We start from the raw sequence: 144,179 nt of genomic DNA on the forward strand, positions 1-144,179 counted from the left end.
TGTTAGACTTGCTGGGGCCGAGGCCAAAGCCCTCGAGCTTCAGCCCTGGAAAGGGGGGCTAAGGTTACATGCCTCTTGCCCAGAGGCCCTTGGGCTTCAGCTTTGCCCCCACCCCGGCCCCTAGCCTGGGGCGGTGAGGCTAGGGTGGGCTCGGGCTTCGGTCCACTCTTGGAGTCATGTAGTAATTTTTGTTGTCAGAATGGGGGGGGGGGGGAGAGAGGGGTGTGTCACGGTGCAGTGACGTTTGAGAACCACTGACCTAAATATTCCTTAGTTTTTTTAACTTTCTGGTGGTCAGAACTGAACTATTGCAGTTGAAAACCCATAATCAGAACCAGTGGATGAAATATAAGAACGAGAACTGCAATTTCAAATTCTTGATATGATCAACTTTAAATTCTCTCTCTGAGTTTCATTCAACCATGTCACTTTTTTTCTCCAAATCGCTAATAAAGTCCATTGTTAAAACTGTGATCAATTGGAGTGCTGAAGAGAAGATAAAGGCAGTTCCAAATTGCATCACTCCAGGTACACGTCAAACACCCATAAAACCTGGCAATGTAAAACCAAATCCCCAAAATACAGTACTCCATTATTTGTTTGGTTCTGAAATTAAAGCCAACTGTTTCCATCTGGCTGGGAATGCAAAGTTAGAGAAAGCTTTGTACTGAATTCTTTATACCAGGGGTTCTCAACCTTTTTCTTTCTTAGCGCCCCCCTCCCCCCACATGCTATAAAAACTCCACCTGTGTCACAACAACTGTTTTCTGCATATAAAAGCCTGGGCTGGCAGTAGGGGATAGAAAACAGGGCAACTGCCCGAGGCCCATGCTACAGAGCTTAGACTTCAGCTTCAGCCCCAAGTGGTGGGGCTCAGAGCCCCAGGCTTCAGCCTCATGCAGTGGGGCTTTGGCTTTCTGCCCTGGGCCCCAGTGTGTCTAATGCTGGTCCTGCTTGGCAGACCCCCTGAAATCTGCTCGTGGGGCCCCGGACCCTTGGTTGAGAACCACTGCTTTATACTTCCCAATTTATCACTCACCTGCTTTTTGTCAGAATACAGCTGCTAAAATTATTCAATAGACACAGACTAATATGCCAATGCATTAATTGCACCTTAGTTTGGCATCGGAACAAGTCTCTTACATAACCCAAGTAAATATACTTCAGCTCCAAAAAGAGATTTTTGGTAATTAGCCGCAGAGACAATTTGAACGGTTGAAGCGTTTGAAACCACTTTCAATGTATACAGTAGCTTTCAAAAATATACAGCATTAACCACTAATATAACCTACTGAGATTCACTAAAAACACAGTGATAGATGGAAAGGATGGATAAGGTTAGATGTAAATGGGGTGCTTTGCCCCATTGTAATGAAGTTTCTGCTCATATCTGAGCGCTTGCCTAAATGAATGAAACTATTGCTTCTTGTTGTTTTATGGCCAGATTTTTCACGAGTACTCAGCACAGAGCAGTTCCCATTCATCTGCCTCTGAGCACATTTCATGCCACTGTTTTTATATAGAGTTGTCTTTAAGTTATCCCTTCCCAGAATCCTTTGCAATGGCTATTGTGGAAGGTGCCGGGGGTACAGGCCCGTGTGAACGACCTGGCTTCCACAGCTTACAGCAACAAACAGAAAGCCTTTGTTTGCTCAGCAGAATGAGATTATTCTTGTCTCTTTTCCCTTTCCAAACAATGTTGCTTTTAGTTCATTTATCTGCTTATCAGAGAGTGATATGTAAACAGAGCACTGAGTCGTGATGGGAGGTATACAGTGATTCTTTAGAGTGGTTGGCTTTGAAAAGCAGTCTAGGCAAGTGATCAATCCAGTGTTAAGATCCCCTATCTGTTTGCTCTGACTTTTGCCACCATCAGACAAACTGGAGAAGCATCCGATAACAGGACCATTGGGCTTTTCACAAATTTTTTATTCCAAGATCTGACAACTATTTGGTGTAAAGCAAATAGAAGGACAGATTTTGACTCATTCATAGAGTTTAAGGCCAAAAAGGACTGTCAGATCATCTAGTCTGACCTCCTGTACAACACAGGCCATAGAATTTCACCCAGTCACCCCTCTATTGAGCTTAGTCACTTGGGTTTGACTAAAGCAGTGGTCACCAACGGATTGATCGTGATCGACTGGTCGATCCTGGAGACTCTCCCAGTTGATCGCAATCTCCAGTCGCTAAAAGTCACTGGTGCAGCGGGCCTGCCGCTGAGGCAGGCTTGCTCCCTGCTTGCCCCGGCCCCATGCTGGGGCTGGAAGCGGCCAACACGCACCCATGACCCCAGGGGAGGGAGGGAGGGAGGGAGCAGGGATGTTCGTACGCTGCTCCTGCCTGCAAGCACCGCCCCCGCAGCTCCCATTGGCCAGGAACGGGGAACTGTGGCCAACGGGAGCTGCGGGGGTGGTGCCTGCAGAGAGGGGCAGCGCGCAGAGCCACTTGCCCCACCCCCCGGGGGTCCTGCTGTGCCACCGACCAGGAGCCACCTGAGGTAAGTGCTGCCTGGCGGGAGCCTGCACCCCAACACCCAGCCCTAAGCCCCCTCCCAGAGCCAGCACCCCATACCCCCTCCTGCACCCCAACACTCTGCCCCAGCCCAGAGCCCCCTCCTGCACCCAAACTCCCTCCCAGAGCTTGTCCCCCCACCCTCTCCTGAACCACAGCCCCCTGCTCCAGGCTCAGCCCCGAGCCCCCTCCCACACTCTGATCCCCTTGGCCCCATTCCAGAGCCTGCACCTCCTCCCAAATCCCAACCCCCTACCCCAGCCCAGTGAAAGTGAGTGAGGGTGGGGGACAGCGAGTGATAGAGCGGGGGAATGGAGTGAGCGGGGCGAGGCTCGGGGAAGGGTAGATCCTGGGTTGCACTTAAATTCAAAAAGTGATCTTGTGCATAAAAGGGGTGGAGACCACTGGACTAAAGCATCTTCCAGACAGGCATCCAGGCTGGATTTATAGACACAAAGAGATGGAGAGTCAACCACTTCCCTTGGAAGTTTATTCCAATAGTTCATCACATGCACTGTTAAAAACTAGGGTCTTATTTCTCACTGGAGTGTGTATGGCTCCAGCTTCCAGCTGTTGGCTCTTATTCTGCCTTTTTTCCTTAGATTAAAGATCCCGTTAGTACCCAGTATCTTCTCCTTGTGAAGGTACTTAGACACCAAGACCACGTCACCTCTTCAGCTTCTCTTTGATAAGATGAAGCTTTAAGTCTCTCTCATTAAGGCATTTTTTCCAGCCCTCAAATCACATTTGGGTTTCTTCTCTGTACAGTATAATCTGGAGTAATTCCAGTCAAATCAATGGAATTACTTTGATCCTGCTGTAATGTAACAAAGATCAAAATCTGTCCCCTAGTATTTAAAGTGGATTTCTAGTTTGAAAAGTGGCAATATAAAAATGGCACCTTCTTATTCAACAGAAGAGTTGGTTGGGAATTTTTTGACAACGAGGAGTCTGGTGGCACCATAAAGACTAACATTTATTTGGGCATAAGCTTTCGTGGGTAAAAAACCCCACTTCTTCAATGCATGGAGAACTATATAATTCTATTTCTGTAAAACAACGGCAGCGAAGAGAGTGAACACAATTCTATTCCTTCATGTGCAACAATGGAGTTGTTCCCTACGGTATGTCTACACTGCAATTAAACACCCGCAGCTAGCCCGGATCAGCTGACTCTGGATTGCAGGGCTTCGGCTGTGGGGCTGTAAAATTACAGCATAGATGGTCGAGCTCAGGCTGGAACCCAGGCTCTGGGGCTCTCAGGATGCGAATGTTTACACCGCAATATTACAGCCCCGCAGCCCGAGCCAAGCCTGAGTCAGCTGACCTGGGCTAGCCACAGGTGTTTAATTGCAGTGTAGACATACCTTAAGTTCCAATTAGTTATGCCTGTGCAACCTCTTTGAAGGCAAATTTGGTACTTAGCTGGCAGAACTTCCCAACCACTAACCAGAGTGAAATCCTTCCTGTTACTTTATTCCAATCCACAGGTTCTCCAGCCATCTCATTCTCTGGCCCATTCTGTATGAGAAGCCTTTAGTCCAGATCCTCAAGGTATTTAGGCACCTAACTCGGCACCTACATTCCTGCTACTTGTTCCATTGAGGACAAGATCCTCAGGAGGTGCCCCGTGGAATCGAGCATATCTTGATGTGAGGTTGCAAAGGCAGCTATAAGAATTCGGAACAAAAATAAGTTTCATCATACATTTATGCACAACATCAGGTTTGATCTGTTGTGATCAGCAACCTTTCCATGGGCACAATCTAGAAAAGAGAATGGTGAAGGTCAGGTCTTATTACAAATCTTTCCACAAAGTTCTTGTTTAGTTAAGTGATTTTCTACAGCTGCTTATATGTCCTGCCTGGTAATCTAAGCAGTCACTTCCTGTTATTAATCATCTCTCTCTTTACAATAAGGTGAATAAAAAGACTAATTTATTCCTGAGCTTGGCCTCTCAACAGCCATTTTTTCCACCAGAATCAATGGGAGAGCAATCAATGGGACACAATCATTCCGGGGTACAAAATATATCGGAAGGACAGAACAGGCCGTGCAGGGGGAGGAGTGGCACTATATGTTAAAGAAAGTGTAGATTCAAATGAAGTAAAAATCTTAAGCGAATCCACAGGTTCCATAGAGTCTCTATGGATAGAAATTTCATGCTCTAGTAAAAATATAACATTAGGGATCTATTATCGACCACCTGACCAGGACACTAATAGTGATGATGAAATGCTAAGGGAAATTAGAGAGGCTATCAAAATTAAGAACCCAATAATAGTGGGGGATTTCAATTATCCCCATATTGACTGGGAACATTTCACTTCAGGACGAAATGCAGAGATAAAATTTCTCGATACTTTAAATGACTGCTTCATGGAGCAGCTAGTACGGGAACCCACAAGGGGAGAGGCGACTCTAGATTTAATCCTGAGTGGAGTGCAGGAGCTGGTCCAAGAGGTAACTATAGCGGGACCGCTTGGAAATAGTGACCATAATACAATAGCATTCAACATCCCTGTGGTGGGAAGAACACCTCAACTGCCCAACACTGTGGCCTTTAATTTCAAAAGGGGGAACTATACAAAAATGAGGGGGTTAGTTAGACAAAAGTTAAAAGGTTCAGTGACTAAAGTGAAATCCCTGCAAGTTGCGTGGGCCCTTTTTAAAGACACCATAATAGAGGCTCAACTTCAATGTATACCCCAAATTAAGAAAAACAGTAAAAGAACTAAAAAAGAGCCACCGTGGCTTAACAACCATGTAAAAGAAGCAGTGAGAGATAAAAAGACTTCCTTTAAAAAGTGGAAGTCAAATCCTAGTGAGGCAAATAGAAAGGAGCACAAACACTGCCAACTTAAGTGCAAGAGTGTAATAAGAAAAGCCAAAGAGGAGTTTGAAGAACGGCTAGCCAAAAACTCCAAAGGTAATAACAAAATGTTTTTTAAGTACATCAGAAGCAGGAAGCCTGCTAAACAACCAGTGGGGCCCCTTGACGATGAAAATACAAAAGGAGCGCTTAAAGATGATAAAGTCATTGCGGAGAAACTAAATGGATTCTTTGCTTCAGTCTTCACGGCTGAGGATGTTAGGGAGATTCCCAAACCTGAGCTGGCTTTTGTAGGTGACAAATCTGAACAACTGTCACAGATTGAAGTATCACTAGAGGAGGTTTTGGAATTAATTGATAAACTCAACATTAACAAGTCACCGGGACCAGATGGCATTCACCCAAGAGTTCTGAAAGAACTCAAATGTGAAGTTGCGGAACTATTAACTAAGGTTTGTAACCTGTCCTTTAAATCGGCTTCGGTACCCAATGACTGGAAGTTAGCTAATGTAACGCCAATATTTAAAAAGGGCTCTAGGGGTGATCCCGGCAATTACAGACCGGTAAGTCTAACGTCGGTACCGGGCAAATTAGTTGAAACAATAGTAAAGAACAAAATTGTCAGACACATAGAAAAACATAAACTCTTGAGCAATAGTCAACATGGTTTCTGTAAAGGGAAATCGTGTCTTACTAATCTATTAGAGTTCTTTGAAGGGGTCAACAAACATGTGGACAAGGGGGATCCGGTGGACATAGTGTACTTAGATTTCCAGAAAGCCTTTGACAAGGTCCCTCACCAAAGGCTCTTACGTAAATTAAGCTGTCATGGGATAAAAGGGAAGGTCCTTTCATGGATTGAGAACTGGTTAAAGGACAGGGAACAAAGGGTAGGAATTAATGGTAAATTCTCAGAATGGAGAGGGGTAACTAGTGGTGTTCCCCAAGGGTCAGTCCTAGGACCTATCCTATTCAATTTATTCATAAATGATCTGGAGAAAGGGGTAAACAGTGAGGTGGCAAAGTTTGCAGATGATACTAAACTACTCAAGATAGTTAAGACCAAAGCAGATTGTGAAGAACTTCAAAAAGATCTCACAAAACTAAGTGATTGGGCAACAAAATGGCAAATGAAATTTAATGTGGATAAATGTAAAGTAATGCACATTGGAAAAAATAACCCCAACTATACATACAACATGATGGGGGCTAATTTAGCTACAACGAGTCAGGAAAAAGATCTTGGCGTCATCGTGGATAGTTCTCTAAAGATGTCCACGCAGTGTGCAGAGGCGGTCAAAAAAGCAAACAGGATGTTAGGAATCATTAAAAAGGGGATAGAGAATAAGACTGAGAATATATTATTGCCCTTATATAAATCCATGGTTCGCCCACATCTCGAATACTGTGTACAGATGTGGTCTCCTCACCTCAAAAAAGATATTCTAGCACTAGAAAAGGTTCAGAAAAGAGCAACTAAAATGATTAAGGGTTTAGAGAGGGTCCCATATGAGGAAAGATTAAAGAGGCTAGGACTCTTCAGTTTGGAAAAGAGAAGACTAAGGGGGGACATGATAGAGGTATATAAAATCATGAGTGATGTTGAGAAAGTGGATAAGGAAAAGTTATTTACTTATTCCCATTATACAAGAACTAGGGGTCACCAAAAGAAATTAATAGGCAGCAGGTTTAAAACAAATAAAAGGAAGTTCTTCTTCACGCAGCGCACAGTCAACTTGTGGAACTCCTTACCTGAGGAGGTTGTGAAGGCTAGGACTATAACAATGTTTAAAAGGGGACTGGATAAATTCATGGTGGCTAAGTCCATAAATGGCTATTAGCCAGGATGGGTAAGAATGGTGTCCCTAGCCTCTGTTCGTCAGAGGATGGAGATGGATGGCAGGAGAGAGATCACTTGATCATTGCCTGTTAGGTTCACTCCCTCTGGGGCACCTGGCATTGGCCACTGTCGGTAGACAGATACTGGGCTAGATGGACCTTTGGTCTGACCCAGTACGGCCTTTCTTATGTTCTTATGTTCTTATTAATAAGGCCAAGTAAAAGGGGGAAATGGAATGCTGTTAAATACAAAGGTGGATGAAATGTTGAAGAGTTGAGGACCACATATAAAAAGGGTTGGCAGAAGTGCAAATATAAACCAGAAATATAGAGGAATGAGTGCAGATAGAGGGCACCTACAGGACAGTATGCAAGTGAAAACAGACCCGGATACATACTGACAAGAGAGGAATCCAATACAGAAATGCTTTATAGATTGAAGAAAATATCAACATCTGTTCCAAATCAGAACAGTATTAACTGGCTGAAAACTACAAGTGGCTCATGCCAGCTAATGCCTATGTCAATGAGTGTTTTCCAAGATATATCATTTTTGTGGTTAGTTTCAAAGAGCTTTTTAAAATCCTTTATTCTGGGCAATGTAAGCCATTTGAGACCCACAGAGGGAGTAAATTCTAATAGCCTGCAGTACACTGAAGAGCCAGTGTGAGGCAAAAGGTGTTGTGAATATGCTATTTATAATGAAAGTTAGTTTTAACATTTGGCTCCTTATTAAATAGAGTAAATTATAAGCAACTGAATTACGAGGCTATAATGTCATGGGACACCAGTCTATGAGAACAGAATTATGGAAGTACACTTGTGAATTAGGCTGTGTCTTTCAGTGTGCTCACCACACTACATATGCTGTACAAAATTAGCCAATACTGGAGCAGTTTTTGCTTACAATTTATTTTGTTCGCCTGCCCTTTGGTACAAAATTCTCTCTCATCGTTTGCTACAGAAAATCTTGTCTGATCACAGCCAATATCATCTTGTTTCCTTCCTGTACTCAAAACATACTTTTAATCTATTTACACTGGAAAATATACAAATTGAAAAATCTGAGGCAAAATGGGGCTTGGATTGTAAATAGCTTCACATTATTTGTACTGCAATAGCACTTAGGGGCCCCTGTCAAATATCAGAGTCCACCTCTTCTAGTAATTGTGAACGCATAGAATAAGATGACCATCCCTGTCCCAAGTAGCTGACAATCTAAACATTGGGGGTGAGATTCTGTTCCACATCTCCAGAAGGGGGAGCAGATAAGGTGCAGCCCAGCGGAAGAGGACAAAAGCAGCTTTAATCCATCTTTGTTGTCATTCCAATTCTGGGCTGCTCCAGGGCTCAAAAAGCCCCTGGTGTAACTTAGGGCAGCTCTCTCTCTCATGTGCGTGGCCATGGCCCCACTCTCTAGCACATCCACGCCCCCCCCCCCCCCCCCCCCCCCGCCGAGACAAGGTCCCAGTAAAGTCTGTGTGTCAGTTCAGTCTCTGATTTGCATTGCTTCTAGCCCAGGCGTAGGTGGCATGTTCAGAGGGAAGTGAGCATGGCCAGAGCTCAACTGTGCTCTGGTTATTCCTGGTTGGTGGAACATCTTCTTAAGGACTGTTGGCAGCCAACACAAATTAGAGAAGTTCTGAAGCTGCTCTACATTATGCCAGGAACCAAATCAGCCCCAATATCAGGGTGAATCATGAAAACCACTTTTCATGACTCCCACTCCTGTGCTGAACACAGCCTGGCCTGAACCAAGGACGGATGCCTGTACAAAGCTTTTCTAATCAATGGTATTAAGTAGCTCTTGTGATGAGAGAAATTCTCATAATTAATTGAGATTAACCGGTGTTTAGCATTCAGTATTAAAGAAAAACCGGACAGAATCTCCGATTTTTGAATTGCTTAATGTAGATACAATTATGTAACTGACTGCCACATTTCAGTTCATCTAAATGTAATTGCTTCTAATTGAAAAATGTGTAATGTAGACAAGATCTTTTTTCAACAAAAAGACTTATATGGGATATTATTTCCCTGAGAAGGAGAACTATGAGACTATTTGCTCATCAAAAACACAGAGCTCACTACTATAGGAAAGTGTCTGATAATTTTTTCAAAGATCAGTAAAGAAAAATTTTTCCCAAGAAAATACACCAGAGACTTTCCCTTTCTTGATTTTTTTGATACATGATGCATTTTTTTTTGTTTCTTCTAGATATATGCAATGAATCCGGAAATTAAATCTTATTCTGATGTTTAAATTAAATACTGGTGTGAAAGCCCACAGGCACCTTCTTAAACTACATGAACACTGTGCAGGATTCAGGAAAACAGCCTGGCAGGCAAAACTTATATTACTATTGCCACCTCCTAGTATTTGGTTCCCTTGCAGAGGAGAGACCAGCCTATATGTGCAGACTTAGGACCTGATCCTGCAAATATGCACATGGCTTAATTTTAAACACCTGAGAAGTTTCATTGACTTCAGTGGAACCAAATGCATGCTTAAAAACATACATAAATGTTTGTATGACCCAGGGTATGTGTAGCAGTGTGGGACTCACCCCTGCGGCGCCTCCTGCTGGTCTCTGTTGGGAATTAGCTTTGCCAACCTTGGAGCGCCCTCTGCAGGCCGGTGATCCGCCTTGCCTCTGGCCCCATGTCCCTCCCAGGACCCCGGTGCCCCTTTTCTGTGGGTGCTGCCTCCTGGCAGGAACCCCTTTCTCCCAGGGCCTCCCCTCTCTGGGGAACCCCAACCCTCTAATCCCCACCTTGCCTCAGTCATGGGCTACTGCCAGTCATCATCTAGCCCCCGCTCACTGGGGCAGACTGCAGTGTAAAAGCCACTCATCATAGGCAAGGTTGGGTTTGGACCTGCTGCCTTTGCCTACCCCTGGGCTGCCCTCTGCAACCCCCAGTACCCGTTGGCCTTCTGCTAGGCCACAGCCTGGGGCTTTCCAGGCTGGAGCTCCCCCAGCTCCTCTGCCTTTCCCCAGCCCTGCTCCACTCGGGTACTCTGCTCAGGTCCCTGCAGCCAGATCCATCTCCCCCTACAGCTAGAGATTGCTGAGCTCCTGGCTCCCAGCCTCTTATATAGGGCCAGCTGAGGCTACTTCCCCAATCAGCCTAGTAGCTTTTCCTTTGCCCCAGCCCTCTGACAGGGCTGTTTTAAGCCCTTCCGGGCAGGAGTGGGTGACCACCCCGCTACAGTATGGCACCAATCCTGCATGCCCAGGGCACATGTGTAACACACAGTGTCTTCAATGGGCATTCTGAATGAAGAAGGCTCGTGTCATAACTATAAAGGGAAGGGTAACAGCTCTCCTGTGTATAGTACTATAAAATCCCTCCTGGCCAGAGACTCCAAAATCCTTTTACCTGTAAAGGGTTAAGCAGCTCGGGTAACCTGGCTGACACCTGACCCAAAGGACCAATAAGGGGACAAGATACTTTCAAATCTTGGGGGGGGAAAGGCTTTTGTTTGTGCTTTTTGTTTAAGGTTGTTGTTCGCTCTTGGGACTGAGAGGGACCAGACATCAATCCAGGTTCTCCCCATCTTTCTAAACAAGTCTCTCATATTTCAAACTTGTAAGTAAAAAGCCAGGCAAGGCGTCTTAGTTTTACTTTGTTTTCTCAACTTGTAAATGTACCTTTTACTAGAGTGTTTATCTTTGTTTGCTGTATTTTGAACCTAAGACAGAGGGGGGTCCTCTGAGCTCTTTACGTTTGATTACCCTGTAAAGTTATTTTCCATACTGATTTTACAGAGATGATTTTTACCTTTTTCTTTAATTAAAAGCCTTCTTTTTAAGAACCTGATTGATTCTCCTTGTTTTAAGATCCAAGGGGGTTTGGATCTGTATTCACCAGGAGTTGGTGAGAAGTTTCTAAAAGCTTCCCAGGGAAGGGAATGGTGGCAGCGGACCAGAACTAAGCTGGTAATTAATCTTAGAAGTCCTCATGCAGGCCCCCACACTTGTACCCTAAAGTTCAAAGTGGGGATACAGCCTTGACAGCTCGTTAGGCTGGCCTTGCAACATGTACTCACATTCCCTTCCTCTTAATTGTGAAGGCCTTTATCTGAAGAAAAAACAACAGGCTTAATTTAGTCTTTATTTAAAATAGCTTTATAAAAATTTACATATACTGAACGTTAAAAATACACAAGGATGGGAGTATCTTTATAAACATTCATTATTCTACAAAGTGCCTAATTGCACAATACTGTAGCAGCCCAAACTGGTCCTCTGATACGGTGTAAAGTTTGCAGATATGTGAAAACATTAGTGTTACAACCCCTTAGCTCTCCCTCCCAATGCAACAACCTGCTCTCAGAATTTACACTGTGCCACATAAACTGATGTCATCCCCTCAGTCATTTCTCAGAAACGCTTGATTTGGTACTGAAATGACAGAAAACTCCACCTCCTTTTAAATGAATTAATACCACCTTAATTCAAATGTCCTCTTGTACCTTTAGTAAAATGGGGTGGTCTGTTCCCCATTTTAAAGGCCAGTGTCATACATCTGGACATTAGACGGATATCAGAAAGAGTGTATAATTCTGACACACTGGTAATAATCATGGTTCAGTTTCTTTCCTTGAGCTCTGCAACATCCTAAAGTCATATCATGCAAGTAAAAGATGGCAAAGAGGAGTGAAACTTAGGCTGTTATCCAGCACTTCAGCATGTGCCGAACTTTAAGCATCTGAGCAGTCCCAGTGAAGTCAATGGGACTATTCAGGTGCTTAAACTTATGAAAGTCCTTAAGTGTTTTACTGGATAGTTTGGTGGAAAGCAAATTCAGGTTATTTTGGAAAATTATTCAGTGTAAGACACATTTGCAGTTTTTTTGAAAGTGTAAGCTAGGAGAAAATAGGCTAATGGTTACATAGGAAAGTTAGGCTCACTTGGGGGAGAATATGACCATACTCTCTCTTGCAGGAGAATGGCAGCTTGTTTCTTCTCAAAGAGGCTTCATAGAAAAAGGAAGGCTAGATAAAAGTCCTGGGTAGTTCAATCCCTCCCCCAGCACACGTCCTTTGGAACGTACATTCTTCCCTCTGCTGAGTAGGCTCCATTTTCCAGTCTCTAAAATGCTTCTCCATCATGTTTCTGGCTCTCCAGTCACCAACATTTACAGTGGGGATGATTTTCTGTGGCTTGAGCCACTGGACAAATCGTTTCATTTCTAGGTAACTGCTGTGTTCACTGTAAGGAATCCCTGTAGCAAAACAATGCAAAGGTACCTCAGGCAGTCTGCTTAGCTGACTAAAACTATTTTTGCAAGAAACAAAGAAATACTTAAAAAGAATATTTTAATTAAATGGAGATTTAAACTTTACTCCAAGGATCAAGTAAAAATCCAGACTTCATTATTGGAAGGATTAACTAGGATCGATCTACAGTGTCAATCATTAGTGCAAATTCGGTGACTCCAGCTACTTTGTGGAGTGACAAGAGGAGAGATTTTCTAGGAGATTTAACTCCATCCATAAATTGTTTGCCAGAGACTGCACCAATAAGAACAGAGGAAACAGGCTGGTACCTACAGAAGCGCTGCAGCAGGCACAGGGTCTTTCACATGAAACCATATATGGAGTGAAATCCTGGCTCTGTTGAAATCCCTGGCAAAACTCCTATTGAGTTAAATGGGAATAGCGTTTTACCCATGGAGTCTGTGTCTGTCTTAAAGCCATTAGATCAAACTCTTTTTTTGAGAGAGGGGCATTAGAGGAAACAGTATTTAAAATCTGCATTTACAGTGTTCCAGACTGGTCAATTCTTAAGACTTATGCTGGAGACATTTATCTGCTCAGCTTCTTAGCAGAAGTGAAACCAATAAGTGGATAATATGATGAACAGTAAGAGGTGCTAGAATAAAATGTATGCAAACAATCCACACAGAACTAAATGTACTGAGCCATTTATAGTGCATGTACCATATATGGTGATCTTTCCCCTGGTCTGAGGTTTGATATCTGCCAGAGCGTGACATGAATCGGAGTACGTCCATCCAGTGGGCCTGAAAGCCAGAACTTGGTCAAACTTCTCTGAGAACTTGTTTAAGTGGTTCTGCAAGCCCTGTTAATAAAAAACAGCACATTCATGAAGACTATTAAACACCACCACAATGATCCAATCGTCTAAAAGGTTTTGGGGTTTGGAGAGGGGGACATTGGAGATTAAACTATATTTTTGTACAACATTTTAATGGGCACTTTCCCTTTTTTTGTTTTAAATGCCAGCTGGCTAGAAAGCAGTTATGATCAATACTTAATACTTAAATAGCACCTTTCAGCTAAGGACCTCAAAATGCTCTACAAATGCAAACAAATACTATTAGCTCTGTGTTACCGATGGGAACTCTGATGCTCAGAGAGAGTAAGTGACCCACATAAAACAACACAGCAAGTCACTTCCTGTGATATGTATCGAGCCTCCCTTGCTTAGATCACTAGACCATGCTTCCAAAAACCAAACTGAACATGACCTGAGGAAACAGTTTCTCGTCTTTTAACTCAACTGACTCCAAAGATCTGACCTGAAAGTCTCATAATTTGCGTGAGGCAGCCTTCAATTTTGTTTATGGGATAGCAAAAGAATAAGGGTCAGAGAGGGAGAGGAAGAAGTGTAAGGAATCTTCAATCCTACATTGGCATAAAGAGAAGTCAGAAATAGGAATCAGTTTCACATGTGTACTATAGATATCCACCTTGTCCATTTGAAAGCCCTACAAGATTTTAGATTTCAGAACAGTTAACAACAAGCCAGGAGCAGGAAGAAGAACACAAGATAAAGAATGACTGCTTAAAAGAAAAGAGAATAACTGAACCTGCAGATGCTGCAGAGTTTGGGGAAAGGGAAGTGAAATGCTCTCACCAGCAGCACCATGGTGCCAGTAGAAACTCGATAGCAATATTCAGAACTACCAAGACAGGCACATTTGAAAGTAAAGGACCATAAATAAATAAGTACACTCTTTATTCAGTAATGGGAGCTATGGCCATTCTTCAAAGACTCCATTTACCTAGTACAGTGGAAAAGGTTAGGTTTCATTAAGATGGCAATCAGAAGCCTAAAAGGACTATATCTGCCCATCATGATTCATTTGTAAAGAGACTGACATTTCTTACTGCAACTCTTCATAAGATTAATACACATGCATTATACTTGCCCCTCCTGTCTTAATAAAAACCAAGGACAGTACATGCAGTTCCAGTAGAGATGAACTAAAATTCAGTAGAACAATTATGAGATTAGCCTGCTCTCAGATTTTGTTATGCGTTTATTAATCGGGTACATACTGTTAATTTTTAAGGGTGGGATTTTCAGTCTGATTGAAAGTCAAATGTGCTTCTAAATCACGTAGGTTACGTCTACACTGCAATAAGACCCACGGCCGGCCTGTGCTAGCTAACTCAGGCTCATGGGGCTTGGGCTACGGGGCTGTTTAATTGTGTTGTAGATGTTTGGGCTTGGATCTTCCTACCTCGCCGGGTCCTAGAGCCTGGGCTCCAGCCCAAACGTCTACCCTGTAATTAAACAGCCCCTTAGCCCGAGTCCATGAGCCTGAGGCAGCTGGTAGAGAGCAGCTGTGGGTTTTTAACTGTCGTGTAGTATCCTTAGACTCTTCTGAAAATCCCACCCTAATGCCTGTATATTACAGTTGCACTCCATTGTGGTAAGTCATGGATAGAATACATACAAAGACACAGTCCTTGCCCTGAAAAGCTTGTGCTCTTTGAAATTCTTCCACTATGAATTTAAATGGAAAAGGTCTCATGATTTCACTGTTACAAACAGATGTTTGTGATGCAAGGGGAATTCTTTTAATGTTAATATTTTTAGGGGGGGGGGAAAGGCTTCCTTCCTACAAGAACATGGCGAACTTCAGAGCTTCTTCATAAAGAGTTAAACAAGAAACATATTCATACGCTTTTAAAAAATTCCTCAGACCTTCAGTCAATATTGCTCCAAAACCTTCATCCTTTTAAAATGGAAAATATAATTCATTCCTCAATCAACCTCCTTCAATCACCATGACAGCCAGTTATCTACTATTTTGCTGAAGTCAGCAGCACTATGTGCAAATGGATCCCATAGGGTATGAGAAGGCTCAAACATGATTAAATGGTTAGTTTACAATCAGCCCCGACAACACTTCCATGCAGCTTGCTTATTCAAGAGCAGATATTCATCAGTATTTAAATGATCCCAGCATTTTTTTGTAGTCAAACAAGCATTCCATTGAAGTAACCAGTCTCTCTGAATTATCCGTTTGCCCTTTCTTTTCACACAGCAAATCCATTTGCATTACTGGCGCAATTAATCTATTTTATTCTTCCTTTGCTTTCAAAAACAAAGCTTTGCACAGTAAAGGATTTGGAAAAAGGACATCCAGAATGTGAACCTGTAGCCCTGCATCTTGCCTCCACTTGATATAATGTCTGTAAATAGTTTTATTTTAATATCTAACTTTGATTCCTTTACTGGTCTCAAGAAAATGCTGCAAAATTACTAGTTAATATTTGACCACACTCACCCAGTACCATGCTGAAAGCCGTCGTAACTGTAACAACTACAAATAGAGAATATTGATTTGAATTCTGCTCTTTGACTTGGATAACAAGCAGGGATGCTATTTATAGGGCAAAAAGGGTGTGCTTGCTTCCCAGGTTTGGGTTTGTTTCTTTGGTACACTCTTTGATGCAATGTGACTTGCCCTTCCTGGTCTAGCTTGGGTTTTTTTGTGAGAACTATTATTCAATGTATGTAAAGCTTTGTAGATAAAAAGTTATATATACACTCTACTGGGGCAATTACAGCCCCCACCTTCAATGCTGTAATGGTCATTAGTGCAGATCTGCTGTACAAAGAAGAATGAACCCAGGTAGGGAGAGGGATACACACCCTCTGCACGGCACAGAACTTAGCTGACAAGCGTGGAGCCCAAGGAAGGGCGTATGGCAGGAACCTGTTTGGGTTGCACTGGAGCCACAGAAGTCTACTTTGATCCTTAGCCCTGCCACTGAAATTTCTAGTGCCCAGCCTGCTACTTGACCTGTTATTATTAGGTCATAATCATAACTAGTACAGAACCTTAGAGTAGTGATATTTGTCTGCTTCAGGTCTAGGCTGAAGATACTGATATTAAAACAATCTTTAAACTCTGGTCACTGTTTAGGAAAAAGGGAGAGGGATTTCTGTGGTTTTTTATGATTAGCCAAGTGTCTTTAGATGAGTAAGGTTCTCTGCTGAATCAACGTAGCACCTATAAACCATACATGGAGAGCTAAACTACATACTGGCAAATAATTAAGTAGCTTTTTCCAAAATGAAAAAAAAAGAACCTGTTTTGATTATGCTCTTGGAAATCAATATGGGAAGAAGGCGCAGAGGCCAAATAAATTGAAATCTGGAATTAAGCAGATGTACAAAAGTGTTTAAAAAAAAAAAAAGGCACAACTTACACACACTTCCGATTCTTTAGTTTGGGAATCAGGGAGAGTGAATAAAAAGTAAGATATACAAGAGAAAGCAAAAACGCTAGGGAGCAATTTGAGGTTAGAAAAAGGGGCTGTGAGGAATGAAGTGAAGAGCGCATGAGTGTGTATGACTTGCACAGTGCAGCTACAAAGTATCAGAATATTTATCAAAAAGAAATATCAGTTATCCCTACAATTATATTTAAAAGAAAGTATGTTTCCTAATAAATCTGTGGAATTTTACTGGGAGGCTGGCATTTTGGAAGGAAGTGAATGTGCCTACTCTGATCACTACAGAAGACCTGTGAGTGAAGAAGGAAGTCAGTGAATGCAAGACTCTTTCATAACACTGAGCTCATTTTTGTTACCCCACTCTGAGTACCATCTCATGGATAACTTTGTACCAGGCAAGTTTTAAAATATTCAGTTTGAGAAGAGGCAAAATCTGACTTGACTGAGTGGAAATAAAAGCCAAAGCCATCCGGATTTGATCCAGGGAACCTCCAGCTGTGGAAACACGAAAGTGTTCTTCAAAATTGCACAGTTTTATCATGATCTATCACCTTACACTAACCTTCAATCATGGAAAACCTGTTTAATTCTTAGAGCTTCTTTTTCAGTTCTTTACCTGGAAGCAGGTTATTGGGGAGGCATTAACCGTCCAAGTGAGAAGAACTGCAGCACAATCCTTAAAACTGACAAGACTGTAACCTCTTTGCAGCCAGGACAGTCTTTTTGTTCTGCGTTTGTACAGTGCCTAGCACAATGGGGCCCTGGTACATAACTGGGGCTTCTAGGCACTGCTGCAATACAGAAGAAATAATAATAGTGATATGCATCTCTTAAAAGCCAGCTGATGTTTGAGATCACAGATGGATTCAAAACATAAATTAAATGCTGAACCTGAGCTCCTGACTAAGACAATTTCCCTAGTGACTTCAGAGGCTTTGTAGGTTTCTTAGCTAGCACAAAGCTTTAGTTATCAGAAATCAATGGGGCTGAGTAACAATATCAGGACTGGTCCCTAAATAGGGCTCGGGACTGAAAAAAATGCATATCAAAACAAGATGTGGGGCACACCCAGAAATCCTGATATAGGGCTAGGATGGACTAGTGGATAGGGCATTGGACTGGACTGGGAATTCCTGTGTGACCTTAGGCAAATCAACTGTTTCTCAGTTCCCCATATGTAAAATTGGGATAATATTTCTATAACTCACAGTGCGGGTTCAAGGATAAAACCGATTAAAATGCCGGTGTGGTATACATATGTTTCTATTTATTTTACATGACTGTAAAATGACAGTAATGAGGGTATACAAGTAGCCAGATTTCCCAGGTAACGAGTCTGCAATTCAGGACAAAGGTTGCTCAGCTGAGCATGAAAAAATAAAAGAGGAAGAACCACCTGGGTAAACAAATGTATACTGTATATAAAAATGACATTATTTATTATTCCTTAATCCAAACAACAGACTATGAGATACCAGCTGATTTATTGTTTATAATATTATTCTTTTGAGTTTCACACATTTACTAAACAGACACCAGGTTAATGCTACATGGGCTCATCCTTAAGCATTTAACGCCTGTTCAACTGAGTTTGTGATCTCCATACATCTTAACGACATCACTGGCACCCAGACACTCCGACTCCAGCTACTGGCTTCACTGAAAGCTTATCACATTGGCAGATCTAGATGGTTCTTTTGTTTGGGGGGAAAAGTAATCCTCATAATGGTAACTGGAGGCCACACTGAGGTGACAGAAATGGTAAAATGACATGTCTGTAACTTACGTACTAAAGGGACAGAAGGATGGGATTTTAGCAGGAAGAGCATCTAAAAAGGATGATGAAAGATAAAAAGATTCTCCCTCCAAATGTTTTTTCTTACGTTTTCTGGTTGGTTGTCTTTCCTGTACAGCCCTGGCCTTTCCCCTCCACCCCACAGTGTAACTTATGGCAGGGGCTCTCAACCTTTCGCTTTCTGAAGAGCCCCCAACGTGCAATAAAAACTCCATGGCCCACCTGTGCCACAACAACTGTTTTTCTGAGCCAGGGCCGCCATTGGGGGGCAATAAACAGGACAATTGCCCAGCACCCCACGCCACAGGGGGTTCGGGCTTCAGCTTCAGCCCTGGGTGGTGGGGCTCAGACTTCGGCTTTCTGCCCTGGGCCCCAGTGACCCTAATGCCGTCCCTGCTCTCTAGTTTACTTTGGCTGAACCCCTGAAACCTGCTCACATCCCCCCAAAGGGCCACGGATCCCCGGTTGAGAACCTCTGACTTATGGCACTACATATGTTTCTATCTATCTATCTATCTATCTATCTATCTACCTAAGTCACTTATATGGCCCCCATCACTGGAGTATGAACACCTCACAGTCTTAATGTATTTATTCGTACAACACCCCTATGAGGTAAGACAACAGTATCATCATTTTACAGATAGAGAATGAGGCACAGAGAGATTAAGTGACTTGCCCAAGGTCACATTGGCAGTCTGTGGCACCGAACCCAGGACCCCAGAGTCCCAGATTAGCATCCTCATCACTTCCTCTCTGTTTTAGATCACCTTTAAACATGGTCCAATTGTTCTGTTTTTATTTCTTTTTCAGTATTGCCCTATTTAAAGGCTAGACATATTTGCCTATACACTATGCATCTTTCATGACATAGAAATTCCCTGAGATTCAGTCAACATAACTTACTATCTGTACATTAACATTAAGGCGTAATGTAGAATTTACCAACTTCTCCTACAATTAAAGGGTGCAATGTATCTCAATGAGCAAACAACAAATAGAGAGCTCCCCCCGTCTGTGCTGACTGCCTGTTGTTGATCTGCACTTTCAAATCTACTTCCAAAATGCACGGTTTTCCCATTCTCCCATTCTCCCTCAACGTATATGCTCTGATAAAAATCAATGCAGACCTATAAACTCACCTTTAATCTGCTTTTTATGGGAGTCAATATTCTAGCTTTTAAATAAGAAGGGGAACGAAGCTTCTTTTAAAAACTAAAATAAAACTAAAATAAAAACATGTTTATCTCTTCCATCCTCTATGAATACTTCTGAAACGAAGCCTCTGAGATCATATCATAACCCCCGCCCCCCCACCGCTCCCAGACAGGTACCATTCTTGGCAGGCTAGCACAGAGGCTAAGTACTAATGGGCAAAGAAAATTAGATTCCCTCTAAGTATATAGGCTGGGCAGTGCAGAGGACATTAAACCACTGTACCTGTATTATGGACAGAAAATATCCTCTAGATTACCAATCTGGCACCTTTAGCAGAATGAATTTTTATCTTTCACACACACTCATGAATTACCCCCAATAGAACTTGAATATCTCTTTGGAAAACAGATGGTACTTGATTCCCTTGTATAAAACTTGTACGCAAAAGTCAATTTAACAAAAAATAAAACACATCTGTCTAAAATCCTTTTACTTACTATTGTTACAAGTATCACCCAATATTCTTACAACTGAAAGTTGGGAATTTATTTCTTCTTCAGTTTGATCATGATGTTCATTTAACTACATTTTGTGTCAGTTTCACTGTTTCTCATATAGTCCATTTCCTTCTGCGGTTTGTGCAGGTCTTCCACACAGCAATAGAGGAAAGAAAAACTGTCTAAAATGAGGAAATGTGAATGTAAAGCCATAAAAACTGGCAGTGGACCCAGGGGCATGTGTCATAGCTGAAATGACTTTTAAAAAACAAACAAACAACAACCCACAAGATTAAAATATTTTGATTAGTTGTCAAGTTGACAATATCTCTTTATTAACTGCCTCAAAAGAGAGGAAGTTTGAGGAAGAAAACCCCTTCAGTCCTTTTTTACAACACACAAATTAATGGAAAAAAAGAAGCCAGGGACTAAGTGTCACAGTATATTAATTGTTAATAGGAGAGATGCTGCAATCATTAAATAAAACCTACTTCAAAAAAGGCCACAAACAGCAAGCCTTTGAACAAGTCTCATCTAATCTTGTTCCATGAACACTACATTAGAGTGAAATTATACTTTCTGTGCATTATGTTTGGAGCCTGTTATTAATGTTTAATTGCATCTCATTTTCAATGTGTTGCTATATGTCAAAACATCACTAAATAAATATGATCTGACAGGTGGCAAAAAGCACCAAAGACACCCTATTGCTGTTATATCATCCAAGCTAAAGTTAGTCAACAGGTGCAGATGATATTTTCTACACTTACCTTAAAATTAATTTGCATCATGGGAAGAAGGTGAAGCAAAGTATTGTTCCAGTCCATGGTGATGAGGGAATTAACAGCTGCTGACTCTAAGCACTGCAGTGTTTTGTATTTATCTTGGGACATGCTCACTTTAGAGCCCAGAACTTGAGCAATTGCTGTAGGGTGAAAGAGAAAAGTTCAGACATGATGAAGAGACAGTTTGCAAATAACAAAGATTTCCATTGTTGTTTCTGAGATGTTCCTGATCATCTCACTGATTCAGTGATCACCATTACAAAAATCCATGCTTGCCAACAAAGCTATTTCATATTCTAAAATATATAGAGGAGAACTGTGATAACTGTTGGCAAACACTGATTGCTGTACTGTAGCTTCAGAATTATTTGCAGGGAGAGGAGTAGTAAAAGTATATTAATAGGTTACAAATCATACCTCTTCAATAATATATTGATGTTCAAGGGAGCAAACTGACATTTCTTTTAAGACACTAGAACCTGGTACAGTTCTGAAGAAGGGACAAACAACCCATGTTAATGATGGCCTGAATTTCAGTGAGAGAAATTCTAGTACCAATGACTTTGAAAATCTTTTTAAAAGTACGAATGTTGCATGGCTGTCTGCTCTACAAAGTACAGTCAGGTAATCACTGCGCTGATTTAAGCCTGGGGCACAACAGGTTTCCTTAAAGACAGAAAATAGCAGAAAGATGCAGTTAATGGCTAGGAAATTTTTTAATAAATTGTTCATTTGTATGACTTGCTTTCATTTTACAGGGAAATACATATCACCCTTGGAAACAAGTGTTAATAGAATTGAAGTTTAAAAATAATTACATTTCCTTCACTGTGTTACTAATAGCACTTGAAATTATTAAAATTGAAAACAAGTTTTATAATCTCACCAGTGATGCTGGGTTGTTGTTTTTTTTTTAAAGTAAACTATTGGCACTTCACTTGGTATGGTTAAATAAATTAGATTGCTTAGTTTCACTTTCTGTGTGGAGCCACTTTGTGCATTCTATGCAATGGCACAACATGGTTTGGTTAAGTTTGCAAACATGGCAGATGAATGTTTCAATCAAACTTGTTTTTAGTTGAAATTTTAAAAACGTATTGACATTTTAAAAAATTAATATTAGATTTTAAAATGTACTTTCTTTTAGGGCTGTCAAGCAATTAAAAAAATTGATCGCGATTAATTGCACTGTTAAACAATAATAGAATCACTTTCTGGTGATGTTGTAAATGAGAAGCTGGCAGCATTATCTCCCACAAATGTAAACACACTTGTTTGTCTTAGCGATTGGTTGACAAGAAGTAGGACTGAGTGGACTTGTAGGCTGTAAAGTTTTACATTGTTTTGTTTTTGAGTGCAGTTGGGGGGGGGGGGCGAATCTATATTTGTAAGTTGCACTTACACTATAAAGAGATTGCATTATGGTACTTATATGAGGTGAACTGAAAAATACTATTTCTTTTGTTTACCATTTTTACAATGCAAATATTTGTAATAAAAATAATATAAAGTGAGCTCTGTACACTTTGAATTCTGTGTTGTAATTTAAGTCAATATATTTGAAAATGTAGAAAAACATCCAAAAATAGTTGCTAAATTCCAGTTGGTATTCTATTGTTTAACAGTGCAATTAATCGTAATTAATTTTTTTTAGTTAATCGTGAGACTTAACTGCGATTAATCGACAGCCATACTTTCTTTTGCTATCCACAAAATCTAAATGTTGAGCCTAAGCTACCTTCATGCATACTTTAAGGAAATGCTCATTTTACATTCATTCAGAGATGAATATATTCATTTTGATTTGATATGTCCATTCACACACCTAGAAAGACCTTTTCTTTTCCAATGGAATAGGTTCCACAGACGACCAATGTACGTGGGTTTAGAGTTACTGTCTCAAAGGCAGTGTTGATAGCAAACTGGATAACCTCTTGTTGAGAAGGAAAAGTATATTCAGGACTGCAGTATCTAATAAATGGAAATTGGATATGAATATGTAATAGAGCATAATACAGGAGGCATCCTACTTTATAAGTAGACTTTGTCAGAAACTGCACACAACAATGACATAAGGAAGAGAAAGCCAAATTATTCATCAATATCAATTCAACTTATTATTTACTTATTAAAAATCATGGTGGCATATGGTAATTTTTTAAAGATTAAACTTTAATCTTTTTCAATAAATACATTTTAAGTTATACTATGCACACTCTTTTCTATATGCACATTTAAGAACACTGCCAATATTCACTCATCTGACACTATGACTACTGAAATCTTTCCCTCTTTTGAGTACTATTTTTATAAAGCTGGATGTTTGTGTCACATACTAATTACATCCATAGGTCTTATTTTTTGGCATGCACATAGTTGTCATATAAGGCATTATTCATTCACAGTAATAGAATATGGGTCAGAAAATAAAAGAATTGCAACTGGGCATTAGTCATTATCTATTGAAAAACAGTTTCATATGGATGAATCAACGAAAGGTCTAACGAAAAATTGGACAACTGACCCCAATATTTAGCAGCCTTTCGTTGTTTGAATGTTTGTTTCTTGCATTAAGGGCCTGACCTGTATAAAGCTAGTTTCAATTTTATAAACCTCTGCTTTTACAGGGACAAATGGCACCCACAATTGAATACCACTTATGATTAATTTGGCCACCTCAAATGAATACTGCAAAAACCTTTATGCCACACATAATGATTATATCCCTATTTATATAAAGTCAACAGACATTATGTAAATGGCCTTTTAACAAATACCTTATTTCTTTACATACCACTCATCTGAGTTAAGTGAGTACCAAAACACAATGTCACTCATATTATTAATTTTTTTAGATATAAAGTACTATTATTGGACACACGGTTGTTGTTGGGACAGGGAAAGAAGGATATACTAGCTTACGTAGTATCCAAGTACAGGGTGTGAATCTTTCGACTGATCAGAAGAGGACAATGCTCCATAGAAGGATCTGCCCTGAAGTCCCCAGTGTGTAGCATGACAGTTCCATTGGGAAGGCAAAAAAGGATCATTGTGGCACCTGGACAACTAGGGGAATAAAAACAACACAACATATTCTTACTTCCAAAGTGGCATCCATTGCCACACAAACTACACTGCTTTCAAGCAGTAGTGGAGATAAAGCCTGGTAAATCACAGATAATCAGCCACACGCATTGGCAGATCGAGACCGAGAAACTCCTGCTTTCTAATGCTAGCTATGCCACCTACTTGTCTCGCGACCATAAACAAGCCACCACCTCTCACGTGTCTCAGTTTCCCCATCTGAAAAATGTGGATGATATTAACTGCCCACAGTGCTGTTGGGAGATTAATATCTACACAGGATTTTGAAGTTGTGAAGTGCTATTTAAGTGCAAAGTTTCATACGTCTTCCAATTCCAGTGAAGCTAAAAAAATAAACCCCTGTTTAAGTCCTATTAATAGGCTACAATTTTTAGGTTAGATGGACAATGGGAAAACAAAACAACTAATAAAGCATGGGCTGCCTCTTGTGTTGATCAGTCTTTCAGCACGTGTGGCGCAAATGATGTCCCAGGCCCATCTTTTTATGTTTATCAGTCTCTCTGGTCCAATATGAATTGGAAATGGCAGACTGGGGAAAGAAGAGGCATTGTTATGATTTAGGAAAAATAGAAATTGAATAATTGTAGGTGCCATCTTCAGTGCTGTGGGCGTTGGTGCAATATTTGCTTTGTAAGTTCTCTTTACAGATTTTAAACATTATCCTGCATCCAGAATTTATTGTTGGGTAGGTACCATTCCCTGTTTGCTAGGATTGCAGTGAGTCCATTGCTCCTCGTGCAGCTCCTCACTAAAGTTAGTTTGTTTTGCAGGGCAGACACTCAGACTGGGCAGCCAAAATAGGAGTATTTTGGACATGAGTCATATACAGAAGTTTAAAAAAAAAAAGGAAGCACTGGCCATAGATCATAGCTTAGAAGACAGAGATGGTAAGTGCTCCAAAAACTTGAACTTTATACCTATAGTTTATATTCCTTTTAAAATGAAGGGGGAAGGAAAAATGGAAAAATGTCCAAATTACATAAGCTGCAAGGCTTCTTTCATTCCCAGCAAGCGTTTTCAAAGGACTTGCAAGGAATCTTATCTCTCAAACCATAAACAAGTCCTAAGATAAGTATTATTCAAACCAGCTGTAACAGAGTTCTGCATTTAAATGTATATACTAAAAAGAGAGGACTTTTATTCCAATACACAAATAAGGTGCCAAGAGGCAAAATGATCAGCCAGGAGCTACTGAATTCCAATCCTAACATTACCAAAGACTGTCTACATGGCCTCGGGCAGTTAAGGTCTGGCCCTGCACCACTGAATTCAATAAAAGCTTTGCCAAAGGTTTCAATGGGAACAAGATCAGGTCTTTTTAGAGCCGAATTTTCAAACTGTCAAATGATTTTTGTATCCAGCTTGAGACCCTGTGGGCCTGATTTTCACTATCTGAAGCTCCCATTGTCATCAGCAAACTGTAAAGTTCTGAACATCTCTGAAAATAAGGCCCAGCGCGCCTCACATTGAGCATTAAAAACTGAAGCACTCAGAATCTGGACCACTTTGGAAACCCTAGTCCTAAATCTTGCTGTGCTTCTATTTTCTTACCTACTTCAGAGAGGTGTTCTAAGTATCAATCAGGATTAATGTCTGTAAAGAAATGTGAAAATTAAAGCACTCTGTATCACTAGCATCTAGATATCTTGGTGATGAGCTCATTACAAATACACAAAGTATTTTTAGGGTAAAATTTTCAAAGGAGCCGAATTCCCATTCTTAAAAGTAACGTTGGCACTTAGAAGACTAAGTCTCATTGGCATTCAATGAGATTATAAAATAAATATATGGAGCTGTACCTATCTCATAGAACTGGAAGGGACCCTGAAAGGTCATCGAGTCCAGCCCCCTGCCTTCACTAGCAGGACCAAGATTTACCCTCCTATGTCCCTAACTCACTTTTGAAAACAACATTTATGCTCCTAAATCACTTAAGCACTTTTAAAAAAATTATCCTTAGTCTTCCGGATCCACTGAAGCCAAAAAATCATGAAGGTATAAACCATTTCTAAACAGTAATTTATCTTTGACATTCACTATTTGCAAATGATATATATAATTCAGCTGCAAAGATACATACTGATTGGCATCAAGCAGGACCACTTTGATTCCATTCACTATACACTCTGTATCCATTGGCAATGTATGGACATACTGTTCTTGCACTCGAAGTTTACTCTTCACCAAGTTGCCAGTTATCTGCAAAAGAGAAAGAGTTTAGTACTGAGGGCTGGTCTACACTACATAGTTAGGTTGGCATAAGGCAGTGTATGTTGACCTAATTATGTCAGTGTCTACGCTACAGCCTTCCTTCTGCCGATGTAAGTACCCTACTATATTGACATCATAACTCCACCTCCTCCAGAGGCATAAGGCTTATGTCGGTGTAGTCAAGGCGACACAGTATCTGTGTAGACTCTGTGTCCCTTACACTGGTGTCTTGTCAATTTCAGGGTAGGAGAATGGACCCTGCTCCCAGCTGGGAGCCAGGGCAAGAAACCCTGGCAGCTTCCAACCCTGCTCCCAGGTGGGAGCCAAGATGTGAAATTGACAAGGCTGCCCACCTCCCAGTTGGGAGCGGACCGAAAAGCTGGGGCAGATGGACCCTGCTCCCCAGGGGCGAGAAGCCCTGGGCAGCTTCCCATAGCTCCTGGCAGGGAGGGAAGAAGCCCCAGGAGGCTTCCCCTGCTTCCAGTGGGGAACAGGGAACAGAAGCGGTGGGCAGTCTAACAGGAGCCCACAAGCCTGTGGGGCAGCCGGGTTTCCTGTAGGGAGCAGCCACACTGCCCTTCTTAGGTCGGTGGAAGCACTCCTGGTGAGGACACGCACCACCAACCCAAGGAGAATAGTGTGGACATGCACCACAGCAGTAATTACTGTGGTGGCTGTAAGTCGACCTAATATAGGTTGACTTACATTTCTAGTGTAGACATACCCTGAGACAACAAACAAAAGGACCACATCAACCCCATGTGCTTTACCTGATAATTAATGTAGAAAGACAAAGAAAAACATCTAAATATTTCAGGGGAAAACAATTAATGGGAACAAAGTTCACTTTTTCTGTGCTCAGGTTTTATTTTTTAAAAGTCATTTTTCCAATGGTGCCATCAAGTAAAAACCCAAGTATAAATACCACACAGTATGGCTAGAGTTATGGCAAGGACCATTACAAACAGAGGTAGCATCTCTGGTGTTTAGAGCCTGAGACTTGGAGCCAGAAACCCCTAAGTTCTACTCTTGACTCTACAACAGACTTTCTGCCTGCTTGCAGGAAAAGTAATCTGTATGCCTCCACATCCCAATATCTATACTGGTTTATATCACAGGGATGGTGCATAAGATTCTTTAAAGATATAAGCATTGTGGAATTTCTAAATATTATTTAATTTTATTAGATTATATTGTAAATATTTAGAAGGATCTCAAAGCCACAGAGCACAATGTGTGCATGATGAAAGATTATGGCTCCAACACTGGCCTGTGCTTCAGCCTCTTATAACATCTGCTATATCTGGGTTACAGAAACTCCTGGGTAGGGGGAGAACCTCTAGTCCCCTCACGTACTTCCTTGCAGCTGGCTCAAGAAAGAGGATCTAATAAGGCCTTCCTTACATCTGTCTGATCCATCACTACTATAACAGCTCTTTGGGGTTGTTAGCAACTGGTGCTAGTTACAGCAGCCTCTGGGATACTGGCTTGATGCTTCTTTTACCCAAATTAGCCATGCCAAATGCTCCTCAGCCACAGCAGAGGTTCTGGTTCTATATCCATAGAATCTGAACACTGTATTCTTTTGGTTTTCATTCATAGTTGCATACTGATGTGGTAATTATCAAGTAACCCTAGGAAATCTTACCTTATTACAATAGATTGGAAATGTAAATTTTTTTGTTAGGCCAGTATAATGATCAGAATGGAAATGAGTGAGGAAATAGGCTACGCAGCCTTCGATTTCTCCATACTGAAATGCATCAACTGTAAAACCAGTTCCTACAACATAAATACAACAGGAGCAAGTCAATTAATATGCATGGAGTAGCTACAGCCAGTTACAGGTCAGATTTTCTTCTCTTTTAAGTAGAAAATGCATTAAAATAGTGAATTCAACAAAAAAGGAGTATGTGAGAACAAATGCAGCTTGCAGACATGAGCATTATGCAAACAGCAAGGAGAGAAATAGCTTCACTGATTAAAGTCATAACTAAGCAAACTAAACAATCTTCAAATACAAACATCGACATATTCCTCCCAAATAAATACCTGTTGTTCATCTGCCATCCTACATTTCAATTATACCTGATAAACTGAGTAAACATATATCTGTATTCAAAATGGCATTTCTGAAGTGCTTACACTGTGCAAGCTTCCCAAAGCACTGACTATGTATTTCACTTCCAATCTGCACCATGCCAGTTCCATACATATAACACTCTTGCTAAATGTTACTACTATTAGCAGGCAACTGACCTGGTTCTTAAAAAAATCTCTATCTGCTAATGGTTATATATCATAGATTTGGTATTATATATTTAAATGAGTTATCATTTCTCATGATAAAAACAGATGTAAGGAGTCTTTTCTATTCTCTGCAAATGAGAAATCAATAATGTAAAAAAACTATCAAATTTATTGGCAGACATTTTCTTTAAATTTGATTATATATTCCAAAAATTTCATATAATTGCTCCCATGCCATTCAACCCATTAAGATGTATCCATTTGAAAAGTACATTTCCAAGTTATTTGAAAAATTATAGAAAATAAATTCAGAAATATTTCGCATACAACCGATGTGGTTCAAAACAAAAGCTAGACAGGCAGCCAAGGAAACTGACAATTATATTGTAGATATGGGTCCCGATCCTCCAGACTGGTACATGCAGAGGATCCGCAGGACTTAACTGACATCATGGGGCTCCATACAAGTTTAAGGGTCTACCTGCATGCATCAGGTTGCTGGATCAAGGTCACAGACAGTAGGCTATATGCTTACTACATTTACTACCCCAACTCCCATCTTCCTTGTATCTTTATCCAGGATTCCAGAATTAAAAAGCACAACTAAGATGATCCTCTGTTGGTGATCTGAAATCTGTGAAGTTTAAAAACTTTTCAAACTATTGATCAGTCTTCCTTATACTTCGGATAGTTATTTGAGGAGATTTTGGTAAATTCTGAGCTGTTTCTTTAGCTTTAGAAAGTATTTTTTAAGAACGCTACTAATTAACATTGGAGAATATCATTCTAGTGTAATACTATACCTTAAACACAAAATGAAGCTCAATTAGTGTACTTAGTCTATGGTAAAGTAATTGCAAGAGTGACAAACATTTTGTTCTATAAATGGCTATTAGCCAACCTTTCTTATGGCTTCAAAATAAGTTATGTAAAAGTTACAAGTGATGAATTAGACAAGGCAAACATTAGTTGAGAGATTTTAAAAGATACCTACAGGATTTAGGAGCATAAGTCTCACTTTCAAAGGTGCTCCTAAATCCCTTAGATGCTTTTGAAAATCTCCCCCTTAGGCGACCTGCCCTGTAAAACATAATTTAAGTCAAAAAGTTTATTTTTCTAGCAGTATCTTTAAAAGATTATATTTTTACAAAATTATTTCCTTCTTTCATTGTTGCTCGCTCATAGAATGAGCCGCTGTAATCTTGTAAATGTCTATGGCCCTGATCCCTACTAACTTTAAAGATTTCCACTTGGGTGGACCCCCTTTGAAGGACTGGGGCCTAAAAGGTTTTTTACATTGAAACAATAAAAAAGCCTCGTATTAAAATGAGAAAAAAGCTATATCCACTAGACAGTTCTAAATTCAACCATTAGAATTAAAAGTCACAATTACTTCTCACCTGATATCTTCTTATAAAAGGGACACTTTTTGTTTTTTGTTCCTTCTTCTGTAGAAGATGATTCTCTAAATCTTTTTCTCCAACTTCGCTTCACACCAGATGTTGTATCTACACAGATTCCATTTTTATTTGAACTTTCTGTGACCGCATCTGTGTCCCCCACAGATCCCTCAGCTTTTCTCTTTTGTTGTCTGGGCCTCTTTCCATTGGGAGTTATAGGACTTGAGGCTTGTGTTCCCTCACCAAAATGTTTCTTTCCTTTGTTCTCTTCTTTTGCTTTGGGTTTTAACCCAAAGAAAACACCAATGTCCATTTGTTTCAGTTCTTTGGCTGAAATAGATTTGGCTTTCATATTTGCAACAGAAACAGATGGCAGCGTTTGAGAGATCATACTGGGAAGGGGTACAGCTACTGTATTAGGAAGACTTCCTTCTTCCTCTATTACTGGCTGTGAACTCTTCTGGTATAATGTAGTTCCACTTGTGTTAGTAGTCATTTTATTTCTATTGATTAGGAAGTTACTAGGTTCCTTTGAAACTTCACTTTGCCTTGACAGAAAAGATCTACCACCTTCTTCTTCGACTTTCAAGGACAATGATGGATCACCCACAGCCAAGTTTGCATAATCCAAATGGCAAGCATTAAAATCTTTTAGCTCCAAATTACCTGTATTAGAAACAGACGCACTGAATGTTGGCCAATCAAATTCCTTCTTAGTTATCTCATAATTAAGGGAAAGAGAGGATTGTGCAGTCAGTACCTCTTGTGGGTGTTTTAACTGATTAGCATCACTTCCTGAATTAGAGAACATGTTGTTCATGTGCTCCTGAGAAACAGGCTTAACAAAACCATCTAAACTACTCAGTCCATTCAATTCTTCACAAGGTTCATTTTGTATTATGAAACCACCTAGCTTAAGGCAGCCATACCTGTGTACTTGCTGAAGTGGAGAACAATCCAATTTAGTAAACAACATACAGCTAGATTCCTTCTTTTTGGTGCTCTCATCTTCAGAGTTCTGGGTGTGAAATAATCTCTTTTGTGAATTTTTTACTTTCTTCTCCTCCTCCTCCTCTGTTTCCTCTTCATTTTCCTCATCAGTATTAAGTGGAGAGTAGGAAATTTCACAGTCACTGAAGTCAGCTTCTGGAAGTAGCAGCTTTAACTGATTAGAATCATTCTGACTATCCAGATCTCCACTAGCTTCGCTTCCTTGAGAAAATGGAAAATCCAAAGACTCAAGCTGGCCATTATCATCTGCAGACTGTGTAAGTAGAAGAGTCTGTTGGGGCTTTAGAATGTTTGTGGAAGACACAGTATTTACATTGGTTACATTTGGAGATTTTGCTTGTGTTGAACTCTGTATCACCAATGTATGATCCTCATTTGAGGCATTTCTTACATTCCTGGTCAGTTTCTCATGCTGTGAGGTTCCATCCACAAGGCCTGAGAAACAGCTTGAGTTAGTAGCATCAGAGCATGTGAACTTTCTCTCTGGGCTATATGTTGAAGAGCTGACAAAATAATCCCCTGCTCTGCTTGTAGCAAGTATGAAATGGGTATAGCGCTTGTAGTGCGATGGAATGGTGGAAGTGCACAGTAGACCATCAGGACACTCTAAGGAAATAAACAGAATAACACACTCTTGATATCTTGTCAAAAGGCATTTTTAGCACAAACAAATACAGTGATTTTATATTAATGTTATGGCATAACTGTTAAAAGCTTTACCTTATAAATAGAGTTGTCTGAGGCCAGCGCCAGGCCTAAGCTATTCTGAATCACATCAACCTGACATTCTACCTCATAGTTGTCAGCTGGGATACAATGAACTTTTTAAAATGCTATTGAAACTATTCACAGGAATTAGTGTTTTTATGTTCAACGTTATGAAATAGTCAGTAGCTGTCTCTCTTTTTTTGTTTAACATTGTCACAGAATGTTGAGGTCCATGTCTTACTAACCTAATCCTTTTGAGAATGTTAGGATCAGTGGCTAAATCAGTGCCAAACAGCAAGATTCTACAGCTGTTACTTTAAAGCTGGAAGTAAGGTGACAGGTATATCTGCCTACAGTTAAAACTATAGAAAAACTAAGGGCTCCATTTTCATAAAACAACAGTGACTTTAAACATCCCTTCAATAAAAGAAAAAGATATAAGAAAAGGGGCAGTCTTTACTTTAAGTTAAAGTTTCCTGGCTATGTACTTCCTGTTTTTCCAAACAAAAAGAGATATTAAAATCACAGATTAGGTTCCCGGAAGATTTACAAGGTCTCCATGGACCCATGAAAGCACTGGATCTCATCACATAGAACTATGTCAGAGGGTCCCAGTTCCCTTGCTCCCACTCCTCTCCCATACTAAAATAAGTCTGATCTCTTGTGTTCTCACAGCAGACCTAGTCAATATAGGGTTGCTAAAGTACACAGGCCCTGAGACTAAGGTTTGAAATATATCAGCGCCAGTCTTTGGTAGACCGAGCATTCAAATCTTGATTTCAGCTTCCAAATTTTGTAAGTATCCTGGAAAATCTGACAAACGGCATGGGCCAATGTTCCTCCCCATCCCAAGAAGAGGGGCTCTGTGGCAGAAGGAAGCAAAAAATTCATTATGGATTGAGACCTAAGTGTCAGTGGTTTAGATCTCAAACCTGTGAGATGCTGAACAAGCAGTACCCTCAAGACCTTCAACTCCTATTTCAACCCAATGAGAGTTGAGTGTAACACCTCTAAGATTGGACCTTCAATCTTTATCAATGCTTCAGAAAAAGAGGTCAGACAGCCCCAGATCTGATAAACAATGCTGATAAACAATTAATAACAACATTGTAATAGTCATTCCAACCATACTATACATTCTCTCAGATTCCAAACTGATGTGAGGTTCTATACTACTAAATCTGACCTAAATTTCAAGCAACTTTCTTTGAATAACCTTTACAATCTATTTGAATGGGCTATTTCTCCTCACCAGAGCCTTACCTTTTTCAGTGGATCCTTGAGTGTCCAAACATTCAGTAACATGCCACCGAGGTGTCTGGGCTAACAGTAAAGAGAAAGGCATCTGGCAACTTGGGCAGTATCCATCATAAACTGGCCTTGCATTTGGTGTGGTTTGTTTTTTGTTACAAGTCCTGCTTCGCTTTGTTGGTGTAGTTACACTTTCCTGGGACTGCACAATATGGTCATCTTTAGATAGATTTAAGTTCTGGTCAGGGTTTATAAGTGGTTGAATACATTTCTGTCTTGGTTCCTGTTCACTTTTCTTGGACTTGTCCTTGTTTTCAAATGTTTTTCTATTATTCCTACCTCCACTTCCTTTTGATTTGCACTTCCCATCATTTGCTTTCTGCACAGATGTAGAGATGTTCACTGAATTATTATTTTGATATACTGACTTTGGTTTCCGAATGGATTTGTACTCCCAAATATCTTCTTCCAACCCATCATTTTCAGACATGGCAAAATAGCAACACATCAAATATTTTCCTCAGCTTTACGCAATAGTATTTCAATGTTCCTAAGTCTGGGGATTGTTCTTTTAATGCTTTTCCTTTTTAATTTCCCTAGACCTGAAGCTGAAAGGCACTTGAACTCCATTTGAAATGTTACATTGGGCCACAAACTGGATAGCCATCACAGATGGGTCTGAAAGGCCACGAGCTCTAGTTTTAAAAGAACTCAGAGGAGGATTGTATACTTTAATGCTATTGTTAAATCAAATCAAAGTGGATCATAGGTGTACTTATTTGTAGAAGGAGCCATTTGCTGCAGTTACTGTTCTTCCACTGGAGCGCTGTAGATAATCACAGACTCTGGAAAGCCATGTTAGAGGTTGCAAATCCACATCTGACAGAGATTCCTTCCAGGGCCTTGCGGGCCTGAAAGGTGGGAGCTTGAAAACAAATGAGATTTTAATATGTGGTTGACCACAGAACAAAAGCAGTATGAGGTGACAGACTGAGTGGCTTTATGGAGCAGATCCAACTCTTGCTGCAGTCAGCGGCAAATCTTCCATTGACTTTAAGGGGACTTGGATCAGGCCCTGCCTTTGGTCCATTCACACGTCACACTTGTAGTCTTCTGCCTCAAAGGCACCTCTGGGCTCAGACGGCCAGCACATCAGTGGAGGGGCTGAAAACTGACCCAGTGGGAGGAGACATCCCCCATCTGGGCCAAGGCTGGGGGTCTGGAACACCTAGGATGATGAGATAGCAAGTGTGAAAAATCAGGACACTACTTTTTCTGAGGGGGGATGGGGTGTATCATTGCATATATAAGGTAAATCCCTAATCAGGGGTGAATTAACGCCCAGGCTCACGGGCTCAAGGGCCTCAGCCATTTGGGGGCCCCCCACAGGAGCACCAGAACCTGGGTAGAAAGGGGAGGCCATGGCACTGGAACTGTGGCCCTGCCCCCTGCTCATCCTCTTCCCTCCAAGGCCCCGCCTCCTGGTCAGGCCAGAAGCTGGAGCCAGGCAGTGGTAAGAGCCACCCAGGGAGCCCAGGACCCTCCACCTGTCTGAGCAGGGGCCAGAGTGCCCAAGAGCAGCCCTTGGCCTGTGTACCCACCCCCTGGGCATGCTGTTGCCAGCGGGACCCAGGGGCAGGGGCTCTGGTACGGCCTCCTGCCCCCACCCCAGAGGCTGTAGACAAGCTCTGCAGGGAAAGGAGGCGCTGCCTGGCCTTGGAGGAGGAGGCGGAGAGCCCCGGAAAGGTCACAGGCAGGGAGGGCTCCTGCTGCTACTAGCCTGGCCTCAGCGGCCACTGCACACCTGGGCTCGCTGAGTGCCAGTGCCTGGCTCCCGCTGGCAGGCTGCCCACACCAGCTGCTGTCTGGGCTTTGTGCCTGAGGCAGCAACCACGGGTGGCACTGCTCGGGTGCCACAAGTACTCCTGTTCTTTTTACTGCTCCTCCTGTCACCTTTTGCCCGAGGCTTGCAACTGGGGGGGGGGGGGGAGTTGCCTCCCCCCCTCAAACTGCACCTAAGCCACCACGGCGCTGTGCCTGCCTGAGGCTACTACGCCCATGTTAAAAAGTGGACAGGAATGGCCCCCTTAGGTCTCCCCCAGTTCTGGCACCCCCTGGGCCCCCAGGGTGTGGGGGACCCAACTGTTCCTGGTGCCCAGGGCCCCAATAAATCTTAATCCACCTCAGCCCCTGATGGCGGGATGTCTGGTGTCCCTGGGCACAGCCCCTCCGCCCACAGCCTGACCCACTTCTACGGGAACAGCCGCCCCACTGCCACAGGGGCCGAAGCCCCAAGGTACTTGTCCCGGGAGGGGCCAAACCGCGCACCCACCCCTGGTTCTCCCTCCTCCCACAGCCCCTGCAACAGACCTTCCACTCCCTCCCGGCAGCGTCGCCCTATCCGCTGCCGCACATTCCATTCTACTGTATAGTTCCGCTTTCCGCTTCTCCCAAAGGGAAGGGGGACTCAATAATAATATTCGAGATCGTTTTAATCCTTGCGTTTTTCACGTTGCTTCCATCATTTTCCCCCCCAATAACTGGCTGACCAAATGTGCTGCGTCGAATCTGCTGAGCCGAAACTACCACTCGCTCGGATTTTTTTGTTTGACGAATATGCTATTGGGAATATGAAGGGTGTTTTTAATCTTTTCAAAAATTAAACGTTTGTTTTGCTTTAAAAATATATGAACTTTTCATTATTTTACATTAATGATTTTTTTAAAGAAAAATCCCCCGTTTGTTGTTATTCCCATCGTTCGAAGTAATGGAAGGTGTGGGTGTCGAATATGCTGAGAGAAAAAGGCAGGTTAGTAAACAGTGTCTATTCCTCGAGGGCCGGCCAGGCAGGGAGACAACATGGCGGCGGGTGGTGGCCTCCCTGGGCTCCTGCCTGCCCAGACCCAGCTGGAGTATGCCCTGCTGGACGCCCTCACCCCTCAGGAGAAGGACAACCTGGTCTACCAGTACCTGAGGAAGGTGGACAGCTGGGAGCAGGACCTCAAGGTCCCCGACTTTGGAGGAGGTGGGTGATAGGCGAGGGCTGGGCCCTTCCCCGGGCCGGGGGCTGGTGCCACGGTGAAGCCGCTGCCATCGGACTGCGAGGCGGTGGGGTGGCCCCCTACTATAGCGCGACATCGACATGCAGCTCTGGGGTGTTGTCACCTCCCTCCCCCCTCCCCCAAATTGCCTCTGGCACTTGCCACCACAGCCCTAGGAATCGCACCCAGAGAGTTGGGCTGGTGTAAGAAGATCAGTTGCCATGATTCATTCTCTGGGTGATAAGAAGCCCTGAGTTCTAACCCCACTTCTTTCTGTATTCTCTAGGAGGCGGGTGGTATGTGAGCGTGAGTGGCACAGGACTGGAGGACAGGAAACTCTGAGTATTCATCCCTCTTCTCTCTCCGTCTAGTTATCTGTCCTTTTTTCCTGATCATGAGCAGTTTTGCTTAATGTTGTGGCCTCCGCTTTCCTAGCTGTAGAATAAAGACAAGTCTCCAAGAATAAAAAGTTAAGCAAACACAATGGCACTGCCTTGAGATAAAAATGCACCAGGCTTCAGTGTTGCCATCTCTCGCAATTTTATTGTCAGTATTTCAATGTTTGGTGTTTTTCTTTAAGCCCTAGCTGCTGGAATCAGGTTATTAATTGAGAATCTTAGATTTTCGTTAAAAAAGTATGAAAATTTTCACCCTCATGGTTGCAAGAAATGTGAATCAAAGGCTCCAGTCAAAAGGTAAATAAACAGAACACCATTAAAAATTATTTTTAGCCACTCTCATGATTTTGGAGGGGAGGGGTCTTCCCCATTATTTTTAATGCTGGGGGTTGGTTAGCAGTACTGTTATCTGGTGCATTATGTGTCTACACCTCCCTGTGTGTTTACGGTGTTTTCCTTGACTTAATAGCAGTCAAGAAATAGTAGGGTAGGTAGTATAATTATCCTCACATTTAAGTGGGAACAGAACCCAGGAGGTTGGGTGTAAAATCAATCCCTTGCTCTAATCACTTGTCCTAACTTCTTTATTAATTCAAATAAATGTTTGTTACCTTTTTTTGACACTTGTGTATCTTTAGAGACAAAGTGTAAAAAAACCAGTGGAATTAAGATGTTTTTAGTGAGATTCATGTCTTTGATACTGAAGACTTAAACTTCAATAAAATAGTAAGTGTTAAATACTGTAGCAAGAAAGACACTTATCTGTTATATTGTTTTTCTCCAGGATCCCCTCTGATCTTCTCCCTAAATGCCCCATTTTGTGTTAGTTGCCATCCCAGCCAAAAAGGAAGCAGCTCCAAGTTTTCAAACTGTGGTGAAACATATTAAAAATTGTAGCCTTGGTTGTTTTCAAGGCAGCAGATCTTAAAACATCTCTTCAAATCTTTACTTGTTCATTTGTTTGTAACAAGTACTAATAACTGGGTAAAATATCATTAGAGCACTGATAATCAGACTGAGGCTTGCAAACCACAAGTGACTATTTAATGTGTCTCCAGTGGCTCTTTGCAGCACATAATATTAAAACACTGTGTGATTTAATTATTAACCAGTCTGAGTTATTAACCAGTCAGGATGCTTTTACTATGTTTATTAACCAATTGTAGCTGATAAAATAATAATACTTGGCCAGTCATTTTGCTGTGAGAATAATATATAAAAACTAAATATTTTCCCTGTCATACTGTTTAAATATTACTATATAGTAAATGAAACAATGAATTCACACTACTGTGGCTCTTTTGAGTAACGTTGATTGCTAATTTGGCTCCTGAACCACTGCATTAGAGTTTTCATCATTATGGTAAGGATCAGCAAGTAGAGCTTATACATGGGCTAGGAATTTTTCAGATGCTTTTGCAAAACTGCCTATGCTGGTCCCTAAATATCCTTTGGCTGACTTAAGATAATATTAATAGCGAGATAATAGTATTGTTCGCTAACCAGGAAACTGTTGGAGCTTCTGTGACTTTTATTATTTTGAATAGAAAACATAAGAATGGCATTACTGGGTCAGACCAAGGGTCCATCTAGCCCAGTATCCTGTCTTCTGCCAGTGGCCAGTGCCAGATGTTTCAGGGGGAATGAACAGAACAGGACAATTATCGAGTGATCCATCCCCTGCCATCCAGTCCCAGCATCTGGTAGTCAGAGGCTTAGCCATCTTGGCTAATAGCCATTGATTGACCTACCCCCATGAATTTACCCAATTATACTTTTGGCATTCACAATATCTCCTGTCAAAGAGTTCCACTGATTGACTGGGATTTGTATGAAGTACTTCCTTTTGTTTATTTTAAACCTGCTCCCTATTGAACCAGGGTTCACCCAATGAAATTTTGTGTTACATGAAGGGATAAATAACACTTCCTTATTCACTTTCTCCACACCATTCATGATTTTATAGGCTTTTGTCCTATCCCATCTTAGTCATTTCTTTTCCAAGCTGAACAGTCCTAGTCTTTTTAATCTTTCTTCACGTGGAAGCTGATCCATGCCCCGAATTTTTTTTTTTTAACCCTTCCAATTCTAATATATTTTTTGAGATGGAACAACCAGAATTGGACCCGGTATTCAAGGTGTGGGCATACCATGGATTTATATGATATTTACTGTCTTATTTTCTATCCCTTTCCTAATTTTCTATAATAGATTTAAGGACTGCTTCAGGATTTTTCCCAAATCCTAAAGGCTGATGTCATATTCGTGCCCTGATATTCTATTTACAGTATTTAAATGAAAACCCCTTCATGCCTATCCATCTAATACCAAACTAAAGCAACATTCTTTACTTTGATCTCCATGGCAGATATTCAAGATACCACTATTGTCAATGGGAACTCTCATGTACTGAGAGCAAATGTCAAACCATCTTTTGTTCAGCTTTGAGAGGAGACTTTTGTCCTGTATAATTTAAGCTCCAATTTTAGGTTGGTTTTTCCCCCCCTCCCGTTTCCATGTTTTTCCTCTGTTGTATGTGTTGAGACAGTTTGACAGATTATCCCCAGCCTTTCCCAGATCTTAGATTGGGAACTGGGCTACTTTAAAAGAAAATAAGAATTAAAGAAGTTTATTAGCATTTTCATTATTTATGAAAATACCTGTCTGTTTTCGTCTCCAGTATATCTGATACCGTACCCATATTTTGTCCTTGTTGATCACTGTGACCACCTCATTGAATCCTTCCTGAGCTTCCCCTGTTACATTGCATCAAGTTCTTGTTCTCAATTTAAAGACAATTCACAACTCTTCCTCTTCCTACTTGTCCTCTTTGATCTTTTTTTATGTTGCTTACACCCCTCATACCGAGTCAGAGATACCAGCCTCACATGCTGGAGTGTCAGGTTCTCACAGGTATGCCTCTGTACCTTTTTCCATGCTGCCTTTTATGCATCAGAGCTTAAATACTGCAAGAGGGTTCACCTACACGGAGCCATACTGACTCAGTGGGGTTTTCTGTGGTTAGAGGGGTCCACCCGTATAGTAGGGTTGCCAACTTTTGAATTGCACAAAACCGAACACCCTTGCCCCGCACCCCACTCACTCTAACCCCCCTCCCTCCATCGCTCGCTCTTTCCCACCCTCACTTACTTTCACTGGGCTGGGGCATGGGATTGGGTTGCGGGAGGGGGTGAGGGCTCCAGCTGGGGGTGCAGGCTCTGGGGTGGGGCCAGAAATGAGGGGTTCAGGGTGTAGGAGGGGTCTCTGGGCTGGAGGTTAGGGTGCAGGATGGGATACAGGCTCTGGGAGGGAGTTTGGGTGCGGGAGGGGGTTTCAATCTGGGGCAGGGGGTTGGGGTGTGGGGTCTGGGAGGGAGTTTGGCTGTGGGACGGAGCTCAGGGCTGGGGCAGGGGGTTGGGGTATGTGTGTGGGGGGTGGGCTCAAGGGGGGGGTTCTGACCTGGGGCAGATGGTTGGGGTGTGTGTGGGGGGTCTAGGAGGGAGTTTGGGTGCAGGAGGGGGTTTAGAGTTGAGGCATGGGGTTGGGGTGCGGGGGGGTGTTTGGGGTGCGGGCTCAAGGAGGGGGTTCCAATCTGGGGTATGGGGTGGGGTGCAGGAGAGGGTTCGGGGTGTGGACTCCGGCTGGGCAGCACTTACCTTAGGTGGCTTCCGGTTGGTGACGCGCAGGGCTAAGGCAGGCTCCCTGCCTGCTCTGGCTCCGTGCCGCTCCTGGAAGTGGCTGGCATGTCCAGCCCCTAGGCGGAGGCGCGCTGCCTGCCCCTGCAGCTCCCATTGACCGCGGTTTCTGCCCAATGGGAGCTGCAGAGCTGGCGCTGGGGGCGGGGGCAGCACTTCCCTGATCACACTTGCGCCTAGGGCCCGGAGGGACATGCCAGTTGCTTCCAGGGAGCCACTCAGAGCTGGGCAGGGAGCCTGCCTTATCTCCGCTGCGCCATCGACAGGACTTTTAATGGCCCTGAGCCACCAGGGTCCCCTTTCGACCAGCACCGGACGCCTGGCAACCTTACCATATGGAGCAGTTTGCAGGGTTGAGGCCTAAATGTATAAAATTGAAAAAGCAGCATTGGATAGGTTAAAATGAAATTATCCATCCTGGGAGTGCATTTGATTTGTGACTAATGAGGCAATATGAGCTGCTAGCTAGATTTAGGATTCTTGGATTCCATTCTCAGTTCTGCCACTTATGTGCAAGCTCACCTTGGGCTAGTTGCTCATAGGTAAATCCTGCTCCCCTGTGCTTTTTGTCAGGGCCTGAAAAGCAGCACAAATAAATAGCAAATGTTTTCTATTTCCTACATATTTGTATCCAGTTCATGAAAGATACTTTAACTCCAGTGAGAGAGGGAGAAATGCCATAAAGTATAAATCTCATTCTGTTGCGGGTTTTTTAATAATTGATGGTCTAGTAGTGTAAATAGACTATTCTTAACTTATGTGAAAAAGTGCCATTAATGTTACCAGTGCTGTAAATATGTAGCTAAGCCCCAGTCCTTCTCTAAGGCCTGGTCCACACTAACCCCCCACTTCGAACTAAGGTACGCAAATTACGTAGCTGAATTCGAAGTACCTTAGTCCGAACTTACCGCGGGTCCAGACGCGGCAGGCAGGCTCCCCTGTCGATGCCGCGTACTCCTCTCGCCGAGCTGGAGTACCGGCGTCGACGGCGAGAACTTCCAGGATCGATCCCAGAAGATCGATTGCCTGCCGCCGAACCAGGAAGTAAGTGTAGACGTACCCTTAGTGAAGTAAAAGACATAACTCCTATTGACTTCAATAGCAAGATTGTCCTCGGGCCTATGGGCTGAGGAGAGTCTAGTCTGTTAAAACAGTCATAAAATGGAATTTTCAGAAGTGCCTAAGTGGCTTGGGAACACAAGTCTCATTCAAAAATATAATAGAATTTATTTTCCTAAATCACTTAAGCTCTTTTGAAAATCCCACCCATATATTGATCTTTAGTATTTTCAGAAGAAGTTTTTTCTACTGTTTAGAGTATATGATTGTGAGAGAGGATTTCTATTCCTAGCTTTGTTACTGACTTCCCATCTGACCTTGGGAAGTCACTTCTTATTGGAATAGTAGTTCTTTTATTATTGGAAATGAGTATGCAAACAGGTATTTATAGCTGTCATTTAATTTTGTTACAGTAAATTTAAAAGGGAACAAAAACAGAAACATAGCACAGGTTATTGAAATATTCTTTCAGTACGAGATTTTACATCTTTATAAGACATTAAAAACAAAGTTCAGCAGGGTACTTAATTTACTAACATCAATTATTTATAAATATCTGTTCGTTGCATTGATGTAAATACAGATATGTTATCTATATGACTTTCTCATGAGGTTGAGTTTTGCAGATCATATTTTCTGAACAGAACAAATGTTTCTAAGGTTTATCTGTGAATTATCATTAGCCTAAGTTAGATTTCTAACTGCACACTGTTCTAATGTTCCTTTTAAATAATTAATTATAAAGAATTACAGGTCATGAAAACACGTTTACCATCTGTAAGATTTTTGGCTTGCCTTCCTGTTTGCATAGAAAGTTATGTTTTAAATTTTAGTGAAGTGTACCAAGAATGTTGAACATTGTCATCTGTTCTTTCATTCTTTAATTAATTGAGTGCCTCTGTTTTCTAAATTCCAGATTTAGAGTGGCTGAACACTGAAGGTCCCATTTCTCTGTACCAAGACCTTTGTGGAAAAGTGGTGGTTTTGGATTTCTTCACTTACTGCTGCATCAACTGCATACACCTGCTGCCTGACCTCCATGCGTTAGAGCACAAATACTGTGATAAAGGTATCAGCGCTTTAGTTTGCTTGGAATAAAATTTCCTGGCAGTGTCACAGATGGAGTAGCTGAGTCACTTCGTTGCTGGTTACTAAACACTTGGCAAGACTTCAGTGATGTCTAAAAGTACCTTCTAATCTATGGTAGCCTAAAAAAAGGAGGACTGTATGTAATCCCACAACACTTCTAAAAGGGGTTAAATTTGGCAGTTGTTGCATCTGTGTATTTAGAAAAGCAATATTAATACATAAAAGTCCATGTCTGCTACTCTCATAAATAGGGCTGTTTGTAGAATAAGGTACTACTCAATCTGAGTAAGGGTGCAAGAATTGGGCCCTGAATTTCTAGATGTATGTGATCTGCTGAATTTGCTTTCAAGGCTTGATAGGTTAAAAAAAATAAATCTGATTTTAAGTAGGTGAGGTTCCCTACCTGCTCTGATCAGAGTATACGTATGTTGTGTATGATCTACACTTACACCTTTCCTGGGGTTTGGTTTTATTAGTAACTGCAATAACAACAAAACAGAAACCTGAGCTAAAGTTTTCCCCCAAATTTGGCTGTTCTTATGGTTTTTCTGCAGGACCGCCTCATCTCCACTCCTACTCCTCTTTGATCCAGAGACGCATTTCAACTCTTCCTCCTTAAATTCTGGTTGGCGATAAAGTCTGCCTATCTTTCTTGACTAGGGTAGACAGGTAATATCTTTTATTGGGCCAACTTCTGTTTGGTGGGAGAGACAAGCTTTCAAGCTACATAGATGGGTAGTAATTGCCCTCCATCTTTATGCAAAATTCTGATCTCCTGACATCAGGATGAGTCAGAAGAGGAGAATTGCATTCTTATGCAGGGTCCTAAGTGCTTCTAACCTGTGATGGACACTTTATGACGTATTGGAAAGGTATTTTCTTCTGATGAGATGAGAAGGATTGAAACTAATTTCGTTCTTCAACTCTTTGTTACAAACTATGATAATTTATTATGTTTAACCCTCCCATGCACCTCTCTTATTAGTTATCTTGTTGATATTTAACTTTATTGCATTGTTCACTTCAGTTAGAGTACTAAAACATAGCTAGTTTTGCATAAAGTACTGTTATTTATATACTGTAATAAATAAACACAGCACTTTTAAAAAGACTTAAAAAGCGAAGTTCCCTGCCCTGAAGAGTTTATAGCTTATTTTGGAGAAGTACAATACTTGGTACAATGGTTGAGATGCAAGAAGTTGTGGAGAAGTTGCCAGTGAGGAAATACTGTAACCGCAATTTGTGAGAGAAGCAAACTTTAGGTGGGACAGGGGAAGTGATTGATACACAGAAAATGGGCTGTTCCGGAGTGGCAGGAAAGGTTTAAGCAAAAAGTGCTGTGTAAGGTGGCACTGGTATTTCTGTGAATAGTATATCTTTTCTTCTTTTGCTTCTAGCCTTAGTTTTATCTATATGGCATTGACTCTTCGAGTTCCACTCCATTCCAGTCTGTCTTGAAGCAGTTCCTTGGAAACTCTGCAGCTAATCAAATCGTTTTGAATGAAATCCATCCATCCATGTAGATTTGTGTCTTCCAACTCTTTTGTTACCCTCCACTCCTAAGTTGAACACCCTGTTTCCTATATATTCTTCTGATCTTCTTTTCACATGCCTAAAACATCTAAGCTTTTCTATAACTGATACCACCTTCACACTTCCCCTAATCATTCTGAATGTGATTCATCTTTGTAACTCCAAGCATCCATCATTTCCACTGTATTCAAGATCTGCTCCTGTCTCTTCCTCAGTGCATTCAGCGCCATTCAGAAGTGCAGGCCTAATTAGTGTCTTGTAGACCTGACTTTTCAATTGATAGGCATTCTTTATTGCAGATCACTTCTCTCCATTTAGTCCATACCTTTCCTATTCTGCTTATTATAAGTTCGTTGTTGAGTTCACCATTATCCTGTACTCTTGAAGCTAGGTACTTGTACTGCTGTACCTTTGTTAGTGCCTGACCTCCCCAGACGTAGTCTCATTGTCTTCTTGCAAGGTATCATGGGATCAACAGACCATATATTCTCTTTCATTTCTGCTGATTTTCATGCCGTTTCTTTCAAGAGTGCCCTTTTGAATTCTTTCAGTCTTCCACTTCCTCTTTGCTCTCCTCTATGAGCACTACATCATCTGCAAAAAGCATGCACCATCATCTGCAAAAAGCATGCTCTCTGAATGTTTTCTGTAAGTGCATCAGGCACCAATGTGAATAAAAAAGGGCTTAAGTACCGAGTCTTGATGTTCCCTGACTCTTATTAGAAACTGTTTACTTTGTCTTCTCACTGTGGTAACAGCACCCTCAGACATGTTCTGGAAGAGTCTGATACAGCCTTCATATATCTGTTTCATTCTCATGCATCACTGGGATGACTTTTCTCTCAGAACGTGGTCCTAAGCCTTTTCAAGATCAATGAATGCCGTGTGCAGGGTTTTCCTCTTCTCTTCATATTTTTCCACAAGTAGTCTTATTGCAAAGATAGTATCCAGTGTTGACTTGCCTGACATGACTCAAATCTGATTGTCCTGACCTCCAGTTCTCTTTGAAGTCTATTATCAATAACTTTTTCCCAGAACTTCATCATGTGGCTCGTGAGTTTAATGCCGCAGTAGTTGCCACATTCTTGTATGTAGCCTTTTCTCTTAAATATTGGTAGTAATTTTGTATTTTTGTTCAGGCATCTTCTCAGTCCCCATGATGCTATGAAACAGTTGTGTCAGTATGTTCAGACCTACTTCCCCCAAGCACTTGTGTACTTCTGCTGGTATGTTATTGGGGCTGAGAGCTCTCATGTTTCATATTGCTCAATGCCTCTGCAACTCCTATGACTTGTGCCACCAGATCCTGTCTTGATTTAATCATTTGGCATGCGTCTCTTAGATTCTCTTCATTCATAATCGGTTCAAAGTTATTTCTCTACTGTTCATTAATCTGTTTCTCATTGATCAACATATTGCCACTTTCATCTTTAGTGACTTTGATCTCACTGATGCCTTCAGTTCTCTTATTGCAGGTCTTTGGCACGCTGTGTATTTTTCTAAACCCTCCTTCATATCAAGATGGCTATATATGCCTTCCATGGCTTTAGGCTTAGTGGCTACCTCGTCTTTCTTTGTTGTCTTTTTGGATATTTTACACTGCTGAAAATCCTGCTGTTGGAGCCTCATTTGTCAAAGTTTAAAACACTTTTTATTTTCTGTCACAGCCTCTTGAACTTCTCATTCCCTCTCTGGGGGAAAAAGGCTTTTCCTTTTGTTTCACAAATAGGCTCTTTGCGTGTTCTTAAATTTTGCTTGCAATATGATTCCACCATTGATTCTGTTTATTAAAATTATATTATATTTAATATTTTAAATTCATGGCTTTATATTGGCATACTAGGGTCCTTAGCACTCGGCTGAATGCCAAGTTGGGGAATTTTTCTGTTTTGTTTTTTCTGATTATAATAACTTTCCTAGCACTGTGCCTATTACCATGAATGTAGGTGCTACTACAATATAAACAATAATACAGTAATCAAGGTGAGAGATTTCTTAAGTCAGAGAACAAGGGTTTTAGTAGTGGTGTAATAGTGAAGGAAGGTGTGTGTGTTGATATTAAACAGGAAAGTGACTCAAGACTTAGCGATCATTTGGATAAGGAGAAAAGGACCAAGAGAAACATCAGAGTTTGTGAACCTGGGGAGATGAAGGTTAAGAAGAATAAGGCTGGAGAAAGAAGGAAAATAAAATAGGTTAGTATTCCAACTTATATAAAATATTCATCTGACATAAAAAAATGCAGTAAAAAGTCTGAAGAAAGCTTGGTTTTAAAATAGAAGTTTTGTAACAGACATTTTGTTTTTCAAGTCTATATACTTCAGGCTTTAAAAGCATATATAACTTAAAGTTCAGGAGGTTTTAAAGTCCATTTGTGTCCCTACAGCCAGCTAGCCACCCGCCCACTCTCAACTACTCCCCTCCTAGCTCTTTCACACTTTACCTTCTAGTGGAAAACCTGAGTCAGGAGTTGGATATGATCTCAGTTTTAGCTTTCTCTTCTAGTAAATAAAACTTTAACGATGCACACCTGCAAGTGTAGCTCTGTTGAACTTAGAAAGCAGGTGTGTGCTTCACAAAGAAGAAAAAAAAATTTTTTTTAAAAGGCCTTCTTTGGCCATACTGTTCTTCTTTCAGTAACCTTTCACCAGAAACCTGGGATATTTTTTTAAGTTAAACTGTTTCAGTATGTTTCCTAAAATAATCTAAAGATTGACTGCAGGCTAAACAAATTGTTGAATGCAATGATTGGGCCTTTGGGGATTAAGAAATTGGGGAATGGGTCTGAAATAGGAGTTCAGGAAGAGCTCTAGACAGCTTCAAAAAGTCAGAGTTGGACACAAAAAGATTTTTAAAAACAATGAAAAGTTTTGATGCAGGGTACAGTGTGTTTCTACTTCTTTTCTCCTAAACTCTTTTTAAACATTCCCCCTGAAAAGATATGTCCAGTAAAATGGAAATAATATTTTAAGAAGAATGTTAAGATATGATTAGGGTATTAATGTAGTGCTTCGATGGGCTGATGTTCAGTGTATAAGAAAAACCTTAGAAATGTAGATATAATACCATACGTGCCTAAGAGTCTAAAACCACTTTGCAAACTATACACATACAGCATCACTGAAATGATGGAGGAGGTCAGCCTGGTGGACAACTTGTTTCACAATAGAAGGGGTGGGGGAAGTTTTGGCCAGACACCGTGGGAAACTTCTGTTCTGACAAAAAGAGATTTGGGATCGTTTAATGTCTATGCAGAGCAGAAATGCTGGGGTAGGTACGGGAATGGTCTGTACTTCTTCCCACCAGCCAGAGGTGGGGAGGGGTGCTCAACCCCTGCTGTGCCTCAGGTGCAGCCCCCACTCCACCCTTTCCCCCAAGGCCACATCCCCACCCTGCCTCTTCCCGCCCTGTTCCATCTCCTCCCCCAAGCACACACACCTCTTGCTCCTCTCCCTCCCCTCCTGCATGCCTCAGAACAGCCAATCGTGGTGGGCGGGAAGCACTGGAAGGGAGGGTGAGGCGCTGATCGGCGGGGCTGCCGGTGGGCAGGAGGCGCTGGGGGGGCTGCTGGTTGCTGCTCAGCAAGCACCATTTTTTTTCCCCATGAGTGCTCCAGTCCCGGAGCACCCACAGAATTGGCGCCTATGCCACCAGCCCTTAGGCAGAGTCAGACTTGTCTGCTGCTAAAAACCTCCAATTTTGATTTGCCCAAGTGCTTTGCCCTGCTTCTTTATCCTGCTTTGCCCTGCTATAGGGTTCCACCACTGCTTATGACAAAAAATAGCTGTGGGTAGGCAGCTCACAGGGAGAAGGTGGCTTAATGCCTAGAAGTCTCCCTGCTGAAGAGGTTTGCAGGAGATAGGCTGGGGGAGGGAGAAAGGGGGGTTTCAAACTATGGCCTGCAGGCCGTTTTAAGCCAGCCTGCGAGCTCTCGCTGGGAAGCGGGGTCTGGGGCTTGCCCTGTTCTGGTGCTCCAGCGGGGCGCAGGGTCGGGGGCCGCACAACGGCTCCCGGAAGCCACGGCATGACCCCGCTCCAATGGCCCCCACTAGCGCTCCAATGGGAGCTTCAGGGGCAGTGCCTGCGAATGGGGCAGCGCGCAGCGCTGTCTGGTCACGCTGCCGCATAGGAGCCGGAGAAGGGACATGCTGCTGCTTCCGGGAGCCGCTTGAGGTAAGTGCCACTGGGAGCCTGCACCCATGAGCCTCTCCCCATGCCCCCACTCCCTGCCCTGATCCCCCACCTGCCCACCAAATCCCGCGATCCCAGCCTGGAGCACCCTCCTACACCCCAAACTCCTCAGCCGCAAGTTTACTCGGGGTTCTTTCAACCCAAAGCTCTTGGTAACTTTTACTCTGTGCGAGGTGGTCTCAGGAAATAAATCAGGGGAGACACGGCTGTCCGACCGATAGATGGCTGGCACAAAGAGGACAACACGAGTGCTTTCACTTAAAGCTAAACTTTACTTAGTCTCAAGCACTTACACACTTCCGCAACAGGTTAATAAAACATCCCCAACCCTTGATAATTACCAAAGCTGAGTGTGGCTCTCGAGTGACACTGCGGCAGGCTTCCGGTGGCCAAATCTTCCGTCTGCCGGTGGGGACCGCAAGATGTATCCAGAGGGAGAGTCCAAAAAGAATTCAACTACCTCAAATTTTCCCCTTATTTATACATTAGTAATAGAATGACATGTCCCTTAAAAAAAACTTGTTAAGCAAGCAGTTCCAATGGGCAAGCAAGAGGTTCCTTCTGATTATTGATTAACCAGGTGTGGGTTTTTCCAGTGTTTGCAGCCTTGAGACCCCAATAGACATTCCTGGGGCACATCCTGCTCTTTTAAAATGCATGCATCAGCAACTTCAACACAATTCTTATCAGGAAGGACGCGGGGTCAAGCTGCCCATTCTGAGGCACCCAAAACTCCCCCCGCCCCCCCTCCCCCGCCTTGGTCAAGCTGAGACTGCTGAATGGCCAATTTACAGCTTGCTGACTAGGCTGCCTTTAACAATAAGCCATAGTGGTTTCAGACACTTTACTGGTTTGCCAAAGTCTCCCCATACACCATCCCAGAGCCCGCACCCCATTCCCCCAGCCCAGAGTCCCCTCCTGCACCCTGAAATCCTAATTTCTGGCCCCACCCCAGAGCCTGCACCCCCAACCAGAACCCTAACCCCACACACACACACCCCAACCCCAATTTTGTGAGCATTCATGGCCCCCGCCATACAATTTCTATTCCCAGATGTGGCCCTCGGGCCATAAAGTTTGCCCACTCCTGAGATAGGCAGACCGGATGTGAGAAACTTGCTGTCTGAAGGGGAGCAGTGATGACTACGGATATTGGGTTAGGGGAAGGAGAGCTGTTCCCAGAGAAGGGATGGAAAAGGTGACAGAACAGCGAGGGTGGCAGGGCTGCTGCAGGTTGGTGATGAGAGTGAGAAGAAATAGGAGCTGAATTTACCTGTCTCCCATTCCTTATTTTGTAAGAGTGAAAATACTTGGTGTTTCTGTGGCTTAGTGTATGATTTGGATATTTGAAGGCACACTGCCTTTTCCCTTCTGCTTTACTATGTACTGGAAACATGCCTTAATGGCCATATAAAACATGCATGGGAGTATCTTTTTCCTAATTATTGATTTGTACACTAACTTCAGAGTATTTTTTGACATTCTAACATTTATTTTATGATCGCATGGTGCAAGTACCATCTTAGCATACAACAGTATGATGCCAGAATGATGGAACTTTAGCAGTATGCTGCTGTGACATGAGATGCTTGAATACAAGAAGCTGTTGTTTTAGGATGATCAGAAACATCAAATCTCATAATAAAGCTCACTTTCCATTGGACTAAATGCTACCCAAGATCTTTATCTGATATGTTCTTGCTCGTATCTACAGCAGCACTATTTCTGTTTTCAAAGTGGCATTCAGTCTGTTATTTTAAACCCTGGGGCATATTTAGTTCATGTTATCAGTAGACCAGAAACTGCCTGTTGGATTTCTATAAGAAGAAATACTTTTTAATATTCAGAAACAGTTTGGCAGAGGCCCAAATTTGTACTTTTGTATAATCCTTGAAACCAAGGTTTTAATCTGGGGTATATTAAAATGGCAACACATTCATCAGTTCACACAATAGTGTGCACAATTTAGATTAAATTTGCTTTAAAAAAAAAACCCACCACCAAATCTCCTGTGGGCTCACATATTGTAGGATATATTTAAATCCAATGCAGGTTAAAAATCATTGAAATAACTAACTTTCTTAGGTTCCTACCACAAAACCAGCAAATTATGTCATTTAAAATTATATGAAGGCAGGAACTGTGTAGCAAAAATAACAACTTTAGCTTGGCAGCCATCTTTACAGAGCAAATCCGATGAGCAGTAGCAGTAAAAAATGCATTGTAGTAGAAAATTACTTTTCCTTGAACAGGAGACAGAAAACCATATTGTATTTCTGTATGCTGAGTTCCTTTTTTTGTAGCAAGAAGGGAAGGGATTGCCGTTTATATCTCATAGTACATCAAAAAGGGGGAGCAGTTATGTTCTCTCATTATTTATATGGCAGCATAATTGAACATGACACTGGAGTGTAGAGTGGATGGGATGTGCTCAGTAGTTAACAGAACCATGCTTCAAAGATAGAGACACTACAAAATAATACAGAACATACTAAACAAAGAGTGGAGCTTTAATGCTTTGTATGCTAAATGGGTCCTTAGAATCTTTGAATTAGGAAGTGGAGCAAACTGGATGTACATTAACCATAATTCCAGATGTTTTGAATGCTGGGAAGAAAACATGGGATTAGTATTTACTTTTGGGGGAATTCTGTGCCACTGCGCAATGCAGAATTTTGCAGAAATTAATGTTGTACATGCAGAATTTCCTTTTTTCCCCACAGAAATGGGCCACAGAGATGTTGGCCGCCACTAGGGGCCGCTGGACCTGGCAGACCCCAGTTCATAAATAAAAGACAAGGCCGGGGGGAGTGGATGGGAACAGGAGGGTTTCCAGCAGTTGCCGTTCCCAGCACGTCCTGAAGGAAGGTGACCATGGCGTGCAGGAAACTCCCTGCAAACCCAGGACCCAGCATCAGGCTGTTTCTCCCTCTGGATCCCTGGGTTCTAGGAGAGTAGGATCTGTGAGTGTCTTGGCCGGGGGCAGCTTGCAGCTGGGCTCTGGGGCATAGAGAATATGAGTGTCTGGGCTGGGGAGGGGGGCCCTGCAACTGGCCTCTGGGGGGTAGGGGTAGGTGGTGAGAGTGTATGTGGGCTGGGGGGGGGACCTGCAGTTCGCTTCTGGGGGGAGAATGTGTGGGCTGGGGGGGACACACCCTGCAATTGGGCTCTGTGGGGGGAGGGAGAGTGTGGGGGGGGCGCTGCAGTTGGGCTCCGTGGAGGGGGAGGAGGTGTGAGTGTCTGGGGGGGGGGACCTTGCAGTTGGGCTCTGGAGGTGTGTGTCTCTGGCCCCCCAGTTGGGCTCTGCGGGGAGGGGGCAGAGAAGCAGGAACTGGGTTGTCATAGGGGTTTCTTTAACTCTCTACTCCTATGGGCGGGTTTGTGTGTCTATTGTTGCAGACACACTTGCTGACAGGTATTATGAAAAAAATTACCAAAATAATTGAAACCGGCGTGGTTAAATAATGTTATTTTGACAAAATGTGCAGAATATTGCAGAAATTTTAATTTTTTGATGCAGAATTCCCCCAGGAGTAAGTGTTGGAAGAGACAAAGGAAATGGTTAGGATGGCAGCTTAGGTGGGAGTGTATGGTGAAGCAGTGAGCGAATACAAAGATGGAGGGGAGGTGCAGGCACTTTGTAGAAACTTTCAACATGAGGAGAAGGGGGAGAAGCTTGAACTCTATTGGCTCACGCTTTTCCTCTACATAAAGATACTTAAGAAATGTAAAAAGAACAGGAGTACTTGTAAGGTGCCACAAGTACTCCTGTTCTTTTTGCGGATACAGACTAACACGGCTGCTACTCTGAAACCTGTCATTAAGAAATGTAGGAGACCAGGTCAGAGCAGTAGGAAAAGATGATGATTTTGGCAGCTTTGTTTTAGATGCACTAGAGCAGGGCAGCCCATAGGGGGAGATGTTGCAGTTTTCAAGCCAGAATAGAAGGGCATTGACTGCTATTTTGACAGTAAGACTAAAGAAGACAAGATGAATTTGAGATGTTATAGAGGAAATAGTGGCAAGATTTGACAAGGACATGAATGTAAGAGGTAACAGGAAGGAGAACAATCAAAGATTGCACCATGGTTGTGAGTGTGGGTAACAGGAAGGATGGTATTGCTGGCAGGAAAAGTGAGGAAAAGAATAAGTTTGAGAGAAAAGAGTAACTTCCTTTAGATCAGTGGTTCTCAAACTTTTGTACTGGTGACCCCTTTCACACAGCAAGCCTCTGAGTGCGCCCCCCCCCCCTAAATTAAAAACACTTTTTAATATATTTAACACCATTATAAATGCAGGAGGCAAAGCGTGGTTTGGGATGGAGGCTGACAGCTTGTGACCCCCCATGTAATAACCTCACGACCCCCTGAGGGGTCCCGACCCCCAGTTTGAGACATACTGGACCAAATTCACTGCTGGTATAACTTCATTGACTTAATTGAACTTGCTCCCATTTATGCCTTTGGTGAATTTGTTCATTAAATTGAAGGTGGTGGCAAGACATCGAAGAAAAGTGATCACAGAGGGTAGATGGAGATGTAGAACTGGACAGAGATCACAGGTGGATAAATATTTGAGAATAATTATTGTAGAGGTGATAGCTGAATCAATAAGCTGATCAAATAAGTTAAGGATATAAGTGTAGAGGAAGAAAAGGCAAGGACCTAGGATGGAAGCCTGTAGAATTCCAGCTAAGACATCTTTAGTAATACTCTTTTTTGCTACTGATACTGAATTGTAACTAATTTTGGTTTCTGTCAAAATGAAGGTGCTATTCTGTTGAGAGTATTATTAATGGAAACTCTATAGATTTCTTGTAGATATTACAATGTTAGAGTGAGAATTTATTGTCCAACATTATTTTTTAACCACAACCTAAAATACAAAACAATTCAAAGCTCTTTTATTCTACTACATGAGGGCTCTGAAGTGTGTTGCAGAAATCAAATTGAAAGGAAAATCCGATAGTTGCCACTGTCTTTAAAAACTTGTTTTTAGGATTCAGTTTATTAATACAAGGCATGTTGTGTATTTACAGTTTCATTTATGATGATATTCTGTCAACACTGTATAACAGAAGGGAAAGGAAACATTCTTCTGAGATTTTCCATATGAGGTGCTGAAAGGTTGGCGTAACTTGTGTAAAGATTTTAAAAAATCAGTCTGTCATTATAAAGTCTAAACTAAGCTTGTTTTTTCACGAGGAAAGATTGATTTAATCCTTGGCATACGTATTTCAGTGCTTTGGACCTACACTGCTGTATACAGAAAGTCAGTTTTCAGACATTATCTGAAAGTCTCATTGCTTAGTGGTTTTAAACACTTCCATGTTTTTCCACATCTTAAAATTATTATATTAATTTGTGATTATTCAAACAGTTTTTTAAAAAAACTGACAACTACACAAGCATTCACCTTTGCAGAAATCACTTTAACACAGTAAAGAGCAGTACTTTGATTTAATGCCTAGTTTATCTGTATTATTTTCCGTTTTGTTTCATATTGCATAACATACTGTACAAATTATACACAGGCTAATTGTAAAGATTTCCTAGGCATACACTGTATTAAAAATTGGCTGGAAGAATTGATCAGACACACAGTTATTTATGAATATTTGAAGACTATGTTCAGTAGTCAGAGTTTAGTGTGGTACAAAAAAGTGTTATAATGGAGTAAGTAGTTGAAATCACAAAATGGAAAAACTAGGCTGAAAAAACTCCTAATGGTAAGATCTGTTGTACTGTAGAATAGTCACCTATGAGAAGTGTGGGAAACCCTATTATATGAGACATTTAAAGTAAGACTGGACAACGTACTAGAAAACATATGAAGAATGGCCATACTGGATCAGACCAGTGGTCTGTCCAGCCCAATATCCTGTCTTCTGACAGTGGCCAATGCCAGATGCTTCAGAGGGAATGAACAGAACAGGGCACTTATCGAGTGATCCATCCATCCCCCGTTGAAGGAAACTATCCTGCAATGGCAAGTAGAAGGAGTAGGGCTCTGATTCTGAAATCAGATCCATGAAGTTAGACACTTACCCAGTGGGGCTTCCCATGGGCGTATGTCAACACTGCAGCTGGGAGCACGTCTCCCAACTCAGGTAGACGGACATGTGCTAGCTCTGCACTACCTAGCACACTAAAAATAACTGTGTGGATGTTGTTGCAGGGCAGTGGCTTGGGCTAGCCACCCTAGTTCAACCCCTGGCAGTCGGGTGGGCTTGGACTGAGGCGGCTAGCCCAAGTCACTGCCCACTACAACATCCACACTTACTTTTTGTGCTAGCTCTGCTTGAACTACCGTACTAAGAGTTTGCCTACCCAGGCAGGGAGGCATGCTTCCAGCTGCAGTGTTGACGTACCTAATGACTTCAGTATACTCCGACTCAAAACTTAAAAATGTATGTCAGTGGAGTCCAATAAATTCCCTCCTCCCACCTACCCAGAAACATGTACTTCACAAAATATTCCCCACTGCCATGTACTCTTTCATTATTTACTATCACTCCACCTGATTTACCACCAATACATAATACAGGTATAGTGTAAGAAGCAGAGTGACATCTATATTCAGGTTGAATAAACATTTCTATTCAAAGGGATCGTTTTTGTTTCCTTAACACTTTCCCTTTTACCTGCTAGGCTGAAATTTTGGCAGGTGTTCAGTGCTCAAGAACTTAAAATCTGAGCCAAAAGTTTCAACCATTTTCGAGAATGAAAAATATTTTTTCCATTATTTAAAAAAAACAACAACAAATATGCAAGCTAGAAACTTGAAATCTTGGCAGGGAGTTGATGTCTTGGTCACTAATGTGCCTTTGGGTGGTCTGGTGATTTGTCAATGGTATAAGAGTTTAAAAACGTGTTTGTGTGTTTTGTGCATGCACGAACATGCTTGATTGTTACACAATATATTCACAAGGAGAGAGAGAGAGAGGAGATAAGAACATAAGAACGGCCGTACCGGGTCAGACCAAAGGTCCATCTAGCCCAGTATCCTGTCTACCAACAGTGGCCAATGCCAGGTGCCCCAGAGGGAGTGGACCTAACAGGCAATGATCAAGTGATCTCTCTCCTGCCATCCATCTCCATCCTCTGACAAACAGAGGCTAGGGACACCATTCCTTACCCATCCTGGCTAATAGCCATTAATGGACTTAACCTCCATGAATTTATCCAGTTCTCTTTTAAACGCTGTTATAGTCCTAGCCTTCACAACCTCCTCAGGTAAGGAGTTCCACAAGTTGACTGTGCGCTGCGTGATGAACTTCCTTGTATTTGTTTTAAACCTGCTGCCTATTAATTTCATTTACTAGATGCGGGAAGGGCAAAAGCCTTTCAGCTTCTGTTTTTCCCCCACCCCACCCCATCCATGGCTCCCACCCAAGCACTATAGGAGGTCTTCATACTCTCGAGCTATAATCCCAGTCAGACAAATTTACTCAGGTCCTTCAGATTAGGAGTCCCATCTGGTGAAGCACAGAGAATTCACCTGAGAAGCAAGCTGCTTCATAATCAAAGTTGGTAGCTCTGCTCTTGAGGTGACTTCGTTTGCCACTTTCCCCTCTCCCTGCTCCTGTTTATAATGGCTAGGAGTATGGATAAGGAGAGGCTTGAATCTGAAGGCTCAGCACAGAGACACTCAACTTCCTGAATGCTACTATCTCCTAAAGGAATAATACAAATTGACAGTGGTGTGCCTGGAATCTCTGGTGTAATAAACTTTTTCTGTATGCATGGTAAAAAGAAAAGTTGACATCAGGTGAAGAAAAGAATACAAAAAATGGTCAATTCTCTTGAATTTGACCCTTTGTGCTCCACTCTGGCAAGGGATGGATGGATGGGGAGTGTACTGTGCACAGCCTGCAATGGAGCGGGGAGTGGCTCCTAGAATGGACAGTGGGGACTGGTCAGTGCCCCGGGGTAGGGGGTTCCCCGATCCTCCACTGCAAAACAGCACACCCAGAGCCCTCCGCCGGCAACCAAGTTGGAGAGGATAGATCAATGCACGGTGGTTCCCAATACTCCCCAGTGCAAAATAGCAGCACGCACATACCCCGCCGCCTGCAAGCCAGATGCGGAGGAAGGGAGGAGGAAACCTTCCAGCTGTGCCTCTGCTGCTCTCCCAACCCCAACTTCCCCTTCTCCCCCCAAAAATCCCTCTCCCCAAACTCTCCCTACACATGCTCTCCACGCAGGCTCTATCAGGCAGGGCAAGTGGATGGGGTTGTGTGCTCTGGAGCTGCGCTGAAGGGCCAGGGTTGGGAGGGGAGTGGAAAGATGCAGTTTGGGGGGGACAGTGCCCCTACATGCCCCCCAATCTCCTTGGATGTGACATCACAAAGTGACAAATGTTGCTCTTATGCGGTGGGTATGTTGCTGTTACCAAGTGGACAATTCACAGGAGGGAAAGTCTTCCATGGGGAAATGTTGCTCGTAAGCGGTGGTTACTCTTACAAGGTGTTGCTGCAAACAAGTGTCTACTGTACTTGGATACTGAGGTTGAGAGATTCCAGATGTTATTTATGGTTCCAGAACACTTACACTATCCAGCAGCATGAGTGATCTTGGAAAAGCACTGGCTATATTATGTTTTGCTAAGGTTTTCTGTTGTATTAAAAATTCTGATTTCTTATCAAATAGTAGCTTTATACAACTGCCTAGCTGATGTAATTTTGCTCCATTCAAGAAAAGGAATGGGAGACTAAATGGGATCATAGCTGTGAGCAGCGCAATCTGGGAAACGGACAGATTCCAGAACTTAGTCTGGGATTGTGGTTCAGACAATCTGATCTGTTCCTCTCAGATCTGTAAGGTTAGGAAGAACAGAGTTCATGAATTACTTATGTATAACATAAAAATATAGTTATGGCTAATAGCACTCTAGGACTTTGCTAGAAAAATTTAGGAAATATCATTGTCACATACACAGTTAAATTCCTTTAATATAACAGCATAATCTCTCCCCAAAACACAATATAAAACCTTAACTAGGATGTACCACTGTCCTACAAACTGAATACTACAAATAGTACTGTGCTTTCACTTCTGTTCTAACTACAAACAACGTGGGACTGTGTGTGCCTTTTATGTAATATATATAGTTGTGTCCTGCAATTTAAAAGAATACAGAAATGATACATAATAAAGGTACACAATGAATCTTGGACACTAATATCGATTAATCCTTCTGAGACAGTTCTGGTTTCTCCTTGCCAAAATATTGTAAATAGAAATAGTCTCTGCTTTGTTCCTTGGAAGATGACTAAAAGGAGAAGTGAAGCTTCTTTCTCTTACTTTCTGGCAGGAGAGGAGCAATGTCCATAAGTGCCAAGTATAATAGAACTAAGTAAACTTAACCTTTGTCACGAAAAGAAAATTAACTAGAAATTAAAAACGTGCATTGAATTTTATGAAAGCAGAGAAAAAGTAGTCCAGGAACTTGAGGAAGGTGACTAGCTGATTGTTTCCATCTTATTTATGGATGACCTAGGGTGGCTGCTGGTGTACATTACTTGAATTATAATAATACTTTTCACTTATATGGCACCTTTTCTCTTAGGATATCAAGGCTGTTATCCTCTCTTTTTCTTATGGGGAAAATCAGAGGCCGTTTGGGTTTTTTAGCTGATTTCTATGACTCTGTTAATCCTCCCTAAAATGAAATACATGAAAAGTTTCATATCTGGCTTGTTATAATGTGCTTCTAATATTTGTTGAAACATTGAATGCTGTAGTATCTCAATCTCCCATTATTTTATGATAACTTTAAAAGAATTATTTATATCCTACTTACTAGTTCCAGATTTCTGTGGTAAGTTTGATTACCAGTTTTAGAATGTAGTTTTCCATTACTGCATTTTTCTAAATCAGAAAAGCTGTGCAGTAGAATTAAAAGTAATATGTTGATGAGACAAATGCTTGAGAAAATTTTAAATTTCAGTGGAACCATTAGCATCTCCATATTATTACTTGTGAAGTGGTCCAAGCAGATCAAGAACATTTTTGATGCACTAAATCTTAACCAGCTTGGGAAGTAATAGCATCTAAACTTTACTGCAGTCTTACTTGTAAACCATAGTATTTAGTATTAATGGATAGGTTGTGCAGCCATTACTGTATTCAGCTGTGATCTTTATTTTATTTAACTTACATCGCACTTCTTTCACTTTGTAATGAAGTCAGTCATGTTGTGATTTAGCACTGTACTTTGTTTTTAATCTTTTATTCAAACTCTTATTCGGATGCAGGCATGTTTCAATGCAAGACTCTTTTATTTTTGCTTTCAGATGGTCTTCTTGTTGTTGGTGTCCATTCAGCGAAGTTTCCAAATGAAAAGGTTCTCAATAACATTAAAGGTGCTGTTCTTAGATATAACATTACCCACCCTGTGGTAAATGATGCTGATGCAACACTTTGGCATGAGCTGGAAGTGTCTTGCTGGCCAACTCTGGTCATTCTTGGGCCTCGTGGAAATATGCTGTTTTCTCTTGTTGGAGAGGGACACAGAGATCAATTATTTTTATTTACTTCTATTGCTCTAAAGTTCTACAAAGAGAAAGGACAAATCACAGATAACAAAATTGGAATAAAATTGTACAGAGACTCTCTACCTTCTTCTCCCTTGCTGTTTCCTGGCAAAGTGACTGTAGACAATTCAGGAGATAGACTCGTGATAGCAGATACCGGACATCACAGGATTTTGGTTGTCAGGAAAAATGGGCAAATCCTACACACCATTGGAGGTAAGATTTACATAAATTTCTCAGAATCATGTTATTTTAGAGCATAGGCTCTTCAGAGAAGTCTGTGCATTCTTTGTGTTCAGCGCTCAGCATATTTTAGACATTTGAAAATAATTACTGATTTTTTTTCAACAATTTTGTTTAAGCATTTTGCTTAAAACTCCCCTTTAAATATTTTTTGGATAGTAAAATAACTTTTAGAACAAATCTATGTGAGAGACTCCATGAATACACTTGTTTAAGGTGCCTCATGTTTCTAATTGTTAGAGTAATTTTGACATTTTTATATTAATTTCAACATGCAGTACAGATAACAGAGTATAGAATCTGCACAGACAGTGACTAGTTATAGATCGCTTTGTGTACATGGTGCTGTACATCTACATAGCAGGTACTGTGTGTCTCCTTCCCTGACACCACAAAGACAGAATCCACTGCAAGGGAGTGGGTGAGCCAGGGAGATGAGGCGAGACACAAACACCTCCCTCAGTCCACTGACAATGCAGTGCTGATGAACCCTTTCTTATTAGTGGAATCCTGGGGCCAGCTGCTAACTAGGGATTCCCTAGGAGCATTGCTCTTTAACAATCACATGTAGTGTCTGCAACAAATTAATTGAAGCCTTGTACTGTTGTATAGGAACCTAAAAGTCTAGAAATTGACTAGAAACAATTGTCAAAGCAAGAATGCAAAAGTGACATGTAAACTACATATTTAAATTTAGTTGCTAAGATAGCCTGGGTAGCAAAGGTAATTTTTAATGACTCTTTAAAAGTGTTCAGCTTTCTCTTTTGTTCACCACACAGACCTGCGCATTCTTCTGCACCTCTTATATGCATTTTTTGCTATAATCTTACATAAAAAAAGTGAATAGTGATTGCATCTCATAGGTTCTTTTGGTCATATCTATATTAAGCGTATGCCTGTTATAATAGCCCAATTACAAGCCATCCTACTGACAACCACTGTTGACAAATTTTGCTATGGGTCTGATGCGAAACCATTAAAGTTAAGGGAAAGTTTCCAATTGACATCAGTGAGTTTTGGACCAGGCCCTCTATGTGTATATATGGATTATTTCAATTCATCTGCCATTGAATAACACCTGCTTCATTGTAGGATGTTGCAGTTATTAAAATAATGCCAGCAGTACTACAGTTTTTAAAACAGGAACCTTATTAGTTGAATGACAGCAGATTAAGTAGGCAGAACATAATTATCCAAGTAAAAAATCTAATCAGGACACCAGCGTTAGCACCTTCCACAACAGCAGAGGTGTTATGTGAATTCTTATGAGCAGTAAGATGGCATCTCTAACAGCAAAGTATTCCTTAATATGATGTTGGGTTAGCCATTCACTAGTGATTCAAAGGGAAGAGTACTGTCTATTTAATTAATAAGACCACTTGTCACATCCTGCGCAGTCCCCGAGAGGTCTTGCATCCAAGTACTTTCTGAGCTTGATTTTGCATAACTAATTAAATTTGACATTGTCACATCCTGTATTTGCTGTCTGTAAACCCTAAACTGTCATCTTACAATTTATATGTAAAAGTTAATAGTAATTTGTGTATTTTAGTGACTCAGTAAAAGAGGTGTGGGCAGAAAACAATGTAGCGAAGATTATAATTCAGTAATAAGCGTTGGTATCCACTGAGGTTAAAATAACTGAATTTGCGTCATAGATCGTGATGCAAACTTAATAGTCCATAAGTCTAAATGTCTTCCTGTGACAGCTGCAGCTAATTCATTTTACAATATACTCTGTCCCTCATTGTAAGATATGATACTTACGTTTACAGTTCTTTATGTAGATCATGATGCTCTTCTCTCTCCTTATTGTGCTGTCTAGAAGGCTAACTAGATCCATTCTTCGTGCTGCCCTTTACATGCAGTTCCATACCTCTTTGTTGCTAATAATTATTGATCAAGAACTGTTTTTGCTGAACATTACTTTGCTTTGCAGCTTATCCAGAACACTAAATAATTGAAGTAAATAAAAGTAATGAAGTTAAAATGTTTGCAGCTAATTTGCTTTGATGTAACCAGGACTAAAATACTGAGGGATGGATTTTCTGAAATTGTGTCTGTCTTAGTCCAAGAAAAGAGGAGCAATTTAGAATCGCAATAAAAGACTTTTATTGTGAATGTTGCTTGAGCGGAGAACCCATGTATACCTAGAACTGGAGAGAAAAAATGTCAGGATATTGAATTGTGTCATTGCTGTTGCACAGCAAGGTGGTTCTAAAATGAAACTATACAGAAGAGTTCTAAAAAATAATTGAACTGTATGCAGAGCTGCAAAAGCACCTTCTGGAAAATGCTTAAATCTGTAAAATAATTGTACATGTGCTTGCTTACTGTTTTCCTTTTTTGTGATGTGAAATCTTATTCTCTTCATTGGTTTGTTTCATGTCTAGGACCAAACAGTGGGAGAAAAGATGGAAGATTTTCAGAGGCAGCATTCAATTCCCCACAGGGGGTGGCTATAAAGAATAACATTATTTATGTTGCTGATACAGAAAACCATCTGATTAGAAAGGTAAAATTTTCATTTAAAAGCAAGTTAAAGGATAACAGTGCAAATTCTATTCCCAGTTGCACAGATGAAAATTGACATCAAAGAAATTATTCACAAATTCTGCTGTGTAACTAAGAGTATAATTTGCCCCAGTATTTTTGCCCAATTTGTTTTTAAAGGAATGATGTTCACTTTTGCTATATTTAAATACTTTAAAACTATTAATGACAGCAATTTAATACTTTCCTAATGGAAAATGTGCAGCAATAATTGAAATATTGTGTGCCATGAAATTTTTTCCAGTAAAATGATGCATACATGATTTGTCCTGACAAATCCCTGATTTGCCTATTATTTTGCCATTAGAAATATCCAGTGTTAATAATGAATATGGAAATTGTTTTCCCTTCATTTCAAGTTACAAACCTAACATCAGATTCTTACGTACAGTACAAGTACTGTGGCGCTGTGGTAGAGTGAGTCTCATAGTTTTTGTAGAGATATACAGTAAAGTAACAAGCCACAAGTAATCATTTATATTATTAAAAATTTAGGATTCTCAATATGTGAATTTATAGACTCAAATCTTCCCCCCCCTACCCCCCCGGTTATTAAATGAAGGGCTATGCTGTTGTAAATGCAATCTTCCTTAAATTTGTGGTTTGGATCTTGGATTTGACCTGTGATTGATTCAGAAGACCCAGGAGTTGAAGTTCATGGGAGCAACAAGACGACATCTTACTGATGAAAGCATTTTATACATACCATAGAAACTTGTTGCTTTAGCACATAGTTATTCCTAGATGATTAACCATTGCCCTTTTTCTAAAGGGGTACCTCGATAGTACAATCTTTAAAGAACTGAGGTAATCTAAAAGCTATTTTTGTGTGCTTTCAGTTGTTTTTGACGCTCGCAAAAGACAAATTTAAATGTAAAAGTGGAATTATTGGTACAGATGTGGTGTTATATTGCATATAAATAGGCTCTTCTTTATTCCTTTTTTACATAATCATCAGGATTAATTAATGACAAATTGGAGGAAGACTGAATCAGAAAATCCTTTCTGAAAATTGAAAATGAACGCAGGAGGAGAGAAAGGGATTGGGAAGGCAGAAATGAAACAGAACATTATTTTTCATAATAATAGGCATAAATTAAGCTTTGTCTACACTAGCACTTTTGTCGCTCAGGGGTGTGAAAAATCACCCGCCTGACTGATGTAAGTTTCACCAACCAAAGCGCCGGTGTGGCCAGCTCTCTCCCGCCGGCATAGAGCCGAGAGCTCCTACACATGAGACCTTATAGCGGCATAGCTGCAGTGGTACAGCTGTGCTACTGTAAGATCCGTAGTGTAGATATAGCCGGAGTTGCACATCTTATTAAGTAAATTGTAGAGAATCATTTGCCTTGTGCACGTTATGATATATGGTATGTTTTTGTGTGTATATAATTTTTTTAAAACACATTGTTTTCTTTTAAAATAAAATTCTAACATAGGTGTCCATTCTTTACCCATGCACTTTTCTAGAGACAATTGATGTATTTCTTTAGTTGCTTTGACTTAATCATGACAGAAAGGTCATTTACCATTTTGGTGTAGATGGAACATAAATTAAGGCTTTTCAATAAGTCTACTAATTTTAGCAAAGTTGTTAATTGTCTTGTAAAATACCTGACAATCAAATTGGCAATCAGTTTCTGTCTGTAGGCAACTTGTTACATAGCAGACTTTCTGCTTTAGGGTAAATCTACACTGGAGCTAGAGCTGTAATTCCTAGCTTGTGTAGACATATCAACTCTAGCCCTGATCAAACTAGCTTGTTAAAAACTAGAAGTGAAGCCTCCATGGCAAGAGCAGTGCGTTGGGCTAACCACCCATGAGAATGGTCCGATCTGAAACCCTAGGCACATATTTGGAGTGGCTAGCCCGTTCCATCGCTCACAAAACCACAGCTGTACTTCTATTTTTAGTGTGCTCACTTGATGAGAGCTAGCACGGGTGTGTTTACTCAACTGGGAAATACATCTCCAGCTCCAGTGTAGATATATCCTTAGACATTTAGGTCAATTAGCTAAGGAAAAAGTCAATATCACCGCCTATAAAATCATTGTATGTATTACTTTTTTCCCTCCTAGATTGACCTTGAATTAGAGATGGTGAACACTGTAGCAGGCATTGGAATACAAGGCACGGACAAGGAGGGTGGAGCAAAAGGAGAGGAACAGCCCATCAGCTCACCATGGGATGTGATCTTTGGAAGTTCAGGTATTGTATCAATTGAGCTTGAAATTTTGCACATTTAAATTCTTAAATGTCAAATCAATTTGTTTTCATAATCGAGCCTAATGAACGATGGCTTCATACACACAGATTCCACCGTTTCCCGCAGGTATCAAATCCATGATTTTTAGCATAAAAACATAAAACTCTGCTACCTGAGGAGAACTTTGTGAATTGTAGTAGGCTGAATAATCCCTGGGATCAGACACTAGAGGGAGTCATGATCACTTGCACTAGCCCAGGGATTGGCAACCTTTGGCACGCGGTCCACCAGGGTAAGCCCCCTGGCGGGCCGGGCTGGTTTGTTTTCATGCAGCGTCTGCAGGTTCGGCTGATTGCGGCTCCCACTGGCCGCAGTTCACCGTTCCAGGCCAATGGGGGCTGCGGGAAGCGGTGGCCAGCACATCCCTCGGCCCGCGTCGCTTCCCACAGCCCCCATTGGCCTAGAGCAGTGAACCGCGGCCAGTGGGAGCCGCGATTAGCTGAAGCTGTGGACGCGGCAGGTAAACAAACCAGCCTGGCCCGCCAGGGGGGCTTACCCTGGCGGGCCGCGTGCCAAAGGTTGCCAATCCCTGAACTAGCCCATTGTATTGCACAAGGATCATTCAGACAGCAACTATAATTTAATAGGACCTTTTAAAATGTATGTATGCGTTAGAAGGTTAATGCACCATCTTCCTACTATAGGCCATCCAAAGATCTCTAACCATTTGTAAACATTAGGATTCAGGAAATGAAAATGACACTAATTTGGGATTTGCTGTGGTCATTCCTGGATCCGTGACAAAAAGCATTGCTAAATGGAAGGACCGTTGTTGACTCAGTCTGATATTTCATGAGCAATAGGGATCTATTATCGACCACCTGACCAGGACAGTGATAGTGACGATGAAATGCCAAGGGAGATTAGAGAGGCTATCAAAATAAAGAAGTCAATAATAGTGGAGGGGATTTCAATTAACCCCATATTGACTGGGTACATGTCACCTCAGGACAAAATGCAGAGACAATATTTCTCGATACTTTAAATGACTGCTTCTTGGAGCAGCTGGTACAGGAACCCACAAGGGAAGAGGCAACTCTTGATTTAGTCCTGAGTGAAGCGCAGGATCTGGTCCCAGAGGTAACTATAACAGGACCGCTTGGAAACAGTGACGATAATATAATAACATTTAACATTCCTGTGGTGGGAAGAACATCTCAACAGCCCAACACTGTGGCATTTAATTTCAGAAACGGGAACTATGCAAAAATGAGGAGGTTAGTTAAACAGAAATTAAAAGGTACAGTGACTAGAGTGAAATCCCTGCAAGCTGTATGGATGCTTTTCAAAGACACCATAATAGAGGCCCAACTTAAATGTATACCATACCCCAAATTAAAAAACATAATAAAAGAACTGAAAAAGAGCCACCGTGGCTTAATAACCATGTAAAAGAAGCAGTGAGAGATAAAAAGGCATTTTTTAAAAAGTCAAATCCTAGTGAGGTAAATAGGAGCATAAATACTGCCAAATTAAGTGTAAAAATGTAATAAGAAAAGCCAAAATGGAGTTTGAAGAACAGCTAGCCAAAAACTCCAAAGGTAATAACAAAATGTTTTTTAAGTACATCAGAAGCAGGAAGCCTGCTAAACAACCAGTGGGGCCCCTGGATGATCGAGATACAAAAGGAGCACTTAAAGACGATAAAGTCATTGCGGAGAAACTAAATGAATTCTTTGCTTCAGTCTTCACGGCTGAGGATGTTAGGGAGATTCCCAAACCTGAGCTGACTTTTGTAGGTGACAGATCTGAGGAATTGTCACAGATTGAAGTGTCACTAGAGGAGGTTTGGGAATTAATTGATAAGCTTAACAGTAACAAGTCACCGGAACCAGATGGAGTCCTGAAGAGTTCTGAAAGAACTCAAATGAGAAATTGCGGAACTAGTAACTATGGTTTGTAACCTGTCCTTTAAATCGGCTTGTGTACCCAACGACTAGAAGATAGCTAATGTAACGCCAATATTTAAAAGGGGCTCTAGAGGTGATCCCGGCAATTCCAGACCAGTAAGTCTAACGTCAGTACCAGGCAAATTAGTTGAAACCATAGTAAAGAATAAAATTGTCAGACATATAGAAAAACATAAATTGTTGGACAAAAGTCAACATGGTTTCTGTAAAGGGAAATCATGTCTTACTAATCTATTAGAGCTCTTTGAAGAGATCAGCAAACATGTGGACAAGGGGGAGTCAGTGGACATAGTGTACTTAGATTTCCAGAAAGCCTTTGACAAGGTCCCTCACCAAAGGCTCTTATGTAAATTAAGTTGTCATGGGATAAGAGGGAAGATCCTTTCATGGATTGAGAACTGGTTAAAAGACAGGGAACAAAGGGTAGGAATAAATGGTAAATTTTCAGAACGGAGAGGGGTAATTAGTGGTGTTCCCCAAGGGTCCGTCCTAGGACCAATCCTATTCAACTTATTCATAAATGATCTGGAGAAAGGGGTAAACAGTGAGGTGGCAAGGTTTGCAGACGATACTAAACTGCTCACGATCGTTAAGACCAAAGCAGACTGTGAAGAACTTCAAAAAGATCTCACAAAACTAAGTGATTGGGCAACAAAATGGCAAATGAAATGTAAAGCAATGCACATTGGAAAAAATAACCCCAACTATACAATATGATGGGGGCTAATTTAGCTACAACTAATCAGGAAACAGATCTTGGAGTCATCTTGGATAGTTCTCTAAAGACGTCCACGCAGTGTGCAGCGGCAGTCAAAAAAGCAAACAGGATGTTAGGAATCATTAAAAAAGGGATAGAGAATAAGATGGAGAATATATTATTGCCCTTCTATAAATCCATGGTACGCCCACATCTTGAATACTGCGTACAGATGTGGTCTCCTCATCTCAAAAAAGATATACTGGCATTAGAAAAGGTTCAGAGAAGGGCAACTAAAATGATTAGGGGTTTGGAATGGGTCCCATATGAGGAGAGATTAAAGAGGCTAGGACTTTTCAGCTTGGAAAAGAGGAGACTAAGGGGGGATATGATAGAGTTATATAAAATCATGAGTAGTGTGGAGAAAGTGAATAAGTAAAAGTTATTTACTTGTTCCCGTAATATAAGAACTAGGGGCCAAATGAAATTAATGGGCAGCAGGTATAAAACAAATAAAAGGAAGTTTTTCTTCACACAGCGCACAGTCAACCTGTGGAACTCCTTACCTGAGGAGGTTGTGAAGGCTAGGACTATAAGAGGGTTAAAAGAGAACTGGATAAATTCATGGAGGTTAAGTCTATTAATGGCTATTAGCCAGGATGGGTAAGGAATGGTGTCCCTAGCCTCTGTTTGTCAGAGGGTGGAGCTGGATGGCAGGAGAGAGATCACTTGATCATTACCTGTTAGGCTCACTCCTTCTGAGGCACCTGGCATTGGCCACTGTCAGTAGACAGGATACTGGGCTGGATGGACCTTTGGTCTGACCCAGTATGGCCATTCTTATGTTCTTAATCTGGGCTAAAAATGAAAGCTCTACACAACTGGTAAGACGAAAAAATATCTCAGCTTCCCACAGATATATAACTTTCTTTCCCAGTACAGTTGATACACATTTGAGCTTGACATCACATAACTGTGATTTAATATTTTACTTGTTCACTCAATGTCTATTCCAACATGATTTAGCAGCTGCTATTTCAAGATCCATAACAATTAGAAACCAATATTTCATACCACCTTAAAGTTTGGAACCTCAGCATTCAGTTGGTATAAAAAGTTGACTTCTAACTCCAGCATTTCTTCTAAATAAGCCTCTAAAATAATGTCAGAACTTGAAGGTGTAGGCCAGGCCTGCCCAACATACGGCCGCGGGCCGCATGCGGCCCGCGGGGGCTCACTGTGCGGCCCGCGGGGGCTCACTCTCAAGCCTGGGAGGAAGGGGGAGCAGCGGCGCGCGAATCAGCTGTTTCGCGCGCCGCGGCCGCTCGGGGTCTCCCCGTCCCTCCCAGGCTCTCAAACCCGGGAGGGAGGGAGAGATCCCGAGCGGCCGCGGCGCGTCGCGCGCCGCTACTCCCCCTCCCTCAGAGCCTGGGAGGGAGGGGGAGAAGCTGCGCCCGCGCCGTGGCCACTCGGAGTCTCCCCCTCCCTCCCTGGCTCTCAAACCCGGGAGGGAGGGGGGGAGAGATCCCGAGCGGCCGCGGCGTGCGAAACCGGCCCCCCTGCCCCAAGCGGGACACGGGCAGGGAGCCCTCGCGCGCCGCCACGCCTCCCCCCCCCCCCCAAGCGGGACACGGGCAGGGAGCCCTCGCGCGCCGCCGCGCCTCCCCCCCCCCCGCCCCAAGCGGGACACGGGCAGGGAGCCCTCGCGCGCCGCCGCGCCTCCCCCCCGCCCCAAGCGGGACACGGGCAGGGAGCCCTTGCGCGCTGCCGCCCCCCCCCGCCCCAAGCGGGACACGGGGGGAGCCCTCGTGCACTGCCGCGCCTCCACCTCCCGCCCCAAGCGGGACACAGAGCCCGCGCACGGCGCCGCACCCCCCAGGCCTCAAGCAGGACACGGAGCCCTCGCGCGCCGCTGCCCCTCCCCACTGCCCCAAGCGGGACACGGGCACGGTGCCCTCGCCCCCCCCCCAGCAGGGACATGGGGCTCAGCCACCGCCCCCGTCCTGAGCGCTTTCCCCCCCCCCCCGGGACCCCTGCCCCATCCACCCCCTTCCCTGTCCCCTGACTGCCCTCCGCCGCCCCATCCAACTCCTCTCCTGATTCCCTATCCAACCACCCCTTCTCCCTGTCCCCTGACCACCCTTGGAACCCCTGCCCCTGACTGCCTCCCACCGCCCCATCCAACCTCTGCTCCTTCCTGACTGCCCCCCGGGAGCCTTGCCCCTATTCAATCCCCCTGTTCCCTGCCATCTGACCGCCCCGACCCCTATCCGCCCCCCCACCACCCCCCTGAACTCCCCTGCCCTCTATCCAACACCCCCTCCCTGCTCCCTTACCGCGCTGCCTGGAGGTGGCTGGCAGCGCTACAGCCACGCCGCTCGGCTGGAGCCGGGCCACACCGCCACCGTGCAGTGCCTGGAGCACCGGGTCAGGCTGAGCTTGCAGCCCCCCTGCTTCCCGCAAATCAGCTGTTTGCGCAGGAAGCCTGGGAGGGCTGAGAAGCAAGCGGCGGCTTCGCGCTCAGGCCCAGGGAGGCGGAGCAGAGGTGAGCTGGGGCGGGGAGCGGTTCCCCTCCACGCCCCTCCCCCCGGGTTACCTGCTGTGGCGCGGGTGGCTCCCCCCACCCCAGCTCACCTCCGCTCCGTCTCCGCCTCCCTGGGCTTGAGCGCGAAGCCACCGCTTGCTTCTCTGCCCTCCCAGGCTTCCCGCGCGAACAGCTGATTCGCGGGAAGCGGGGGCGGGGGGGATGGGGAGAAGCGGGGCAGAGTGTTCAGAGGCGGAGGCGGAGCGGAGGTGAGCTGGGGCCGGGGAGCGGGGCGGAGAGCTGAAGCACCCATGGGGTCGGCTCCTAAGGCGCCACTTTTGGATAATGTGCTCCGGGGGAGCAGCCGCTCCCTCTGCTCCCCCCCAGCTACGGTCCTGGTCACTTCAACTTACCGGTTGTTAAATTTAGAAGCCCTTTTAGAACCGGTTGTCCCGCGCAGGACAACTGGTTCTAAAAGGGCTTCTAAATTTAACAACTGGTTCCCGCGAACCGGCTCCCGCTCACCACTGGAGACTCCCCTTGCCGCTCTCACCCTAGGAGACAGAGACCTCCCAGCAGGGCTGGTGAGTGCGGCCAGGGAAGGGGGAAGGGTGTGGTGGAGTGAGTGTCTGGGAGATGTGCGGGGGGTGCTGGGCTGTGAGGGTGTGGAGGGCGCTGGGCAGTGGGGGAGGTTTGTGTGTTTTGGGGTGCTAGGCAGTGGGGGCCTGTTGGGGGGTGCTGGGCAGTGAGGGAGATCTGTGTGTGTCAGGGCACTGGGGGGTCTGTGTGGGGCATTGTTTAGTTGTGGTGGTGGGGCTGTGGGGAAGGGCACTGGGAGGGAGGGAGGAGAAATCTGTGTGTATTGGGAAACTAGCGAGTGGGGGGAACCCGCGGGGCCGGGAGGTTTCGGCCCTCAGCTGTTTTCTTTGGAGTAATATGGCCCTCGCCGCTTTACGAGTTGTGCAGGCCTGGTGTAGGCAAACAAGAATGTGATATGAATGGTATGAGTTGAGTCTGATATCTCTAATTAGAAGTACTTTGGTGGGCCCAGAACAAATACTTTCAGGACAGTAAAGTTTTCTAAGCACTAATCTTGGGTCAGATATCAGAGAAAAACAATCTTAGTGTGAATTTAAAGAATTTAAATCTGTATAATGGAGAGTGGTACCGCCAGTGGATTTGGTTATTGGGAAGCGTGATAGGTAACTGCACCCATATGTATTATTAGCATTTTTAGCCTGTCCTGTATTAGTGCTACATGATCTTTCTTATCTGTGTGGTTTCTATCCAAAGAGTTTTCTCCATATAATTAGGGTTCATCAATAACCTGCCTACAAAAGGCCCAGTCACTAATGTGAAAGGAATTCCTTGCCTTGGAAAGTGTGGTGTAGCTAGAGGCGGTCTTCTGAACTTTATCCTGACTGGTTATGCCATTCTGTTTTATTTCTGGAACGTGATGTAATGAGTAGCCAATTGTCTTGATTATATGTGTATGGTCTTTTGTGGGACCATACGACACCCTGAACTTCGACAAACAGATATGCACAGGCTCGAACTGTGCAGTGTGTAACTTAAGCTGCTTAGTGGAGCAGTTTGAAGTATCCAATAGGCAAGTGTATATTTTGCTTATAATTTATTTCATGGTTCTGGCCTCTATTTCTATTAGGTGCCAACAAAATCTGTTTATTTTTTGTTTTTTAAAGATAGCATTGATTGTTAAATGAGGCATTAACTGATGGGCTCTTTGTGAGAGACAAGAATAGAAATTGTGGATAACAGCCTAGGCATCTGACACATTAAAAATATAGTGCCTGATTTTCCACTGCCTTTCACCTTCTGATTTGGTAGCGTTTTACTTTCACATTTCACAAATATAAATGACTGCACATAATGAAAGGCAGTAGAGAATCAGGTCTACATGGTATTTAGCTTCATGACATGTTGATTCTTGATACAGTTGCCAGATTTTTATATATGCCAGTTTTTGTAAATGCTCTTACCTCAGAACTTGTGTAGATTTTTCAAACTGAATTGGGTCCTAGCAATCAGTTGTCCATTTATGTGCGTGTCTACTAGACTTAAATCAATACTCTCTCTTTTTATTTGTTTACCTTTTTAAAAAATGTTTAGTGCTTCTCTAGTGCCAACTAGACAGCCCTGGAGACTGAAATCTTCTAGCTATACACAGAACAGACACAGCAGGGACATCAGTAGGGCCTGCTTTCCTGACATTCTACCTCGACCCTGACCTCGAGGTCCATCTCTGTTGGTGAAAACATAGTCCTTTTTAGGTCTATCTAGTCTTTTGGTGTCTCTGTTGAAGCGACTGAGTACCAATTGTGATGCTTTTAGATACATATTCTCTAGAAACTGGTCAGTGACCACAAACTCATTTTGCTTAATGGAGGCTATTGAACAGCCTTTCAGCTCGTAATAATTTTTATCCATCACCAGCCTGGGCCAAATTTGTACCAAGATCCAAAGACGATGATCTGCATTACATTTCCAGTCCCCCTTAATGAGTGCCATTTGTATGACTTCAGTTCTTACTGAGTGATATCCAACAATTTAGAGTTGGCAGGATATTTTGATAATTTAGAGTATATTTGCATGTTTAGATGCTTGTGTGCATTACAGTCCTATCACTTATACTAATGTATCTATGTAAAGGACGTTCAGATTTATCTTATATGGTGTTCAGAAAATATTACTATTGTAATCATAATATTTTTAAATGTGAAATAAGATGAAATGTGTCACACTAAAGCTTTTGTGAAACCACAAGGTAATGTAAACTGCTCCACTTTAATAGTGGTAAAATATGTGATTTGATATGTTAGAATATATATATTCATAATTCAAGTAATGCTATATAAAATACAATTTTGTAGAAAGTTTTCAATATCTTGGCCAAAGAAACACAGAGGTTCCATTTCCAGGCAGAGATTCAGCTGTCCTGTTGATGTTCAGTGTGCTGTGTTAAGATAAGCAGAACTGATGTTCACAGTGCATTGGGAATTGATGTATTAATGTCTGTGTTCTGGATTTGGTGGATGAAATAAAGGACCGGATTTTCAAAAGTCACTTCTCTGCATGTCCAAATGCCAACGGGATTGTACTGTCCCTAATTTGCATGTGCATCAAGTATCTGCAGGCAAGCTGGGGGTTACATGAGCAAATCAAGGTTGATGATATATGAATTGTTTCATTTGACTTGTGTTGCTAACTGGCATAGTGTATGTAATGAAGATTACCTGTAGCACACATTTTCACTTTCCTTCATGCCCTCTCCTTTCTTAGTAGGATGTACATAACTTAAACTAGTATGTACATAACTTAACTATGCCCCAGATGCACAAGGAGATTTTTTTTTTCAGAGCACATATGTATACAGATTTCATAGGATTTTAAACAAGAGACAGTTGTGAGTCTCTTTTTATATGCCAAAAGCCATGATATTCAGGGTATGAAAGGCAGGCGAAAAGAGGCTTATATGCTTAAGCTCTGTATATATTATACTAGACACTTACAATATAAAACAACATGTGCTGACCTTTTTCAAAGTCTCAAAGAAAAAGGTTACATCTTAAAAGTGAACCACCTCTGTTGTCTTAAGAGATTAATCCTTCTCTATAAAGTAATTTATAATTATATAAATTTATATAATTTATAGCATGCATTAGTATATTAAAAGACTTCTATACTAAGGTTTTTTTTAATTGCCTGTGTGTTTCACTGGAGAACAGAAACAATTTCAAATCTTTTGTATTGGTTTAAAAAAGACATTGTTTATATTGGCATATCACTGGTGCTCTTACAACATTAGATCAATTAGTAGTCAGTTCTATTTCAAAATGTTCATCTTCAAAGGTATGAAGTATATGGTTGTGTGTAGTTATAACATTTCACAGTGTTTGGATTCCAGGTGATATAGAGTCTGATCCAAAGCCCCTTGGACTTTGGATCAGGCCCTTACTGTGGAATTGTGGCTTGATAATTCAGGAAAGGTGTCTTTTATCAAATATATGGATCATAGATTGTTGCCTTAGGTTTTTGAGTAAAGCGTTTCACAAAATTTGTTCTGAAATTTGTTTAAATTCTATGTGCTTGCTGTTATTTTGCAATATATCAAGAAGCAGACTTCTAAATTCAAATGTGAAAAGCTGTGTAGTAAATGGTCTGGTCATCCTAGAAAACACTGCAGAATTTTTAGTTAGAGGGACAAACCATTCAAACAATCAGACAATCAAAATGAATTGAAATGGATACACTAATGGGTATTATTCTAGTATCATCGATATGGTCTGTGTGTCAGTACTTGATGGATTTATGCAGGACCTGGAAGGAAGGTGCATTGTACACAATCAGACACTAAAAGCATAAAAATGGTCATGGAAAAGCAAAACACTTGGTACTTGGACCACATTTCATCAAGGATCACAGTGTCCTGTTTATCGGGCTTCACAACATCCCTATGAGGTTAGTTAGCTTTTTGTATACTCATTTTACAGTTGGCAAAAACTGATGCAAAGAGGTTAAGTGACTGCTGAGTCACCATAAGAAAACTGAAACAAATATATCTTTTTAAGTTAGGGAGTTTATGAAGACAAGACAAAAAACTGATAAAATCCTGTTTTTATCTCTGATTTCATTGCTGTGTCCATTGAAATGTTGTCCTAGTCTGCTTTATAATTCTTCAGTGAACCCCAGGGGTTAAATCCTGGCCCCATTGAAGTCAATGACAAAACTCTCATTGACTTAAATGGAGCAGGATTTCACCCCATTTTTTCATATGGATGGGTATGCCTTTAAAAATGTATTATTAATTTGTGTGTACTTTTGAAGCTCTCTTCTATTTTTATTCAGTGGCTGTTGAAAGCAAGCGATACTTAAATGCACAGTTGATCTAAGTGCGAAATGTTCTTGATAGCTGCATTCTTACTGGAAGGAACAGAACTGTGACCCATGCTTAGTGACATAGCTGTGTGCTTTAGATTCCAAAATCCAGTTTTGAACTACATGATTTGCATCTATTTATAGAAACGCCAAGTGTTGACCACACTTTCACTAAACAACTTGGAAATTTGTACTTTCTTCAAACCACTGTAAGTTTTACGTGAATCAAATTTAAATGAAACTGCAGTATTTTATTAAAGAAGTACAAATGCTATAACCTTTAAAAGGCAAAGGAATGTAAGATTTTTTCCATATTTCTGTTAACGGCTTATTTACAAAAATTGCATTCCGCGGGAGATGCTATCATTTTTCTGAATTATTCTTGATGATTCACCCATAATTCCACAAGATGATAACAATTGAATACCATTTAACAGATGCTCCTTGATTTCCCAGATCATCAAAGCACAGAAAAAGCTCTGAACTTTGGCTCTTTGTTATCACAGAGTTTGACTATTTTAGGCTCTCTAAACGCACATTTCTCGTGACCTCATTACACAAGGTGTATTCTAATTTACAGAAGATCTTGTAATAGAAATATAATTGGAATGTAACAGTAGGGGCTACAGATGTATTTGTGAATGAGATCCCAAAATTCCCAGATATGTATTTGTAGAGGAAAACTTAAGGGTCTTTCTTTCAAATACTTTGGAGAACAAAATTTAAAATTGCTCAATAGTTGAGGTCAGGGCTGGGCAAATGAGTGGAAGGTGACACAGGGATTTTATTTCCCATATCAAAAGTACTTAAAGAGAAAAGGTCTTTTGAGAAAGTGGTATAAAAAAAGTCACATCAAAACGTCATGCCATGCACAAGTAGAGTAGCCAGGAAATTTTTCACTGTTTTGGAAAGATTTCATAGTGTGTGATTTCCTTGTACATATTATCTGAATGTATGGAACAGCTGTCTTCAGCCTTGCTTACAAAACTCACAGAAGGAAAGAATAAATAGATATAATGGGAACTTTCACATGTCCATCCTGCAAGTGTAATAATTCCTAAATTGGCAGTGTTTTTCCATTTAGGCCTCTGAAGGGAAACTAATCGAGGAGAGACTTGGCACAGAGTTGATAAAGTTTTGTGTGGTCAAATAGTCAGCTACTCTGGCATACTTCGTAACAACTGCACAGCCATCAATTTAAGCTATTAACTTCTATTTACTGTCCTTTATCAAGCCAAAAGAGTGGTGTTTAGGGGATAAAATTGGTGTTTAAGGGGTTATTAAAATACCTTAGGTTCCATTACTAATTTAAATGTACATAATAGAAATATGTTACAAGAAAAAAATAGGTGTTTTAATATTACAAAACTGCCTTTTACTAGAAAAAAGATCTTTTGAACAGAAATAACAAGGAAACACTTCATTCCATAGAGTGTAATGAACTGTAAAGGCGAATTTCCAGTGACAAACTTATAAAACTTAATTTGACAGCTGTAATTTCTAATAATTTAGACTTCTCTGAATTTTGACAAAGTGGATGATTATGATCCTTTCTGATAGTAAAATGAAACATGGGTTCTAGCAAAGTTGTCAACATATCAGAAGGTAAATTTAATATTTCCCAATCTGCAAATTTCACAATGTACTTTGTAAAATATTATGATATTTGTACATGTGATGATGATTGCATATTCTGTTTTCCACAGTCAGTAACTTTGTTCTGTTAATCATATTCAGACTGTGATTAGAAAACCTAAACTGTGGGCATTAATAAATTGATTGCGAATTAGATTCCTAAGCACTGTTTGAAGTTCTGGATTTTTTTCTGTACTGTGAATGCCAGATGCATAGCTGCCAAAAATAAACATGCTTGGCAACTCCTAAAGAGATTTTAAATCATCTTCTGTTGTTCTCATTCGATGGTAAAAGTTCTTTGGAATACTATCAAGTTTAAGGGGAAAATCACCATTATTGCTGCTCAATAATTTTAATATATTTTTAAAATAGTATGAAACAAGATATGTAAGATTACTTAGCTGTCTATCTTTGATTTTTCTATAGTACCCATCACTGTAATATCAGAGCACTGAAGTGTTAAGCTAGATCTGCATATTAGGGTGACATTTTGTCTTTCCAAAAGGTATTTAAAGGTATTTAAATTGGGACATCTGGTCACCCTACTGCATATTGATGTTAATAGTGGGCTTAATCAAGGATTCTGCTCTTCACCCTTTCCACGTTTTAGGAAGCAGTGTTAGGTTTCTATTTGAGGAAGCAGTGTTAGGTTTCTATTTTGTTAATGCACTTTGGTTATGCTGGTAAAGATTTTACTGAAAATTAATATTGCATTATTTGTTCCTGTTGTAATCTTCATCCTCACTGGTTCCTTCTGCAGCCCTGGTTTGACATTCCTTGCTGTTTTATGTCTAACTTTGATTGAAAGTTCATCAAGTCAAGGATTTGTCTTAATTTTTTCCCCCTCCAGCGGGCCATGTGTACCTGTGTGACCATACTTTGCCATGAAATTTAAGAAAAGGAATTGTATTTTGTACATGCAGAAAGGCTTTATGCTCTTTCTGCAGCTGCAGTTAACTAACAAAGAACTGTGCAGTTTCACACACACAGATGTTTTTTGCATGATAAAACATGATTTTGCTGTTTTATCATGCAAAAAAAGCACAGGAATTTTAACTCCCCTAAAATACTGGGAAGAAAAAATCAAAAAGGACAAAATCCCCACCTACTCATAATGGTACAGACTCAAGCTGTGACCATCTTTCTTGGATTTACTCTCTCTGGATCTGAATCAGGCTGAGGGATGATCTAAGGACTATTTTTTTCTTCTTCAGTGAGATAATCCAGTCATTTGTAGGTGTTGGGTGAAATCCTGGCCCTATTGAAGTTAACAGCCAAACTCCCAGTGACTTCAGTGGAGCCATGATTTCACCCGTGGTTCCTATCTACATATACTTAAACATGAGTGTGATCTGCTGCATGAAAGTTATTCTTTCTAGCCTCATATGTTGGCAAGGGATGTGCGTACTGACAGATTTCTACCCTGTTTTTCAAAAAAGATAAAATTAGTAGATGGGGAAAATATTTTCAATCTTCAGTCTAGTTAGGAAATGTTAGTGCTTCCATCCAAGAGACGTGGCTTTGATTCCCAGCCTCTTTATCTCCAGACTGGAAGTAGGCATGCAGTCCCAGGACAGTGGAGGCTGGAAATTTGCTGCAATCCTGGGAATGTGATCCTTTCTGACAGAGATTGTTGTTGACTAGTTATAAAGTAAATCCTTTCCAGTCCTCCTTGCTGAAAAAAATGTGGTTATGACACAGGCCCCAATCCAGCAATCACTTATTCATGTGCTTAACTTTACTAAGTGATTTAGTCAATAGTAGCACATGCTTAAGGTTAAGTATGTATGTTCATGAATGTTTGCAAGATCAGGGCCATAGACCCTTAACAGTAAGTATATAGAGGAGAGGAAAATGGGGGATCCCAGAAACTCCTGAAGTAAAGTGGAGATCTGCTTGGGGAAAAGTGCAATTTGAAACTGTGTTGGTATAATTTTCTTATTTTGCAAAACAAATGCTGTCTCATGAAATAATGCATCAAAAGCTATAATTTGTTAGTGAATCTTTATAATACAAGTATATCACATTAACAAGAAAAACTTCTACTTTGATATTACAAGCAGCACTAGAGATAAAACTATGCATTCCCAAATAAGGAGAAACTACATTGTTTTTAAAAGACCTTCCAAGATAGATTGGAATGTAGTGTTTAATTGTGTAAACGTAAAAGAATTACTTTGTTCTTTTTATTGGGTAATTATTTTATAATAAAGCCTTTGAAAATAAATAAATCCTCACCATACAAGGATTATAAAGAGTACTTGGTATTATCACATTAACTGCAGTGAGAGTAAAGTCTAGTTCAGCATTTGGTTTCCTCCCTGCTTTTGTCAGTGTCTTCTTTCTATGTACTCTCCTGGTTTTGCTGTTTTTTCTAAATTGCTTCCTCTTTAAAGTAGAACACTTTCTGTCATTCGTGTAAGAAGAGTAAACTTTTGTAATATATCTATCAGAGCACTGTATAACAAACTAAGTGACTTACTTTTAAAAATATCCACGGATATGCTACGACTGATGTTAATTGTTTTGCTTTTCTGTAATAATTTTGAGATTAGAGATCTTTTCTTGTTTTTCATAAGCCAAACATTTGTTCTGTTTCTGTTTCCTTTTGCTGTTGTTGTTGATCTAATAGGTGTCCTAGGAAGAACTACTTGACTTGCATGACTACAGTTGTTGAGTACAGTTGTTGAGTATTTTTCATAGTTCTTCTGTCTCCATTCTTTGGGGAGAAAAGGACATTTCTCTTTACCAATATTTCATATATTTAATAAAACTTAAAATAAATACTGATTCTTTGTTTCTCTGCAACACATTTAGTGGGCTTTACAGGCACATAATTTGAAAAGAAAGTTTAGATTTTATTATCTTTACACCACCTTTCAACGTTTAATTTTCATTGAGTAGAAATGCCTATATTTGAACAATATTAGAATTAGACTTTATAGGTTGGATTTTCATAAGCTGTCAGTGTTGGCCTAACTGCTTTCACTGAAATCTATGGGAGCTTTTGAAATCCTGAGTGCTTTTAAAAATCCTACCCCACATTCTGATTTTGGTAGAGCATCTTGGCATACTCATAATTCCCAAGCATCATGCTGTAATCTTGTAATCACCACTCTCTGTCTTGCTGCAAGAATACATCTGGAGTCCATGACTTCAACACCTCATTTTTTTTTACCTTGATTTTTTTTCTCTTTTTCATATAGTTCTTTATGGTGTTGTCCCAGTTGTTGTTCAGATGCTCACTTAAATGTTTAGTTCACTTAGGACATTTAAAATGGTAATCTGAGTGTGTATTGTCACCTAGCAGGGTATTTTTTTTCTAGGTAAAGATGCAACTTTTGCAGTTCTGCTTTTAGCTATGGCACTTGGAGCTGCGGTTTTTTCAGATCTTGATAGCTAAGCAGAATCAGGCTTAGCCAGTGATGTTAGTGCCAAGGAAAACTTAAGGCGCTTATGGGTGATATGGGTGCTTTTGTGCTAATGTTTCATCGTGTGCATAGCTTTGCTCATGTGAATAGCCTTAAAACATTAAGTAAAGGTATACATATGTAATTGTGTGCATTCTTCCCTCCTAGTTGGTTTTGAACCAGTGCCACTCTGTGCTTCTGGAGATTCTGTGTTTCATTTGAGATGTAACTTACAGGTACTGAGAACTTGTGACTTCATCTGCTTCTCTAAATAGTTTCAGTTGTGTTGCTATTTTATTTTGAAACAGCTGCTACTTTCCACCTCAAAGCATGCTGTATTTCATTGGATGGATGAAGTGGATATTGAATAATTTATAAAATACTTTGAGATCCTTCAGGGTAAACTGCACATATAAATGTATGATAAAATCCTACATTTTCAAAAGTAACTAATGATTGTCAATACGAAATTTCAGGTACCAAAATTGTGACTCACTTTTGAAACTTTAGACCATAATGTATTAGGATAGTAACATATAAAATTGCTGTGAAGTTAAGCAGATACTAATACACATTTCTATAGCATATTTCCTTAGAGAATCTCAGGTGAGTTGATAGTATATTTTCTTTCATTTTGAGGCTGGAATACAGCGTAGTGATTATTAATGGATTATCTGTACTGGACTCCAAATGTATCAAATTTCCAATTAATTTTAAAATAGAAAAGAAGAGGTAACAATTTTGATTGTCTTTCCAAAAGGTATTTAAAATCCTTTGATGTATCAGATTGACAAATTACAGGAATTGACCATATCCCATTTGACTTCTTTCCAGGTAGAAAGTAATTAGGAGATGATATCCCCCAGGGAATTAATATATATATCCTGAAAACTGGAATGTAATTTCTGTTAATTGTGTTGAAGCCTTTGATCAACCTAATATATTCTATTTAGAGTGATTAAGTCGGAATTATGATGGGGGAAAGTGTGAATACTTATTCATGTTTGTGTGTTGTTGGCGTTCTGTACATGATCAGAGGATGACGGCATATTTAAATTTCTGTTTGATTAAATTTTACTTCAATTTTAAATAAATTTCTCTTGACCAAATATAGCTACTGTAGATTAAGATTGATGTCTCAAGTGCAAGATTATACCTTTACCAGCCGGATCTATCAGAAGAAGATAGGCTGTGAGGGAAAGCTCCCCTTTAAAAATGCACACACTAAATAGTGACAAAGGAAATAATGAAAGGTACTAGTCAAGCTGATTATTTGTATTCTCACAAGTTTGTTCCAGTACAAAAGACCAAAGCTAAGTTTCTAGTAGTGGCCACCAGGATGCACTCTCTGTTTTCTAACTGAAGATAGTACACAATATAGAATTTTTTTTAAATGCCGTTTACAGATTATTTTGGAAAAACTCCTTTGAGGAAGGTTAAGGAATGTATCTTCTGGTTTAAAGATTTACTACACAGGTATTAACTGAATATACCAAATAAAACAAACAAGAATTAAAGTATATATAGTGTGTGCTGCATAATTGCTGTCCTTACTACAAAAAATATATTTTCCTTTGTCCTGTCTTCTCCTTGCTTTATTAGTGAGAACAGTGATTTAGATATTTTCCAGTTACTATTGGGTAGATTGTGACTTGGACTACAAGCCCATATGTGAGGGAACAGGGGCTGGGGCTGGGGGAGTAAGAACCCCTTACAACTTCATGTAGGCTCTCTGGACCACGGGTCTAAGTATGCAGTAGGAAGTGGATATTCTGTATCTGATATTCCCCCATGCACACTGGAGGAGGAGAGTGGGAAGAGGTGGAGCCTTTGCTCCATCATCAATTCACCAGCCAGTATAGCAGAGCTAGTGTTGGGGGTGTAGCCAGCAGCCAATTATAACCTTCCCTAGAGGCCTAATTTGTTCCTTGTGCTGCGCCTGTGGTGGCACAGCTACATGCCACCCCATACACAGGGCTTGTGCCAAAGCCAGAAATCTAACTCTATATAAACAGACTATATGACTCTAAATCATTGCTGCCTGCTGTATTCTCCAGAGCCTATGATCAGACCCTTTAAATGTGGTTCAAGAGCTAAATGTAAAATTGCATATTTACTGTTTAGTAATAGCATGTGGCACTTTACAAAGCACCGTCTCTAAGCACTTCACAGACTGTAATTGTTTTGCATCGACTCTGACACATTTTTCAGATGGAGAAACTGAAGTACAGTGGTGGTAAGGTATCCCAATAATTCACTTACAGAGCTAAGTGAAAAGAACCTGTGAGATCTGTCTACCAAATTTGGCTCTAGTTATTAGAAATCATTCCCACTTGCCACAGTACACTTGTCCATACAACAGTCTCATTAAAATATTATAGGGCAAAAATAGACATTGGAAGTTATATTATGCAGCAGCCCGGCTTTTTAAATGATATCGTGGTTGCTCAGTGTTGACTGTGTTCTCTCTCTCAACTGGTTAACTGATCTAGATAGAACAGTGGTAGAAATTACTTTTAAGATGCCTTCATGTGCTACAATCATTACAATATATTCCTCTTCCACTTGAAACTAGAAATTAGGAAATAAGACTCTCAAAAACAAGCTATGATCAAAGATGATGGCAGAGGCAGACTTCTCTTAAGAATACTCTGTGCTTTGGTGTACCCCCTGGTGAGTTATAACATGTTTATAATTGGGTTTTTGAACTCTTCGGCAGATCTTCCCACTCACCAACAGCTTAAAGATGATGTGAATGTTAACTTTATTTCTGGAACTTTTGTTTGAATAAAAATGCTGAGTATGTGGAGGAGCAGGAGAGATTCAGTGGCGTTCTCTTTGATCAAAGTCTTGGAAACTCATATCTTGATCCCAGCAGAGGAAAGGCATTAAGAGTGTATTACTTTTTTGGTTTTGGTATAGGCCAGGAATAGTCTTAGGATGGCTCACCAGTGTCAGAACACTGTTTTTGAAGTTGGAAAAATACAGAATTTTTTCTCCCCTGATGTTGCAACTGTAATCCCAGCCACATGGAAGTTTCTCCTTTAATGAAAAAGTGGGTTTGGAGTTGGAAGGACAATTTGGTGTTCCAGGTGTGACATGCAGGTTTAAAATATTGTCTAGATTTCTTGGGTTGGTTTTGTTTTGGGAAGGTTGATCTGGTCTAACTCTCCGAATTTAGGACATGTAACTTTTCTGCAATGCAATTTGAAATGTAGGTAATAAATTATTTAAATTTGAGGTTAGAGAATCTAAATGTCTGGTTGCCCTATTAACATACCTGCAAGAGCAGAGCGAGGGAACCCAAAGTTACTGGATATTTGTGAGTTCGTGTTAGTGATTACGAGCTTTGAAATTAATTTAAAAAAATTTTAAATGTAAGAATTCCGGTATTTGATTTAATGGTTTTTTTCAGCTCTTTTGAAGGTCTGTTAATGAGTGTGATTTGCAATGTTTTAATAGCTAACTGGTTTTGAAAAACAAAAATTCTTAGTGCAATATGTGGCTATAGATGACAGTTGTGTGCAATACAGATTAGTGCTTTTATTAGGAAGATGATAGATTGTGTGCTTTAATGCAGTATTCCTTATATTGGTCAATTTTTGTCCTTTTAATTTTGTTCTTTTTGTACAGAAACATGCGTTTAGATAGTACTTTTCTTTATCTGTTCCTCTAGGCCTTTGATGGCTCGCATTTATAATCCGTTCATTGTGTTGACTTAATGGTGGAAATGTAATATGTTGTAAAATGAGGTGCATCCATTTAATCTAATCTTTAAATCTTTGTCATATTTTACTGGAAAATAAATAACAGCTGAGCAAATTTTGTGTCTAATTTTATAAATGTGTTGATAATCAGTAGCTTTATAGTATATAAATATTTGGCAAAATGATAGGCACAATATACCTTTTGTAAAAGCAAGTTTTAAAAAATTAGGAAATTAAGAACCACTTATCTCAACAGCAAGTTTGTCTTATTATGTAAGTGGGGACTGAGGCATATAAGCAGGGCGATATGGGAGTGGGGCGGAAATGTGGGCAGTGGCTGTGTTTGCCAGACCTGCTTTTGGAAAAAATAGCAAATTTCAGTCTCCAGTATTGATCTGCACTTCCGAAAGCACCAAGTTCAGTTGGCTCTGATCCTTGACTACTCTGAGTGATCCCATTCATTTCAATGAGACTGCTCATGGTAGTAAACTTAAGGTTGTGCATATTTGCAAGATTGGGGCCTTAGATTTTAAAGCTAAACTAAATGAACAAATAATGAATATAAAATATAAGTGAGAGGCTATATCTCTTCACTGTTTATCTCCTAAATCCTGCAAAAAGCAGCGCTCAATGATCACTTCCAATTTTCTCACTAGCTCAGCTCTTCAATGTCTTTGCCATTATCTGGTTTGTTATTCAGTATCATTGTTGGGACACTGAGTAAAATGCATATCCACTATCAGAGTGACTACTGACTTCATTCCCTAGTAGAAGTGGTATCTTCAACAAAGATTAAAAGGTACAACTTTTTCTCCCCTAGTAAAGCTACAGAAGAATAACGGCTAAGTAACTGAAAGTAATTCACTTTTTTTCATGACCGAGGTACTTCCTTTTTGCAAATATTGCCTGAGGTCCATTCTATGATATTTATACTCATGTTTGGTAAAGTTTCAGGGACCCATGAAGATGATGTTCTATGGATAGCCATGGCAGGCACTCATCAAGTCTGGGCGCTCATGTTGGAATGCGGAAAACTCCCAAAAGGAAGGTACGCCACTATAATGATAGATATTAGAAACAGCTATTTAGCTATTGATGAACAAGAGCCTTAAAACTTCAAGGAGACTTATCCTCTTGGAAAACACTTATAAATATATATAATTAAATGTTGTTTTACTTTGCATTATGCTAAATCATTTAGGTATTAATTATAAACCAAGGTGAAATACAAGTTAAAATAAAAGCAGTTCAAATACCGTTATTTTGGTAACTTATATTTACCAAACAGAAACTATATAAGAATTCTATCTGAACTATTTCAGATTTGTCTTTGAAACTGGGTACTTGTTTTTTCTTTAGTGATTTAAAGAAAGGAACCTGCCTTCGATTTGCTGGGAGTGGGAATGAAGAGAACCGAAACAATGCATACCCCCATAAGGCAGCCTTTGCCCAGCCTTCAGGTCTTTCTCTGGCTTCTGAAGAACCCTGGAACTGTATTTTTGTAGCAGACAGTGAGAGCAGCACCGTGCGAACAATCTCACTGAAAGATGGAGCAGTGAAACATCTTGTAGGAGGAGAGAGAGATCCATTGGTAATAGACTAACACACAACTTCAATCTTCCCTGCACCACCCTACCAATATTCCTCAAGCCTGATATGGAGGAACCACTTTTAGGGACAAGAGGGTAGTTCTGTCTCCAGGCTCTTTCATTTCTTAATTTCACTGTTTAGTGTGCCAGCACAAGTTTTGTAATGCAGATTGTTAGTCAACAAGAACTGGACTGACCAACTCATTCACAAAATCCACTGAATAACCATGCGTGGCAGTGACTTTTGATTGCTATTGAAATGGGCTGGATTCACATTGGTGGCCTAGAATGCAAAGGCTCCACATCCATATCCAGTCCCCTAAGTACTCCATTTCCCATGAGTGCATTTTTTTAAAAATAGCCAGTTAATTTCCATTTAATTACAGTGATTTGCACTGTCTACTGCCTTATGTCAACATTGCATAACCAACTAATTGTACAAATTTAATTAATGCACTCTTTTAGAATTTGTTTGCCTTTGGTGATGTTGATGAAGCAGGAATAAATGCAAAGCTGCAGCACCCCCTTGGAGTAACTTGGGACAAGAAAAGGAAACTGCTTTATGTAGCAGATTCCTATAATCATAAGGTAAGTCGGTATAATATATAATGCAAAACCGTATTTATGTAACTCATTTCACCACCACCAGAGTCAGATAGCATCAGAAAAGCATGTCTCTATGGTTCAGTAACATAAAATTGTATTTTGTATACCTAAGGAAGTAAATTACATACTTTTTTTTTTTTTTTCTTGTTTTTGATCTTGGACTTTTATCTGGTCACCTGGTTTACTGTGTGTCTAGACATGTGTACTGACGGGCAGATACACTGGCCGGGAAAGGTAAAATAAAGCTCCAAACAACAGTTCAGTCCGAGGCCCTTTCCTCAGGGCTGGTTTTATTAACACAAAAAGGTGCAAAACAAGAGCAGAGCAATTCAGAATGCTTGGTCACAGCCACCAGAGGTCTTTTTAGCTTTGAGCAATTTGGAAAGGGGATGTGCCCTCATCCATATAGCCTCCCATATCTCTGAGAGATAGAAGGGGTTGGTGGTTACTCTCATTGGCTCATTCATGGGCTAGTCATGAGGTGAGATAAAGATTTTGATGTGTAGATGTTTTATATCCCTATTTCTGTGAGTGTTGTAATTCTGCATTGATTAGATTATTTACTCAACTAAAACAAATTATTTACCCTGGCCAAGTCTACACAACTCTGTGTTTGGTTAGGGTTGTGATTCTCCACCCTCCCCCAAACTTTTCTATACTGGCAAAATCCTGGTGTAGACACAGTTTTACTGGCATAAAAGCGCTTTTGTCTGTATAGCTTATTTTGCTCAGGGAATCATTATAAACTGTATTGTCGAGAGCACTTTTTTATGATATAACCTGTGTCTATACGATGGTTTGCCAGCATAGCTATACCAACAAACCTCTTCTACTATAGACTAACCCTAAATCTCTTTCAAGAAGGGTTAGACTCTATGAATAGAGGGTGAAATCCTGGTCTTAGTGAAGTCAGTGGATGTTTTGCTATTGACTTCACTAGGGCAAGGATTTCATCCAGTGTATAAACTGCCTTAATGTTTAGATTTCAAGTGATTGAATGCTTCTTAGAAGATTTTGAAGCTATAGTATTTGATACATAAAACAAAGGAATTGTCTTTGGTAGAAGGCTTAGATTTTTTTTAACTGCTACATTGGATTATATTTTGGAAAAAGTTTTCATTAAATTATCCAATTCTCATTAAAAATTCTTATTACATTAGAAATTTATTTTTTCACATACAAGAGCAGAAAACTTTTATCAAAAAATCTTCCTCTATGGTTATAATTTTTAATAATTACATTGTTTTGCATAAAAGAAGAGTTGAGAGGTAATATCTTTTATTGGACCAACGTCTGTTGGTGAGAGAGACCAGCTTTCAAGCTTACACACCAACAGACGTTGGTCCAATGAGAGATGTTACCTCACCCACCTTGTCTCTCTAATATCCTGGTACCAACACGGCTACAACAACACTGCATACAATTGTTTAGCATGAACAGTTGTACCCTTAAATAAAAAAATGACAATTTAAGAGTAGCAAAATGTTACTCAAGTTAGCAAAAAATGCTGAATCCAGTAATTATTTTCTTTATGTGCTTTTAATCCTGAGTTTGCTTAAAGCATGTTAAGGTTATTTATTCTTAGTATTTCATAATAAAATAATCCTGGATAGTAATAAATTATTCCCGAAATTATATGGGGTTTTTGTTTTTTTCACTTATGCTGAAGAGTTAAGTACCTAATGTTACTCAATAATTCTCTAATTTGCAGTGGTAGATATTTAAGTAAAAGACTCTTTTCTTAAAAAAATAGAAAAGTAAATATTTGGTGTGTATTTTTCTTCAGTACTTTAAAACAAAATTTAATTTATTTGTTCTTTTAAAAACTGTTCAAGAGCCAGGAGCAAAGCAATTTGGCAGGCTTGGTTTTTATACGTTATGGGAAACATGCCATTCAGCAACATACAGATGTAGATACCACATTGATAGATGTCTTAGAAATACCTAAACGATGAGAGAGAGCACTGAATGAAGACCAAAAGAAGGGAAGTCGTCCAGCAGGGAAGTATGAGAGGTTAACAGAAGAAAGAAGCAGTTGGGACATGTATTAAAAACAATATAAATACCCACCAGATTTTGAATTATGAGGCAGTAATTCCATCCTTGGATTCTGGTGATTACATAACCCACTCAAACATCTCTCTTGTAGTTTACATTGCCGACCCATGAACTAGAACTGTAGCCCTGTACTCTACTTCATAGCTGACTGTTTTCTTGTTTTCTACATTTAGGACATATATTTAGTTCACTCAAGACTAATTTCTTTGAATTCTGGCATAAATCTTTCAGTAATAAATAGCTAAAATCATGCTTTAGGAAGGGAAACAACTAGTTCCCCAGGCTCCTATTGACAAGCTGAAAGTTTGAAGGGACTTGACAACCCTGTGATTAAATAAGCTCAGTCAATCTTTCTCCCTTCCCCTATTTTACATAGAATTAGATAAAATGCCTTTTAACCAGTGAGTTCTGGTACCCAGCTCATAAATTTTCAAGAAAGTGACTTTTTAATTTCCAATTGTGATAATGAAACTACAGATGATTGTTTGAAGTGATACATGTTTGTATAATTTTTATTATCCTACATCTTAATTATCTGCGAGACTGAAATTGTATTTACTGCTTATTTTGCTGTTAAATAGATTATTCTATGATTCCATTATTTTAATGTTTTTTAAATATTTACTGAGGGTCTATTTAAAATTACGCAATATGATTAAGTCAGTGCTGTAAATTAAAAAATAAAAATAACAACAAAAATTAAATACCGAACGTTATGAATTACAGATGTAGTATTAGCATTAATTGTTTTTTAGTCATGGCTTTCAATCCCTTCCCTTCTGCTTTCTTTTATTTTTCATGTTGCTAAGAACTAGGACTGTCAAGCAATTAAACAAATTAATCGCAATTAATCTAATCGCACTGTTAAAGAATAATAGAATACCATTTATTTAAATATTTTTGGATGTTTTCTACATTTTCAAATATATTGATTTCAGTTACCACACAGAATACAAGGTGTACAGTTTTCACTTTATATTATTTTTATTACAAATATTTGCACAGTAAAAAACAAAAGAAATAGTATTCTTCAGTTCACCTAATACAAGTACAGTAGTGCAGTCTCTTTATCATGAAAGTTGAACTTACAAATGTAGAATTATATTAAAAAAAAAACTACACTCAAAAATAAAATAATGTAAAACTTTAGAGCCTACAAGTCCACTCAGTCCTACTTCTTGTTCAGCCAATCACTCTGACAAACAAGTTTGTTTACATTTGCAGGAGATAATGCTGCCTGCTTCTTGTTTACAATGTCACCTGGAAGTGACAACAGGTGTTCGCATGGCACTGTTGTAGCTGGCGTCCAAGATATTTACATGCCAGATGCGCTAAAGATTCATATGTCCCTTCATGCTTCAACCACCCTTCCAGAGGACATGCGCCCATGCCGATGACTGGTTCTGCTCAATAACAATCTGATGCACATTCATTTTCATCATCTGAGTCAGATGTCACCAGCAGAAGGTTGATTTTATTTTTTGGTGGTTCAGTTCTGTAGTTTTCGCATCAAAGTGTTACTCTTTTAAGACTTCTGAAGGCATGCTCCACACCTCATCCCTCTCAGATTTTGGAAGGCACTTCAGATTCTTAAACCTTGGGTCAAGTGCTGTAGCTATCTTTAGAAATTTCACATTGGTACCTTCTTTGCGTTTTGTCAAATCTGCAGTGAAAGTGTTCTTAAAATGAACAACTTGGGCTGGGTCGTCATCTGAGATTGCTATAACATGAAATATATGGCAGAATGCGGGTAAAACAGAGCAGAAGACATACAATTCTCCCCCAAGGAGTTCAGTCACAAATGTAATTAACACTTTTCTTTTTTTAAATGCATCATCAGCATGGAACCATGTCCTCTGGAATGGTGGCCAAAGCATGAAGGGCCATACGAATGTTTAGCATATCTGGCACGTAAATACCTTGTAGTGCAGACTACAAAAATGCCATGCAAACACCTGTTCTCACTTTCAGGTGACATTGTAAATAAGAAGCGGGCATCATTATGTCCTGTAAATGTAAACAAACTTGTTTGTCTTAGTGATTGGCTGAACAAGAAGTAGGAATGAGTGGACTTGTAGGCTCTAAAGTTTTACATTGTTTTGTTTTTTGAATTCAGTTATGTAACAAAAAAAAATCTGCATTTGTAAGTTGCACTTTCACAATAAAGAGATTGCACTTCAGTACTAGTATGAGGTGAATTGAAAAATACTATTTCTTTATCATTTTTACAGTGCAAATATTTGTAATAAAAATAATATAAAGTTAGCACTGTACACTTTGTATACTGTGTTGTAATTTCAATCAATATATTTGAAAATGTAGAAAAACATCCAAATGTATTTAATAAATTTCAATTGGTATTCTATTGTTTAACAGGTTGATTAAAAGTGTGATTGAACGATTAATTTTTAATCGCGATTAATTTTTTTGAGTTAATCGCGTGAGTTAACGGCAATTAATCGATAGCCCTACTAAGAACCCATTCATACTAGACTGGGAACAGAGTTAAAGAACTATATTTAATTTTAGTTTAAGATGCATTTCAGTTAAACCAATTATTAAAACAGTTTGGGTGGCTGAATTATGTTACAGTTAAGGTTTTTTGGTTTTTTGTTGGGTTATTTTTGTTTTTTAAACTGTATTTGACCTACAAATTCTTTAATTCACTTCACAGGAATAACAGGGGGTCCTTCTTTTTTTCTTAATCTAATTTATTTTAAATTAAAACAAAATATATGAAAATAAAACAAATGGTGTGTTTGTATAGTTCCTACCACAGCTCCTGATTAGGGCCTTTGACTGCTCCCATAATATTTAAAAAAAAAAAGTTTTTTAAATCGCATCCTACATTTGTCACACAAACATTCAATTGCTTTGCCATTCAAACCGAAGCATGTCACTTGTTCTTCATTTCTTGCTGCAGAAAAACTAATACAATGGGAAGGAAGAGTCAGTTTTTTTATTATTCAGTTTTTTCAGATTGTTACTATTGTTTAATATTTATATTACATTAGCACGCAGAAGCCCTATTGTGCTATATAAGTGTGTGTGTGTGTGTGTGTATAGATAGATTAGATTTTTCAGGACTAGGACCGTATCTATATCTATCTAACAGCCCAAGTCCCCAATCCTGTAAAGTCTTAGCATGTTTTTAACCTCTCAGTAATCCTATTGAACTTAAAACTTGCATGATGTAAAGCTTAAGCATGTGTATAAAACTTTGCAGGATTGGGGCCTAAGAAGCAAGTGGCGTTTGAAAAAGGCACAGGGTGAGGGAATAAAACCAAAGATATCAAATTTTCATATACATTTGCAACTTTTAATAATAAATACAATGTGTATGAACAATCCCCATCTGCATGTAAACTAATTATTAAAACAGTTTTTAGTATTGTGTATGCTCAAGACTCACAAGGTATGTTTAGAATCAGAGTGACTTTTTACAGTGGAGGTATGTGTAGGTTCATGATAATTGATTAGAGATCCATTTAATAATTATTAATAAACTTCCTAGAATTCCTGTGCTTGCACAGATACTTACAAATTGATACTGTAGTTAAATTAGCAAGATATGAGTTGGGTTACTTTTAGTGTTGGTTAGGTTGCATGTTCTAGAAAAAGTGTGATTAACTTATTTACTATTTATATGTCTGCATATATATTTCTAGCTTTATTTTCAGGAAAAGGGAAATTGGCCAATAATTTCAAAACTGACTAATGAATTTGGGTGCCTCAGTTTTTAGGTATCCAACCTGAGACACCTAAAAGTATCTTAGTTTTTAAAGTGCTAAGCTTCCACCCTCAGAAAGTCTATCTTTTTTATGGGATGTCAAGTTGGGCACTCAATAATTAAGGTACCCAAAATTGCTGGTGTCTCCTGAAAACACTAGCCAGAAGATTTTGTTATAATTCTGACAACTTTTCAAAGTTTTCATTTTGTTTTCCTTAGATTAAGTTTGTAGATCCCAAAATGAAGAATTGTGCTACACTGGCAGGTACAGGAGAAGCAAGTAATGTTGTTGGTTCCAGCCTTACGCAGACGACTTTCAATGAACCAGGAGGATTATGTGTTGAAGAGAATGGCCGTCTGCTTTATATTGCTGACACAAATAATCATCAAATTAAAGTGCTGGACTTAGAAACAAAAATTATTTCTATGGCAAGTAAAACTTACTAAAGCTTTTTGACACAAGATTTTGTAAATTACTACTATAGGTTTTTCTTACTATATCAGCTCACAGTGATTTTGGGTGGTATAAAATAGCATAGTTGATGAATTTATTCAGTGTAGTAAATGTATACCCGTAATATTTGTGATAATCTGACAAACAGAAAAGCTGTCTACTTTAAGGATATCCTGTTAGGCTTAAAATAAATATTCCATCTCTGCTAGGAGTTTGGGAAGGACACTTGTGCATAGAGAAAGAAATTGATAAACTTGCATGAAAGAGTTAGAATACAGAAACTTCAGCCCTCAAGAAATAGTCTCTGTTGGCCCAATCCTGCAAGATGATGATCATCTAATCAACAATCACATTAATACGGAATTAATATGAGTTAAGATTGCTCAGCAGCTTGCCAGATCAAGTCCCAGAAGAAAGGGCTGGTGAGACCCTCTTGGTGGTATTGTTACATGTACAGTTGCCAGTGTCTGTAGTTCTGCAGTTATCTTTCTGACTTCTAATGAAGGCAAAAGGCATATGGAACAGTAGGAATGCAAAACACAGCACGACAAAGTTCACTTGCAACAAAGACCTTGGGAATGGTAGCATGCTGTTTTTATTTCATGTGTCCATCAGTGGGGAAGCAAATAGCTCACCACTCTCTCTTATAAACACATGTATTGCTCATAAATATGTGTTTGTCTTATTAAATTGGATTTTTTCCAAATCCAGTACTGCTACAATGTTTACCACTGAAAGCTATTTTTTTAATGGCCTTTAATCTTGCATGAGCAAATACAGAATTTTGTGTGCTCCTGATTTCTTCACAAATAAGTGGTCAAGTTAAGGCCCCTTTCAAAACTGGATTCCACCTTGTTTGCTTATTACAAATAAGGCAAAACAGATGTGAATGAATTTCTGTCTGTTGATGGCATCATATATAGCTGAGTAACTATTGCCATGTAGGTACACTGACACAAAGGCTAAACTCTCTTCCTCAGAACTGTGAAGTGTATTTGGTAACATCTACATTTTTAATGTGTTTAATATTTAAATACCAACTGTGCAGTGCTTCCTGTATGACAGTGGTTCTCAATCAGGGGATACGTCAGCTCATCTAGATCAGTGTTTCTCAACCTGGGGTTGCATTCCCCTACAGGGTCATGGGATGGGTTTTGGGGGGTCACAGGTGCAGGGCCAGCATTAGGGAGTGGCAAGCAGGGCAGTTGCCAAAGACCCCACACCATAGGGGCTCCCACAAAGCCAAGTTACTTCCTTCAGCCCCATTGCCTGGGGCTTGGACTTCAGAGAAGGCTTATAAGTGAAAAACTGGCTCAATTATCACACTGAAATGCAAGTACAATATTTACATTCCAATTGATTTATTTTATAATCATATGGTAAAAATGAGAAAATAAGCAATGTTTCAGTAATAGTGTGCTGTGACACTTTTGTATTTTTATGTCTCATTTTGTAAGCAAGTAATTTTTAAGTGAGCTGAAACTTGGGGGTACGCAAGGCAAATCAGACTCCTGAAAGGGGTATAGTAATCTGGAAAGATTGTAAACCACTGCGATATGAGATAATCATGTCCTGGACTGCATAATCTGCACAGTCAACGACCAAGAATTTTATTATCTCAGGGTAGTTATTACCAAGTTAACAGAAAGCACTCTTGGGTTATTATTAAACTGATATCTGTAATGAAATTATTCAAATTTGAAATGAGAGAAGACAAAAAAATCACAAAAAACTAGATGGGGGTGTTAATATTGCTTTAAGGTAAATTCTTTGGATTTTTTAAAAAAATAAAATTTCTCTTGGCATTTCCCCTTCCCTCTCCTATCAGCGCAGAATTTCTGTATGCTGGCTAAGGGGGTTCCAGTTCTATACAGTAAATATATTGAAATGTATAAATCTTAATTTCAGTACAAATTCCTTGTTCACACACCAGCTGTGGATTTTGGTGCTATGAATTCATAATTGCAAGATGCTCTGTAGTCTTATACCATAAAGCAGGCTTTCAAATAGAAATACTTGTTAATATTTCTTTTGATTTCTTTGACAGCTGCCTATCCTGCGCACTGAAATATTTGATGTTGCAGATCATCCATTTATCCAAAACAATAAGCTGGCAAACATCCCCAAGCTGCCTAAATCTGCACCGAACATCCAACTTCCTTCATTGACTGTAACCCCTGGCCAGACCCTTCAGTTTTTATTAAGGTTAAGCCTTCCTGCAAATACGAAGCTGACTGAAGAGGCACCCAGTTCCTGGTTTCTCACAGCAGAAGGTAAAGTGACTGCATTTTTAGAAAGACTGCATATATTGCAGCTTTGGAAAGTTCTACTAGCTCACTCCTCCAGAGTGAATAATGTATTTGATGGACAAATAAAATATCAAGTTTTGTTTATTATCAACAATCAGAGCTCAGCCCCTTTATGTTCTTTAGATGGTTGCCCTCCCGTCGTCTTCTGGGGATGGGCTGCTCCACCCTCATCATCTGTCTTTTGGGAGGCTGATAGCTAGATCTACTAAGAATTTTTAGCAGGAAAGCTGATGTATACCATTGAAGGAAGTCACATTTTATCCTGAGTGAGAACTTAAAAATAAGTTAAGCCAAAATTTGAACCTGATTCACCATTCTACATACACACACACATACAGAGCAAGGCAAAAACACAGTTAAAATTTTGGTGTTATTCATGCACTGGAAACAAGGTGAACTGGATTCTGTTCCTGGCTCTTCTACTGACTTTCTGTGTAATCTCTCTGTGCCTCAGTTGCCTATCTGTAAAATGGGACGGATAATAATACTTCCTTGCTTCACAACAGTGCTGTGAATGTAAGCTCACTGTCTCCTAGGTGCTCAGTTATTATATTTATATTCCATTTTATAAGCACCATAGAAGAGTGTATTAAAATGTTTTATGTACATCCATGATGTGTAGTGCAATACAGTTGTTCATGCTAAGGCCTGGCTCAGATACTAGTAGTTTCCTACATGTATGCCTTTTTCTACTAAATACGGTACATTTTCCATCTCACTGTCATTTCTAATGTATCTGAAAAGTATTGCTAAAGGAAAATTATGTACCCATTAGCCTGAAAGTTTGAAAAATTAAGAAGCTCATCTCACCCGGAATTAACTTAAATATACATCTGAAAATGGGTGGATGTTTTTATTACAGGCACAATACAAAGAAAACTAAAAAGTATATCCTCCAAAACATATGTAAAGTATCCCTTGATATCATTTCTGTCTCTTTGCCAGTTGTTAGTATGTTCGACTTTTATTCATAACAAAGGCCATATGTTGGACTAATCTAAGAATGGCACAAATGCTCCTCATTGATTGATTTTGCTGGGCACAGCTTGCAGTGGCAGCTGAAACAAAAGAATCTCCACAATTAACTGGGAAACTGGTGTGTGAGCATCTTAAGGAAGAAGCAACTAGTAGTGTCTTCTTATCTAATGTTACATCCTTCAGGTGAATACCAGCTAGCATTTTCCATCAGAAGAACTGTCATGTTATGCCCTAATTGAGAGTGCCAAGTCTATGCCTAGATATGTGTTTCTCTCTCTCTCTTTGCGTTCCTTTAATAACACATGCTTCTCCCTATATCTTCTAGAATTTTGGAAACTAATGCACATATGCCTTCTTAGTGCTGGGTCTTTGCTCTTTTTTCATTCCCCACCCTTAACATATCCCATCTCTAGGATTCTTTTGAGTGTTGAATTTAGAAATTACACAAGTACTTTAACGGTAGAAAAAAAATGTGGGTTTAAAAAGTTCTACTCGAAGCCTTAAACCTCTACCATCCCCCTTCATAAAAATCACCCATTGTTACCATACCCAAACTAGGGTTACTATGGGCCTAAATTAAACTGTCACCATAGACTATTGTACTCAGAAAACATTGCTCTGTACTTAAATGAACGCCATACTGCCATTCTCGAAAAGTGAGTTCATGATCATTGTGCACTTAACCAGGAACATTTTTTTCTCCTAGATGTTTTAAAAAATAGCACAACTACCCACTGGTAATCTCCAGATGTCTAGAGAATAAGCGATGCCCTCAGAAAAAGCTGTAGTCTACATATAATTAGGTGAACTCCTCACCCTTTGTGCCAGAAAAGTATATTGAAAGGCCTACCAGTCTGTTCTTCCCAAGCATCACTAAACAGAAAAAGGGAAATTTTAAAAAAGTTAACAATGTAATTGTTTAATCTTATTTTTCCATTTCTGAGGCCAGATTTTCAAAGGTCCAGATTACATTTGTTCCTGCAGTGGATTGCACGTACAAAATCTAAAGACAATTTTTGGCCCTTTAAATTGTCTTCACTCATCTGCAATACTAAATTGGACAGTGTTTAATTTTTTGAACTAAGGGGACTGATATATTTTTAGTAGATGTTACAGAGCTGTATTCATATTCCATATAGTTTGAGGGTTAGTAAAAATGTAGAATGTAAGCAGTCATTTTAAACTCATAAATCAAACAGGTTTTGTTTTGAAGTTGTAGTTATTTTATGAAAAATGCCAAAAGAATACTTCATCCATCTCACTTATGGCAAGACGTAAGTTGGAGCAGCAAGTTAGCCATATTCTCATTTTGCATGTCTATATTGTTATATACTCTTAAATATTTAAACACACAGGAATTTCAGGTCTCAGCCAGCCTAAACATTAACTTCCAGTAAACCATTTATAAAGCCAACACTTTTATTTGAAAATGTTTCATAGGAAAAGTTTTATGTACTTTAGGGGCATTCAGTCATCTTATCTTGAGTATTAGGTCTCTGATATATGTGCACAGCTTCCTGTTAACTTAACGGGGAAATTTGAATATCAGCTTACAAAGCATATTGCAGATTCTTTGCGCATTCCTAAGACAGTCAGGTGCACCCATATGTTTCAATCCAAGCTTTATACAATAAAAAGTATTTGTGAATTCATTTTCAATTTTCTAGCAGAATGGGAGAATCCAGGGAAGTTTCCACTACTGTTGCATGTAAGAAAATATGATATGTTGTCCTAAAGCTAAAATCATGCACAAATTGATGCCTTGTGAGATTTAACTTTGTGTATAAAAGGCAGTGACAGCAATGCTTTTCTTTTCCAGGTAATGAGTGGCTACTTCAGGGACAGAATCCATCTGGAGAAATTGAGGACATTTCCCATCAACCTCTCATCTCCTTGCAGTTACCCAGTAGCTGCCTGTCATCTGAAGCTGTACTGTCTGTCAAAGTGTGCCTCTATTACTGTAGCAAAGACAGCAGTGCCTGTATGATGAAAGGAATCTCATTCAGTCAGCTTTTACAGATAGCTGATACAAACCAAGGTAGCACAGCTCAAGTAGAGCTGACATATGCATTTTAACCAAACCAAAAACCCAACAGATTCACACTCTAGTTTTACTTTCTAACGTTTTTACGGGCGAAAAAATATTAGTAGATTTTTTTTTCCTCGTCTTCCAGTAGCATATGAAGAGTTCTAAAGCATAATATGCTTTGTAAGATGAAGCAGAAATGCCTTGTGCTGAATTAAGAAAAATTGTAACGATATCTTGGTCCCTTTATTTCTTTTTGTTGTTGTGTGAGCAATAACATCCTTAAACTTTGTCTGTTGACTATTATGAATAGATTGGGCCTAAGCAATTTTAAGCAGTGAGCAACAATTTTAAGAGTCCATTTTTGAAGGACCAGTATTACATTGTGATATTACTGATATTCTTTTGCACTGCATACTGTAGCAACATCAAAATCATTTGGGGAAGAACAACTGCAACTTTCCTTTTTTTTACGCCCTCTGTTTTTAATAGAATGTTAAAAACTTGATTTTTGTTTCTGCAGGTCATAAAAGAATTATTTTTCTTATTTTACGATGAAAGCATTTAAAACACATTTAATATATTTTGAAAACACAGGGCTGTTTGTTTTTGTGCAAATCAAGTCTGTTTCTTAAAACTAGATATTTATGCCTTATTTGAAGAGCACAACTGTGTGGAAAAACTTATGGGAAATGAACTGTTTGAGGTCATATAGAAATGTTACATAACGATGTCAAGCCACGAATGTGCCTATATAAAATTAGCATGCAGGAGTTTTTCTAATTAGTGTTTCCATTTGTATTTTAGAGAGTAGAGTGTAAGTAATATTTGTGACTCTAACTTGCAACCATTAAATGTCAACTATTTCTGTCAAATGAATGGTTTTCCTTTCATGTTTTTGCAACTCCTCTGTGAATAGTATAAGATTCCTAATTCTGCAAATACTTGTGCTCCTGGGTAACTTTATACACTTAGGGCCTGATCCAAAGGTCTTTGAAGTCAATGGGAGTCTTTCCGTTGATTTCAGTGGGCTTTGAATCAGAACATTGTGTTCAGTAGGGCAACTTATATGGTAATTAACTCGTGCGTGTGTTTGGAGGATCTCGGCCTTCATTAGCAATCAGTACTAGTCTTCTCTTCCAACAATGATACTATAATACAAAATTCTGTTTGCTTCAAGCAAGTTTTTTCAGGCGAGTAAATATCCTTCGTTTCTTCACTATCAATTATCATGGTAAATGGCATAATTAGATTTCTTTACATGGATTGGATGGACTCCTGTTGACTTCAGTGGTATTTGCATCGCGCCCAATACTCTAATCACAAGGTTTAATTCTGATAAGAGGAAAAAAACACAACAAAATAGACTTTAGCTTTCTAATGTGCAACATGAATTTGCACATAGTTTTCAAATAATAGCTGTTATAAAGTATATTTTAATATGTGTAAGTGAATGATATTTTTAATAGCCCGTTCTCCTAAAATAGTCAGAATAGTTCTTAACACCTGTTAGTAAATGGCTGAGATGATTTGTTGAAGGTCTTTCCTGCTCTGAAACTGACTAAAATGTTGCTTGTGAACTCTGAGACTTTTGTTTTAAGGGAACAATAGAGAGTGGCGTGGCTTTTCCTTCCCTCTTAAAATCAAATGCCAGCATATCTGTGATCTGGAAGCTCTCTATTTAATACTCATCAGCAGTGCTAGGGTTTGAACATTAATCTTTTAAGTAGCCTTCTTCACCTATGCTTTCAGTTTTTTTAGGACAAGCCAATGAGCCTGAGTTTTATTTTAGTGTTTGAAATAGAAAAATTGGCTTCTGGGTCTACTTGCTGTTTGCAAATGATATTTGCAGGGTTAAGGAAAAGATATTAAGAATTTACCAGTCCTTATAGTTAGTATAATAAAAGCTGTGCTCTTTTTAAAATATATATTCTATATATATAATTTACATAAAAATTTTGGATAATAGCCAGGAAACCTGAGTTCTACTTCCATCTAGTTCATAAATTTTTTTGTCACCTACCAATAAAACCAAGTATGAGCTTCAGTAGTTAGAAATGACACATCAGACTATTTCTGTTGTCTTGAGTATATCATTCAGCCAAATTGGACTGTTCTCTGAATTTTAAGATAATTAATTCATATTTGTCCATTTGAGTTGGTCAGGATAATAAAAATTTGGGTCGGTCAATTTCCTAGATTAAAAAAACTTGTAGAGTTAACCAGTCTGTTATCCTAAAGTGTCACTTTTTTGAGCTTCTTGCTTTAGAAAAATTATCTGTGTGTAGCTCTTATTTTATTTAAATGTAATGCATCAGAGCTTTAAATATAGTATTACAGGTATTATTCTGTGCCTAAATGTGCGTGTATAAATTGATTAAAGGGCCATACCCTGATTTTTAAAGCTTCCACTTTTTCTTCAGCTATTACTAATTTAAAACTTCTCTCTTTCATATATACATTTATTGGGAAGAGATATTACTAAACTCTGGGATTACCGTCACAGGCACATAAATCAGGTCTAGGATCAGGGCATAACAGACCTTTGAACACTTTCATCATGGTCAACTTTAAGTTATCCTAGTTTTGGGAAGCTGCTTACATTTTAGCAATAGAGGCTAGGAGTTGTTTTTTTATTCAGAACAGTTTACCCTTTTCTGTAGAGGAGAGGTGTGCAGATTGCAATTGTGGGTGGAATCTCAGTGCAAATTGTAGGGGAAGGGAATTATAAGCAGTGTAAGTATAAGAAGACAGGCTAGAGCCAAGAGTCTTTGATTAAATTTATGACTATTTGCTCACCTCATTGCACTCCACAAATTATCTGTACAAATAAATTGTACCCATTCCATTTTTTGCTTGCCACAAAGCTGGAAATTGTCCTAAACTACATTAATTGAGATGGTTTCATGCCAAAAATAGAAAACCTATTCCCCCAGATGCAGAAGATGCAATCTTGTCTCAAGCAAGCACTTCACACCTATTATTTTAAAGGAAAAACTTCATTTTTCTCCTAGAAATGCTACATATTGTGCATACTGATCCCTGCACCCACAATTCCCTTTGTCCCTGCTTCAGTTCAATTTGTAGCTCATAGAAACTTGCACTCACTTTAATTACTGTAATGCAAATTTTTGTATGTCTGTGATATCCGTAGGAAGTTAGAAATTCTGCTTAGAGCAGCCAGAAGGCTAGGAAGGATGGTCTAAGGTTAGGGACTCAGGTTAGCGAGACCTGGATTCAGTTCCTATGTGACTTTGGGCAAGTCACTTGATCCACCCCGTGCTTCAGTTCCCCATTTGTAAAGAGCAAGGAGAGAGAGGGCACAGCCAAGGATGTGGCTCAGACTTCTTTTTAAACCATCCATGAACAATGGACATCAATCATGTAACTGGCATCCATTTCACCCCACAGATCAAAGACAATGGACTTCATTCTGATCTCAGTTACAATCATGTAAATGCAGAGTCAATGGAGCAATTATGGATTTCACATGCATTTTTTACCTCTCTTCACTGGAGTTATTCTGGATTTATACTAGTGTTACTGCCATCAAAATCTGCCCTATTACCTCTGACCTACAAAGGAAGATCCCCAAAGTTGCTTCAAAACCTCAACCCAACACGCTAGACAGGGTTATGCTGAATAAGCCTTGATTTTATAAAACAAACACTTCAGTCGCTTGGTTTGCAAAATATACCTTTTTTTCTTTTTCTATCTTGTTGCTATTTTGGTTTCATTATTACCAAAGGTTGACACTTGTTTCCCAGTTGGGAAGTTTGAAAACTGTGAGTTGCGGAATGTTTGCACAGCCATTGCTCTTCATTGTTTGGTGTACCTCTTCTCTGCTGGCCTGCTTTTCTCGAGTATACCAGAGAACGTTTTATCCTACCTAAGGCCCCAGCACTAAGCAAAAGAATTGCAAATATTTCCAAATCCTTCCTAGTTCCCGTACAGTATCTATGATGGTGAGCTAAAAAAAACCACTTGTAAAAATACACTCTTAAGTCCGCTTCATTGAAATGTTCTGCACTTAACATTTTGCAAAGGAATGCACCCATCTAGCCATGCTAAATGTTTCTCTTTTCTGTTTAGCCTGTTTAAGCTACAACATTTCTGTGAAACCTGACAATGGCCAATAAAACAAGATGATTTAAAACTGGGTTGGGCATATTTAACATTTAAAGAACAGGAGAACTCATTTTTTCAGTTGTTTTTTTGTAAATGATCATCTGTGGTTTTAAACCACACAATCAAGATTACTCTGTTGGGCTGTGATTTACAAATTAAAATATTTCGTAATGACAGCAAAGTGGAAGGAGCAGAAGTGCTACTTGTGTTGATGTCGCTTCCACTTTAAACTGGATTTATCGAAATAAAAACATTCTTGGCCTGATCCTCTGCTGTTCTATTTCAATGTAGGTCCCTTGAAGCCAACAGATCAAGATCTGTCCCTCTGTGTTTTTAATATGGAAATGTGCATGACGATTGTAAAACTCTATGGGTTAAATCCCCTGGCTCTCTTGAAGTTAGTGGCAAAAATCCTATTGACTTCCGTGGGGCCAGGATTTCATATGTGCTATATAAATATTGGAAGATTTTATTTTTTTTAAATGATGGGGTTGCATATATATAAAATATAAATTATGGTAGATATTAAAGGCCAGATCCTGAACTGGCATAAAACATTATAACTTCATTGAGGATCTGCCTCTAAGAAGTGTGTCATATTTTAGCAATGTTGAAGACCAAATTTTCACATCTAAACACCTTGATAAATGTCCCTTACGTCCTTCTTTTTGTTTTGTTCTTCCCTGAGTATAAAAAGTTCATAATTCCTTTTGGGACATTGATGTTAGAATAGAGTATTATTTGTTGTCACATCTGCTATTCCAAATATAATGCAGCCACATCCCATTTTAAATGTACATATTACAAGATAGTTATGTATTAATTGGTACAGAACCTCCGGAGAATTGAATTAAAGGATCTCCATCTGCAACCAGATGTGTAAGCTCCTTACACGTAGCATTGTGTGTTTGAATTTTCTAACATCTTTTTAGGATTACAGTGGTTTTTTAAAAAAACAATCTTTTTTAAATACAAAGCAAATGTACTGTAATATCCTGGAAGAAAAGAAATTGCTATAGTAGATGTGGTGGCTTCAGAGATCAACTCTGATGATAGACAAACAATGATTATAGATAAGCATGAATTTTCTCTGGCTGTTTTCATTAAGATCTGGTGCCTCCTCTAAAGCTTTGTAAAGCATTTTCATGGAAAAATAAATGAATATATATTTTTTCTTTCTAAAGCTCAGCTTGCTTGATACTTTTCTCATTGAGGTGGACATGGAAACAATGAGACACATATTGTTTGCCATAGTATGGTTATGTGCAGAAACTACAGCTTTATTAAAAGCATCAATCAGTGTGGATTTTAGCTGGGTTCTACAAACGAGGGCAAATAGGAGGGCAATGCCCCCTCAGGCCTGCCCAGGGACCCTGGCTGGAAGTCAAAGTTGCATCCCACTTCCCTCAATGCAGGAGGTAGGAGAAATTAGATGAGTGAAGCTACAGGTTGGACAAGACATAGCGACGTACCCCCTTGCCCTCCATTCAGCATTTTGGAGAACCAGCTTTGGGGGTTTAAATTACATTGTCACAACTGTGGTCAGTAACCCAATGGGCTTCTTGAGCATGGCTATGTATAAGTCTGTCTTGGAGTCAATGCAATCCTCCCTCAGTTGGAATTGGGTTTTTAGGACCATTGACGGGGGCCAGAGCAGGGGTGAGGATCTCATCTATTGTGAGTCATGGAACACTTCTATGTATTTAGCACTATAGCAATATCTTCTTTTTCTCTTATATGCTAAAGGTATTGGAAAAGTGATAACCATGCCCTCAATTAAGTCTCTCCACACTTTTAATATCCCAAGCAATTCCAAATGTTGGATTAACCAGACCACCTGGGATCATTCACACTCCCAATGGCCACCTAAGAGAGCATATATGAGGGCTACCTAATTTACTAGAGCAGAACAAACCCCATAAAATCAAGGAACAATTAGATAAGAATGTAAAGATTGCAATAGTAAAATCATCAGTGTTTAGCCAATCTTTAACTGCACCTCAAATATGCACACCAGGTAAACCCCTACATTAGAACTACAAGATTATTTTTGGTCTTCAAAACTTAAAACTTCTGTTGCAATGACAGTAATTTTGAAAACCAGTGTGCACTAAGGTACCATGTGTCATTATTTTTGAATGCTGTCTGTGTATCACATGCCAAGGCAAGGGCAATAAGTCAGGTTTAACATCTTATTTACATCCCAGGGCTTGGCAAGGCAAATTACTTCCTTTGTGAAGATCTGAACCCAAAATCTGAGATCTCATGTAAATCCTGAGCACTTCAAAAGTACAGTCACTTTTCTCCCTTTCCTGCAGGTGTGTGTAAGTAGTTTGCTGGATCCAGGCTTACTATATTTATTAATGATTTGAAAAAGAAAAAAAAAAGCTCTAAACTTTATAGATAATTATAGCAAGCAAGCAAAAAATAGCCAGTATTATTTCTTTTTGAGAAGCAACAATTTAGCTCTTACTTGCAAAGTGCTGCTATCTGTGAACAAAGTTATGAGTAGGTGCAATTTTGCAAGCTGCTGTGCTGGGCACTCCATTCGACTTGAATGAACGTTGGCGCTGCTCGGAACCTAGAAAGTTCATTTTAGGGCTGCAACAATGCCAAGAAAGCTATGAGCGTATTAATAAAAAGAATACAAGTTTACATTACATTAGCACAGGGGTGGGCAACCTGTGGCTCCGGAGCCACAGGCGGTTTTTCAGAGGTTAATATGCGGCTCCTTGCATAGGCGCCAACTCCAGGGCTGGAGCTACAGGTGCCAACTTTCCAATGTGCTACAGGATGCTCACTGCTCAACCCCTGGCTCTGCCCCAGGCCCCAGCCCCACTCCACCCCTTCCCCCAAGGCTCCCGCCCCTTCCCCTGAGTCTGCTGCGCCCTTACTCCTCCCTCACCCCTCCCCCCCCCCGAGCCTCCTGCCCACCACAAAACAGCTGATCGCGGCGGGCAGGAGCCGCAGGAATGGAGGGTTAGGTGCTGATCAGCGGTGCTGCTGGCAGGTGGGAGACACTGGGGTCAGGGAGGAAGTGAGGGGGGCTGCTGATGTGTTACTGTGGCTCTTTAGCAATGCACATTGGTAAATTCTGGCTCCTTCTCAGGCTCAGGTTGGCCACCCCTGTGTTAGCATAATTCACTTGTTTCTTATTTTTAACTAATAAGTGTTTAACTTCAGCCAATGCAGAAAATTCTTCAGACAGAGAGAAAATAAGCAAAGTTATACTAAAGCAAGCTTTTTAATGAACTGAGATACGATTCTGACCTGGCAGCTTGACAATGCATTTGCAATGCTATTATATGCAAGAGAAGTAGCTAATATTTCATCTTTTTTCAGTTGTAATCCTTTCCACTTTAAACTACAGGAAAACTAATTGGGGGGGGGGAATTCACAATGAAGCTTCAATTTGTGTGTGGGTGTGGAATATTTAAAGGTTACATCTCAGCACTAAAGTCTCAGGCAATCTCCTCCAAAGAGAAGAAAATTCAGCTGGAGGTTGGGACTGTATAAACAAAACATTTTGGGGCCAGATTGTCAGGTGGTCTAAATCAGTTCCATTCAAGTCAATGGAGCAACGCTGATCTTTACCAGCCAAGGATCTGGCCCAAAAGTCTACATTCCTCATGTTTTCAATAAAGAATACAGTAGATTGAGGCATTTTCATCTATTTGCAATTGACATACTTCAATCAATACTTAAAAGGACATTTGGGTAAATTTGATACTTTTATATTTTAAAAAGTCCATAATTTATAATGATCAGTTAGGGGTTTAAAAATAAATTCGCATCCCTACAAATCTTCCTCTTTTCCACAGTATTTATTCCTGGTTTCACATGAAGCTGAAATTGGTGTGGTTTAGTTGTTTGTGCTCTGGAATCTTCAGTGGCATCCCTGGCCGACATTTTCACATGTGGATGTCTAAAGTAAGACATGTACATGAAAGTGGACGGATTTTTCAGAGGTGTTGAGCCCCCACCAAAGTCAGTGGACTGACCCTTTTAGGGGAGTTGGGCTTAGCCTGGCCTGTGATGGATCAACTACTGCCTCCTACCCCTGCTGATTCAGATCAGGTAGCGCAGCTGGGGAAAAGGCGTGGTTTCTATAAAGGGCTGAGCTCTCAGTTGAGGCGGAGAAGGTTAGGAAGGACGTAATTGTCTGTGAGTGGTCTTGAAGGGAAAGGGTAGCTGAGAAGAAGGATGGTCCCATGGCATGGCACGCCCAGGAAAAAGCCCCCGCAGAATGGCATGATAGCAAGGATCCACCCTGGGAGAACCTGGGGGAAGGACTTCAGCAAAGACGACCTATGGTCAGCAGCTCAGGTAGTATCTGGGTCATTAAAGAGAAAGTCCAGAGGGTCAGCACTCTATGAGAGAGCAGGGTGGAACGGTTGCCCAGAAGGGATGCAAGAACCCCTTGTTTTATGTTTTCTTTAGACTAGAGACCGCTTCTCGACAACCTCCCTGAAGGAAAGCAGGACTGTTGGCAGGACAAATAAGGAAATGGAAACGGAGTTGCTTCCACGGTGGGCCACAAAGGTGGGTGTGGAGGGTGTGAACAACACACTGACTCTAGGTGCTAAATTATAGATCTAGGTGCGTTTAGTGCCCTACTTAGTCCGTGCATTCAGATGTGTCTAATTAGCCCACAATTAACAGCTGAGAATCATTCACTCATACAACAGATGTTGGAACATGCTTTTAAAAATTGTTTGCATTTTTAAATAACAAAATTCAGCTACTATGAGCTCAAGAATCTGACTTATATCCAGAAAAGCAAAGGTGTTCCAGTTTAAAGGCAAACTGTGATGCTGAAAAGTATGGGTCCCTTTACAGTGCTTTTCTGATATATAAAGAGAGAGACAAACTTTTTTTTTTTTAAATACATTCAAAATAACAAGTCCTGACTTCCCTGATTTTGCTGGAAGACTGGCACTTAACCTCAAGAATTGTTCAGGAAAATGAGGACTCAGGATCTGATGTTGTTGTTTTTTCTCATATAAACTGTCTTTATAGACCTTTTAAGGAAAAGTACATCACACCACCTTGATCTGAATGCAGCTGATCCCATGTGTCTGCAGATGTGTTCATGGCTACAAGAATGGTGGGGGGAAGGGTTCATGGCTACAAGAATGCTGGTAAAATGAGGGTCCGGCTGGAGAATCTTGCCTGTATGCTCGGGGTTCTACTGATCGCCATATTTGGGGTCGGGAAGGAATTTTCCTCCAGGGTAGATTGGCAGAGGCCCTGGAGGTTTTTCGCCTTCCTCCGCAGCATGGGGCAGGGGTCGCAAGCTGGAGGATTCTCTGCGACTTGAAGTCTTTAAATCACGATCTGGAGACTTCAACAGCTGAGTTAAGGGAAAGTGGGTGGGACAGCTTTTGTGGCCTGCATCATGCGGGAGGTCAGACTAGATGACCATAATGGTCCCTTCTGACCTTAAAGTCTATGAGTCTATGAGTCTCTGGATTAGCCCATGAGAATGAGGTGGGGCAACGAGAGAACATGGCAGTTTTGTTATGTTTGGGGCCTTCTGCTACCTTGATGGGTGGGATCAGAGAGCATTTGGCTCTTAGAAGTATTGTTTTATCCTCTCTGTAGAATCATTGCTGCATATTGTTCCAACCAAAACCCAATCTTTGGCACTGGGTGTTCTGGTTTTACTGTATTCTAGAAAAGTGGAAACTAACTTGCACATGTTCTCGCTATGCATGTTTACTGGTTGGTAGATCGTTTATTTCCATAGAAGTCTGTAACTTGAACAAAACATCTTTTTTTTAAAAAATAAAGGGGGAGGAATTTAAAAGCAGGAATAATCTATTCATTCTATGAAATCTTGCTTCCATCACTGCAGCTGTATGCTCTCTCCCAACGGTGCATGTGCAAAGCTCCCATTGTTCTTCCACCGGAAGTTTCAGCAATATACAAAATAAACAAAAAGTTGTGGTGGGATTAAATCTTTAGTCCAGTAATTCTGCAAGGATCTAGGGCAGTGGTTCTTAAACTTTTGTACTGGTGACCCCTTTCACTAAGCAAGCCTCTGAGTGCAGCCCCCCTTATAAATTTAAAAACACTTTTTAAATATATTTAACACCATTATAAATGCTGGAGGCAAAGCGGAGCTTGGGGTGGAGGCTGACAGCTCGTGACCCCCCAGGTAATAACCTTGCGACCCCCTGAGAGGTTCCGACCCCCAGTTTGAGAACCCCTGATCTGGGGAGTTCAGTTGCATGAACATCCTCCAGATTCAGCCCATAGGGGGAGCTAGATATTTCATCTTGCCTTTTATACAGATGTTTGATCACACGCTGGAAAAAATGTCGCGATTATCCAGGAAGGTGGCAGTGTTAGGTTTGTTTAGTTTGTTCCTGGGGATAAGGAGGAAGTTTTGCTATTAATCCACTTTTAAACAGCATATAACATGCATGCACACTGGGTCTGATCCTCTGCTGGGGTACAGCCACTTTGTTTCACGCTGCCAGCCAATTCAGGGCAAACAGCCAAGTTAGTTGCTCAGAGGAGAGTCCCCACAACATAGCAGGATCCGCTAGGCTAGTGACATACTAGGGTCAGCATAGAAGCTACTACGCCACCTCCCTACCTGCTTGGATGGGCTGGGAGAAAGTAGTATGGCCAGGATGATCCTATGCAACAGTTGGCTTTTATAAAGGCCCATTGGGACTATTGTCAGCCAGCGCAACTCAGAACCAGCATCGGGCTTCATTGTTGCATCAGGGACCAGCCCACATCCAGGTAGCAAAGGATTTTAAGGGGACACAAAGGCAAGCTTTGCACACACCCCTCGTGAGTTGTGCTGTATCCTCGGCTATGGCCATAAGGCTGAGCCTGTCTGTAGGACCTTTTATAGAAACGTTTTGGGCCCACGCAGGGAGAGTTGCACAAAAGGATTACATGCATGTCTAAGGGTATGTCTACACTACGAGAGTAGTTCAATTTTACTTAAATCGAATATGTGGAATCGATATTACAAAGTCGAACGTGTGTGTCCACACTAAGGACAGTAATTCGACTTTGTGAGTCCACACTAACGGGGCAAGCGTCGACATTGGAAGCGGTGCACTGTGGGCAGCTATCCCACAGTTCCCGCAGTCCCCGCTGCCCATTGGAATTCTGGGTCGAGCCCCCAATGCCTTCTGGGGGAAAAAATGTGTCGAGGGTGGTTTTGGGTAACTGTCGTCATACAACCGTCACTCCCGCCCTCCCTCCCTGAAAGCGCCAGCAGGAAATCAGTTCGCGCACTTTTCTGGTCAGTGACAGCGCGGACGCCACAGCACTGCGAGCATGGAGCCCGCTGCGACCATCGCTGCAGTTATGGCCGTTGTCAACACCTCGCAGCTTATCATCCACCTTTCCCAGAGGCAGATGCTGAGAAATCGGGCGAGGAGGCTACGGCAGCGCGGTGAGGACCTGAAGTCTGAGAGTGGCACAGACCTGTCACAAAGCACGGGACCCCGCGCCGAGGACATCATGGTGGCAATGGGTCATGTTGATGTTGTGGAACGGCGATTCTGGGCCCGGGAAACAAGCACGGACTGGTGGGACCGCATAGTGCTGCAGGTCTGGGATGAATCACAGTGGCTGCGAAACTTTCGCATGCGTAAGGGAACTTTCCTGGAACTTTGTGAGTTGCTGTCCCCTGCCCTGAAGCACAAGGACACCCGGATGTGAGCAGCCCTGACTGTCCAGAAGCGAGTGGCCATAGCCCTCTGGAAGCTTGCAACGCCGGACAGCTACCGGTCAGTCGCGAACCACTTTGGCGTGGGCAAATCTACCATGGGGGTTGTTGTCATGCAAGTAGCCAATGCAATCGTTGAGCCAGGGCCGGCTTTAGGCCGATGCAGCCGATTCGGCTGAATTGGGCCCCGCGCCAAGATGGCCCCGCGCCACAGCTCTCCACCCCGCCCCCAGCTCACTTCCCCCTCCTCCCCTCCCCTGAACGCTCCGCCCCCTGCTCCTCCCCCGCCCCTGCTTCCCGCGAATCAGAGGTTCGCGGGAAGCCTGAAAAGAAGCAGGGGCGGGCAGGCAGCACCTGGTAAGCTGAGTCAGGGGTGTGGGAGGTGGACATGAGAAGCGCTCCGGGGAGGCGCGGCGCGGCGCGGCCCAGTCCAGGCGCGGCCGAGCACCTCCGGCCCCAGCAGCTCCGGCCCCAGGGCGCCAGCCCCAGTTCTGGCCGAGCGCGCCAGCCCGGCCCGCTCAGCTCGGCTCCATCCCGGCCCCCGCGGCTCAGCTCGGGTCCGGCCCAGGCCCCACAGCTCGGCTCGGCTCTGGCCCGGCTCCCTTGGCTCGGGCCAGGCCCAGCCCCCGCAACTCAGCTCGGGCCCGGCCTGGCCTGGTCCGGCCCCCGCGGCTCAGCTCAGGTCCGGCCCCCGCGGCTCGGCTCGGGCCCGTGTCCGGCCCCCCGGCTCGGCTCGGGTCCGGCTCGGCTCGGGCCCGGCCCCCCGGCTCAGCTCCAGCCCGGCCCCGGCTGGAGCTCCGGCCAGAGCACAGCCCGATTCCTGGGGGTGGGGCTTGCGGCAAGCCACGCCCCCAGGAATCGGGCCCCGCTCTTGCTAAAGCCGACCCTGCGTTGAGCTACTGCTCTCAAAGGTAGTGACCCTGGGAAACGTGCAGGTCATCATAGATGGCTTCGCCGCGATGGGATTCCCAAACTGCGGTGGGGCTATAGATGGAACTCACATCCCTATCCTGGGACCGGACCACCAGGCCAGCCAGTACATTAACCGAAAGGGCTACTTTTCAATGGTGCTGCACGCACTGGTGGACCATAGGGGACGTTTTACAAACATCAACGTCGGATGGCCGGGCAAGGTTCATGACGCTCGTGTTTTCAGGAACTCTGGTCTGTTTAGACGGCTGCAGGAAGGTATTTACTTCCCGGACCACAAAATAACTCTTGGGGATGTGGAGATGCCTATAGTCATCCTCGGGGACCCAGCCTACCTGCTAATGCCCTGGCTCATGAAGCCCTATACAGGCGCCCTGGACACTGAAAAAGAACTCTTCAACTACCGGCTGAGCAAGTGCAGAATGGTGGTGGCGTGTGCTTTTGGACGTCTCAAGGGGAGATGGAGAACCTTACTGACTCGCTCTGATCTCAGCGAAACCAATATCCCCATTGTTATTGCAGCTTGCTGTGTGCTCCACAATCTGTGTGAGAGCAAGGGGGAGACCTTTATGGCGGGGTGGGAGGTTGAGGCAAATAGCCTGGCTGCTGATTACGCCCAGCCAGACAGCCGGGCGATTAGAAGAGCCCAGCGGGACGCGCTGTGCATCCGGGAGGCTTTGAAAGCTAGGTTCCTTAGTGAGCAGGGTAACCTGTGACTATTAAGTTTGTTTACAGAGAAGCTGAACCTGCCCCCGTTTCTTTACCCAGTAAATGTTCACTATCCTCTCCAGTTACATACCCCGTTCCCCCCCTTCCAACACACGTTTAAAAATAAAATCACTTGAAATTTGTTAATGAACACCGTTTTCTTTATTACTCTTTTCGCGGGAAAGTGTTGAACCTGGGACGCAGACTGTGGTGGGGAGCGGGTGTAGTGTAGTGATGCAAAGGACGCTTCTAAACTCCAGGAATGACAGGCTCCGCACTGGTGGACTGGTTGTTTCAACGGAGCCTGCCACCCCTCCTGTTCGGGAGTCTGTGTGGGGGGGCTATGTGACTTTGTGGCAGGGGGAGGACGGTTACAGGTCCCCTGCTGCGTGGCTCTGTGATCCAGGATAAGGACCGCTGCATAAGATCTCTAACCGCCCTCCCCCGCCACAAAGTCACATAGCCCCCCCACACACACAGAACATGAAAACCACCTCCCAGACTGACCAGGGTAACTAGTGAATGCAATGTGTGTGGGCCCTGCTGCTGAACCTGCCCCCGCATCTGTACCCTGGTAAAGGTGACTGTCCTGTCCAATTACCAAGCCCCTTCCCCCCCTTCAAACAGACTCTCCTCTAAAAGAACATGATGGAAACAGTAATTAACAGAAACTTATTTTTTATTAGCAACTACACATGAAACTGGGGGATGAAACTGGGACGGGGGCTTGGGTGAGGCGGGAAGGAAAGGACTTATCAAATTTTGGGGAATGAGAGCCTTCTGAGCAGTCTGCAGGGGTGGAGTGAGAGTTTTCACGGACTCTGCCGCCCCTCCTTCTTGGGACTTTGGGTGAGGGGGGTATGGGACTTGGTGGCGGGGGAGGGCGGTTACAGATAGACTGCAGCGGGGCTCTGTCCTCCTGCCTCCGGTCCTGCAGAACATCCACAAGGCGCCGGAGCGTGTCCGTTTGCTCCCTCATTAGTCCAAGCAGCGTTTGAGTCGCCTGCTGGTCTTCCTGCCGCCACCTCTCCTCCCGTTCCATGTGTGATCGGTGCATTTGGGACAAGTTCTCCCTCCACTGGGTCTGCTGGGCTGCCTGGGCTCGGGAGCAGCCCATAAGTTCCGAGAACATGTCCTCCCGTGTCCTCTTCTTCCTACGCCTAATCTGCGCTAGCCTCTGGGAGTGTGATGCCAGGCTAGGTCGGGAGACAGTCGCAGCTGTGGGATGGGAAAAAGGGAGTGAATTCCTCAGAAAGATAAATTTTTGGGTGAACAAAGAACATAGTCTTTCTCTGTGAACAAGACCATGCACAGCACCTATCACATGCGCACTCAGGACAAGGTCGAATTTTCGGCCTTCGCATTCAGTGCCTGGGGTCTTGCAGTGCAGATCAGACAAGCGGGACAGGACAGCAGAATTTGGGTAACAGGCTGACATGGTAAGCCGTAGACTTGTGGCTGCTTAAAACTTTAATAACAGCACTGGCCTCCTTTCACGTTCAAAGCAATGCCAGTCCGTGCTGCCAGCAATCCGGCAAGCATGAACTCTGCCCCTGTCCCACCCCCTCGCGGCTGTCCCAGGGAAAGATCCCTGTATGCTGCCCCTCTCCCGCCTCCACCGCGTAGCTGTAAACCGCCGGTTACAGTTCTGTAAAGGAACAGGCAAGCAGTCCCAATACTAACATTCCCCTACCTAATTCAAAGCAGGTCACCATGAGCGACATCACTCTGATGAGGATTTCAGAGACGGAGAAAGAACGGATGCTTCGGGAAAGCCTGCAAAGACCAGGGCCGTATGCCGCCATGCTCTGCAAGGCAATGATCCCCGAGTACTTGCTTGTCTCCTGGTGCGGAAACGTTTCCTACCACGGAGGACCCAATAAGGCCACTCTCCCCAGGAACCTGATGCAAAGGCTTTCCAATTACCTCCAGGAGAGCTTCGTGGAGATGTCCCAGGAGGATTTCTGCTCTATCCCCGGACATATAGACCGGATTTTACTGTAGCTGCACTGGCAGGGACTAAACAGTAGAGCGCCTAGGGCAAAACAATCATGCTAAACCGGACATTGTTAGATTTTTTTTCAGTAGTTGCACTGCCAAGGACTGAAACGTTAAGCGCCTAGGGCAAAGTAATCATGAGAAACCCATTGTTAATATTGTTAATATTCCTGTTCTGTTAAAAATAAATGTTTACATGTTTAAAACACTTACTGACTGATCCTTCCCCTGATTCAGGGTCAGGGTTAACGCCTGGGGATGGTTGGTAGGGAATCTCTGTAAGGGTGATGAAGAGATCCTGGCTGTCTGGGAAATCAGCGTTGTAAGCGCTGTCGACTGCCTCGTCCTCCTCATCTCCTTCCTCATCTTCCCCGTCCGCTAACATGTCCGAGGAACCGGCCGTGGACAATATCCCATCCTCAGAGTCCACGGTCAGTGGTGGGGTAGTGGTGGCGGCCGCACCTAGGATGGAATGCAGTGCCTCGTAGAAACGGGATGTCTGGGGCTGGGATCCGGAGCGTCCGTTTGCCTCTTTGGTCTTCTGGTAGCCTTGTCTCAGCTCCTTGATTTTCACGCGGCACTGCGTTGCATCCCGGCTGTATCCTCTCTCTGCCATGGCTTTAGAGATCTTCTCGTAGATCTTTGCCTTCCGTCTTTTCGATCGCAGCTCGGAAAGCACGGACTCATCGCCCCACACAGCGATCAGATCCAAGACTTCCCGATCAGTCCATGCTGGGGCCCTCTTTCTATTCTGGGATTGCATGGCCATCTCTGCTGGAGAGCTCTGCATTGTTGCCAGTGCTGCTGAGCTCGCCACGATGTCCAAACAGGAAATGAGATTCAAACTGCCCAGACAGGAAAAGGAATTCAAATTTTCCCGGGGCTTTTCCTGTGTGGCTGGTCAGAGCATCCGAGCTCGGACTGCTGTCCAGAGCGTCAACAGAGTGGTGCACTGTGGGATAGCTCCTGACGCTATTACCGTCTATTTCCATCCACACCTAGCCTAATTTGACATGGCCATGTCGAATTTAGCGCTACTCCCCTCGTTGGGGAGGAGTACAGAAGTCGAATTTAAGAGACCTCTATGTCGAACTAAATAGCTTCGTGGTGTGGACGGGTGCAGAGTTAATTCGATGTAACGGTGCTAAATTCGACATAAACGCCTAGTGTAGACCAGGCCTTAGACTGTATAAGGTGCTCGGACACTGTGGTGATGATTCTGTTCTACTTAAGTTCTTATCCTGCCCTTGTCACCGTAGTATGTGAGCACCTTCCTGTAGTGCATTAAACAACATTTCTAATGTGTGTCATGCCTGGTCTGTTCTTTCTCTCATCCTCTCCCCCTGGGGAGAATTGCATGTGCAATGAAGTGTTTTATAGGTTTGGGGGTTATTTTTAATACACGTACCTGCGGCTGTAGGTATATATTAGGGAAGACAACATCAAAGACGCTCATCTGGCACTTGGAGCAGAAGATGCTGAGGCTTGTGTGTTGGTTCTTCTTCGAATGATTGCTCATATCGATTCCAATTAGGTGTGTGCACGCTGTGTGCATGGCCGTTGGAAAGTTTTTTCCCCTAGCAACACCCATAGGGTCGGCTGTGGAGCCCCCTGGAGTGGCGCCTTCATGGCACTCAATATATGACCCTGCTGACCCGGCGCTCCTTCAATTCCTTCTTACCGTCCGTGACGGTCGTTGGAACTGTGGCGTCTTGCTTAGCTAGTTCTCCACATTTCCCTTGCTTGTTTTATAGTAGTTGTTCTAACATTTCTTTAATTCTTGTAGTTTATTTTTGTTGTAGTTAGTAGCAGTTGTGCTGGGGAGTTTACCCTCCGTCCCGACCGCTTTTTCTTGGGAGGGTTTTCATGCCCAAGTCCCAGGAATTCAAGCCCTGCAAGTCTTGCTCCAAGCCCATGCCAATGGGCGACCCCCATGACTCTTGTCTGAAGTGTCTGGGGGAGGCTCATCAAGCCGATAGGTGCAGGATTTACAAGGGGTTTCATCATAGGACCAAAAAGTAGCATGACTTTCACCTTAGAACCACCTTACACGGTTTTCCACAAGGATAAGGTGCAACTCAGATTGCACCCGGCCTTCCTCCCCAACATGGTGTCGAACTTCCACACCAGCCAGGACATTTTTCTACCTGCCTTTTACCCGAAGCCTCATGCTAGTCTCCAGGAGCAGTGGCTACATTCCCTCGATATCCGGAGAGCCCTAGCTTTCTACATTGAGCGCACCAAGCCGTTCAGAAAATCGAACCAGCTATTCGTAGCAGTGGCGGACTGGATGAAAGGCCTCCTGGTCTCATCTCAAAGAATGTCCTCATGGATCACGTCCTGCATCCGCACTTGCTATGAGCTGGCCGGGGTGCCGATCCCAGCTCTTACCGCACACTCCACTAGGGCCCAGGCCTCGTCAGCGGCGTTCCTGGCCCAGGGACCGATCCCAGCTCTTACCGCACACTCCACTAGGGCCCAGGCCTCATCAGCGGCGTTCCTGGCCCAGGTACCGATCCAAGAAATTTGCAGGGCAGCAACTTGGTCCTCGGTACATACCTTCACCTCGCACTATGCCATCGTCCGGTGCACCAGGGATGACGCGGCTTTCAGTGGAGCCGTGCTACAATCAGCATTCCTTAACTCCGACCCCACCGCCTAGGTAAGGCTTGGGACTCAACTAATTGGAATCGATATGAGCAATCACTCAAAGAAGAAGAAACAGTTACTCACCTCTCGTAACTTGTTCTTCGAGATGTGTTGCTCATATCCAGTGCAAACCTGCCCACTTTCCCCTTTGTCAGAGTAGCCGGCAAGAAAGAACTGAGGGGGCGCCGAGTTGGCAGGGTCATATATTGAGCGCCATGAAGGCCCCACTCAAGGGGGCTCCAGAGCCAACCCGACGGGTGCTGCTAGGGGAAAAACTTTCCGACAGCCATGCACACGGCGCACGCACACCTAGTTGGAATGGATATGAGCAACACATCTCGAAGAACAACAGTTACGAGAGCTGAGTAACCGTTTCTTCTTAGTTCTTTTGCAGATTTCTTTCACAGTCTCAAACTGGCCCTCAGAAAGCTCTGTCTCCTGCACAGATAAAAGTCCCATTGGGCCTGAGGATCTAGTGTTCTGGATCCTGGAACTTTAGGTGGCATTTTATATATACTGGTTCCAGGTCATTGAGCAGCTATATGAGACCTAAGCTGCAGCGAGGAATCCAGGAGCACTCTTTAGTGCAGTGTAAATGCCTGGAAACATAAATAAACTTTGCTCTCAATGGAACTTCTGCAGCCATGTATAAATCTTTCCCTAGCCTGCTTTGTTCTTACAGAAATTCTTTAGGATTAAACATATGACGTCCTAACCTTATTTGCTCTCATTTTACTGGATGTAATTTCTGAAGACTCATTCCAATATGGGTGGGATCCAGACTGCAGTGTTTCATTAAATTTGCTTCTACTCTTCCAAGCCTGCCTGGGTTTTTCCCCCCCACCACCTTTAAGGTAACATAGGAGCAGCTGAAACACCTGCACTTTTTTCTTTTTGCTTAAAATAGAGGCAACTTAAAAACAAAAGCACATCTTAATGTCAGGAAGTCAGCACCCCAACCCATAGAATTCAGTAGTAAAAGTTCTTACATTATCTTGGTCAAATGGTGGGCACACGTCCAGTTGGGTTTGACCCTGGAATTTAAATGGGATTTGAGGGTGCTCAGAACTTGGAACAGTGGGGTTCTGTGTTAGCATCCCAATAAAATGGACTTTAGTTCAACGTTGTTAGATCTGGTTGAGATTTTTATCATGAAAACTTTTCCCATTGGAAAATGTAGTTTAATCAAAATTCTCCTTGGGAAATTTTCCAATAGCATTTTTCAGTTTCTCCATGGGGAGAATTTTTTTTTTTTTTAAAAGAGTCAAGTAAACATTTCAAAGTGAGATATTTTGTGTTTCATAATTCATTTTGATCAAAAATGTCAACATTTTTAGTTTTAAAATGTCAAATTGTTTCCAATACCAATCTTCTGTGGAATTTTTAATTCTGGGAAATCTTGGTACTTTTTTTATTTCTTTACTTTTTCCAATTTGAAATGCCAACTAATTTCAGAATGTCAGTTTCCACGGGATGAACATTCTATTTTCCAGACAGCTCTAGTTGATGTTATTTATATTGCTTTAGAGCCTACACACCTCAACCCAACTGTGCTAGGCGCTGCACAAACATACAATAAAGAGATGGACCTAAAGAGTTTACAACCTAAGTATAAGCCAAGAGGCAAAAGGTGGATACAACAAAGAGAGAGGGGCAGCAGTGTCATAAGCAGCAGTCACAACACGCATGTAACCAAAGCATATATTTTCATTCGCTGTTACAGATATTGCACAAAAGTTGAGTGTTGGGCCATTATAACCACGCTCTGTGAGTAAATAATCCTAGCTAGATGATGATGATCTATTAGAGAACTGGTTTTAGGGACCATGTTCATTCTAAATTCTATTCAGGGACCCCAGTCCTGCAAATTCTTATGCATATGCTGAAGTACATATGCATATGAAGTGAGTAATCCCATTGACTTCAATGGGACTCTTCACGGGAGTAAAATTACTGGCATATGTAAATATTTGCAGGATCAGCCTCTTGGTTTGTCCAATGCTTAGCATAATGGTGCCCTAGTCCTAATTTGAGGCCTTTAGCTGCTACATTTATAGAAATAAATTATAATTGTGGATTCCTACTTGCATGCCCATGATGGATTTAAAAATAAATGCGACAGTCTTGTTTAAAAGCTTTCCCTGCAGAAAATGGCTTGACTGCAGACCACCCCCACTCCCGGAGAATTGACAGCCCCTTTCTAAGCAGGCATGTTTGACGACAGATATATGATTATATTTAAATAACCCTGTCACACAAAGCTTTTTATCACGTTTTTTTTTTTTTTTTTTTTTTAATTTGTCTGGTATTTGAAAATCTGCCTTGCACTTTCTTTCGTTTTTAATGAAAGCCTTCTGCAGTTTGAACATTCTTCGGATTTACTATTCAGGTGATCTTTATTCATAATGCAAAAACAAAGAAAGAAAAAGGTAAAATGCGCAAACGAGTTTGCAGTAGTAGGGGGGAAATATTGTGTTCAAAAGGCAGGCAAATTTGAGGCTAACTTCCAAAGGAGGGCCTCGGTGGCTCATCTCTGCTCTCCTTTTATTTTAACTCACCAGCTTTAGTGCTGATAAAACCACCTTGTTATGCAAATGTTCGCTATATCAAAGTTTATTTACACAGCTTCTTAAAACAGCCATTTTCAGTGCTGTGGTTAGCATCTATTGTCAAGGCTTTTATGAGCTGTCATATAAAGATTCTCTGCCCTGTTCCAAGTCATTTCCTCTCTGTATAATCTTTCTTCTAAAGCACTACGACTGACTCCCAGCATTAACCTTCTGTTTAATTTTGATATGCATGAACACTTGCCTGTAAGGTTGCACATACTGCAATAAACATGATTTTAAAAAAAAAAGTAAATGTCCTAAACGGAATTAAAACTTGACAATTGAATTAAAAATCAAATATGAAACTGGTAGTCTGATGATTACCTACAAAAGAAGTATCTCACCATTGGAAAACATGGGAAAGATATAGATCAGGGGTCGGCAACGTTCGGCACGCGGCTCGCCAGGGTAAGCACCCTGGCGGGCTAGGCCAGTTTCATTTACCTGCTGACGCGGCAGGTTCGGCCGATCGCGGCCCTCACTGGCCGCGGTTCGCCGTCCTGGGCCAATGGGGGCGGCGAGAAGCAGCGCGGGCGAGGGATGTGCTGGCTGCGGCTTCTCGCCGCCCCCATTGGCCCGGGACGGCGAACCGCGGCCAGTGGGGGCCGCGATCGGCCGAACCTGCCGCGTCAGCAGGTAAATAAAACTGGCCCGGCCCGCCAGGGTGCTTACCCTGGCGAGCCGCGTGCCGAACGTTGCCGACCCCTGATATAGATTTACCAATTTGTAAGGTGAGTTTCTAAAAGTGGCTACTGATTTTTTTTTTTGGAGTGCCAATTTTTGAGTGCCCAACTTCAGATACTTTAAAGGGGCCTAATTTTCGGAGGATGAGTGCTTAGCATTTTCTGAAACTCGGGCCCTTTTCATTTTCATTCCAAACAATTGAAGCAACAAATTGCTTATCATTTTTTAAAAATTAGGCCAGTGTTCTCTTTTAATGTGTCTAACTTACCTGCAACCCACGGTTAAACTTACAGCAGCTTTGAAAGTCTGTACCTTGCCCAGGCTTTTAACAAAAAGATGCTTTACCTGTTTTTGTGTATAATATGCCTCATTAAAGAGAACGTATTTAAATATCAGTAAAATGGCAGCTCCCATTGCCAGAGATACCAGCACCATATACAGGTTTGGTAATAGTGGAACAGTTCCAAGAACTGTAATTCTCAAATCTTCTTTAAAAATCCATGTTTGGTCTACAGATTACTTAATTACACAGGTCAAAATTTTCAGGAAAGAGTGCTTAAAATTGGACTTCTAAGTCCAGATTCAGGCATCTAGGGTGGGATTTTCAAAGCCCTCTGCATTGGCCTAACTCTGCTCCCACTGAAGTCAACGAAACCTTCATCGTTGACTTCAATGAGTGCAGAATTGGGCCAGTGCCAAGAGCGTTTGAAAATCCTGCTTCTGCGTAAGGACCCCGGGATGAAATCCTGACTGCCCTGAAGTCAAAGGGAGCTGTGCCATTGGCAAGCTCAGTGACTCAGTGGGGCCAAACTTTCACCCCTGCTTTTCAAATGTGCAGAATTCAATGGGAGCTGCTGGTTGCTCAGCACTTTTGAAAATCAGGCCTATGATTAAGCTGCCTAAAAAAGGATGTAGCTTTAGGCCCCCTTTTTTCAAAATCTTGGCCATTCGTTGCTACACAATAGACGCTCATCTTTATATTTAGTTCTACTAGCTACAATTTTCAAAGTCAAACAATTGACTTCGGTTTATCCATAGGCTCCAAAGTGATGTAGGAACCTACGTCCCATTTTTTTTCAAATGAGACTCAAGCTCCAAAGTACCTAAGTTCTTCTGAAAATGTGACTAAGGGCAGGTCTACACTTAAAAAGCTGCACTGGTGTAGCTGCCCCACTGTAGTGCTTTAGTGAAGATGCTATTAACCCAACAGGAGAGTTTCTCCCATCAGCATAATTAATTCACCTCTGCGAGAGGCAATAGTTATGTCAATGTGAGAAGCTCTCCTGTCAACATAGCACTGTCTACAGCGGGCATTAGGTCAGTATAACTGCGTTGCTCGGGGTGTGGATTTTTCACACGCTGAGTGATGTAGTTATACCTATGTACATTTTTAGTGTAGACTTGGCTTAAGTCCCTAAATCACTTGCACAGTTTTGGAAAATTGTTACCCAAACTCTTATTAGGACTTAGGCACTTTTCAGATAGGAACTTAGGTACTTATGTCACCAAAGCTCTTTTGAAAATTCTCCCAATTGCAACTATTTAACACACACAATCTCACCACTTTGGATTCCAAGAACATTTTTAGCTTCCTTGTGTCATTTGACTTTACTGTACTTCCTCTTCAAGGCTGGCAATGGTGAGTACCACAGAGCAATGTTTCCTACAACTCCCATGTCCTTCTCCAGCTGAAGCTTGACCTCTGCTGCTTTTTCCAAAGAGCTCCCCAGTTAGGAAAATGCAACAGGAACTCAAAAAAAAAAAAAAAAAAAAAAGAGAGAGAGAGAGCCAGCATCCAGATATGAAAGAATTACTTTGAAAGTGTAAGGAAAATGTATACGTGTGATCATAGAATCATAGACGATTAGGGTTGGAAGAGACCTCAGGAGGTCATCTAGTCCAACCCTCTGCTCAAAGCAGGACCAACCCCAACTAAGCCGGGCCTTAAAAACCTTAAAAACTTATCTTTAAAAACCTCTAAGGAAGGAGATTCCACCACCTCCCTAGGTAACCCATTCCAGTGCTTCACCACCCTCCTAGTGAAATAGTTTTCCTAATATCCTACCTAGACCTTCCTCACTGCAACTTGAGACCATTGTTCCTTGTTCTGCCATCTGCCACCACTGAGAATAGCCTACCTCCATCCTCTTCGGAATCCCCCTTCAGGTAGTTGAAGGCTGCTATCAAATCTCTCCTCACGCCTCTCTTCTGCAGACTAAATAAGTCCAGTTCCCTCAGCCTCTCCTCATAAGGCATGTGCTTCAGTCCCCTAAACATTTTTGTTGCCCTCTGCTGGACTCTCTCCAATTTGTCCACATCCTTTCTGTAGTGGGGGGCCCAAAACTGGAAGTAATACTCCAGATGTGGCCTCACCAGTGCCGAATAGAGGGGAATAATCACTTCCCTCGATCTGCTGGCAATGTTCCTACTAATGCAGCCCATTAAGTCATTAACCTTCTTGGCAACAAGGGCACACTGTTGACTCATATCCAGCTTCTCGTCCACTGTAATCCCCAGGTCCTTTTCTGCAGAACTGCTGCTTAGCCAATCGGTCCCCAGCCTGTAGCAGTGCATGGGATTCTTCCATACTAAGCATAGGCCCCTCTTTCCTATGCTGGACCCACCCTCTGCCCTGGCCCCGCCCCCACTCCACCCCTTCCATGAGGCCCCGCCCCTGCCCACCTCTTCCCAATCCTTTCCCACCCCCATTCCAACCCCTTCCCCAAAGTCAATGCCCCAACTCCGGCCCCTCCCTGCCAATATTCCAACCCCTTCCCCAAATCCCCGCCCTGGCGCTGCCTCTTCCCCACCTCATCCCCTGAGAGTGCCACATTCCCACTCCTCCCCCCCCCCCCCCCCCGAGCATGCTACGCCACCAAACAGCTGTTTGGCAGTGGCCCAGCGGGAATTTCTTGTGGTCCAATCCTCCAATTTGTCTAGGTCACTCTGGACTCTATCCCTACCCTCCAGCATATCTACCTCTCCCCCTAGCTTAGTGTCATCCACAAACTTGCTGAGGGTGCAATTCATCCCATCATTCAGATCATTAATGAAGATGTTGAACAAAACTGGCCCCAGGACCAACCCCTGGGGCACTCTGCTTGATACTGGCTGCCAACTAGACATCGAGCCGTTGATCACTACCCGTTGAGCCCGACGAGCTAGCCAGCTTTCTATCCACCTTATAGTCCACTCATCCAATCCATACTTCTTTAACTTGCTGGCAAGAATACTGTGGGAGACCGTATCAAAGGTTTTGCTAAAATCAAGGTATATCACTTGATGCTGGAGTTGACTGAACCCCCGGTTTTGTGGTGACCTTAGCCCTTACTTTGTTGTAAAGTTGATTCGATATCCTGGGAGACAGGCTGAAAGCTTCCAGCAGGAGCAGTAAATGGTGCAGTAGGAGCTGGTGCAAATGGGCCAAAGACTAGAGGTAAGATTTCCAGCAAACAAGGTTGAGGTGTTAGAAGCTGGAGAGCAGGGGCACTAACAGTCTATTGTGGGTTTTAATCCTGCTTCAGATAATAGTTTATAGGAAATATTTATTACCGTTGTTGTTAAGGGAAAGAACTGTTATTACTGAGAAGAGGGCATTGGAGAGTTGGCAGTAGGAAGCGGTGGGAGCCAGGTCAGAGTTGAGTGGGGAGCAGTAGACCCACTAGAACTGTGACGCTGGCAAAGAGAGTTAGTATAGTCAGTATTGCCAACCTCGAGATGAGTTAGGCCTTAAAAGCACAATTGACTTAAAATCATGAGATTTTTACAAATAATAAATTTTGGGCATTTGTTTTATTTGCAGGTTTCAGAGTAGCAGCCGTGTTAATCTGTATCCGCAAAAAGAACAGGAGTCCTTGAGGCACCTTAGAGACTAGCGAATTTATTTGAGCATAAGCTTTCGTAGCCCACGAAAGGTTATGCTCAAATAAATTTGTTAGTCTCTAAGGTGCCACAAGGACTCCTGTTTTATTTGCCTTCTGGTTCTTGAACCTGTCAGGTTCGCAGTTTCAAGCATTTCTCTGCACTCCTGAAGGCCAGATGCTTGCTCGTTTTTAAATGAAAGCTGAGATGCTCCCATAATGTGTGCAGAAGCCGTTGCTTTCAGAAAAAAACCCTGAATCTGAGGTTGTGTCTACACTGCCCTGCAGGGGTGTGAGTAGCGGTGCACACCGAAGTGCTGCGCTATAACTCCTCCGTGTGGACGCTGTGGGCACAAACTGAAAGGTTCCTAGTGCAGTCCTGTTCAAGTCTCAAGATAAAATCATAAGACGGGGTGGCCAAATGTACTGACCCTCCGAGCCACATACGACAATTTTCAGAAGTTGAAGAGCCAGGGCGCATCTGCTGGGGCTCGGGGCTTCCACCCCAGGGGAGTCAGCTGCCAGGAGCTTCAGCCCTGCTCCTGCTGAAGCCCCGAACGCTGGCAGGAGCTCCCCATGGGGCTAAAGCCCTGAGTCCCCCTCTCCCCACTGGGCATAAGCTCCTACCCCCCCACCCTGCTGCAAGGCAGAGCCCCCTCTCCCCCAGTCTGGTAGGTGGAGAATGGGAGGCCGGGGGGAGGGGGGGGCCTGCGAGCCGCACTTTAACTGTAAAAGAGCCACATGCGACTCACGAGCCACAGTTTGGCCACCCCGTCATAAGAATTGGCAATGCTCTCATGGCCCGGCCATGATAATAGGTGTAGGCTTCCTTTATTTAGTGCTTATTACCATTTAAAACTTGCTTTCTGTGATCACAGTGGCTCGTTCTCCAGGATTTCACAGGCTGCCATGAAAGGTTTTACAGCTTCATAGTCACGCTCAGCCTCCTTTGCCGTTGGATAGAAAACACTGCTTGCTTGTCTTCTGTAGTAAACCTCCTGTATCCCAACGGGGGGAGAGACACCTGTTTCAGAAGGGAAATTGTAGAGAGGAAGCACCAACGGGTAAAAAGAATTTTAGAGGGATGGTAGTGTGGTCCTATGGACAGGGCACTGGATTGGGAGTCGAGATTTGGGGTGAAATCCTGCCCCCAGTGAAATCAGTGGGAGTCTTGTCATTGACTTCAACAGACCCAGGATTTCACCCCTGGGTTCTAATCTGGGCTCTACCACTGATTTGATCTCTCCGCCTTTTTTCATCCCACCTTTGTCTGACTTGTCTATTTAGTTTGTAAGCTCTTTGAGATAGGCAGTGTCTCTTACTGTGATTATGTACATTGCCTAGCACAATGGGGCCAGGATCTTGACTGGGGGACTCCAGGCATCACTGCCACGCAAACAATCTATTGTAATAGAAGGCAGATCATGATGAAATAACTGGATGAACTAGTGTTATTTATGTTGAGGCTCAGAATCAAAGATCCTCTCTCTGTATTTTTTAACTCTGGAGCTCCTAAAGTGGGTTCAGCTACATTCTTCTTTACCCTCAACAAGCCCCAGGTCACACGTGCATGTGAGTTCTGATTTGGTTCTCTGACAATTCCACATATTTCCCAAATATCCTCTTGGTTCACTTGCTTTGTTTTCCCATGCAAAATTAGTGCCTATTAAATGGAATGGAACGACAGGCCTGGAAAAAGCATGAAAATCTTTAAACTATGTTTAAATAAGGATCTATGTAGACTCTGGTGGATTAGCAATAGGATACTGAACCTTTCACTTATTGGACCACTTCAAATTCAACCCAGGTAGGAAGTGACCAAGAATTGTTATAACCTGGTGGCTATTTAATGACCTCTGTTCGTGGTCTTAGTCTACTCCCAGTAGCCAGGTAGCCACCCTACAAAATATATCATAGAATCATGGAATCATACAATATCAGGGTTGGAAGGAACCTCAGGAGGTCATCTAGTCCAACCTCCTGCTCAAAGCAGGACCAATCCCCAACTAAATCATCCCAGCCAGGGCTTTGTCAAGCCTGACCTTAAAAACCTCTAAGGAAGGAGATTCCACCACCTCCCTAGGTAACCCATTCCAGTGCTTCACCACCCTCCTATGCCAGCATTGGGGGACAGCCCAGGATACCAGAGAGGCAAAGGACTGAACAAGACTGGAGATCGAACTGCCTTCTCGACCTTAGAGGTGGGCATTAGAGAACAGAGTTTGAAGCATATGAGACAATAGCAAAAATCTTTATCTAGCACTTTTCATCCACAACTGTGGCTAAGCCTGCCAGCTCTGTAAACGGAGGACTACCGTTCTGTTCCCAAATCAATACTCGATTCATTTGAGTGTGAAGAAGGAAGCAGTACAAAAACAAAGCTGGCCAGCAGGCTAATGGTGGTATTTATTCGGGGAAGGAGAGCAATTCTTCCAGATGTTTTTAGTAAATTCAAAGTATTTTAAAGCATGGCTCGCCTAAAGTTAGACTGAAACTGTGCAAGCTTCTCTCTCTGCTCTGCTCTAAGTCGTCATCCGCATTCCCACTTGCTATGCCATTGCTGAGAATCCTTGGAGCGGAGGCTGCCAGTCATGCTGGATTGTGCCCGAATGGTATTTTTTCACACAGGCCAGTGTCCAGTACGGAATGCGATAGGACACTCAAACTAATTTCCATTTGTGGTCTGCTCTCGAATATTATCCATTCTCTAGGCACTGAACAAATATCTAGTAAAAGATGGTCCTCTCCTCCCGGCCCCTCCCCGAGAAATGACAGTTTAAATAGACAAGACTGAGAAAGGAAGTATTTTGATCCCGATTTTCTAGATGAGGAACTGAAGCACAGAGATATTAAGGTCCCAATTCAGCAAAGCCTATCTGTACACACTTAAGATCCTTATTAAGCAAAGCTCATGCTTAACTTTAAGCATGTGCTTAAATCCCATTGACATTTCATGCGTCTCAGCCCAGTGACTTAACCATAAGACCATCTTTCCCTGTCATCCGAGATTCTTCTTACACTCTTAAATGCTTGCCTTTATGTTACTGTGTAACACATTTTCTACTGATAAGATGGTGATATATATTCTAATATTTAAGAGAAAAGTAAGTTTTGCATGATTGGGTCAAATATCCATTTCTTTTGCCGTCTGAGCTCATCACACTTGGAAAACTCAATCTGTAGTTGCATTGGTTCAGCTTTTCTTTAGATTGTTTTAATCTGATGTCCAAAACAAAGCAGTAAATTAGTTGAATCTGTCAGCTGGAATTCCATGTGCTTAGTTGAAACTTGGCATGCCATTTTGCCAGCTCGGATTTGAGATTTGTGATGACTATTTGGCTGATTATTTCTTTCTGTGCTTTTTTAATTTTCAATGCTTTAAATGTACTTTCCATTACAATAACTAGGCACAGCAGAGCACCATCTTAATAGCTTTTCTGATGTATCCTTTTTGCCTAAATATTCTAAGACACATGAAACATTTTCTATTTAACTGTCAATTTGCTTTTTGTGTCAGACAAACCCTATTTTTAATGTAAATTTTCATGTTAAGTAGATTATAAGCCAGGAAATTCACTTAGCCCAAACTAGAGCAAAGAAAACACTAATAAATCTACAGTAGCAAACAATCCTGAATGTTGCTGAATCCAGGCACCTACTCTAGATGATCTAATAAGTATTTTCCATCCTGGGTTCTGTAACTCCAAGATCTTTGAAACCTGGTTTTCTTCAAGTGTCTCAATTCAAACTCTGAAAATGCAACCCATGTAAGATCATACAGTTTTATCAGTGTGCAACCTTGGAATCCCCTTGCTGCACAACCAAGTATTGTGTTGTTTTAAAACTGTCAAACAGGTTTTCTAAATGTTGCTTTGCCTTCTCCTTTTAAGGAAAAACGGTGCCCTCGGTGCTTCTTCTGAGTTGTTTTCTGCTTGCCTGTTAGATTTGAAATATCAGCTCCTCAATTCCTTGGAGGTCGCTCGTGTCTTTGGACGACCTGAATTGTCACATGAGGACATTGCCTGACTTACAGCTTTATTCTGCTGAGTGGGGGGAGATGCTCACTCATGAGGGCCAAAAGGTGCTAGGTGATTCTAAGGCCACTATCCTTTCCCTATTCGCTTGGAGGTGGCTGAGAGGATGCTAGAGAAGATGGAGCACAGGTCTGAGTCAATATGGCAGTCCCTACATTGCAATGACATGAGAACAACAGACACCGGGGGATTAACTTGTATTTCTTCCACAAGGTGGTGTCTCGCTACAGAGAGAGGTAAAGAAAAAGTATGATTTGGAAGCCACCTCTCTATCTTGGCATTGCCTTTGGAACAGGGATGCTAATTGCTGACGGGGCAACAGGATGTAAGCACCGTCTCACAGTCCCCAAAGCTGGCCCCTTCAAAACACAATCAAGGTGATTGGCAAGGCAATGTATGAAGGCTTAAACTGCTTCTCACATGCTACTTGCTCTGCTGCTGCATAAGGGACATCAGTCCCTAGTGTGCTCCGTGAGACCCCTTCAGCAGCACGGAATTCCATTTTTTTAAATGATGTTTATTCTGTGGAAGGTCCCTTGAGTATTCCATACCTTGAAACTGTTAATTCAAGAATTAAGCAACTCTCTCCCTGTCATAACCTACCATTCTACATCACTAGTCTCTGCTGACATACTGTTATGGATGAAATGTCAGCTCGCAAGCACAGAGATTTAAAAAGGGGAAATTAAAAGCCGCCTCGTTTGATTAACCTTTGTGGCCTGCATTTGAAAATAAACGATGATGAAGCTCACTTCCATGTAATGCCGGAGATAACTCATCTCACAGCCTGGCGCGCTGTCATTTACTTAGCGTGAGAGTCACTTACACATGATATTCTCTCCGGCCATTTTAAATTATTTACACATACACCTGCGTCCTAACGACTCTTAGCATTTCTACCAGTCAACATACGCAAGGTAGCACAAAAGTCAATGCCGGGTAACCACCAGGCTGTTACCTACCAGCTGTTCTGCAACCTCAGCTCTACAGACTTGAAATGGAAAGCTGACATTTTGTCTAAATGCTTTAATTTAGACCATGGATAAAGTAAATCCCTGATCTCCAAATACCTTTCATCTGCTCTCCCCAACCTCTCCTGCTTTATTTTCTTTCTTTGGTTGTGGGCACTTTCAACTGAACTGAATTGTCCTAAGCAGATTAGTTATGATAGTACCTCCCCTCCCCCCCCCAAAACAGGGACACACATTAAAGAGTCAGAATCTATTTTAGAGCTATTGAAAATGTGGAAAATTAAGCAAGGAACCAAGCAATTCTCCTCTAAATTATAGATTGAGTGTCTGATTCTGTTCTCAGTTATACTAGTGCAAATCCATTAATTTCAATGCAGGTTCTCCTGGTTGACTGACATAACTGACAGCAGAATCTGGCTAGAGAGTTTGATTCTCCCCCCATTACTCCCGGTGAGTAGCACATTACACCACAAACAGTCCCATCTTTTCTAGCATGCTAAATTTTCACACAACAGACCTTGTGTGCAAATGGGAAACTGCACTCTGATTTTCTCGTATTCTGTTTGCACTGCAGTTGGACATACGCATGCACACAGGTTCACTCTGAGTGTGGCTCACACACCCAGCTGCATGCTGGTGTGCGCACCGTGTTTGGAAATCTAGTTGTCTGTGTCTGTTATTTGACACTGCACATTTTATTTTATCTGGGCAGAGCTAGGGTTGGAGTATTTCTGTGGGCGTTTTGTACAATTTTTCAATGCTCTGGGCAGACCCTAGAAGAACACCAACCAGCTTCTAAGGCCATCCTGCCAAATTAATCTTCTTCTGATAACTTGTGTGCTGCATCCTCCTGGCAGTGGGTAGGAGAAGCCAAGAAAAACGTAAATGATAGCGTGCTAGTGAGGAGATCGTTAACATAACAAACCTTTACACTTGCATGGCTAGATCCTCAGCTGGGGTAAATTGGCAGGGCTCCTTTGAAGTCAATGCTGATTTATACCAGCCAGCGAGCCGAACCATATGCCGTAGTGCCTTTCAGCTGAGGATCTCAAAGTACTTAATAAAGATGGGTACTATCCTCGCCATTTTAGAAATGTTGATGTTGGGTCATGGAGAAATTGTAGGCCTTTCTGGAGTTACCAAGCAAGCCAGTGGGAGAGCCGGGTGTCCCTTGTTCTAACCATTGCACGACACTTCCTTTTGTAAAGGTGGGCCTTGGACCGGGCAGTTCCCATGTTGTTAGCACTTGCCTTTTTTAGTAACGCAAAGGAGTTAAAAATGAGGAGCTTTTTGCTTTGACATGTTGTGGGTGAGTTAATGGGCACTGTGGTATTGGCTCCATCCTGCACTGCTCATTCCAGATGCCTGTACCCTGAGCTAGTGCTGTTGGTGTTTGTAAAACATGCCGAGCGCGTTACATAACTCGGTCTGACTGACAAAATAACAAAGGGGTGAGGAACTGGCTGCAAAATCTGAGCTTTGTTAATAAACTAGATGTGTGATAATGTTCCCGCACTGAGGATTGAAGGAGACTAGGTGACATGGGGCAAATCAAACTCATCAAATAACAGTACCCATTGTTGTGTTGAAATCACATTCCCACTAGCTTTGCCTCAGCCTCACCTGGAATGAAGCAGATGATAATTCACTCGTTTCCAGTAAGTGGGACAGTCCTCTGTCCTCCAGCTGTAATTAAAGAGAGAGATGCATCCGAAGAAGTGGGCTGTAGCCCACGAAAGCTTATGCTCTAATAAATGTGTTAGTCTCGAAGGTGCCACAAGGACTCCTGTTCTTTTTGCGGATACAGACTAACACGGCTGCTACTCTGAAACCTGTCATTAAAGAGAGAGTTCGTTTTTAAAAGTCTATGGTGCAATCTTATGTCTATGTAGCCTCACTTGATGGTGTACAGCACCTTCTACTTCTAGGTTGCTGGTTCAAATCCAGCCCAGGTCAATAGTAATGGAAAGTAGTTATGATCCGAAAGCTGTTTGATTTGCCTGTTTGGTGGGTCTCTCTTCAATTCCCAAAAGATAAGTGACCATTGTAAAAGCAACCACCATGACCTAGAAGAATAACCCCTTGAGGTGGAGTCTCCAGGGAAGATGGAAGATGGGGAGGCTGTACTGTTTGGCATATGAATGGAGGACTTCATTCTCCTGACCTGGAGATCCTGCATTAAAGTAATTCCAAATACTGTACCTTTAAAAAAACAGCTCTGCTTAATCTGTTTGGTATGCTACAGCCAAGCCTACTATCTAAAGATTCATTGCATCTGTGGGTAAGCCAATGTGGGCGGAATTAAAATCCTTTTGAAAAGTCATGTCAACTTTCCATTCATTATTTGTTCCATCTAAGTACTACAATAAGCCACGTATGCTTGTGTTAATTAGGCTGGCACACTGCAATTTCTCTGCATTTGTTTTTAAACAATCAAGCCAGAATTTCCCAGGAGTACAACCTGCAACAAGCCTGTTAACACCTCCTTCACATGTGAATGTCAAAGTGGCCGATTATGACAACCACAAACCTGACGATAAAGATTACAGCAAGGGAATAATGGGCTCTAAAAATATCTATTGTCTTTGATCAAGGAGTGCAGGGAAGTCTGTAAGCGACAGGTCCGTAGAATAGATGGCTTACACAGTCTCCTGGCAGTGGGCGATGAAGTGCATTCATAGTAACTTTGCTCTGTTCAGGTTTCTCTAGCAGTAAAATTGGTATAAATGTTGAGATTTCTAGTATTCGCTGTGGACGTCTTTCTAAGATTGAGTTAGGCTCCAGGTTATTGAAGAGTTTCATACAGAGCCATCTATAAATAAGCTTTATAGCTCCCTAGCTCCAGGAAAGGATACAGGCCAAGATGGAATTCCAGCTGAAGTAGTGACATAAGGAGGACAGGTTGTGCGGTGTTCCAGCACTGTGTTTGGCTGGCCTGCTGGAGGGAAAGAGGGGCACCCCAAGACATTGAAGGATACCACCTTCATAGTGTCGTGTTAAAAACAAAGGAGATCAGAGTGATTGCAACAACTCCAGAGGACTCTCTCTCTCTTTAGTGGTTCTGGTAAGGCATTCTCCTGGGGCATTCACACAGGTCATTGTCAAATGACTGCACGTTTTTGCTGAACGTGTATATGCAGAGAGTCAGTGCGGCTTCCGTGCCAGTAGATCAACTATCAACATGGTCTTTGCACTAAGGCAACTGCAAGAAAAGTGTCAAGAACAAGGAAACCTCTCCACATAGATCTTGTAAAGCTTTTACCCTGTTTAACAGAAAGGGACTTTTCCAATTGCTAGAGAGACTTTGCTGCCCCCAGTCCTCCTCAGTCTGATTGTATCCTTCCATGATGCCATGAAGGCTACAATCCAGGTTGATTGGCCTCCTTTGGATCCCTCCAGCAAGGAGGGATTGCTAGGTGGTGGACAGCAAGCAGTGCGTTCAGCTAAATAATTGGCATGAGCATATAGCCAAAAAAAAGTCTATGGGCACAGCTCACTAACTGTGGCTTACAGTAGTGCTAATACTAAACATCCAGGGTAGTGTAATGTTCTACATTAAGCAATACACTGAGAGTAACATGAGAGAATTTGTTAGTTATTAGCGTGGGGACAGGGATAAAGTAAGTTTTGGGGAACAATTTGCTCACGAGTTCCCTGCAATGCCTTTGGAACTAAAGACAAAGGTTTCCTTCTTTTATAACCCCATGATAGGTTTCATACAAAAGCTAGAGATCAACAGATACAGGCTGGAGTCAACCTGCTTATTATTCTCTTTATTCGCTTGAGTCCTCCTTTGTTCTTCTGAGAGAGAGTGAGAGTAAACTGAACCCCTCTCATGACAGGGAAGACAGGGTGCAGTAGAAGTGGCCCTGCAATGCAATGCAGAAAGCTTCACGTCCCTTGGGGTATGTCTTCACTACCCGCCGGATTGGCGGGCAGCAATCGATCCAGCGGGGATCGATTTATCGCGTCTAGTCTAGACACGATAAATCGACTCCCAAGTGCTCTCCCGTCGACTCCTGTACTCCAGCAGTCGACTCACCGCGGTAAGTCGATCTAAGTACGTCGACTTCAGCTACATTATTCACGTAGCTGAAGTTGCGTAACTTAGCTCGATCCCCCTCCCCCCCCAGTGTAGACGAGGGCTAAGAATAGAAGATGGACGCACTGAATGGACAGTCCAGCTTCTGAGTGATTTGTGTCCAAAAGTCTAGACGTTAAAGAGGTTTGGGACCAGAACCTTAGCTGGTGAAAATTGGCATGGCTACGTGGACTCCAGTGAAGACATGCTGATTTACACCAGCTGAAGATCTGGCCCCTGATTTAAACATCTATGACTTTTGAGTTGGGCACGGCCTGATGATGATGCTACTTTGCACTTCTACAGCCAAGTGGAGACCTTGGGCATAAAAAGGGAAGCTCTGGTCCAGTAGACTTACTATGGAGATGGGAATCCACAGGGCTGGGTTTTGAGCTTGCAGAAACCAAACTGTGACCCATCTCGCCTTTTATGTGAAGACTCAATGTTGATTATTGTTTCAGCCTGTCTCTAAATAGTGTTTTCCATCATGTGTTTCAAACAAATTCTCCACTGTCACTGGAAATAATAACCTCTTAAAAGTGTTCCCTCCTTTCTCTCCCTGTTGTAGGGTGACTGGCCCCTTTAGGAGGTAGTGGTCCAGCCCCCCCCCACCCCCCAACCTCACTCAGCTCTTCTCCCCAGGGGAAAAATATCACAGCCACAAGGATAGGTAGGTTGTGTGGCTAAATCAGTCCCAAACCTAGGGATAAAAGCAAAGCCTCCAAAGAGATAAAGGAGCAGAGAGTGAGCAGACAGCTTGAGAGAGGCCTGCCTGCCTAGAGGAAAGGACAGATTTAAAAGGTGCTGGCTCAGAGAAGCTGATTCAGGGCCGCAGTCAGTCTGAGTTGTCGACACAGGCCCTAGAAGGAGGATTGGGGACATGTGAACCAAGGAGAACTTTTTGCCTTAATCACAGCACAGACCCCCAAGGAGGGCTATGGAGCTCCTGGTTTAAAGGGGAACAAGAGTTGGGACTGAAGGATCTATAGTCCAGTAAGACTGCACAAGGGTCTTTATTCTTATTGCAAGAACCTCAAGGGAGCTGAGGGTGGAATACCTGAAAAACCACATCTTGCCACCAGGGAGCATGATGTGGGACTGCCCCCATCACACACCCCATTCCCTTCATTGAGGTGCTCATGTTGCAACAACAATAAAAATTACTTACAAACAGGGGTGGACCCAACTTCTTCAGACCTAGCTTTGCACTCGATGGCAGCACACTCCCTGTGTAAATGTTGCAGTGTTTAGATCTGGGGCTCCAGTTCGGCCCTTTATAAAGAGAAGTGGCAATTCCAAGCTTTGGATCTTCGATTTCAAACACTCCCAGATGGGTGGGTTTAAGGTCCAGTTTGTCCCATTATAGTAACAGGGACCCATTCACAGAGTCTGGATTTTCATCTGGGTTTTAAATCCACTAGTTTAGAGCCTTTTGGAGTTGGGCGTCTAGTTCAGGCCTGTGTCTAGTTCAAGCGTAAAATGAAAACATTCTTAGCAATAAAGACATGACTTAAGAGCGACTGTTTTTGGTTTCTGCTGGAGAAAAATGTTAATATCAAATAACCACAAACATTTCAATTCCCTATAATTTAATTTCCCTGATACGAACAATAGTTTATGAGCCATCCAAGTGTGGATGGTAACAGATGCTTACTCTTTATTTTTTAAACGTGTGATTCCTTCATCACAGGTACACTGCAGTTTTCCTTACCTCTCAGCTATAGTATTCCTCCAGTTTGCACCGTGTTCCTTTAAAAACTGACACACCTGCTGGCCCACTCTGTGGTGCAAAGGAGACATAAAGCCAGCTGGAGCAGTCTCTTGTGGATTCTCCCAGAGCTGGGGAATGGCCAGGTGGTGTACAGTTGGCCATCCTGTTTCTGCGCTCCCCATAACCCTTTCCGTGCCTGGTGGAGAGGGTGTGGCAAGGCAAAAGTGGGTGTGGCCCAAGTGCCTTTATGCTCTGGCTATACCAGGTTTGTGTCTGTGGGTGGCAAACCTAGAGAAAAACCTGACACTGACAATGCTGGGTCAGATCCAGCCTCTGCAGACCAAAAAGCTGGTGTACAACTGCCTTTCCCTTCCCCACTTCCAGGCCTTGGGCCCACTATATATAAAAGCAAACTATTCACTTTAGAGATGGCGAATTCCAGCTCTTAAACTAGTTTGGTCAGGATAACTCTAGTCTTACAATTATGCAACACCCTTAATAATAATAATAATAATTACTACCTAGCTCTTAAACAAAAACAACAAGGAGTCCGGTGGCACCTTAAAGACTAACAGATTTATTTGGGCATAAGCTTTCGTGGGTAAAAAAATCCACTTCTTCAGATGCATGGAATGAAAATGACAGATACAGGCATAAATATATATTGGCACATGAAGAGATGTACAGCGTTTCATCAGTAGCTCTCAAAGCCCTTTACGAAGGTAGTCAGTGGCATTATCACCAGCTTATACACTGGGCAAGGCACTTCACTTCTCTGTGACTCAGTTTCCCCAACCCACACGGCAGGTCAGAGCCAGGAACAGAACCCCGGTCCAGGCCAGTGCTCTATCTGCTTGGTTTTAGAGAAGGTAGATAAATGTTTGTACGCACCCACAATTCATACAAACTCTTGAACTGTAAACCTATAAAATACTATATTGCACATTTTTTTAAACCACTACTCCATTGCTCCTCTACTGCAGCCCATCATCCGTCTAATAGGGATACCCTTATGTTGTAAACCCAGTTTTAGAATTGTTTTCAAAATCATTGACTACAAATGAAATTGTAACACATTCTACACATGCGCTACAGTAAAATAGTAATGTACTGGCCTGACCTGAGGAGTAGGCTCATATGAACTTGGTGTTTCTTGTTTGGCTGAAGGCGAGGGTCCCTGACACACAAGGGGAAAGTAAGTAGGGAAGATACTGGATTTCCTGCCCATGTAGGGTGGATAAGGCAGATTGGCTTTTCAGACTTACAGTAGATGGACCGGAGGGAGAGGGGGGGCAGGAGGTGCTGTTTCTGGACTGTATAGGGTAACATGTTGTGGTTTCTTAACAGTAGTGGGCAATTGGGATGGAGAAGCAACCTGTCTAGGTGGTTAGAAAGCATTGTTCTAAGTATGCCTGGCTAAACAGTGAGTGAACTGGAAGACAGTCCAGGGCTGGATCTGTGAACTATAGGTGATGATGGTGATGGTAGCTTGTAGTTCATGCTGGCAAGTGTCTGATGCAAGGAGCGTGGAAACGTTTGTCTGGTGGATAGATTGAGGCTGTGCAGGGAGACAAGGGCAGCGATGTGATGTTTCCACACGTCTACTTTTCTTTTGGAGACGTCAGGGGAGATACACTGTTGTAAAACTCCAATAATGTGATGGTGAATCAGACCCCTAGAAGTGCAGGCCTCTCAAATGCATATTGTTTATTAAGGCTTAGAAAGCAAACATTGCCTGAGGTTGTGTGGCAAAGACCCGTGACTGTTATTTGTTCATTGTTGTAGGTTTGGATTCAAGTCCATGAAAGTGAGTTTAATGTTACGTGTTTCTGGAGACATTGGTTCATTACAAGATCATCCCAAACCAGCCAATCCTGTTCAAGGAAGGCAGAGGACTTTGAACACCTTTTACCTTGAAATGCAAAACTAAGGGGCTTCATGCAAGTTGTGGCCATTGACGACGTTTTCTCCTGAGGTAGGTGTGGGTATTCGCCCCCCTTAGAATGGAATGGTTATATGCCCAGGACACCAAGAAAAAAAACCACAAGTTCCACAACTTTACAGCTGACGAGCAGCTTTGCATGGGGACACTGCCTGGCTGAGAGAAGAAAAAGAGGGAGGAGTGTAAGGTAAAGCAACGTGCTCTAGCAGATGGATTGGGGGACTTGGGTTCTAGTCCTGGCTGTTACTGCTGTGTAACCCTGGGCAAATCACCTCACCTTTTTGTTTCCCTTCCCAGGGCCTGTCTCTCACGTGTGCCTGTACAGTGCTTAGACAATTGATGATGATTGGACTCTGAGGGTCCCTAGTGACACTGTTTAACAGGGACAGAGATATGGGGAATGGAAAGGGGTTCAGCCATTTCACAGCATGAGTCCAGTTTTAGTTCTTAGGAATAAGATGACCACAAGACATGCAGGAAGGAAGGTCAGAGACAGGCTGAGGGGCACGACTGGCAGGCTGGAGGCAGATCAGGAATGATTAAGCCTATAGCTGTTGTGTGTCCTTTTGCAAGCCCCATTCCCTAGAACACCAAACGCACATTCCCCAGGCTGTTTACCAGTAAGCCCTAAAACCGTTTGGTTAGCAAACGGCTCAGCTGTCTCCCAGGCTAGAGAAAGTGAATGGGATTAGAAAAGAATAAAGCATGATTGGAATCTTGTCCTTCACAGAGCCCTGAGTGAGTGAGTTAGTGTGGGTGGGTGGGTGGGGGAGGGGCGGTTGTATTTTTTTCCACATCACCCGTTTGTGTCAGTAGGGTCACAGCACACACCAGCGCTGTTTACTCTGGTTGAGGTAGATGAGCGACAGCATGCTTCTCTTTGTTTGAGGTTGCTAAGTTATAAAACCACAAGTTCCACAACAGCCCAGCAGATGACTAAGCTCGGCTGGCTCTTGGAAGAAGCAGGACGCCACAGTCATCGCTGGGGCTTACAAGGGTGCAGCGCGATCCAAAAAGGCCTAAAGGGAGCTGGGGAGAACTGTGCAGCACGGTAGATATGGACAAGCCAACACTGGCCGTGCGTGGGTGTAGTGGGAAATATGTCACTGTGTGGACATGCTGAGCCGTTTTAGATGCATCCTGTTTGTAGGCAGATGCATGCAGACGTAGATGGGGTCTTTGAATCACAGCCCACGTTCCTGCACTTTCCTGTCTTTGTGTTGCATAAAGATTGATTCAAGGTTTATTTTTCATGCTATAACCCCTGGGGATTTGCGTGGTTTTTGTCATTAGAAATATCAGACGCTCACTTTCCCCTCTGGGCTGGAAGACCCTGGAGGTTTTTGGACCCCGACGCTGATGTGACACATGGCAGTTGCTCTGACACCCCCAGGGGAGTGGAGTGGGGATATGCTGTGTCTGTAAGGGCTGGTCCACACTAACCCCCCACTTCGAACTAAGATACGCAACTTCATCTACGTTATTCACGTAGCTGAAGTCGAACTATCTTAGTTCGAACTTACCGCGGGTCCACACGCGGCAGGCAGGTTCCCCTGTCGACTCCGTGTACTCCTCTCGTGGAGCAGGAGTACCGGCGTCGACGGCGAGCACTTCCGGGATCGATCCGGTATCGATTTATCACGTCTAGATAAGATGCGATAAATCAATCCCAGAAGATCGATTGCTTACCGCCGGACCCGGAGGTAAGTATAGACGTACCCTAAGAAACACCCTGTTCCAGAGCTGTAGTGCAATACTCTCCCGCATGAGCTGGCTGGTCCCTTTGCTGCCTTTCAGGGGATCACTAGTGCCAGACATACCTTGGTATAAAGCATCTTTCAGATTAAATCACATTATCTTTATAACCATCTGACGGAAATGACCTTTGCGGAATACTTGCTATTTCTGTAGCTGTGGCAACACCGGGCATTTGAATTCCTTTTATTACTTTCTTTGATATCTACAATATACTTTATTTATCTGCTCTACACCCGGATATTCTCTGCCTAGCTCAGTTAATATACAGTGACTAATAACACCATGGTAACGCGCTTGTAATGAAGGAACTCACAAAAAACCCAATGGCAGGTCTAATCTTTGTTGAATCTGAATATTTCCTATGCTGTCAGCCATTGATTAGGGCACAAACAAGGCTCTGCCATCCCTGTCTCTCATGCCGTTTGCTGCAGTCACTCCCTTGTTGTCATAGGCAGTGGGTATAGCCTCCCCTGAAGCAGCCGCCGCCGCTGGATGCCGGGTAGCAGATTTTTGGCGGTTTGCATGGGCTGGGCTTCCGACGGAGGAAGTTTTTATTATGTGTCATGCAGGTTCCAGGGCGGCTGAGGAGACAGTATCTGCTACTCAGCTCCTTGGAGAGATTACTGATGAACCCAGGATGCTGAGTAGCACATACCTCCTCCTCGGCCGCCCGGAACCTGCATGGCACATATAAAAAGCTCAGGTTCTTTGGGAAGAGCTTTTGTTTTTCCCGCGGGGCAGCTTGGTGTCTCGGCTGGGGCTCCTCCAGCTGCAGGGGGTTTGGGGCTCCTCTGGCCATGGGGGTGGGGTCTCGGGGCTCCGGCCATAGGGGCCTCAGGCAAAAGGGCAGAGCCGGAGCTAGCCTCCCCTAAGGGAGGGTCCACCCATCGCCCATGTGTTGTGTTTCTACTGCTTAACTTAGTTTTACAAGGAAAGGTTGTTGGCCTATGGCTCAGTCCCCAACCTGAAGAACTGGTGGACTGCTTTGTGTCTGGTCCCTGCCCTTTGACCTTCTCCAGCTTGGGTGCCTAGCAGATTTTAAACTTAAAACCCTCACCAACATAGTTCTTTGGGTCATGAGGACATGAAAGCCTTCCCAACCTCATCATGGTGTAGTCTGCAGGGATGGGATCTTTGGTGGTGGCTCTAAAAACAACCGTCAAAAGTCAGAGCTTACAAATCTTTGTCATTCTCTCTGCATTTGTGAATGATTGAAAGGTTCAGTCTCCCCGCAAAGCTTCATGAGAATCAGCCAAGCAAGCATTTGCCTCCCCTCAACATGTAATGGTTAATGGTTTAATCTAATTGCTATCTATTACTTCACCAGGGAGGTCTCTCAGCAGCGTAAGAAGACCACTATAAGATACGCAAAGAGCGGCTTCCAGCTGAGATGAGCTTAAGTCAGTTGAAGAGTGTTTCACTTTTGTCTTATCAGGTGGCGTGGAGCTACTGTCCTGCCTGGGGATCAACAGAGCCCAATTAGAGTCGCATCCGATGTGATGTACGGGGCAGATATGTGGCAAGTCCTGCCACTGATAAGGGACTTGAGTAATCGATTAGGTTTTGCTTCTAGTCCGCAAACTCCTCCATTACCTAGTATTACAGAGGCATAACTACATCTCTGCACATAAACTAGGCAAAGCTAGTGGTGTGTGTGTGTGTGTGTGTGTGAACTTAGAAAATTATTTTACTTCAAGCCAGTGTTCAAATTCCCTCCTTAAATTTTGATGACAAACTTAGTATGTGCATCGATTTTATATGACTAAGCTGGGAATCTGTATGGACAAAACAGATAACTTTACTTGCAAATGCTGATTTGCACAGACAAACTGGCATTTTCAGTCATCATTAATCAATTTGCTCATGCAAGGAATCGCTTGATTTGTGAACACACACATTTGGCCCTTACAGTTAATGTGTAATATACCAAATACACTGTAAATGTGCCATGAAACTGTAAGTGTTCTCCAGATACTCTCTAGACTGTCTCTCTCCGTACAGGGCAGTAAGAGGGAATGAGTACCCGTCTCACATCCTACGTGGGATACCCAGACCTTGGGTTCAGGCACATAGGAGGGCTACTTTAGCCAGTGAGCAGGCAGTGGGTAAGAAGGGGTGGAAATGGGCAGAGGCTTGGTATAGTATGAGCCAATATGGAAGGGTGTTATTTAGTGCTGCTGGCAGGGCCGTCCCTAGCGAGGTGCAGGGCCCAGGGTAGAAGTGACGGATTTGACTCTTCCAGGACCGACTGCGCCAGTCAATCACACCGGCCCGTGAGGCCCCCCAAAGTGCAGGGCCCGGAGTGGGGGTGGGGACCCGGGGCGGAAGTGATGGATTCGTCTCTTCTGGGACCGATCGCACTGGCCAGTCACACCAAAGCGCAGGGGGCCCCAAAGCACAGGGCCTGGAGCAGTCACCCCGATTTGCCCTACCCAAGGGACAGCTCTGGCTGCTGGTAGGTGCTAGCTGTAAATTGCTACTCTCAGAAGGAAGCAGGGAAGGAATTGTGGCCCAATAGTGCTTCTCTGAGATATAAGAAACCCATAGATCACCACACCTACCTTCACAGCTCCAGGAACTACCTCAAACACACCAAGAAATCTGTTATCTGCAGCCAGACACTCAGATACCAGAGAACATGCTCCAAAGAGAAAGTCTGGGATATACACTTTAACACCCTTAAAACTGTTTTCAGCAAATAAGGACGCTCCACCAGAGAAGTAGATTGCATCATGGAACGGGCCACCCAAATAAAAACCCCTCCGACCACACACCTCAAGTTGTCACCTACCACCCCACACTGGAACCCATACAGAGTATCAGGAAACAATTACAACTCATACTCAATGGAAACCTCATCCTGAAGGAAATCTTTCCTGAACCCCTCTTCTGGCCTTCAATCAACCCTCCAACCTCACCAAGCTCATCATCAGAAGTAAGCTCCCCACAGACCAGGACACACCAACTCAAAGCAGCACCAAACCGTGCCAGTACAAGTGATGCAAAATGTGTAGACAAATCTCCACTGCTACAATAATCTACACCCCCCACAACACACCTTTCAAGATCCATGGGTCCTACACATGCCTATCACAACACGTGGTGTACCTCATCCAGTGCACTAAATGCCCCAATAACAGCTATGTGGGTGAAACCAGACAATTACTATCATCTCAAATGAGCTCATACAGGAAAATGATAGAAGACAAAAACACCACATCACCTGTGGGTGAACACTTTTCACAAAACAATCACTCCATAACTGACCTATCAATCCTCACCCTCAAAGGAAACTGCACATCACCTTCAAAAGACAAGCCTGGGAGCTTAAATTCATAACTTTGCTAGATACTAAAAATCATGGACTGAATCGAGATTTATGGTTTATTACAACAATCTATGACCCACTAAGCCACCCCAGGCCGCCATGACTGGAGAGGTCTTAACTGCCCACTTCACCTCGAATGGTCCCTTGAAATATGTGTTAACTACTTATGCTGAACTATCGGTGACACTCTGAGTACATTTCCCAGACCTGAAGAAGAGCTCTGTGTAAGCTCAAAAGCTTGTCTCTCTGACCAACAGAAATTGGTCCAATAAAAGATATTACCTCACCCACCTTGTCTCTGTAGTGTTTTAAAATGTCATTGAACTTCAGCCTGACAGCTTTTTTCTGATACCTAATGGGAGAAATGTTCAGACTTTCAGATGTGTTTGTGTATGGGTGTGATGTATATATTAAAACCATAACAAGTTGGTGGTCTGAACTTTTATAAATGCAATCCTTTTGCATAGTGCAAAGTGATTATTTCATTTACTTCACTAGCATGAGATATGCAACTAAAGTAAACATGATACACCGTGAGATTACTCTGATTTTGGCTTGATATTCTGTAAGTGGGGTCCTCTGGGAAACGTATGATATTTCTTCCTGCTTGCAGAACGGGTGATAACTTACTCCTTAGAGGACAGAAGACTTACGTTAAAATCTATTTCAAAACACTGTCTAATCTTGGGGCACTATCTAGGATGGTCTTTGTTTCAACTTTGGTTCAAGTTCAGGTCCTTTGGATGCTCTAAAAGGAGAATGCCTTACTTGTTGACGTAGTATACAACGTATTGTGTGCTTTTAAAAGAATAATGTAACCAACTATCTGAGAGCCAGAGCTGGCCCTCATTTTTGTACTGAAAATTCATATGCAGTAATGAGAAGAGCTAGTTCTCATTTTCTTTACTAACCTAGGATCCGTTATGCCTGTATTTTCACTCTCATTTCTCTTAACCAATGTAGAGCATCTGCTCAACTCAGAGGGTTCATGTTCATTTAGATCACAGTATCACAGTGAGAGCCATGCAGTCCAAGCCCTGCATAGGCCCTTCCCCATTGTAGACAACAGGATTTCCTGCAGGAACTGGGGTCCATCTTCATCCAACTAATTGCAAGATTGGGGTCTTGACCTTATTCCAGTACAATTGATTTGTTGCTCTACCTGGCATATGTGTATGTTCTTCACTAAGAAACTAGCTTAAATGTAGCTCTGGTCAAAAATCCAAATTTTGAATAAAACCCTATGAGGGAAAATTTATCACACATCTTCCAACTTTTATTCGATTTTTGATTCTTTATGGTGCTGGTTGAAACTTTTCAAATTTTGATGAAATTCAAAATGTTAATTAAAAATTATTTCAAATATCCTTTTAAAAAAACTTTATTATTATTAGTTCCATGCCCCTTGTTTTTAACAAGCTACTTAAATGGCAAAAGAAGGGCAATGGAAATGAGATGTCAGATGCTCCAGCCATGAGCGGAGGTCACTGCATTGATCAGCCTTGGGTATATATTGTGCCTACAACATAATTATGTCCTTGGAACCAACCAAGCAAGCATATGGTAAAGTGTACTCCGAACGGATCCTGTGCTCCAGGTTTGGGCAGCTTTATTACCTGCTGGGTCACTCTCAAGGTCTTTAGTAGGGCTGTCAAGTGATTAAAAAAATTAATCACGCAATTAATCACTCTGTTAATAATAGAATACCATTTATTTTAATATTTTTGGATGTTTTCTACATTTTCAAATATATTGATTTCAATTACAACACAGAATACAAAGTGTACAGTGCTCACTTTATATTTATTTTTGATTACAAATATTTGTACTGTAAAAAAGAAAAAAGAAATAGTATTTTACAGTTCACCTAATCCAAGTAATGTTGTGCAATCTCTTTATCATGAAAGTTGAACTTACAAATGTAGAATTATGTACAAAAAATATAACTGCACTCAAAAATAAAACAATGTAAAACTTTAGACCCTACAAGTCCACTCAGTCCTACTTCTTGTTCAGCCAATCGCTCAGATAAACAAGTTTGTTTACATTTGCAGGAGATAATTCTGCCTACTTCTGGTTTACAATGTCACCTGAAAGTGAGAACAGGTGTTCACATGGCACTGTTGTAGCCAGCGTCGCAAGATATTTATGTTCCAGAGGCAGTAAAGGTTCATATGTCCCTTCATGCTTCAACCACCATTCCAGAGGACATGCTTCTATGCTGATGATGAGTTCTGCTCAACAACGATCCAAAGCAGTGCAGACCGACACATGTTCATTTTCATCAACTGAGTCAGATGCCACCAGTAGAAGGTTGATTCTTAAACCTTGGGTCGAGTGCAGTAGCTATCTTTAGAAATCTCACATTGGTGATGTTGCACCACATAATGCTTTATGGAAATATGCCTATGAATGTAAATATGACATAACTGGAATATGTTTTATGCTACATATGCCATGTAACATATCTCTGTAAAGGTTATGATCTACTGAATATAGTCATCCTATTTGTATGCATGCATCATTTTTGTATTCAAAGTTATGAATATTGGCTGTGTACTTGTTTGATTTTAAGTAGCCTTAGTAAGGCATTTGGTCAGCTTCTTGAGAAAGGAATTTGCAAGTTAAGTGCCCAATCAAGAAACATTTAACGGACAATGGATCTTGGAAGACTCCAATTCACATAAGAAGTCTACCTGAGGATGTTCAAGGTAGCATGTAAACAATGGCTGCCACTTGTAAGGAACTGAGTCATGCATGGACATGTGACTTGCCCATGTGACTCCAAAACTCCATCTTGTATCTGGGATTCTACACAGGGGGAGGGAGGGGTGTCCACCCACAAGAGGAATTCTGTTTAAGCCCCTGGAAACCCCTCAATTTTGTCTTCAGCTGGCTCAAGAGATAGCCTCTCCACCCCCAAGGATACCTTAAAGAAACCAGAACAAAGGATAGTAACCGCAGGGGTGTGAGTGATTGCTGGACCCAGACTAGAAGGAGGCTAGTCTGTAAAAGAAGCTTACTGGAACATCTCAGAGGGTGAGATTTCATCTGTAATCATTTTCTTACTATATTAAGTTTAGACTTGCGTGTTTTATTTTATTTTGTTTGGTAATTTACTTTGTTCTGTCTGTTATTACTTGGAACCACTTAAATCCTACTTTTTGTATTTAATAAAATCACTTTTTACTTATTAATTAACCCAGAGTATGTATTAATACCTGGGGGGGGGGGGCAAACAGCTGTGCCTATCGCTCTATCAGTGTTATAGAGGGCAAACAATTTATGAGTTTATCCTGTATAAGCTTTATACGGGGTAAAACGGATTTATTTGGGTTTGGACCCCATTGGGAGCTGGGCATCTGAGTGTTGGAGACAGGAACACTTCTTAAGCTGTTTTCAGTTAAGCCTGCAGCTTTTAGGAGACGTGGTTCAGACTTGGGTCTGTGTTTGCAGCAGGCAAGCGTGTCTGGCTCAAACAAGACAAGGTTCTGGAGTCCCAAGCTGGCAGGGAAAATGGGCTCAGAGGTAGTCTCAACGCACCAGATGGCAGTGCCAAGGGGGTTTCTGGGATCCAACCCTTCACAGACACCGTCTTTGTATTTTCTGAAATCTGCCGTGGAAGTGTTCTTAAATTGAACAACATCTGCTGTATCGTCATCTGAGACTCCCATAACGTGAAATACATGTCAGAATGCAGGTAAAATAGAGCAGGAGACATACTATTCTCCCCCAAGGAGTTCAGACACAAATTTAATTAACGCATTATTTTTTTAACGAGCGTCATTGGCATGGAAGCATGTCCTCTGGAATGGTGGCCAAAGCACGAAGGGGCTTATGAATGTTTAACATACCTGACCCGTAAATACCTAGCAATGCTGGCTACAACAGTGCCATGCGAATGCTTGTTCTCACTTTCAGGTGACATTGTAAATAAGAAGCGGGCAGCATTATCTCCTGTAAATGTAAACAAACTTGTTTATCTTAGCGATTGGCTGAACAAGAAGTAGGACTGAGCGGACTTGTAGGCTCTAAAGTTTTACATTGTTTTGTTTTTGAGTGCAGTTATGTAACAAAAAAAATCTACATTTGTAAGTTACACTTTCATGATAAAGAGATTGCACTACAGTACATGTATGAAGTGAATTGAAAAATACCGTTTCGTTTATCATTTTTACAGTGCAAATATTTGTAATAAAAATAATAATATAAAGTGAGCACTGTACACTTTGTATTCTATGTTGTAAACTGAAATTAAATATTTGAAAATGTAGAAAAACATCCGAAAATATTTAATACATTTCAATTGGTATTCTATTGTTTAACAGTGCGATTAAAACTGCGATTAATCACAATTAATTTTTTTAATCACGATTAATTTTTTTGAGTTAATCACGTGAGTTAACTGCGATTAATTGACAGCCCTAGTCTTTAGCCTTTTATTTTCAGATCTCTTTTTGTGCTATTTCCTTTCATATAATATCTTCAATGGTGTGTTTATTATCATCACCCTGGTAGGAAATATAACACTATCCAATATAATAGACAACATATAAAGTATATTATGTTCTCAAGCAGCATTTTGGGTACCATTTGTTTTCGTACCAGAAAAACCTGAGCAATGAACTTGGAATTAAGCCACACGATGGTGTTGAATTTCCAGCAGTGTGTTAATTGTCATGTGGTCTTCTCCCCTAGCCTTTAATACTACAAGCTGCAAAAAATAAAAATAAAAATAAATTTCTTTAATCCAGTTCAAGGCTTTTTATAACCCTTCTGAGCTGTATCATCATTAATATTATTATGTGTGAAGGCAACAAAACTGCTATAGGTGAGGGAACAAGCTTTGTAAGAACATAAGAACATAAGAAGAACATATGAGTGTTCTTATAAGTTTGTGTTTTCAGCATGGCTTAGGCAGCAGCTCCTTTTCTTTTGTTATTCAGTTCAGCATATTAAACTGTTCTTCAGAGATGGCTGGAATAGGAAAGAGAAATAAATCTTAGACAAAAGCCACATTCTGCTAGCCAGTATAAATCCGGAGCAACTGTGATTCGGGCCCATTGACTGCAGTGGAATTGCACTCTGTCTAC

General features: G+C 41.9%; 2 protein-coding genes across 2 annotated transcripts; one reads left to right on the forward strand and one right to left on the reverse strand.

Moving 5' to 3' along the window:
- Positions 1 to 12,111: 12,111 nt before the first annotated feature.
- DCLRE1A (DNA cross-link repair 1A) lies at positions 12,112 to 33,370 on the reverse strand. The gene is made up of 9 exons (XM_065408553.1): positions 32,875 to 33,370; positions 29,893 to 31,509; positions 27,891 to 28,024; positions 26,112 to 26,230; positions 23,849 to 23,992; positions 22,752 to 22,897; positions 20,912 to 21,066; positions 13,134 to 13,275; positions 12,112 to 12,415 (listed from the first exon to the last, which is right to left on the reverse strand). The coding sequence occupies exons 1-9, from the start codon at positions 33,368 to 33,370 to the stop codon at positions 12,186 to 12,188; spliced, it is 3,183 nt and encodes a 1,060-aa protein (XP_065264625.1). The 3' UTR covers positions 12,112 to 12,185.
- A 2,333-nt stretch (positions 33,371 to 35,703) lies between these two features.
- On the forward strand, positions 35,704 to 96,860 carry NHLRC2 (NHL repeat containing 2). Its single transcript, XM_065407531.1, has 11 exons — positions 35,704 to 35,887; positions 41,972 to 42,124; positions 58,166 to 58,621; positions 61,042 to 61,163; positions 63,280 to 63,409; positions 83,195 to 83,294; positions 83,606 to 83,837; positions 84,301 to 84,423; positions 90,449 to 90,658; positions 92,731 to 92,956; positions 95,790 to 96,860. Exons 1-11 carry the CDS (start codon positions 35,722 to 35,724, stop codon positions 96,044 to 96,046), a joined length of 2,175 nt encoding a protein of 724 aa, XP_065263603.1. The 5' UTR covers positions 35,704 to 35,721; the 3' UTR covers positions 96,047 to 96,860.
- The last annotated feature ends 47,319 nt before the right edge of the window (positions 96,861 to 144,179 follow it).

The sequence above is a fragment of the Emys orbicularis genome, chromosome 7 (assembly GCF_028017835.1).
Source record: "Emys orbicularis isolate rEmyOrb1 chromosome 7, rEmyOrb1.hap1, whole genome shotgun sequence".
Lineage (NCBI taxonomy): Eukaryota > Metazoa > Chordata > Testudines > Emydidae > Emys > Emys orbicularis.

Excerpts from the sequence above, each read along its gene's own strand:
- NHLRC2 (XM_065407531.1), top strand. The coding sequence starts at position 35,722 with ATGGCGGCGGGTGGTGGCCTCCCTGGGCTCCTGCCTGCCCAGACCCAG. Across the intron at positions 84,424-90,448 it reads CAGATTCCTATAATCATAAG|ATTAAGTTTGTAGATCCCAA; the intron begins GTAAGTCGGTAT and ends TGTTTTCCTTAG. Across the intron at positions 92,957-95,789 it reads CTGGTTTCTCACAGCAGAAG|GTAATGAGTGGCTACTTCAG; the intron begins GTAAAGTGACTG and ends TTTCTTTTCCAG.
- DCLRE1A (XM_065408553.1), bottom strand. The coding sequence starts at position 33,370 with ATGTGTTGCTATTTTGCCATGTCTGAAAATGATGGGTTGGAAGAAGAT. Across the intron at positions 26,231-27,890 it reads TTCCAATCTATTGTAATAAG|ATAACTGGCAACTTGGTGAA; the intron begins GTAAGATTTCCT and ends TCTCTTTTGCAG. Across the intron at positions 23,993-26,111 it reads GTCCTGCTTGATGCCAATCA|TTGTCCAGGTGCCACAATGA; the intron begins GTATGTATCTTT and ends TTATTCCCCTAG.